The sequence below is a fragment of the Myotis yumanensis genome, unplaced genomic scaffold (assembly GCF_028538775.1).
Source record: "Myotis yumanensis isolate MYYU_CA2020_CCGP unplaced genomic scaffold, mMyoYum1.0.hap1 SCAF_3, whole genome shotgun sequence".
Classification (NCBI taxonomy): Eukaryota; Metazoa; Chordata; class Mammalia; order Chiroptera; family Vespertilionidae; genus Myotis; species Myotis yumanensis.
Genome location: NW_027223754.1, coordinates 56,396,878 through 56,541,056, shown reverse-complemented (window position 1 = coordinate 56,541,056; position 144,179 = coordinate 56,396,878). Strand labels below are relative to the sequence as shown.

Below are 144,179 nucleotides of genomic sequence, written 5' to 3'. Positions count from 1 at the left end.
GCAAACAGAGTGGTTAGCGGTGATTAGGCAGGTGATCAGGCAGGCAGGCAAGCAGCTAGGGGCAATGAGGCAGACAGGCAAGTTGTTAGGGGCAATGAGGCAGACAGGCAGAGTGGTTAGGGGTGATCAAGCAGGCAGGCAGGTGAGCGGTTAGGAGCCCACGGTCCCAGATTGCAAGGGGGATGTCCGAGGGGTCCTGGGTTGCAAGAGGGTGCAGGCTGGGCTGTGGAGCCACCCCCTTAGTAATATACATAAACTGGTGGTTAGACATGGGGCTGATAAAAGATGCAATGGATGACTTAATAATGATTGTAAAAACCTTGCTATATTTATAAATTGAACAGTATAATTATAAATTGAATATCACAAATTAAGTAAAAACAGGCTTTTGAATCTATAATTTCAGTTTTGCAAACCAAGAGAGCTCCAAGTATTCTCTAAGTAAAATATGCCTAAAACAGCACCAAAACACACATGTTACACCTTGTAGGGTTTTTAGGAAGAATGCATGAACTAATATGTATAAAAAACACTGTAAATTCTAGAACGTTGTAAAAATATTTGTCATTATCTTTTCAATTGCTTTTTTTCAGGCTGTTACTTTATTTTAGAGAGTAATCCACCCTTTCTCCTTTCTCTACGTAAATAAATATCTGGTCCATCAGACCCTGCTAGTTATTTTTATCACCAGATGAAACTTCTTTGTTTTCTATCTTTTCACTATTTCGTATTACTCTATATGACTAGTGTAACACTTGTTAGACTTTGTATTACTAGTGTACCATATGTATCCAGTGCATTTGAGATGTCTAGTTATGTTTGTTTTCTTTACTGGAACATAATTCCATATCTTTTTAAAGCACACATTGAGTATCCCTTCTGTGTTTAACACTGTACCTATACAAGAAACAGAGTCATTGTTTACCAAAAAAAATGCAATGGTTGAAATGCCCAAATATCCTATCTCTTCTATGTGATACCAAATGGCCATGCCTTTCCAATCCCTCAGGACAGTTTATTAGAGAATTTGAGATCTGGGGAAATTTAGTCAGAGAGGCTACAGGCACTAGGGACAGGTAGAGGTGAGATATCAAACTGAAAATAAGGAGACCCAGTCCTTCAACAAACCTTCAATCCCTCAGCTTCCAGATCTCTGGTAACCAAGTTTCTACTCCATACTCTGCTCCAACATAAGAAATTCAAGAAGTTTGCCCTAGCCGGTTTGGCTCAGTGGATGGAGCATCGGCCTGCGGACTCAAGGGTCCCAGGTTCGATTCCGGTCAGGAGCGTGTGCCTTGGTTGCGGGCACGTCCCCAGTGGGGAGTGTGCAGGAGGCAGCTGTTCGATGTTTCTCTCTCATCGATGTTTCTTTTTTTTTTTAATTAAATCTTTATTGTTCAGATTATTACATTTGTTCCTTTTTTTCCCCCCCATAACTCCCCTCCTTCCAGCTCCCACCCCACCCTCCGCCCTCACTCCCCACCCACTGTCCTCATCCATAAGTGCACGATTTTTGTCCAGTCTCTTCCCGCATCTCCCACACCCCTTTTCCCCCCAAGAATAGTCAGTCCATTCCCTTTCTATGTACCTGACTCTATTATAATCACCAGTTCATTCTGTACATCAGGTTATTTATTCACTTGATTCTTAGATTCACTTGTTGATAGATGCATATTTGTTGTTCATAATTTGTATCTTTACCTTTTTCTTCTTCTTCCTCTTCTTAAAGGATACCTTTCAGCATTTCATATAATACTGGTTTGGTGGTGATGAACTCCTTTAGCTTTTCCTTATCTGTGAAGCTCTTTATCTGACCTTCAATTCTGAATGATAGCTTTGCTGGATAAAGTAATCTTGGTTGTAGGTTCTTGCTATTCATCACTTTGAATATTTCTTGCCACTCCCTTCTGGCCTGCAAAGTTTCTGTTGAGAAATCAGCTGACAGTCGTATGGGTATTCCCTTGTAGGTAACTGACTTTCTTTCTCTTGCTGCTTTTAAGATTCTCTCTTTGTCTTTTGCTCTTGGCATTTTAATTATGATGTGTCTTGGTGTGGTCCTCTTTGGATTCTTTTTGTTTGGGGTTCTCTGCGCTTCCTGGACCTGTAAGTCTATTTCTTTCACCAGGTGGGGGAAGTTTTCTGTCATTATTTCTTCAAATAGGTTTTCAATATCTTGCTCTCTCTCATCTTCTGGTACCCCTATAATTCTGATGTTGGTACGTTTGAAGCTGTTCCAGAGGCACCTTACACTATCTTCGTATTTTTGGGTTCTTTTTTCATTTTGCTTTTCCAGTTGGGTGTTTCTCCCTTCTTCGCATTTCAAATCTTTGACTTGATTCTTGCGCTCCTCTGGTCTGCTGTTGGGAGTCTGTATAATATTCTTTATTTCAGTCAGTGTATGCTTACTTTCTAGATGGTGCTTTATCACACCATCGAGGGTCTCATTAGATTTCCTGTACATCTCATCAAGTTTATCGACAGACTCTAGAAGCCTCTTGAGAGACCTCAAAAGTGTGGTTCTGAACTCAATACCCTCCCTTGATAGTTTTGTCCTGTTTCTTTGTCTCCGCATTTTTTTTACGCTTTCTTGGTACACCCCCTAGTGGTCTTTGTGCGCAGTCTTGATGTAGTTAAGCCTTGATTGTTATAGTTAATACTAGAGGGATTTGACCTCCAGGCCAACTGGCTGTGATAATCAGCTGTGTTTGCAGTGGAAGAACTTGTGTCCTCTAGGGAGGTGCTAATCTAGCCTTTGCCTGAGGCTATCCGGCAAATGCCTCTGTGCAGGGCTTGGGCGGGGCGGGTCCCACGGGATCAACAGGGCGGAGGAGGGAGCAGTTATGGCTGCTCTCAGTCCGTCCCCAGGGGCTCTGCCTCTCTGTCCCAGCAACAGCTGCAAACCTCGGAGGGACCGTAGCCAGACAGTCCTGCTTCTCCCGATTGAGTCTGGGTCCCTAGAGACTCGCCCGGATCTGGAGCTCAGAGTCTGAGGCTCCCTCCGGATTGAAACAGTCAACCGCACCCTCAGCCACCAGCCCGAGCCGCGCGCACTCCGCACCTTAGTATTTTACTTCAGCACTGCGCCTCCTCTGATTCTCGGTTCCTCCTAGTTGTAGAACTTCCACTCAGCCAGCCTTCCTGTGGTTCTGGATGATGTCCGTTCCATCTTTTAGTTGTATTTTTGAAGTGGTTGTTCGAGGCAGCAAACTCCTGCATTAACCTATGCCGCCATCTTGGTTTTCAATGTTTCTGACCCTCTATCCCTCTTCCTTCCTCTCTGTAAAAAATCAATAAAATATATTTTTTAAAAAAAAGAAATTCAAGAAGTTTTTTCTGAGAAAATTAAATGCTCCAAAGAAAAGACCCATAGATGCTGATATTTAACAACACTGCTGAAAAATACATAGGCTAGCCACGAACTCACTCTAAGAAAAGCTCACTATTTGACAAGCCCTGCTCATACTCAGAACTTATTAACTCCAAAATAAAAACATATATCAAAAGATTATCATTAATTTTAGAAAGTCATCCAAAGTTAAACCTGGAATATAAACAAAATAAGGGATGTGGAGTTGTAGAAGCAGAGGCCTTACTGGGAACAGAAGAATTTAAAGAAGGGAAGGAAGGGAGGGAAGGAGAGAAGGTGAGAGGGAGAGAAACAAACATCCTTATGAAAGGAATTTTTAGGGGTAAAATAGGCAGGTTCAGGGAGCTTTACGAATTAGGGGGTCCATGGAGGAGGAAGGCATAGTTGGTCAGGGGCTTGGAGCTGCCAAAAAGTATACATTCAAGAACAAAAGTTGCCACAGGATAAGGGGAGAGGAAGACATCCATTCACAGAAGATAGAGAAAAGCCACAGGGTAGGGGGAGAAAGAGGAAACAAACTTTCACAGGGGATAGAGAAATGCTGACAAATGGGAGAAAGAGGAAAACAGATTTTCACAGGAGATAGAGTTCTGCCACTGAAGGGGGAGAGGGACGGGGGCACCACGTGGGTTTTGGGCTTTGAAGCTGATACAGTGACCAATAAGAAGGGAATATGAGGAAACAAGGAACTGTAGCTTTTATAAACCTCAGAAAAGGGGGCTTAGTGGGTCACCTCCTTGGGGACCCCTCCCTGCGTGGGAGTCTGTATTTGCTTCCAATAAATTTCCACCCTTTTCATCTACCACCTTTTATCCATGGCTTCATTCTTCAAATCCACCTGGACAAGAATCCAAGAAAGAACCACCCTTGCATCCTGCTCAGGAAAAACCACCCAGTTCACTTAGAGCAGTGGTTCTCAACCTTCTGGCCCTTTAAATACAGTTCCTCATGTTGTGACTCAACCATAAAATTATTTTCGTTGCTACTTCATAACTGTAATGTTGCTACTGTTATGAATCGTAATGTAAATATCTGATATGCAGGATGGCCTAAGGTGACCCCTGTGAAAGGGTCGTTTGACCGCCAAAGGGGTCGCGACCCCACAGGTTGAGAACCGCTGGCTTAGAGGCATGGAAAGAGGAGGTTGCACCTATAAAACAAGAACAAGATCAGTCTAAGAAGCCACTCAAACCATACAATGAAATTCTGAAGAGAGAAAACAAAGTCGATAAAGAGAATGAAATTATTAAAGAAATAATTAAGGTTCATTTCTCAGAACTAAAAACATAAATCTTTAGATGTAAGAGGCCAACAAGAACCTAGCACAATAAATGAAAAAGACCTCTCACATCATTAACTCCAGAATACCTGAGAAAGCAGTGCATTCTAAAAGCTTCCACAAAGACCATTTACATACAAAGAAACAAGCATCAAAATGCACTAGGGTTCTGAATTGTAAAGTTAGAAACTATAAATAATGGAGTAATAGCTTTAAAATTCTAGGGAACAATTACTTGCAACCTCAAATTACATACCCAGGCAAATTATCAAACAAGTGTGTGAGTAGATGGAACTACTTCAGCCATACAACTTCCCAATAATTTATTGCCCATGTACCTTTTCTCATAAGTTACTGATATACTTTGTACTAAAGTGAAAGAGAGTAAATCAAGAAAGAAGACCTGGGGGTCCAAGAATCAGAGGATCAAACATAGGACAATTTTTTTATTTTAATTTCAAGATGAAAAGGGAGGACCCAAGGTGACAGCATTTATCAGGACTAGAGAATTTCTAAATTGGAGTTAAGTGAAGGAAAGAATGCAGGATGAATGTCAGAACTGAGGCAAGGGGGTGAAGGATTTGCTAGATGATCTGATACATTTGATCACTTTAAAAATGGTATTGAGCCCTAGCTGGTTTGGCTCAGTGCACAGAGCAACAGCCTGTGGATTGAAATGTCCCGGGTTCAATTCTGGACAAGGGCACATGCCCAGGTTTCGGGCTCCATCCCCAGTAGGGGGAGTGCAGGAGGCAGCCAATCAATGGTATTCTCTCATCATTGATGTTTCTATCTCTCTCTCCCTCTCTCTTCCTCTCTGAAATCAATAAAAATATGTGGTGTGTTTTTTAAATAGTATTGAGGGGGTGTTGATAGGATTAAAAGAATTCATGAAAATAACAAAAATTTGCAAGAAGCAAACTGGCAATTAATAACACTAGGAAAATGTCTTTTCTTGGAAAAAATTGTCATAGTGCATTACTTTGCTCAAAAAATTTAAAAAAAATTTACATTATATGGGGAAAGGGTCTATATCTTTGTCTACCACAACAGCAAATCAACAGATGTTTCTAAATTTGATAAATTAGTTTAAAGTTGATTAAATCAATTTAAGTAAATAGCAGTGTAAGCATATTATCTAGAAATACAGAGGCAAAGGCCATAAGGAGCAACTAAAGGCTTGGAGGTAGTTGTGTCTGGGGAGCAAGTCTGAGGGGCTGGGAAGAACAGGGCAGAGGGCTGTGGGTTTCACTTAGACTTCATTAAAAGTCTTGACTTTTAAATTATACTCGTATGTGTACTATTTTGATAAAACTAGAAAATAAGTTTTTGAGATTATTTTTTTTTCTAGATTTCATTCTTTCCTTCATTCCTTCTCTTAAATTCTAAACACCCATTGACACATCCATATATATAAAGAACCAGGGCAGTCACAACCGAAACAACCGAACGGACGAACGGACGACCAAACAGGCTGAGTGAGGGGACCAGGCTGGCAGGGGGTTAGTGAGGGACAACCAAACAACTGAGCACCAGGCTGCGTGGGGCGACCAGGCCGGCAGGGGGGCAGTTGGGGGTGATTAGTCTAGCAAGGGGGACAGTGAGGGGCAACCAGGCTGGTGGGGGGGGCAGTTGGGGGCAACCAGGCTGGCGGGGGGGGGGGGGGCAGTTAGGGGCAACCAGGCCAGCAGAAGAGGGCAGTTGGGGGTGACCAGGATGGCAGGGGGGGAGTAAGGGGTGACCAGGCTGGGGGGATGCAGTTAGGGGAGACCAGGCCGGTGGGGGTGGGAGCAGTTGGGGGTGACCAGGCCAGAAGGGTGGGGCAGTTGGGGAAGACAAGGCAAGCGAGGGGGGCGGTTAGGGGTGATCAGGCAGGCAGGCATTTGAGCAGTTAGGAGCCAGCAGTCCCAGATTGTGAGAGGGATCCTGGATTGGAGAGGGTGCAGGCTGGGCTGAGAGGACTCCCCGCCACCCACCCCCCACCCCCCGCATGAATTTCATGCACCAGGCCTCTAGTACCCTTATAATAAATAACACAGGGCAGAAAGGCAATAATCACATTGGTTATTTCAGTAGCACACACCAAATGTTTGTTGAGCTGGATTAGATTTATTTTACATATGAGATTCTTAAATTCCTATCTTTATTTTCAAGAGACATAAAAGTTGGATATAAAAGTTTCTATATTCCAAGTAAGTTTTCCTCAAAAACAGGATCTGACAACTTCAATTCTAAATCAAGGTCTGTATGACATAAAAGCATTGTTATATTTTGTAAAAAACTGAGCATTTTAACAAAAGCAATAATGTCATACAAGCAGAAAACTCAGCGCTTATTTACAGAATTCCATAAAATATTATTTTTATGAATTAATACAACCTAAAAGAGAGGCCTTGGTTCTCTCCGTGGAAGGGAGTTCGCCAATATCATGAAATAAAATAAAGAATAAAGCAATAGGTCCATTACGTAGAATATAATTTCCTTAACTGTGAGAACATAAAATGACTTTTGTGTCTTAGAACTAATCAAAGCAACCTACATTCAGATGCTGGAAAATAGCTGCAGTCCTCCCCATAGAGATAAAAACCTACCTTTACCCCCATTCTCCTTAGATCTTATAGGATTTTGTTTTTTTGTTGTTTTTTGTTCAAGATGCTAAACAACACTGAAAATTGATAACAAATCAAGCCAGCTAATTGACAGTGTCACAGTTAACTGACATTATATTAAACAGATGATCAACCCTCAAAATTACTACAGCAGTGTTTATTTTCTAGATCACATTTCTTTGTCTTTGAAATGTCAAATATGCTTTCCCACTGAGAACCAAATGTGGATACTCATATACAAGGATATCATCAACGCAGAGAAGATTGAAAGCAAACTTACAGTATTCAGTACAGAACTAATCCTTCCTAAAATTCTGATTTAACAAGGCACTTGATTTGGGGGGATTCAAGTTATTGATTATAGACATAGTCACTGGTGTTCTTTATTGTTTGAAAGAATGAAATTTCAGACTTGAACGTGTGTGACCTCCCAATACGGGACATTTACAGTGTGCTTTATTCATATTAATGTGATATAGTCTCCTCCAACCTGGAACAGACTGAGAGCTATCACCTGCAGAGCTGTATTCCTGTTATCACATTAAAGAGCAAAGGCCACAAACATGCTCAGTCATGAGTCCAAAAAGCCCTTGAAAACACAAAGCCTTTTAGAATAATGACGGGAAATGTTATCCCAGACCTCCATACCGGTCACTCCTGCCAAGCACTTTAATGTGCCCTTGCTTTCTGGCTTAGCCAACCTTTGTCACCCCAACACACACACACACTATAAAAGGTATCTGTAAAGGTGTTAAGCCACGACACACATGACTGACTGCTTTCAGCCACCACCCTGCCAACCCATCTTGTCTTGCTCCCAGTTACAAAGCACCAAGGCCCTTGCTCATTGGGAACAACGGCTCCTCTTCAGACCCCTCGCACCTATGTCCATACACTACATGGTGAGGTCAATAGCACAGGTTTCTCCCTGTGGAGGGCTCATAGTTTTATGTGCAGAAACAGCAGCCAAGCAGAAATTGCCAGATAAAAGCTGAGCACTAAAAGAGAAGTAAGCATGAGGGAGGAGGAAGGTAAGGTGCTCACTCCGCTCCATTTGAGGCAGCCTATGTGTGTGAGCTTGAAGGCTCATGAAGCAGGGGTACCAACAGGGGCCCAGGGCAGTATTCCAGTGTAGGGAACAGCATTTAAATAGCACAGCATTGCCAGCAAGCAGAGTGCTCTCGGAGACCTATAAATGGGTTCCATGTAACTGAGGCCGGAATGCACCGGTGGAGAATGTAAGGAGATGAGGCTGCAAAGACAAGTTTTAGGAATAATTTACAAAGCGTCTTGTACGCTGAGCGAAGGAGCTTGGGTTTTTGTCTTGTAGTGAATAGGGAACCATTCAGAATTTTTAAGAGAATATAGTCCTAGAAGTTTCAAAATTAATCTGCCTCTCCATCTTTTACCACAAATTCACCTTAGAAGACTGAAAATGCTCTTATCTCCATTTTAGAGTTGATAGGAGGATTCACTCACCAACTCAAATTCCCCTAGTGGCCTTAGGTCAAGAGCCCATAAAAGGAGAGAATACATCTTTTCTGTGTGTTTTATGCCCCTCTACTTCCGCTTAGCCTGAAGCAGGGGGGCCTTAAGTGCATGCTAAATCCAGTCCTAGAATTTCCTAAAGTAATCTGCAGCTTCGGGTCCTCTACAAATAATATTCACTGAAGAAAACTCAGAAGCATCTCATCTTTGTTCGATATATTGCTTCGTTTTTTAGGACCAGAGTCTCCCAATAAAAAATTTCAACACAGCTGAGTTTTTTTGTCCTTTCACCAATACAATTTGTGGTTCTGTGTCCTGACAGTGACCCCAGTCCCTCGCACTCAATGTCAGGTGCAAAGACGTGACTCTGGGTCACCTCTTACACATGGGCAAAGACCATTTTCTTGTATTCCTATGAAAACATAGTAAGTGCTCAGTAAATGCTGACTCCTGGACTTGTGAGCGCCTCCTGCTAATTTCTAAGCAGATTAGAGGAGCAGCAGATCTCCAGACAAGCTCACATTTCCCAGGACTGATCTAACCAGAGCACACACAGCCAATCAGCACTGGAATCAGCCTTCCCTAAACTGCCGGTGAGGGATGGCTCCTTGAAGAGCAACTGCACAGCGCCAGATAGACAGATGTAGTTTATTCAGAAATCTCTCCAGGCTAACAATTGCTCAGGAGAGTCCAGTCCAAGCATGAAGGTCACTGGCCTGAGGCCAGTGCATGTCACAGTTACAGCCTGGGCTGTTTCTGTTGTAGAGAAGCAGTAGAAGCAGAGGCCCGGCTCCTACCCCAGGTGGCAACCCCGGACACAGCTCCTCTGCCAACACCTGTTAACAATGACCCCGGGCATCACGTTGATGGAGGCTCTATGGATAACATCAGTATCCACAGGTATGACCACACAATTACTCTACATTGATTTTTCTTTAATTCTCCTTTACAACTTTTAATATCTCAGGGTTATTTTTCATCTTAATTAATGATAGAGCACTGAACTGCTTCCTAAGACACTATTGTATGTTTAGCTCACACATAGTCCTTCTAATAATAATACTGTCCCCATTCTAGAGATGAGGAAAGTGAGACTGAGAAGGTAAGTAACTGGCCCATCATATAGATTTTAAGTAGTGGAGCCAGTGCCGCCTCCCAGATTTTTCTGTTTCCTCGGCCAAAGCTCTCTCCCCTGTGCCGCACTACCTCTTGCTCGCTGAGACCAGTGGATGCAGAGAGAACCTCGGGGAGCATGGAGACTGCTTTCAGAGATGTGACTCTCTGGTAGAGAGAGGGTAAGACACTGAGGAGGGAAGGAGGGAGAGCAAGAAGAAGGATGGAAAGAAGAGGAGGGGAGGGAAATTTAACTTGCTGATTTCCACCCCTCCAAGTAGACCTTATGATATATTGGAACAAATTTTAAAGCATGTTTCTTAATTAGAAATATGTCTAGCTTAAGTCAAAACAGCGAGAATTACAAATGTGTTGAGCACTCATTCATGATTTTAGAGTGACTTTTGACAAACTACGTATTTGGGGCATTAATTATCTTTCTGTCTGCCATCGACCACCGCTGCCATTTCTGATCTGATGGCCATCAGTGACAGAGAGGCGGGGAATTCCTGAGGCTTTAGGAAACTATGCCAGGAGCTGAGTAGGGCTTCGGGTGATGTGCCCTGGGGGAGGGAGGTTAAGATGGCAAAAAGAGGCATTAAAATTACCTTCTGTTACCAATTTCCTTTGCTACCAATCACCTTTTGTTTTACTAAATCTTCAACTGGGAAAAGGCCCACTATTTTTCTGCTTTTCCTCAGAACCCACATCTTGTTCCCATGCTGTACCTAGAAATTTTTTTTAGGGACAATCTGACTGAGGAAATACTTTGTGCAATGCAATGAGAAAGATTATCCCTAACTGCTCCTCACATAGTAGATCTTCTAGGGGCCAATCTTAGAAACATCAAATTATAAATTGTAGGCCTTTTGATTACTGAAATATAATAATTAAATTATACAGAGATTTCCTTAACTGTAGGGTTGACAGGAACAAAAAAACTGGTAAAGTGGTCTCAACCAGAGTCAGTAACATTTTTCTTTTTATTTACATTTGGTTTTCCTATAAACTGCCTACTGGGTTGTGAGGAAGTAAGAGGCTAGCAAAAACTGAATCCCCATCCATCAGTATTAATCTCACACTTTACTGTGGCTCCATCCATTTATCTTTCCGACACAAATTAGAAATTCAAGAGTTTTAACAAATGAGCCTGCAAATGTAAACTTATTAGGCCATATATTTTTACTACACACTGTGCAGTGCCCTCCACAAAGCTGTCCCTTCAGAGAGCATTTTCCTATTTTGTGTTATTGATGGCAGCTAACTAATCACATTTTTAATGTTGTCTTTGGGGAGGCCTGTTTGAGTGAATGTGCAAGCTAAACTACCCAGAATAAATCTACCTTATTAAATGCTTGAAATTATGTGTCTTTTACGATAAAGAAACTCCCGAGCATTGTTACATTTGCTAACCTTCTTTCCGCAGGAATCAAAAGACTGGGATTAATTAAAATAATACATCAAAACTGGGGTGTTGTACAGAATGTGTCTATGTGTGAGAAAAGGCCAAGAAAAATTGGTTAATTGGTCTCTTCATCGCTATTCACTCTCCTCCATCTAAATAGCTGTAAGTGTTGCCTTCTGAACTGAAACTACAATGATGTGAGCGAGGGGACTCATGCTGCCTGCTGTAGACAATGGCTGGTCCCCACCCCTAGGAAATGTGTTCCTGTTTACACACATATTGCCTCTCTGATTAACGACTCCAAAATTTTTGGTCCCCAGACATAGAAGCTCTAAGACATAAAGAAAGTACAACTATATTGTGAGCCCCGCATTGTATTTCTTCTAAACAGAGATGCAGATTTAAGGCCTCTGAACAATGTCATGTTTCACAAATAGCAAAAGAAAACATCTGGCAGGTCAATGCTTCATCCTTTAAGCCCAGGTCCTCCTTTCTTTCCTTCAGCTATGGCGGGCATTCGGATGGCGGGCCTCCCTCAGTCCTGTGTACAATCATTTCATTATTCCGAGGTGGTTTCATTACTGGCAGGTCCTTTATTACTGAGCTCCAGTGCTAATCTGAGCCTTGGGCGCATCTGCTTTCTACCTCTACTCTTTGTAAGTTGGGCGCTCTCAGCAGCACATGCATACGTGGCCACGGTTCTGGCCTGTCACATGAATTTCAAGGATAACAAATGATGCTTCAGCTTGAGAGAGCGAATGGAGATCATCTGAGCACTGGAGCTCTCGAAGGCACAAGTGGTACGGAATTTGGAATCCGCTTCAAGGAACATGAGACAGATTAGAAATTTGCCTAAAAGAGGGAAGTAAATGCTTGCAAAGTGGGAAGTAACAAAGCAAGAACTCAATTTTTTGCAAATCATGTCTCAGTGACTTGACCTTCCCACCTGAGATGCATGGCCTTTGTGAAAGTGACATTTAAGCACAATAAGCATATTCTCTTCGCAGAAATTACAGTCACAAGCATTTCAAGGCCACATAATAGTTGGTTTGTTTTTTTTAGTGTTCCCCTGCAATCAGAGTTCTCCTCTATTACTTAGCTTGGAGGGGAAACATAAACTTGATTAGCACTTAACGAGAGTGAAATGGCTGATAAATTGGCCTTAATGTTTCAACATTACACAGCTACACTAAGGTGCCTAGAATTTATTTCTTAACTACGCAGATGCACTCATTTTTCTCACTCAGTCACATGAATCAACAGTTTTAAGAAAGCACTGGCTCTCTTGAAGTGTATTTTGTATTTATCTTGGATTACTTAAAGATTGAGCTATTATCTCCAACAAGAGCACACTCTGAAGCAAGGTAAGAACTGATGGATTAAAGAGAGTCATGGTTGGCAGAGGTGAGACTGACTGGGAAAGCCTTCTGCATTAGAACTTGATTTGATAAATGAAAGAAGGTGTTTATTTAGTCACTCAGCGAATATTTATTGAGCACCTACTTGGAGCCGGGACCTGTGTCAGGTGCTGGAAAGACAAATGGACAGCTCCTGCCCTCGAGGAGCTGGTGAAGAAGACAGCCGTGAGAGCCCGCAAGGGCTGTGACAGAAACACACTACTAGTTTGGGAGCCCAAATAATCACCGAAGAAATATTCCTGCCTCTCAAAATTCTGTCTGTTGAGATGCTTAGAATCTAAATTACACTTGCTTTCATTGCATTCACATGGGGAAAATATTCCATTTTGCTTTTTATATTAATGGCAGCAATCTTCACATTTTAAATAGTTACACTTGTTACCTTCATTGTGAACCAGGTGAAACTCCACATCCCAGAAGAGCTTCTAAAAAGTTGGGTTTACACAGAATTAAATAATCATTTTACATAGCCCATACTGAAGGACACTTCCTCTTAAAGAGCTCCCTGCAATTAATCCTTTATTTAAGTAAAAGACCCTGTTTCGATTTAAACGATCCCCATGTTTATTTGCAGTATAAGCCTGGATTTTCATATATTAGGTTTGAATCTCAAAAATCTTAGTGATAGGTCCCCAGGCAACCCATTGTATTATCTTCTTTAGGCCTTTATACTGCGCTTGCAATGAACAGAACGAAAGGCATTAGAAGCACTAATCCCTCCTGCCTTCAGAATAAGGTCCAAACTCTTTAACCTTTCATGGATCTGGTCTCTGCTTAATCCTCCAGCCTCCCACTGAGTGACATAAAATAGTGGGACCTCTGACAGCCTGGGTTCCTGAGTGACTACACGGAACAGAGACACTTCCACCCTCACCACTGTTCCCTCCAGTCACGTTGGATATACAATGTGAGCCATAAATAAATAAATAAAACATTTTTCTTAAGCTCCTGAATTCAGGGAGCTTGTTACAGCAGCACAGCTTCTCCTTGCCCTTAGCCCTCCGAGAGCTACAGTCCAGTGTGGCCTAGAGCAATGTTTTCCACATTTAAGCACTCGTGCTATCTTCATAATTTTTTACATATCTAAATACTATATTTATTTAAACCAATTTAATTTTAACTACCTAACACTTCTAGTTTAAAAATAAAACTGCAGCCTGGCAGGTGTGGCAAAGTAGTTGAGTGTCGACCCATGAACCAGGGGATCATGGTTCCATCCCCAGTAGGGGGCATGTAGGAGGCAGCCAATCAATGATTCTCTCTCATCATTGATGTTTCTATCTCTCCCCTCCCTTCCTCTCTCTAAAATCAATAAAAAAAATAAATAAATAAAACCATATTGTCACTATTATAAGTAGAAAACCAGTATCACTTCCAGTAAGTAGAACTGCAAAAAGGATACCTCTCTAAAGAAGGTGTATATTTACGTACATTAAAAACATTAAAATCTCTGATGTACCACCAGTATACACCTACTGCCCCTTTAGAAATACTAGTAAAGAAAAGAAAGGCATAGTCTTAGTGTCCAACAAAATCGTATTTGAATCCCAGCTCCACCACCTACTGTGTGTCCTCAGGTAAGTTACCTGATCTCTCTAAGCCTCATATTTTATAAGATAGAAAACTATTACATAAGATTAATTTGAAGATAAAATAAGAAATGTAGGTGAAATGCCTGGCACGTATTTTCAGTATTAAATTCAATCGTTTTTAGTATACAGGTGCTAAATACATCAAGTGACCTGAATAACCAAAGATTTTTCACCTTATCTGTGATATCCTTTTTCCATCCCTTCATGTATAGAATTAACCAATCAGTTGAATTACTTCTCAGGGTGTGACTATAAATCATTTTGGCCAGGCTTTGCCTAATTCCCACCCATAGGCTAATTGGGGGTTCTTATCTTTACAAACTATCATTCTTCAAAATAATCTGTATGTGTCTTTTAGTTAGAAAATTTATTAATTAGTAGCAGAAAGGATCTGAGGTTTGAAAGTTGGGGGCATATAATTATAATAGAAGCAAAAGCTGGCTTTAACAAATCCAAAAGAACCCAGGACATTCAGACATTTGGAATGTTAATTACTGTTCACTTTTCATGGACATGCCAGGAAGCCATTTTGTAGTGGTTAAGCATGCAGAATCTAAAAATTAGAGGCACATGGGTTTGAACCTTGAATCCACTGTAGACAAGTTACTAAACCTCTCTGCTTTTAGTGTCCTCTTCTGTATTATGGCCCTATTAACAGCAATCTCCTCTTAGAATTGTCAAAAGAGTTCATCGAGAGAATGCACAGAGCTTAGATGTGGTTAGAATAGTTCCTGATACACAGTAAGAGCTTATTAAATGTTAGCTATGATGCCCTGGCCAGTGTGGCTCAATTGGTTGAGTGTCGTCTCGTGCACCAAGAGGTCACTAGTTCAATTCCCAATCAGGGCTCATGCCTGGGTTGTGGGCTTGATCCCGTGTAGGGGGCATGCAGGAGACATCAATGTTTCTCTCTCTCCCTCTCCCTCTAAAAATCAATTTTAAAAATATTTTTTAAAAAGTTAGCTGTTATTATTCTCCTTTGTACACTTGATTATTGTGATTATAAAACTTTACATTCTAAGTATAAAGATTCAAGCTCTGAATCACTATAAACATTTCAGGTAACTGAAAAGAGACTTTAGGCATCCTATAATGCCTTTTTATTTTATTTTTTCAATTCAGTTGTTTCATTAACCAAGATAAATTAGCTGTTTTTGTTTGTTTGTTTAAAAGTCCAACAAAAGTTTTTCTCTCACTCTCCCCATTGCAGACAACACTTTAGGGCAGTTCATCCCCAGGAGCTTGAGTTTTAGGGCATCTCTATATCAACATGCATGTCCATGATCAATCTCAGTGGGAGGAACAAGCAGGCTGCAAACTCAGTCACTCTAACTAAGTACTTCCACGCACATGCTTTCACCAAAGCAAATTGCATAGCATACCCACCCTTAAAGCAGCCGGTGGGGAAAGGCCACCCACCCACCTGCCTGAAGATGAAGAAGAACCACACACTGAAGAGGAGTGGTAATGCCTGCCAGGATTGTGAATGATCCTAATATTCACTCATCCAGGGACTGGGTCCTGGCTATTACAATCCTCAAAACTCTTAATAAAAAGCTATTGTTGCCGTAACTGATTTGGCTCAGTGGATAGAGCGTCGGCCTGCGGACTCAAGGGTCCCAGGTTCAATTCCGGTCAAGGGCATGTACCTTGGTTGCGGGCACATCCCAGTAGGAGGTGTGCAGGAGGCAGCTGATCCATGTTTCTCTCTCATTGATGTTTCTAACTCTCTATCCCTCTTCCTTCCTCTTTGTAAAAAATCAATAAAATATATATTTTTTTAAAAAGCTATTGTTGCAACACAACAAATTCCTAAGCAGATATTAAGGGTCATGAGAGAAGAATCCTAATAAAACATTTTTAATTCACACACAATTTCAGGGCTTTATGGTAGCTTCTTTTCCCACTCTAAACTCTGATCTTATTTTATGCTAGAAGAAAGGGAATTCCCTTTCTTTGCTGTCCCATGAGCAATCCAACATGGGCTTTGGACTTTGATCAATATGATCATATTGCTTGTTTTAGGCAGGGGAACAATCTACAGAAAATCACTTCCCCATGGGAAAGGGGTGTCTCCACCTTATCAACTCCTTCCAATTTCCCTCCCTTTTCTTGTAAAATAAAAACTTCTGTAATTTTATTTGCTCAAACTAGCTCCCTTTTTTCTCTCACTGTCCAACTACTGAAACAAATTATATCCCAAGTTTCTGTTCATTATTTTCCATTTTCTCCTTCCATGGAACTTCCAGACTTCATCACCAAATCTGCACCCACAATCTTGATCACCCCAGCTACATACACACTAGATCACTTGAATATCTTACTTCACAAATCTAGAAACACACTCAGAATATCCCCCCCAAAGCCAGCCATCTCTGTTACATTATTTTAGTTAATTTTCTGCCCAAGTTTGGGATGCCAATGAACTCTGATTTCTTTATCTTTCTCAACCCCCAATTTTATCTGGTCTCAAGGCCTATTAATTCTTTTTATGAAATCTTTGTTTCCCTTTCCAGTTTGCACCACCAGTACACTTGGTACCTCACACCTGGACCATTGAAATCATCTTCTAACTCCTCCCCCTTTCTCCAGGCTTTTCTATCTCCTGACTTAAGCGTCAGCCTGCACAGTCATCCTAAAACATTACCTCTTTTAGGTTAATCTCCAGAGGGAGAGGGAGAGGACCCTTCTATAATTTGCCACTGTATATAGTATTAAACACCAACTTCTTTTCCTGATTGGAGCTTTTGTCTTAAGCATAAATTTTCTACCAAATAAAATAAAAAACACTCACTAACCTTAGGAAAGATCATCTACTTTCTTTCTCTGCCTTTTTCCATCCATCTCTTCTACCTTGCATGTGGCCTCCCATCTCCAAATCCCTCTTGTCATTTACAACCTGAAATAAATGCCTTCATAAACTCTTTTGAACCATGGTTGGCTCTGTAAATGCAACATAATTTGTGAACAAATCATCAGAAAGCAGCCTGTCACAAAGTGCCACTCAGATGAATTTTGTTTGGCCAACATGGTGTTGTTGCTATTCTTAAACTAGATTTTAATACCTTTAGGGACCACATACACTCTTCAGTTGCCTTAGCGCTTGAGTTTGAAACACCTGGGTTCATGACTTTTCATGCTGGTGCCATTATTTATTTCATAATCTTAATATGTGATTTTAAAAACATATGCCTTATTTTTCCAACTAATGTGTATGTTTCATAAGGTTAGGGAAATGCTTTTATACAATTATAAATTTAAATAGGGCAAGATGAGTAAAAAGCACTTTGTAAACATAATTAGCCAAAACATTATTGAGTGCTATGTCTCTTTTATCATAAGTCCTGCAGTAGCAAGACCAAGAGGCTATCTTGAGCCATTCCGGAACCAAAATGGCTTTACTTAGTGGGGAAGATAAATGATTTCATAAATAGTTTTTCTCCTCTTTTCCTCCTTCCCTACCCAACTGACAACTTTTATTTTCTTATTAATTCATGGATTTCTTCTTCCACATTTTATCCCAATTTAAGTTAATATTTAAGAAAAAACTCACAAACTATGTAAAAAGCATCTTTTGGACTCTGCCCTTTGGCAGCCATCACTGAAACGTAGATGGTCAAAATGAAGGTCTGGCCCTTTGTGACTTCTGATGGGAGCAAGAACCGTAAGAGGCATTTCGATGCACCTTCCCACATTTGCTGGGAAATTTTTGTCTTCTCCTCTTTCCAAAGAGCTGAGACAGAAGTACAGTGTTCCACCCATGCCCGTCGAAAGGATGATGAAGTTCAAGTTGTGCGAGGACGTTACAAAGGACAGCAAATTGCAGCGCAGTGCAGGTTTACAGGAAGAAACATGCCATCCACACTGAATGGGTGCAGTGGGAGAAAGCTAATGGTACAACTGTCCATGCGGGCACTCACCCCAGCAAGGTGCTATCATTAGAATAAAGCTGGACAAAGACTGCAAAAAGATCATTGAGCATAAAGCAAATCTCTCCAAGTAGCAAAGGAAAAGGGCAAATACAAGAAAGAAACAATTGAGAAGATGCAGGAATAAAGAAATCTTATATACAACTTTCACTAAAGACTGTTGAAAAAGAAAAAAAATTAAAGCATACATTTGAGAGCTCTTCAAATTTCAAATTAAAGAAGTAGCATGAAGCAGGTAGGTCCAATATGGAAAAATGAGTAAAAATGACTTCAAAAAAAAGAATATCAAAATTCGCCAGAGAAGATGAAAAGAAAATTTCAGTGTTTATAATAATTTGGAAATGGAAGAGAAAAAATATTTGCAGGAATTATTTTGAGAAAATAGCAAGAGCAGGAATATAGTAGTGATTGAAAGAGTCAATACTTATTGAATGCCTAATAATGCCAGCCAAGATTTCACAGGCCTGATATCACAGAAACCATATCACATGAGGTTGGCAATGTGTTTTTTATCCTAAATGAGAAATTAAAAGTTCATAAGATTTACCTGAGGTTAGCATCAGGATTCAAACCAGGATCTGTCTGACTTAAAGCCTACTAGTACATTCGTGGAACTAGGCTGCACAGTCTACTACTAGTACATTCGTGGAACTAGGCTGCACAGTCTACTAATAGAATGAAATAGAAATAGCAGACTACATAGATGACAATTGGTTCAATAGTTTATTTTTAACTAATAAAAACTTTTAACTTTATTCAAAAAGAAGAAGCCACAGAAAAATAACTCTAATAGTGCCAGAAGATAAACAATGGTTAAGAAGAATTATTCTAATGTGAAATGAAGAAGGGGCCCCAGGCCAAGGATTGCAGGAAGAGACCATCGCAATAGTTAGGAATAGACTTGACCTGAGCTGTGACCTTGAGGTGAGGGACACTCAAAGGCAGGAGATGTTAGCTGGACCAACACTGCTGAGGGCAGAGCTTGCAGTTGACATTGTGAAGGGGTTCAGACTTTTTGAATGACAATTTTGCAATGCAGTTCAATACCCATAAAATCTTTATACCACATGAAACAGGAATCTCACCTCTGGAAACTTGAAATAATACAAAAAGCAGGGGCACCGGGAAGAGGAGGCTGAGTGAACAGAGATACAGATAACTGTGTTTATTTATAAAAGAAAAAAACTACTATAAAAATATGAATATCCACCCTGCCGGTGTGGCTCAGTGGTTGAGCATCAAATCATGAACCAAGAGCTTCCTGGTTTAATTCCCAGACAGGGAACATGCCTGGGTTGCAGCCTGATCCCCAATAGGGAGCGTGCAGGAAGCAGTCATCATTGATGTTTCTAACTTTCTCCCTCTCTTTTCCTCTCTCTGAAATCAATAAAAACATATTTTTAAAAAATAAATAAATAATACAGATATTCAATAGTTGGGGAAATAATGGGTAAACTATGGAAGACCATATAAACCCATTAAAATGTTAAGTGATTACTTAGAGACCTTACAAAAGTATTAAAAATAGGTCAAAGGCCAAAGTAAAGCATTAATCTTGTATGCACTATAATAGCTATTATTTTAGAACACTCACTATATTCTGATCTAAAAGCATCACAGGTATTAATTCATTTACCCTAATAACTACTCTATGATGAAGGTGTTATCATCATCTCCATTACATAGAAGAGAAATCTGAGGTTAACAATGAGTTACACCCAAGATCACACAGCTACTGAGAGCATGAGATAGGATTCCAACCAATGTAGTCTGGCCCTAAAGCCCAAATTATTGACCAGTGTTAATGGTGGCTCCATAATTATATGATCCATAATTAAACCACTGCAAAAATGAAACAGTTTATATGGATAAAGAGTATTACTGCAGAGCAATTAGCACTCCTTGAAAGTAGCCAGTAGATCAGATTAGACATTAATTTATTTTATTCCTACTCTATCTAGGCTCTGTACTAATTGTTATAATAAAAGATTTCTCTGATAATGGCTTCATTCAATTCTTTCTGGAGTGTTAAATTATTTTTTTGTGGTTCTTTCCAGATTTTCAGTTTAGAGACATTAAAGTATCTCATAATTCATATTGTTCATATGTAACTAGCCATGTCTATTTGAAATTTATACATACAGGCTCATAGAGACTTTCATCCACAAAAAAAGAAATTATAATAACATAAAAATAGTAAAGTATAAACAAAATATAATAGGAAGAAAATTATTCCTCTGTCAAAAAAACTTCAACTCTTAAGTATATTACACTTTTAAAGTAATGAACACTTCATATCCCAATCTAACTTCTTTGAACTAAAATGTATTAAACATTGTAAAGAGATTAGTGTGCACCCAATTTTTCAAGTTAGATTTAATCTGTCAGCATTTTAGCAATCTGTGACAAAGAGAAAGAGATTGTTTCTTTAGAATATTACTGTATAAAATTATATAAATTCAACTATTTCTCCAATTAATCCATTTCATATGATCTACTAAAATTAAATCTCCAAAGAATACTGCAATGAGTGACATTACATCCAACTTTTGTAAACCACAAACTGTCACTGTAATGTCACGTTTCATTTCAACCCAATTTCAAGAGTATAACCCTCCAAATCTCTAAGGTAATGTAAGCTGTATTCAACCTTAAAGGTTTCAACTTTAGTTGCCACCATCCTTGTTGTTTAAACATTACATACCTCAACTATTAGGGACAAATTAATGCAGTAAAGCAAGCAGAGGCATTGTTATAAACAAGAGAGAGATTTTCTTGTGCATCTCCTGGAAAACAAGGTGTGTTTTTTTTTACTTTATAGACACACCATATGCATTGTTTAAATGGGCATCAAGAAATTACCAACCTACTCCCTGTAAAAATAAAGAACAGTTAAGCCTCTTCATAACCAGGTTGTACATCGTACACATACAAATTTTCAAAACACCCATATTATATACCAGTTAAACAGAGCTCATGAGGTTCAGTGTTATAAGCAGAGGAATTTTATCCATTGTTTCTAATACTATTTCAAATGGATTCTTTTTGAAAACTTGATTAAAAATGTATACTGGTATGTCAGGTAAAGTATTAGGAAATAGAAATGTGCTTTTTAAGACCCATTATACAGTTTTTATTATTTGAGGAACAGAAAGTAAGAAGCAAAGCAACACATAGGTTTTAAAATAATATAAAGCGCCCTAACCGGTTTGGCTCAGTGGATAGAGCGTCAGCCTGCGGACTTAGAGGTCCTAGGTTCGATTCCGGTCAAGGGCATGTACCTTGGTTGTGGGCACATCCCCAGTAGGAGGTGTGCAGGAGGCAGCTGATCAATGTTTCTCTCTCATCGATGTTTCTAACTCTCTATCCCTTTCCCTTCCTCTCTGTAAAAAATCAATAAAATATATTTTTTTAAAAATAAAATAATAAAATAACATAAAGCTTGCTACTATGCCCATCTTTAATTTTCTCCTACCAAAAAGGTTATATAAAGCCATACGATTACCAAATGGAAGCGCGCACAGAGGCTTACACCAGCATTGTAAAAATCGATTTAAGAAGTGCAACTGCAGTTGTCTTTCCTGGGTTTTTAATTATGTGTTTGTTTGCCATGGTGGCCTAATTTAGTCAAGAAGATGAGCCAACATTAAAAGCTGGTCGGAGAGGTAAGTAATCCCCAGGGTGGGCTGCTTGTGCTCAGGAGTTTAAAAGCTCCCCACACAGAGGCAGAAGCCACGGCACATTTGAGAAGGGGGTCCGCATGACAAACAGTGAAAGGCGAGCAAATCAAATTTTTCACAATTAGTTGAACAACAACTGTGACAGGTTTAGCGCTTAGCATTTTCATTTGTGTGCTCAAATTTGGTTATCTGTCCTCTTTTATGCAAATGCGATGTGACAGGAGAAGCTGGGAGCACTGGAGCAGGCCAATCACTCACAACAGGGGCTAGGGCTGCTGGGCTGAGAGGCCGGGATTAAATGGACTGAATGCTGATGGATAAATGACAGGAGTGGCGCTGAAAGCCTCGTGAACTGATTTAAAACTTCTGAGGGAGGATGCCAAGAACATAATTATGCTTTATGCCCCAGCCTAAACTGTCAAAAATAAAAAGATAACAGAAGAATATAAATTGTACCAAATGAATATTATCAGCATTCATAATTTAACTAAACCCAACATGTTTATCCTACATTGAAAAATAGATAAGATTGCAAAGCTGTGTTCTTAGACCAGACGCCTTGGGACTGAAGCAAAGTTTAAACATTTTTAAGGGAACCGCAATGGCTAGAAATCCAAGACATCACAGCTTTCTTCTTAAAGGGCTTCCATCCCCAGCAAGGAAAGGCCCCTCTGCAAAGTTGGCGCAGTCAGTTCATCTTCAAATGTATCTCTGCCAAGAGGTTTGGGTTCAGGTGGCCCCTCCTATGCCTCTGGGGCATTGGAGCACCAGCACCAGTACCTAGGAGACTGAGGGACCATTTCCATGAATTTTGGGGTGTCTGTACTCTGTCCCAACTGGCACTAATGGTCTGTGATTCTATCGAGCCAAAGGACAAAAGAACACAAGGGCTTGTTATCAAGCTTGCTCTACCTGGTCTTATAATTTTACTAGAGGCCTGGTGCATGAAATTTGTGCATGGAGGGGGGTGTCCCTCAGCCCAGCCTGCACCCTCTCCAATCCAGGACCCCTCGGGGGATGTCCAACTGCCCAGAGGGATAGAGCCTAAACCAGCAGTCAGACACCCCTCTCACAATCCAGGACCGCTGGCTCCTAACTGCTTGCCTGCTTGCCCGCCTGCCTGCCTGCCTGATTGCCCCTAACTGCCTCTGCCTCGGCCCCCACCACTGTGGCTTTGTCCAGAAGGAGGACCGGACGACCAGAAGATGTCCTGTCTATCTGGTCTAATTAGCACATTACCCTTTTATTAGTATAGATTGTCTCTAACACATTCTTAATGAAATGTTTTACATTAAATTTTTCAGAGGGTAAAGTCTCCTGTCTGAAAACAGGGATATGAACCATTGTCCTCAGTTCCTTTCAACATCTGACTACAATTTCTCTTTTATCATTACACACACACACACACATCTTTCTGGGAAGACATCAATGATTCTAGACAAAAAGATGGAAAAATTCCACACATGTATTTTATGGATGAATATATATACATAAATGGAGAATGTAATTTTAAGTTCTTTTTATAAAAAGGGAGGATATCAAGCAGTGATATACAATATAAAGAGATGCAGAGAATAGAGATGGTAACAAAGGCAAACCATGTTTAAATGAGCTAGAGAATACTCATCTGCAAGCAAGCACATAAATGTTAAAGTATAATTTGTTCCAATCAATTGGTGCTATAAGCTAATAGAAATTGTTCTGCTCTATAGTAAACTTTGATATAATTTGTTACCTTAGTCCTTCTCTTAAAATTCATTATCATTTATCACAGGATTAACTATTATAGAGTGTCATAAAATTCAGAAAATATTAATGGTACATATATGTATTTAAAATAAAAATAGCAATTTCTGTGCAAAAGATACTATGCTATAAGAAAAATTAAACTCACCTTCATAAAACTATAAATAACATCATAAATAAAATGTCTGTTACTAGACAAACCCCTTCTTAAATTTTTTAGACGTAAAAATAGATGTGCACAAGTCATAAGTACATATATCAAAGACATTTTTAAAAGTAACCACCATCTGTATCAAGAAATGGAGTACTCCCAAGACCCCAGCAGCCCCCTGAATGCCCCTTTTCAGTCATTAACCCCTCAAATGTAACGACTTAAAAAAAATACATACTTTTATTGATTTCAGAGAGGAAGGGAGAGGGAGAGAGACAGAAACGTCAATGATGAGAGAGAATCATCAATCAGCCCACTGGGGATTGATTCTCCCAACCCGGGCATGTGCCCTGACAGGGAATCTAAGACCTCCTGGTTCACAGGTCAACGCTCATTCACTGAGCCATGGCAGCCAGGCCAAATGTAACCACTTTTAGAAATTCTGTCAGCACAGCTTGATTTTGCCCATTTTTGAAATTCATACAAATTGAATCATACAAAATCTACTCTTTTGTGGTCTGACTTTTTTGCGGGGAAGTGGCAGTGTCTGGCTTCTTTACTCAATTTTCTGTTTATGACATTTATTTGTACCGTGTAACAGTGGTTTGTGCTTTTTTGTTGTATAATATTCCATTGTATGTGTAGAATATTCTGCCATTTATGAACACTTGCTTTGCTGCCACGAATGTTCTTGTACATTAACTCTGGTGCATATATTTTCATTTCTATGAAGTATATACCTAGGGGTGGGATTGCTGGATTATTGAATGTACACATATATTTTAATATGGATATATACCTTTAGTAAGTTCTGCCTAATAGTTTTCTAAAGTGGAACCAAGCACTTTTTATTATTTTGTTAATCCTCATCCGAATATATTTTTCCCACTGATTTTTAGAGAGAGTGGAAAGGAGGGAGGGAAGAAGAAAGGGAGAGAGAGTTTGAGAGAGAGAGAAACAGTATGAGAGAGACACATCGATTGGTTGCCTCCCACATGCTCCTCAGCTGGGGCCAGGGATGGAACCTGCAACTGAGACACATGCCCTTGACCAGAGATTGAACCTGTGACCCTATGGTGAGCGGGCTTACACTCTCACTGCTGAGCGTCTCAGGCCAGGGCAACAAAGCACTTTTTATATATTAAGGAAATCTCAGTATACCAGTGAAATTTTGTTTTAGGTTACAAAAATAAAGTTAACCAAAATCAAATACACACCCCACACATACAATTCTCAGCCACAAAATAATGTGCCTAAATTGAAACCTGAATGTTGATTTCTCCTAATCCTGCCAACTCTAATACTTAAGGAGTTTGTTAAATGTACTGGAGAATGATCAGTTCATTGAGTGACTTCTCCAAAAGTGTGCTGTCTGACTAAAGCCAGATACATCTGCCCACAAATCCCAGCACTATGTGGCAGACACAGGACCCGTTCCATATTACTCAGAACATGAACCATGTTTTTATTTATCTAACACATCCGATTTTATCCTTTTAGAACAACAAAAGGCCTGTTGTACTTTTAGGCTCTCAATGTGCTTTTTCAGTAGGTAAATGGAGAGACCTCACTGTTCACCCTCACAACTAGTCTCATGTCGATGAGGGCCTGGACAACACTATTAGCCCATCATCATACCAATAAGGCTCATCTGCAGCCCCAATGGCTACATGCAGCTGAAGAGGTACATCCATTTGCTAACTCCATCTACCAGTCATGCCTACACAACTCAGACATCAGCAACCAAACCTCCAAACTACACAGAGTCTGTCGGGAAATGTGCAGCCGGCTCCACGCTCACTTCTACCCGCAGTTTTCAGTAGCTCATAGGGAGAAGGAGTTGAGATCTGGATCTGGTTCTTTCCCTCTAAGAAGGCTCCTGGTCTGAGAGTTTCCCCCACCTTTCCCCAGAAACCATCAAGGTCCACAGAGTGAGTTTTTTTTTTTTATTGTGTGGTGTTTTTTTTTGGCGGGGGGGGGGGGGTCACATATTAAAAACAAAGTTTTCACCCACTAGTACACAGTCAGTTTGTCCCTCCCTGGGTTCCATATAAGCTTTCTTCTGACAACTGACTCCCCTTGTTCACCTGACTACCCCCATCCACCTTGGCCCACCTGCATTTTTTGTACCTTAGCTTTGGTCTGCATTAATGGCCGGGTATCATAATGTTCATCCCAAGGCAAGGACAGGTCTTCCACAACCTCTATGTCTTCATTCTTTTTGTCTTTGTCCTATTGGTTCCAAGGTTTGCACCCCATTCTGGCTTCGTGACTATTGCCCATATCCTGTGCCTCTGTAATTTTTTTCCTCCCAATTTTATAAAGCAGCAAGATAAGGTTTATATTTTGGTATCTTATTCTTCAACCTTCTTGGCTAAGTCAGTAGCCAAGAGGGAAGTACATAAGCATCATTTTCTGCTTGGGGTTTCCCTCCTAGTTTCCCAACCTTCACATCAGCCATCAAAGGGATGTCATTGGCAAACCAAACTACCCATAAAAGTGGCCAGCCCAGTGTAGTGACCATTCGCACTCTTCCTTACCTAATGGACAAGACAGTACTCGGCAAACAAATGCTCACACAGTGGGCTACAAGCATCTAACAGATGGGCCACCCCTTCCCACATAGAGGTCGATGGCTAACTCGGGATTTGCCCCACAGAAACTCCTTTTCCCTCTCCCATTTCTCTGGTCTCCTGGCTGGCTTGCGAATTGTTGGGGAAATTTCCTGGGGCCTAAAGACCAAGGAAAGAGGCTGATAACTCCAGAATCACATCAAGAGTTGATTAAGGAAGATGAGGAGGAACCAAAATGGCGGCATAAGGTACAAACCTGTACGTGTTGCCCCCCACAACAACATTACAAATACAACTATAAGACAAAACAGCTATCATCCAGAACCACAGGAAAGCTGACCGAGTGGAAGTTCTACAACTAGAAGGAAAGAAAAAAGCACATTGAGACCAAGTAGGAGGTGCAGAGGCGCCAAGAACAGAGGTACGGAGGCACGCACCTGTGTGCACGGTTTTTTTCAATCGGAAAGGGATACAAGCTCTTGAACGCACTGAACTCATTTACGGCGAGACTCTGGGGTTCCAGACTCCTATGGGGAGAAACTGGACTGTCTTGCAGCGGGGAGGAAAGCGAGGGTGACTTTCTCTCAGAGCTGCTCGCAGGGATCATTGTTGCTGTGGGGGCGCAGGACTCGGGGACGCAGAGACGCGAAGTCTGCGGAGACGGCTGACGACAGCCATTGCTGTTTGCTCAGCCCTGGTGATTCTCTAAGACCCTGCCCCACTCAATTTACATCCCCACACAAGAGGTGCACAGCGGTACAAAGCAATCACCTGCGCTTTTGCAGCCTAACAAACTGCAGCTGGGTCAGAGAGCGCCAAAACTTCCAAACTCCAAACAAAGAGGAGAAATCTGCTGATACTGCTGTAGCTCCTGCTGGGTGGACTCACACAGTGGTTGACTTGGAGATCCAGGAGCCAGGGTACTCCTGGTCAGATACTAGATTTCAACTCCTCACATCCATAAGGGACACACTCAAGAAGCAGACTCAGTGAGCACCAAAGCCCCACTGAAGCAAGTCCTACCCCATAAGGGTGTCTCCAGCACAGCAGTTCTTCCACTGTAGACACAGTGGGTCCTTGCAGTCAGCCAAAAATGCGGAGACAAAGAAACATGTCAATAATGAAATAAATGGAGGAAAGCAAACTAATGAAGGACATAGAGTTCAAAACCACAGTTATAAGGTTACTCAAGAATCTTCTATGAACCTCCGAGGAACTTAGTGAGACCTTCAAGGATCTTAATGAGAATGCCAAAAAAAATGGAAAAGGACCAGTCAGAAATTAAACATACACTGACTGAAATTAAAAATAATATACAGAGATCCAACAGCAGACTAGAGGATCCCAAGAATCAAGCCAAAGATTTGAAATACGAAGAAGCAAAAAAAAAACCCCATCCAGAAAAGCAAAACGAAAAAGAATCCAAAAATATGAAGATAGTGTAAGGAGCCTCTGGGACAACTTCAAACATACCAACATCTGAATTATAGGGGTGCCAGAAGAAGAGAGAGAGCAAGATACTGAAAGCCTATTAGAAGATATCATGAAAGAAAACTTCCCCTACCTGGTGAAAGAAATAGACTTACAAGTCCAGGAAGTGAAGAAAACCCCAAATAAGAGAAATCCAAAGAGGACCACACCAAGACACATCATAATTAAAATGCCAAGGGCTAAAGACAAAGAGAGAATCTTAAAAGCAGCAAGATAAAAACAGCTAGTTACCTACAAAGGAGTACCCATACAATTGTCAGCTGATTTCTCAACAGAAACTATGCAGGCCAGAAGGGAGTGGCAAGAAATATTCAAAGAGATGAATAGTAAAAACCTACAACCAAGATTACTCTACCCAGCAAAGCTATCATGTAGAATTGAAGGTCATATAAAGAGCTTCACAGACAAGAAAAAGCTAAAGGAGTTCATCACCACCAAACCAGGATTATATGAAATGCTGAAGGATATTCTTTAAGAAGAGGAAGAAGAAGAAAAGGTAAAGATAAAAATTATGAACAACAAAGTGACAACAAATAAATATCTATCAACAAGTGAACCTAAAAATTAAGTCAGAATAAACGGGTGAATATAATAGAAGCAGGGGCATAGAAAGGGAGTGGACTGACAATTCTTGGGGGGAAGGAGGTGTGGGGGATGCGGGAAAAGACAGGACAAAAATCTTACACCTATGGATGAGGACAGTGGCAGGGGTAAGAGCATGGGGCGGGGTGGGAACCAGGTGGAGGGGAACTATGGGGGGAAAAAGGAGGAACATCTGTAATAATCTGAACAATAAAGATTAATTTTAAAAAAAGAGTTGATTAAGGGAATATACAAACAGGCTTCAGAAGCAGCAGAACAGTCAACCTCTCCAGTGAAAAGAGACAAAAGCCTCATAAGTATGTAGCTAAGCAGCCTGTGACTTCTGGCCACATAGCACGTGCTTGTTAAGAGCTGTAGCACACAAGCACAAAACAACTTAATGGGCCCACTTTTCTACACACAAACATTCCCTACAGGTGATAGGGGCAGCCTTTCCTGTGATGACTGGAGGTCAGCTGGCTTAGAAGGATGGTGTTGGTCACATTAAGTACCAGGAATCATTTTGTATAAAACATACCTAAGCCATCTTTCTCCACCAGACAAATTTTTATTCATCCTTTAACACTCAGCTCCGATGTCATCTCTGTGGTACCTGCAGCAACTCCTTTAGACAAAGTTAGTCATTTCATTTTTTAAGCTTCACAAGACCATTCTAGTGTTTAACATGTAGTATTGGAATTACCTGCTAGAATGCCTGCCTTCCCCACTGGACCATGAACTCCACATAAGCAAAGGCTGTGACTATTTCATCTTTGCATCCCCCCATTTCAATTCAAATCAGCAAATATTCAACACACAGAATTGTGTCAATTTCAAAGTTGGTAGTTAATAAATATTTCATGAATGAATGAAAGAGTGAAAGGAGATTAAATCTACATTAATTTAAAACTCCTTCAAAAAAGTTCAGGCAGAAATTTCTTTTTTCACTCCTATGTCCAAAAGAGAGAAAAAAAGTGAGTTTCCCCAAAATTTGTACTTAAATCAGGGAGCCTCTGGTTTATTTTTCCAGTTTGCTTTATATTTATAAGTTTACATTTAAATGATGAATAACTTGAGTTATATGGCATAGCACAGTGACCTCAGACATAATCTACTAGTCTAAGGAGACAGCAAATATACAGCACTCTTGGTTGCTGATCTTCACCTCCTACACCCATAGCAGACAGCACTAATCAATCATGGCAATCCTTCTCAGATTCAGCCTTAGAAATCTTAACTCAGCACTTAACAGGCTGCTTTCTGGAGTTGGTGGTCAAGATGAATCCTGTTGTCACTCCTGGTCTAGTTTACTTTCTCTTATTACAGATAAACAAAGTGAGGTCCAGAGAGATTGAATAGTTTTGCCTAGTTCATAGAGCTAATTAGTAGTAAAGCCTGAACTAGAACCCTGGTCACCTAAGGCTCTTTCTTCTAGAATACACTTTTTTTTGATAGATTATTAACGGAACAGAAATGAATACATCATAGGACATGTTAGTTTTGTTCAGGGTGATCAAAAGTAGGTTTACAGTTATGAGTACTTGAAAGTTTATTATTGCCTTATTTATTCACTCATTATTGTCTTATTTATTTGCATTACTTGTCTTATCATTATTAGTTATTACTATAGCCTTATTTTATCTTTTATATACTGACTAGAGGCCCGGTGCACAGATTTGTGACATTGAAAGGAAGTTAATTAGAAGGTGGCTGGCAGGGCAGGGCTGGACAAGACGGGCTGGACATTCCCTGGAGCCAACCTCTTGTGGTCCCTCCCCAGCTAGCCGCACCAGGGGCGGTGCCGGGGCTCAATGGGTGTCTGCAGAGTAAGTGGGATCCCTCCAGCAGGTGGGGTCCCTCGGCCTACCCTGCGGGGATAGGGCCAAAACCGGCAGTACCACAACCCCCAAGGAGTCCCACAGTGTGAGAGGGCACCCTGCAAAGTTGCTATTGCTCAGCAGCTCCTGCATTGAGCATCTTCCCCCTGGTGGTCATTGCATGTCATAGCTACCAGTCAGACGGTCAGACGGTCACTTAGGCTTTTATATAGAGAGAGATGGCTAGTAATTTAACCTACTTTTGCCCACCCCTGTGTATGTGTTATATAATAAATATATAATAATTTGGAACCTTTACTTACTATGTCTCAACCAATGGTGTCAGCAGACCAATGTATCATAAAGACCTCATTGCTTTGTCATTCCAAGCCAATTTTCCCTTAAAGCCATGGAGGCATAATTTTTCAAAACTGACTGCAGCTTGGCCCAGCATTCTGGAACAAACATACCAATATTTTTTAAATCAAAGTGAGCCCTGCCAGTGTTGTTCAGTGGTTGAGTGTCAACCCCATGAACCAAGAAGTCACCTGTTCAATTCTCGGTCAGGGCACATGCCCAGGTTGTGGGCTCAATACCCAGTAGGGGGCATGCAGGAGGCAGCCAATTGATGATGTTTCTCTCTCATCAATTTTTCTATCTTTCTATCCCCCTCCCTTCCTCTCATTCTAAAAATCCATAAAACCATATTTTAAAAAATTAAGTCAAATCAAAGTGAGGTGCCTCTAAAAGTTTGCCATAAAAAGTAGTAAAACACACAAAAAAATGCAATAGAAGAAAAAAGTACTGTTCAGTTTATGGCTAGTTTCTTAGCATATCAATAATGTATTTAAAAAATAGCTATGGAAATTAGAATATAAGCAAGACTGGTCATATATATTATATTTTCAATTGGGTGTTCAGTTAGTAATATTTATTAACTTTTTCTGTATATTCTCATTATCCTCTTCCATTTGCCACCAGTACAAGTGGGTGTCAGGGAGGACCCCAGAATTGTCTTATAGTACAAATGCTGTAGGTGTCTATCTTTATTACACACAAATGCTTATGTGTAAAAGAATGCATGTAAGAGAAAACAAGAAATATATTAAGAAGTGCAAGAAAGTGTTTTCTTTTCCAGTGCATAAACTTAAAATTCTCCAAAAGGATGGACTTGTTTCTTCCCAGTGGGCCAGCAGATGAAGAAAGAAACAGAGAAAGTTGAAATAAATTAAAATCTCAGATTCCTCAGCCTCTTTTTCTTTGAGTAGCAAACTGAAAAATATTCTCAAAGAATCAACACCCAAGATACCTCATTACCAGAAATAAGGAGGCAAATGAGAAAGGGGGGAAAGAAAAAGCAAACCCACAGCCTGAAAATAGATAAAAGAAGGCAAACCAAGTTCTTGGGCATGGAATCACTCAAAGGTTAGCCATTTGAGGATAAGAAATGAAATAAACTGTTCGCGAATAACAATGATAGCCTTTGGGGGAGGGGGCATATCTGATTTTCGTTGACCAAGAAAAAGTAGTTGTAACTGACCTCTGGTTGATATTGAGCAACATGTGTCCATTTACTCCAATGCATGAGTAGCATATTTATGACAGTGATCCTGTAGACATGTCTCTTTGGAGACCTGGGGTATCAAAGCAAGGCATTAACAATCCTCTTTTTCTGACAATTCTGGGAGAAATGGTGATGGTAGCTACTGCCTCTCAGACCCAATCCAACCCTTCTATATCTGGTTCTGCAACACGGAGTATCTGCAAACTACATTTCCCAGAATAACTGCCAGTGGGAGGCACTGTTGGGAGACTATAAGGCAGTGGCTCTCAACCTTCCTAATGCCTCATCCCTTTAATACAGTTCCTCATGTTGTGGTGACCCCCAATTTCATTGTTACAAATTGAACATAATTAAAACATAGTTATTAATCACAAAAACAATATGCAATTATATATGTGTTTTCTGATGGTCTTAGGCGACCCCTGTGAAAGGGTCGTTTGACCCCCAAAGGGGTCGCGACCCACAGGTTGAGAACCGCTGCCATAAGGGGAAACAAAGGTTGAAAAGATGCTCCCGCTTCCAGCTCTTCTTTAAATTCTTTATTGTTTAAAGTATTACATATGTCTCCTTTTTTCCCCATTGACCTCTCCCCGGCCACCTCAAACCCCCAGCACATGACCTTACACCCCCCCCCCCCCCCAGTGTCTGTGTCCATTGGTTATGCTTATATGCATGCATACAAGTCCTTTGGTTGATCTCTTACCCTCCACTCCTACCCTCCCCTGCCTTCCCTCTGAAGTTTGACAGTCTATTTGATGCTTCTCTGTTTCTGGGTCTATTTTTGTTCATCAGTTTATGTTGTTCATGATATTCCACAAATCAGTGAGATCATGTGATATTTATCTTTCTCCGACTGGCTTATTTCACTTAGCATAATGCTCTCCATGTCCATCCATGCTGTTGCGAATGGTAAGAGTTCTTTCTTTTTTACAGCAGCGTAGTATTCCATTGTGTAGATGTACCACCATTTTTTAATCCACTCATCTGCTGATGGGCACTTAGGCTGTTTCCAAATCTTAGCTATTGTAAATAGTGCTGCTATGAACATAGGGGTGCATATGTCCTTTCTGATTGGTGTTTCTGATTTCTTGGGATATATTCCTAGATCACTTCCAGCTCTTGTGCACATCCCTTCAGCATCTTTTATTACTTTCAGAATTAGCTGTGTGATTCCCTTGGAAGTCCAGATAGCCCCTGTCATTTGGTTCCTCTTCCATAACAACTCTCTGTTCCCTTCTAGTCTTTGCTCTGGAGAAAGTAGTGACCACCTCCATCTCTTTCAATCTGTTATTAACTAACACTTTATTATCTATTTTTGTAAGATGTTACATGAATTTATTACTGAGAGACAAGAAGGCAATACAACTATACACATTGCTATGTGTGTGTAAACTGAATAAAAGGTGCACAGTGACCAATCACAACAGAATTTGAAAGAATCATGCACATCTCTTATTTACAGAGTGACTTGTGGACTTAAGAGCTAGTGGCGAAGTTTGCATTTGAAACAATCACAGTTAATACCATGGCAATTGATTTTGAATCATGGTGTTGGGGGACCAGTGGCAACTAAAATTCATGCACATAAGAATGATCTAAAGCAATGACTGCCTAGAGTTATTTATATTATTATGGGTACCTTCTTCCCCAGCCTTTGCAAATATTGGGGCTCACCATCTTTAGCCTTCCCTCATTGCATGCTGGGGGATTTCACTCATGTATGTGGTTCCCAGGCCTATATTGGCACCCCAGACTTCTCTCATGTGCTTCAGATAGCAGACATCTGCCTACAGAATATGTCAGAAATGAATTCAACTTCTTTTCTTGTCCCTGCTCCCAATTTCAGCTATGACATGACCATCCTATTTCAGCTATGACATGACCATCAACTTTGTTGCTTAACCCAGAAACTTGGGGTCTCTTTGCCCTTATATCCAACTAGGGGCGCAGTGCACAAATTCATGCATCTTGAAAGGAACTATGGGCCGCGAGGCTGCAGTAGGCACAGGAGCAGGTCTCAGCCCATCCTCCGCGCCCCCGCCCAGCCCCTCCCACCACACCCCACCCCTCCACCACCATCCCCTGTCTGCTGGCAGCCCTGCTCCTGCCACTGCCGCTCCCACACATTGACAGCACTGGCCCCACTCACACCCACTGACAGCACGGAGAAATTGGGGCCGGCGCCAGCAGCGGATGCAAGCAGAGCCACAGCCATCAGCAGGTGCGAGCGGCAACTGCTGCCCCGATCGCCCCTCAGAAGTAGGGGGAGGTGGAGAAGCCCTCAGGGGCAATCAGGGCTGGCAGCCGCCACTCGCACCCGCTGATGGCACCGAGCAATCAGGACCACCGCCAGGCACTGGCAGCAGGTGTGAGCGGCAGCTTCAGTGCTTGCTGCAGATGTGAGCGGGGCCAGTGCTGGCAGCAGGTGTGAGCAACGGGTGGGACCACAGCGCGTGGGAGCAAAGAATTTTCAGTAACCACCAGAGGCTTGCCCCCATGACAGTGACTGGTGCCCTTCCTTGGTCTGGCACCCGCACTCACCTGCTCCACCATCCCACCGTGGCCGACACCTGCCATATTCCATACATGCACCCTGGTGGTCAGTGCACATCGTAGCAACCGGTTGTTTGGTTGTTTGGTTGTTCGGTTGTTCCACCGTTCAGTCTGTTTGCATATTAGCCTTTTATTATATAGGACTAGGGGCCCGGTGCATGAAATTTGTGTACTGGGGGGGGGGGTCCCTCAGCCCAGCCTGCCCCCTCTCACATACTGGGAGCCCTCAGGGGATGTCTTACTGATGGCTTAGGCCCGCTCCCTGCTCCCCTTAGGGAGCAGGCCTAAGCCGCAGTCTGGCCTCCCTTTGTGGGAGGCGACCAGGCTGATCAGGGGAAGGCACCAGCCCCATCACCCCGCTGCTACAGCCACTGCCAGTCACCGCAGCCACCAAGGTGTTTTCATCAACACAGACTCCAGTCCCTTCACCATGAAAAAATGACAACTTTCTTTAGGCATTTTCAAGATGTGTCTTTCATAGGATATGACATTTCTTTATTATTTTTTTTATCCTCACCTGGGGATATGTTTCCATTAATTTTTAGAGAATGTGGAAGAGAAAGGGAAAAACAGAGAGAAACATCAAAGTGAGAGGAACACTTTGATTGGTTGCCTCCTGCATGAGCACTGACCTGGGCCCCAGCCAGGGAAGAGCCTGCAACCTAGGTACATGCCCTTGGTCAGAATTGAACCCAGACCTTGTGGTAGGCAAGCCAAGGCATTATCTACTGAGCCAAACCGGCTAGGGCAGGATATGACATTTCATAGCCCCTCCAACAGCAGACCTTGGTTTTTTTCTCCAGGAGTGAGGTGGAAAAACCCTACATCACCTTCTTGGATTCTTATTACCCAAGTTACTAAGAATATTACCAGTGGCAAACAGGGAGCTTAGCCAATGAGCAGTCAGAAAAGGTGTTTCCTCTATAGTTGACACCGATCCCCAGCTCGGCCCCTGCCCAGGCCTCAGGCCTCTGGCCAGGGCATTAGGCCTGGACAGGAGACCCCCAGCCCGCTCCAATCACCTACCCAGGTCTCAGGCCTCTGGCTGGGTCATTAGGCATGGGCAGGGGAACCCCAGCCCGTTCTGATGGCCTGCTTGCTCCTGCCCAGGCCTCAGGCTTCTGGCAGGGCATTAGGCCTGGGCAGGGGACCCCCAGCCCCAGGCGATCGCCAGCTCTGCCCCTGCCCAGACCTCAGGCCTCTGGCCGGGCATTAGGCCTGGGCAGGAGACCCCCAGCCCTGTGCGATTGCCAGCTCTGCCCCTGCCCAGGCCTCAGGCTTCTGGCCGGGGCAATCACCGGCTCCGCCTCCCCAGGTGGCGTCTGGCGCTGCCTGCCCCACCTCCCCGGTCCACTATCTGCAGCCCAGATCCCGCGGGCAGCATCTGGCACTGCCCGCCGCTCTTGCAGTATGCAAATTTAATGGACATCTTTGTTGGGTTAATTTGCATACTCTTCTGATTGGCTGGTGGACATAGTGAAGGTACGGTCAATTAGCATCTTTGTCTTTTATTAGTGTAGATGTCCTCCCTGCCTCCAATTCATCATCCTCACCATTGCAAAAATGACCTATAATCAAAAATAAATTATAATCATTTCACACTCCCCTACCCTCATCACTGTCTTCCTTCCATTCCATCTCCTTTTTTCTTCCAAACTTTCAAAACTTTCAGTGGCCTCCCAACACCTCAGAATGAAGTTCAAATTTCTTAACATTTTCTGACCCTTGTTTCTTTCCAGAGTCCTATCTAACTTCTATTTTTCTTAAAGCTCTTTACATTTTAATTACTTCATGTTCCTTGCCACTTCTCTGAGTACTTGTTTTCATTAATTGATATTTATATGGGAACCTTTTACCCTCCAAGTTAGGTATCAGGAAAGAGAATGGATAGAGCAGAAAAGAATTATGGAAGGAATGGCATGATGATTGTTTGTTTGTTTACTGGCTTGAGAAGTTTAGGGAAGGAAATGGGAGTTGTGTTCCAAAAAGACAGGCTCTGAGCAGATGCTATGCACTGCATCCCAGGTACAATGACTGACAGAAGCATTGCTCAGACCACAGTGCAGCTTTGGTGCCCTGAAGGTGTGGCGTGGGTAGGGGAGAGGGAAGCAATGTTTTAACAGAGGCTACTATGGCTGGCAGTAGAGCAGCGATTCTCAACCTGTGGGTCGCGACCCCTTTGGTGGTTGAACAACCCTCTCACAGGGGTCGCCTAAGACCATCCTGCATATCAGATATTTACATTACAATTCATAACAGTAGCAACATTACAGTTATGAAGTAGCAACGAAAATAATTTTACGGTTGGGTCACAACATGAGGAACTGTATTTAAAGGGCCAGAAGGTTGAGAACCACTGCAGTAGAGGCTATGGTGAAGGGTCCAGGTGAGTCTGGTATGGAAGAATGTGAGAGGACTAATTAAGACTAGATATTTAAGGGATTCTCAGGTACAACTGGGAAAGATGGTAAAGTTGAGGGGGGAGGTGCTATTTAGCAGCTATACAGGTGGGGGCTATGCAGCAAATGGTTTTCCTACTAGTTGCAGAGAAAACTAAAGCCATTTGATGGGAATTCTTTGAATTCCACTACCAAACCTAAAAGCATGCCTGATGAAAAGCACTGTCCAGTTCTGTGAAGTCCAGTTTAGGAGTACCCTAATTAAGTTAATGAGCTTTTCTCCCTCTCCTTGCCTCCAGTTACAATGGAGGAGGTGTCTCTATTACTAACTAAAGGCAGCTGTCAGTATTACCACCTTCTTGTTAGAACTCCTTTTTGTACCGATTTAAACATGATTAAGTATCTGGCTTCCCTTTATCCCACCTGCCTCGCAAACTACTAATGTATCTCCATTCTACCTTCTCAAAAAAACCTGCAGCCTATACTCTGTCTCTATATCCTTACCTTCCTTTTACTCTTTAGCCTATTCATTTGGTTCCCATGTCCCTCTTTATTTTTTTAAAATATAGGTTATTGATTTTTTACAGGGAGGAAGAGAGAGGGATAGAGAGTTAGAAACATCGATGAGAGAGAAACATCGATCAGCTGCCTCTTGCATACCTCCTCCTGGGGATGTGCCCGCAACCAAGGTACATGACCTTGGTGGGAATCGAACCTGGGACCCTTCAGTCTGCAGGCCGACGCTCTATCCACTGAGCCAAACCAGTTAGGGCACCATGCCCCTCTTTAAAACAAACAAAAGAAACCAAACAAAAACACATTCCAGGGTCATCAATTACTTCCTTAACCCAGTGGTTGGCAAACCTTGGCTCGCGAGCCACATGCGGCTCTTTGGCCCCTTGAGTGTGGCTCTTCCACAAAATACCACGTGCGGGCCCGCACGTACAGTGCAATTGAAACTTCATGGCCCATGCGCAGAAGTCGGTTTTCAGCCTGGGAGAGCCTATTTTGAAGAAGTGGCGTTAGAAGAAGTGGGGGGTGTCGGTCGGGCGATGGGAGACGCCGCACAGGCGGGCCGCGGGATATGCAGCGCGGGCGAGGTACATTATTTTGAGGTACGTTCGCTGAGGTCAACCCCTTCCAACTCTCCCATCCACACTCATCTATCTGAAACAAGTATACAAGACGAGTGTGGATGGGAGAGTTGGAAGGGGTCGACCTCAGCGAACGTACCTCAATCAGATTGAGGACGTTTTTAGCAAAGGCCAGTTTAGGAGTACCCTAATTAAGTTAACAATAATGTACCTACCTATATAGTTTAAATTTTAAAAATTTGGCTCTCAAAAGAAATTTCAATAGTTGTACTGTTGATATTTGGCTCTGTTGACTAATGAGTTTGCTGACCACTGCGTTAACCTAAAATCCAGTGGACATTTTCACATTTCATCTTTACTATATCTTGCAATATTTAATATTGTTTATCACTCCCTTCTTTCTAAAACATTTTTTTTTAACTTTGGCCTCTACTTATAACTCTTATTCCCATTTTTCCTTCAACAGTCCCTTCTAATCCTCCTTTGCAGAAACTGCCTACATTACCTGGATTCAATGTAGATTTCCTCATTCTGTACTTGATCTCTAGGAATCTCATCCTCATACATTGATGAAAACTTCTGTACTAATTCTAAAATTAGTTACCATTGCAACCACACTGAGCTTCTTTCTATTCTTCACATGTGCCATATTGGGTACCTCTATAGTAAGTTTTGCATAAAACTGTCGATTCCCTCAAGAAAATGCTCCCCACCTGACTGGTGTGCTCAGTGGTTGAGCATTGGCCTATGAACCAGGAGGTCACAGTTCGATTCCAGGTCAGGGCACATGCCCCAACAGGGGGCATGCAGGAGTCAGCTGATCAATGATTCTCTCTTATCATTGAAATTTCTCTCTCTCTCTCTCTCTCTGAAATCAATAATAATATATTTTTTAGAAAAAAAGAATGCTCCTCATTAGCAAACTCCTGCTCAGCTTTCAGAGCTCAACTGAAGATCACTTTTTATGGGGAGCCTTTCTTGACATCATAGCTTTTATATTTCCATATACACTGAGTGGCCAGATTATTATGACTGGCCAGATTATTATGACCACCCCATCAGTACTTCGTTGGGCCACCTTTTGCCTTCAATACTGCAGCGATTCTTCTTGGCATTGACTCCACAAGATGTTGAAAGGTGATGCGAGGAATCTGACACCATGCCTGATGAAAAGCACTGTCCAGTTCTGTGAAATTTGATGGTTGTGGAACCAGCTGCCTGATGGCTCTTTTAACTTCGTCCCACAAATGCTCAATTGGATTGAGAACTGGTGATTGTGGGGGCCACCTAAGCAAGGTGAAGTCTCCCTCATGTTCTTGAAACCACTCCTGCACAATACGAGCACCGTGGCATGGTGCATTGTCTTGTTGGAAGAAGCCATCTCTATTGGGATATGCCATCAACATGATAGGATGAACTTGATCAGCAACGATACTTAGGTATGTTGTGCTATTCAGACGTTTATAATGGTCTGGCCCTCCAGCAACTTCAGCGCGAAATTATAGCTAATTTGCCTACAAACGTCAGGTGGTCATAATAATAATCTGGCCACTCAGTGCTCTTTGCTTTAGAGCATTTAATTTATAATTCTGTTTTGGTTTTTTTTATGATTCCTTCCCCTTTTGTGTGACTTCAACCCTGGGCAGAGAGACCACGGTAAGCATCAGTTGTTTTAACCCTCACCTACCTTTCCATAGGTAGGTAAATTCTGCCATTTCTCAGTCTGAAGTCCCTTTCAGGCAGCAATGCTGATGGGGAAAATGAGAGTCACCATGTATGTAGGACTACTCGCACTGGTTGTAGTGTAACCAGTGGAAGAAATAAGTCTGCAGTACTTCCAGAAATTCTCAAGCATGCAAACTCAATTTACTCCTTTTATGTACATCACATACTTGCTCTCAAGACCTCACTGTTTTTGGCGAGCACACATTCTTCTGAGACATTTCCCAAGACTGGGCCATAGGATGGAATTAGCCAACTGTTACTCTGCCTTTACTTCTTACATTAAACTTTTTATTTTGAGATCATTTAAATTCACATGCAGTTGTAAGAAATGAGAAAGACTCCATGTACCCTTTACCAAATTTTCCCCAATGGTAATACTTTGCAAAACTGTAATACAATATCACAACCAGCTTACTGATACTGACAGTCAAGATACACATTTCCATCACCATAAGGATTCCTCACACTGCCCTTTTACAGTTACACTCACCCCACCTCCTCCAAAAACCTCTGGCAACCACTGTGCTCTTCCTCACCTTTATAATTTTGTTATTTCAAGAATGTTCTATAAGTGGAACCACAGTTGCCTTTTAGGGTTGGCTTTTTTCACTTATTATAATTTCTGGTAATTCATCAGGGGTGGTATGTATCAATCGTTTATTTTTTTACTGCTAATCTTTCATGAAATGAATGTTTAAACATTCAACCCATTGAAAAACATACAGGTTATTTCCAGATTTTTACTATTATGAATAAAGCTTCTGTGAACATTTGTGTGTACAGTATTTGTGGGAAAAGAATTTAAATACCTGGAGTATAATTGCTGGTTCATATGACATTTGCATATTTAGCTATTTAAGAAACTACCACACTGTTTTCTAGAGTGACTATACAACTATCAGTTTTCTAGAACAGTTTCACCAGCATGTCTGAGTGATCCTTTTTCCGCATCCTTGCCAGCATTTAGTGTGCCTTATTTGTTCTTTGGCCATTTCTGATAGGCACTGTGGTTTTAATTTTCATTTCCCTAGTGGTGAAGGAGGTTGAATATTTTTTTTTTTAATTTTAATAATTTTTATTTCTTAAAGTATTACAAAGAGTATTACATATGTCTCCTTTTTTCCCCCCCTTGACATTCCCCAGGCCCCTACCCCCCGCCCCCCCCCGCCCCGTGTCTTGTGTCCATTGGTTAATCTTATATGCATGCATATAAGTCCTTCAGTTGGTCTCTTAATCCGCCCCCCAACCCTCCCCAGGCTTCCCACTGTAGTTTAACATTCTGTTCAATGTTGCTCTGCTTCTGTATCTACCCCTGTTCATCAGTACATACTGGTCCCCTTTATTTGTCCCAACCTCACTGGAGTAGTCTCAACCTCACCAGGGCCGTCTGAGCCTCACCAGGGCCGTTTCAACCTCACCGGGGCCGTCCCTACCTCACGGGGGCCGTTTCGACCTCACCGGGGTCGTCCCTACCTCACGGGGGCCGTTTCAGAGGTTGAATATTTTCATGTGCTTATTTGCCATCCAAATGTTATCTTTGATGAAATTCTTGTCTCTCGCCCATGTTCTAATTAGATTGCTTTTTTATCGTTGAGGTTTGAGTTATGCATATATTCTAGATACCAGTGCTGACACATATTAGTGTGCTTTACCATTCTTTTCTAGCTTATCTTTTCATCCTCTAACAGATTCAAACATTTTAAATTTTGATGAAGTCCAATATATCAAGCTTTTATGGATGATGTTTTTGGTGTTAAATCTAAGAACTTTTTGCCTAGCCCTAGATCCCAAAGATTTTTTTTTTCTAAAAGTGTTATAGTCCTACATGTGTCTGTAATTCATGTTTTAGTTCATCGTTTTGAGTTTGGTTCTTTTGTCTTTTTTGTCTTTAAATAATGTCCAATTATTCCAAGATCACTTGTGGAAACGTTTGTATTTCCTTCATTCAATTGCTTTTGCTCTTCTCAAAAATCAGTTGGGCATATTTGTGTGAGATCTGTATCTGTTCCACTGATCTATGTGTCAGTCCCTCTTAAACCCCTTCATCAAGAACAGTTTTTATTACTGTAGCTATAAAATGTCTTGAAATTGGATAGACTGGTTTTTCTCACTTTAGTCTTTCTTCAAAATTATTTTATTCTAGTTATTTTGCCTTTCCATAATAATTTTAGGATAATTTTGTATCTACAAAAAAAGTCTGATTTTAATACATATACTATGTTGGGTTTTCCAGCCCATGAACATCTCTCTCCAATTATTTAAGGCTTCCTTAATTTCCTTTAATAGCACTTCGTAGTTTTCAGCAGACAAGTCCTGTACATTATTTGTTAGATTTACACCTGTCTTTTTTCCATCAGTGCTTCTAATTGACATTGTCTTTAATTTCAGTCTCCAAGTGTTCAATGATAGTATATAGAAATGATTATTGTATGTTTGTGGTAAGCCATGGCCAGAAATGCACACGGGAGGCCTACGTGTTCACATCTGGAAAATTCTCAAGTCCCACTGGGCAAGAGAAGTCAGAGGCAGTTTCCTAAGTTTAACAAAGTAATTATCTTGAAACAATGAATCTGGACATTGAAGTCTCAATGATGTGGCAGCTTCATGCGATAAGATACTAGTGAATTGTGCTGAGGTGCCCTTGTGACAAATGGGTGTTCTTTGGGGGAGAACCCATTCAGGTTGCTGTCATCATCCCTACCTTGAGTGTTTCCCATGAGGAACACAAGGGACTCCCTGAGTAAATGTGCTCTTGGCTGTAAGCATTTCTATAAATTTTTCATGTCCTTTGATGCTTTTGGGGCGGGGAGGGGGGGGGGGCGGGATGTTCTTGCTTTGAGGCTGCTTTCATTCTGAACAAGTGCAGGACTAAGTCTGTAATCCATCTCTTTCCAGCCTTGTCATCTTAGATGGGTCTTCTTTTGTGAGCACTCTTATTTGGAGATTCTCCCCTTTTTCACTGCAGATCTTAACAAAATTTAAAAATTCACTCCTTCAGGTTAACCAAAGAATGGTGGTTAGGATTATATTTTTAACATATGTAGTTTTCATCTATGTAGTATTACAAGTATGAAATGTGTGAGGGTTATCATGACTAATAATCTGAGCAGTGCTCAAAGAATATTTTTGTCAAGGTACCTATTTAGTTTTTATATTCTCAGCTCATTCATACATGGCAACTGCTAAATGCCAGAGAGCCTCTTATCATTCATTAATTTTCTGTGAATATTGACTTGACAAAAATATAAAAATGTAAAACTGGGATATTACCTACTAGAGTTAAAAAAACAAAAACAAAAACAGCTAAATACTGCAATAAACTTAGTACAGATTTTACCGCTATCCATTTCTAACTCCCAAACTGCAAACATCTATAACTTCTACATATTTCTTCCTAACACTGACTTCTAAATAAAGTCTTGAAGTCTTGTCATAGATATTCCTTTTTAAAAAAATAGGTTGGTAATGTCACAGAAAATTTTTATTTAAATGAGAGCTTTGGGATAAATAACATTTTAACATGAATGTCTCAAGTATGTTAAAAACTTCAAAGGCTTACTTTTCTTGTATGTAATTTATATTCTATCATCCTTGAAATCAGAAGTAGGAATTTGGTCTTTTCATTAACTCCAAGTCCTAAATTCAAAATCACACTGAGTACTATTATTTCAATGAGAATCATGATCCTCATATCACTGAACACAAAATGTATTCTTGCACACTTCAATACCTATTTTAAATCTATAAAAGTGAATGAAAGGTTGACAATGAAAGAAAATGGACATAACACTGCAAATCCTCAAATACTGGAATTAATGTAATATACTATTGTGTAGATAAAACATGATCATTCCATGGATAGGTCAGGGAAAAGTTCAGTTTGCAACTTTATTCTTCCCAACAAAATGGATTATCTTTTCAAAAGTGGACTTTTCTATTTATGACATAGGAGCAAAATACATGGAATTCACTATCTTCCCATACTTATATTCTTCTTTCATAGTTTATTTCATGCTTCATAAATTTCAGTAACAAATGCTCATAAACTTCCTGGGGAAAATATATTTTGCTGAAGAAGAGCAGTTTGGAGAGTTGAGAAACAAAATATGGGGGAGTATGTTGTTGCTATACATTATTTGGTAACTGTGTGTATTCTTGTAGTAGATATGGTATTAAGAAATGAACATTCATACCCCGATCTTGCCATTTTCATTTTACAAAGATAATCTGCCTTACCTTTCAACAGACTAATTGAGATTTTAATAGTTCTTAAAAATTTAAAAATGCTATTAAAAGTTATAAAAATCTGTAATTCCAAGAAAAAGGTTTGCTCTAGTATATAAAATCCTGGCAACTATATATTGTGGAAAATATCAATGTCACTATTGCACCAGAACTACTATTTTAGACATAGTTTTGTTCCTGTTATATGAATATAGAATAAATCCAGTAAGTTCTAACACGTGTGCAAATAATTTATGCTGTTCTCCAAAGCTAGGTGTTTATACTTAATGTGCTTTGTAAAAGATCAAATTCAAAATGCATCACAGATTTTAAAAACAAGTGTACTTTGACCCAGCAGTTCTGAGAATATATCTTGAAAGAATAATCAAAGATGTTCAGGGATACAGCACCATTTATATTAAAATTAAAAAATGGGAAGGCCTTAAGTGCCCCAAATGAGGATTGATCCAATACATTATGATTCATCTACAAATGGAGGAGCTTTGAAAATGGTATGAATCTGTTATAAATGAAAAGACAACAGAATAATATATATTATATAACCCCACTTAAAAATGTCTAGTGATCATTTATAGATGAGAGGCTTTCTATCATCCTTTGTCTTTTTATTTTCAATGTCTAGTTGTAACATATGTGTGATTTTGAAAAAGGATTTTAAAAGACCAAATGCATTCATACATTATACAGAAACATTTTTCAGGTTAAATGAAAGCTGACAACATGCTCAATCTGCAAATATTCCATGGGGGCTGGCTATTTATAATTATTTAAATGTAAAATATATATTTTAAATAACTTTATCAAGTGTGTCATTATTACCCAAAGTTCTCTCCTATTTCACAACTAGATCTAACTAGATTTTTATCAAGACATATGCACTTGGAGACAATGTATTCTCATAAAAGCAGTGCCACTAGTGGAAAAGTTTATTATCAAGCTTTTTTAACCCAGATTATAGATGATAGAAGGTATATCTGTAATGAAAACATATTTTATCACTTGATAAAATAAAATATAAAATGAATATGCTGAATGCTGGAAAAGTAAATTAAATCAGGAGAAATGTTTCAAATGAAAACTGAAAATTATGTTAAGTTCTACGAACTTGCAAAGGTTGACAATGTAAGTACTTTACATCAAATTTCACTTTAGAATCTATGGCAGTCCTTCTTTGACATATTTTCATGCTTATTTTGGTCCCCAAATGGAATAAAGAGCTAATTTCTGGCAGTAGAGGCAGGAATTAGGGAGAATAAGAGTATATAAGACTTGTATATGTATGAGAAAAAAAAGCCATTAGGCCAAAAAACAGATTGGTAGCAAAGGTGACGTAGAACAATTTAAAGTGAGAATGGAGGGCAAAGAGGGAAAGAGGCAATGTGAAGCCATTTCTTTATTTAAACATTTCCAGAATTCTCAATTGTGCAATGCCTGAGGGCTGCACATTTTTCTTTCTATTGATGCAACATGGAGGACAATTTTAAAAAGTTAACAACTGCTTTTAAGTAAGACTATTTTATTTAAAATTTTTTCAAAATATAAAAATAATAAACATTATGGATATTTAACAAAACATAATTCAACTATAAATAAAAATGTTTGACAACCCCACATAAACATGTAATACTATAAACATTCTAAGCATACAAGAGTTTTCTAGTTCAAGTTTTACTTTTTTCAAGTTCAAGTTTTCATACTTAAATTAAAAAAAAAAGCTGCTACAGCTTAACCAATTTCTTTCGCTCACTCAAAGAGCAGGGAATTTTTCCCCATGCCAACACGCATTCATGAAATGGATACTTATGGGCACAGGTATTAAAAACTGGAACAATCCAGTCTCCAGACAAGAAAAGATTCCTTTGGTGTTTTAAGTTCAACAATCCACAGAAGTTGAGTTAAATTAAACCACTTATTAAAGGAAATCTTGTGCCAGACATGTTCTATCACACCCAGAACAGGTTCAGGATTCTAAGAATAAAAAATAAACACCTACGAATGCTTTGCTGATACTTAAAAAATTGTATCTTAAGAACATTCACTAAGGTGCTGGAATAAAGTTTTGTAGATGGAGAAAACAATCTACACATTAACACAAAACTTGTACAATGTAAATAATACATCTCTTTCCAACTCATCAAATGTTCTATAAATATTTAAGAATTACCCTGCCTCCTGTTGAGTAAAAGACAAATGGGAATTTAAAGCAGAGCAGGATTACACCATATTTTCAGACTAGAAAAGTTTTCTATTTGAAATATAGGAAAACTGAGCCATGCTGAATGTTTCATTTTTTAATTCTAGCCAGGTTAACACAGTTCCTCCCATCGAAAGAGCCAGTGATAAGCTGAAGAAGCAATTTCTTTTGGGGAAGCTGGGCAAAAATAAGTACGTCATTCTGCTTATCTTTAAATTATGGGGTATTTTCTAATGGACTGGGCTCTTTACTCACCACAGACCACTTTTCTACTTATGCTGTTAGAAGAAAATAAGTTAAAAGCAATCATAGATGAAAGCCTAGCAGTCCAAACAACAGATTCAAAAATGATATTGAAAGGTTTTATAGCACCAATGACTTTTTCCTAAGACACTTTGGGGCTGCATCACTTATTTATCTTGTAAACAAGACCAAAATATTCAATCAATTTGTATTTTGAGATAAATATTTATAAACTCTATTTTAAAAAACAAATATAGCATGACTAGAACAGCTAATAGTGTAAAATCCAAGTATATTAAAAATATAGATATATAAAAGGTTTCCATAATGCAATCATGCAGCGGTAAACTGCATCATTCAATTACACAAGTGATTCTGTACAGTTATCTACACATAGCTTCATGAGAATCTTATTCAGGAAAATGAAATAAAAATCCTTCTTTAATTAATCAACATATGGGAATTTAACTACTTAACTGATCTACTGGATCTCACAGCAATTTCCAAAAAGCGCAATGATCTTAATGAGAATCAAATCACCTTGACTCTGATTCAAATGGTAGTTCATTTTGTTTTGCTTTATTTTGTTTTTAAGGCAAGGGAAAAACAGGAAGATGACAAAATAAAGTTGAGGGTAGTAGTATGTGGTCCACATCCATTAACCAACTAGAATTGTTAACAGCAAATATGGTCTCAGAAAACGTTCTTTAGGTTTCTAACCTAGCACGGAAACCACTATTAGATGGGCAGAGCATCTTTCCTTGAAAAAATACTGAATTAATCTGAAAAAATATTTACAAACTCGCTATATGATAGTTTGCAAATTAAAACTAAAGTTTAATTTTAAAAAGGCCTTGTATACTAGTAGGTCATAATTATGTTTAAATACCTTCCAAAGTCTGTACTTTTCCTTCAAACCAAGCCTCATATTAATCATGCTGTCTCCAACTAATGTGGATCAAAATAGATCATTTACATTATGATAAATGTGTTCATTCTTTTTATTTTTCATGAAGACAGAGGCAATGCACACTCAATAAAGTGTTTACAGAATAGTCAACTTCGCACGCAAAAAAATGTGAAAATATAGCATGGACAAGGGTGAACAGAATCAAGTGTAGTTTGGACTTTCCTAATAAAGAGTTTGTACCAAGAATAACTTCTTTCTCAAATGTCTCATGAGAATTTGAAGAAATATTCAAAAACTGATTTTGAAAACTTTTTTAATGGCACCCATTATAAAAGGAGTGTTTTTGGTAAATACCTGGGTTAAATTAAATCATGTTCTATAAATAATTCTATGCCATATTATTAACACTAGTAGTAATATTAATAATTGCTTACTAATAATATGGGCATATGCTTTTTAAAATAGGAAAATTATAGTGTCTTTAACAATGTAAGACACACAATATTCTTTCCCCTTGCTTTCAAGATTGTCTTTGATGTCTTGACTGTGAGGAAAATATGGAAAAACTTGTAAACTAGACATTTAATAGATATTTTTCAATATTTATACTCCACAGGTCATCATCCTGCAATACTTGAAAAGAAAGAAAAATAGTCTCCTTGTTGGTTTTAAAGAGCTAAGGACTTTAAAATTATTCAGATAAGTGGTCTTGGGAACAACTTGAGTAAATATATTTAGAAGAAATAGGCAAGTGTGTGTAAAAAAAAGTATTTTACCATCTGTCCAAAATATTTAACTGACTATTCTAACCCCAGAAATATAACCTTTTAAAACCCAGAAAATTTAAAAGTATACCCATGCTTAAATTTTCAATCATTTTCTTCATTCTAAATTGTTTGTGTTAATTAACACAGCATCATGGCTTTATAGATTTCCTAGACACAATTCTGAAGTTGACTGAGACTGAACTTTTGCCATAGTAGGAAACCAAGAGGTCTTTTGTCTTCTTATGGTGTAAAAAAAAAAGGAAGTAAAGGGGAGAAAACATTTAAGAATAAGGTCAGACAAAGCACACACTCAGATATACTTCTGGACTCAAATGTACCCTTAGAGAACTGTAAAGATAAAATGCTAATTATAGTACATGTAAACATCTATTCAAATTGATAAAAGGCAAACATAAAATAATAGAGTTATTATAACAGTCGTCTCCAGACAGGAACAGATCTTGCTGTTGTAGTCACAAAGCTAAATTCAGGCAATGATGATCTCTCTCTGCTGGAAAAAGAGAAGACTATTAAAAAAAACTCTGAAAATCATAAATGAATCTAAACATTGAATCACACCATAAACTGATCTCCAATTTTTCTAAACTTAAAAAAAGGTCTACTTGAGAAAGGATCAAAATCAAAGTTGTAGACAGATCTATTTTAAAAATCAGCTTGATTTTTTAATGAAACCTCTGAGGTGCATTATGCTTCCTTAAAACATTAAGCTGCAAAGATCACAGCTCTACAACACGTCTATCATCTAAAAATTATGGTTAGGAAATGTAGTAACTGACCAGATAGCAAATTTTATAGAGGTATCGGTAGGCAAAGTAATTTGAAAAAATCATGAGCAAATTCCAAGGTATTACATATAAAAATGAAAACAAAAACAATTATCTTAAGTTTCCCCAAAATTTCAAAGTAGTTGCAGGGTACATCTAATTACCTTAAACTCCACATGATAATTATGTCATTCTTTAGTCACACTATATGACATAAAATTCTATACTAAGCACAATGATTAACAAAAATAAATAAAAGGAACACATCAAAATGAGGCAGTGCTTGGTATACACAAGAAGGCTAATTTGTATGATGGGGAGATGAGTAGGTAGATGAAATGAAGTAACAAGGAAACAGGGATAGGAACAACTATAATAAACTGATTCCAGAAAAGTAAAGTAAAAAATGCTTTCAATTACACTAAGTAATGAATAACATAATACTTATAAACTGAAAGAAAATTATTTACCAAATTAGACATTTTTCAACTAAACAATGTTTTCATTAGAAATTACTGAGCATGGCGGTCATGTTCACCAAAATTTGAGAACTTTTAGGTAGCTATTTTGGAAATTATCTGCTGTCATCTGACAGGTATATAATAATCAGAGAGAGAGAGAAAATTACTCTTCTCTAAAAGCCTGCGTACATACCTTAGAGCAACTAGCCAGTTCAAGAAGTTAACAAGAAAAAGGTAGTTCCTGAGTCTGGGAAAAGGACATTTTTCTTTCTGCCTGACAAATGTTATACACTCATGATTTAATACTAGGTTAAATTTCCACTTTTAATTTATAGGGTTTTAGAAGAGTAAGAAAAACCCTGAAAGACCAAAAAGTGAAATTACTTAATTACCCAGAATTTCATGCAGGATATTTTTTGTTTTAAAAGGCTAAAATATTTTTGTAAGGGATGTAAAAAAAAAAAAGCTTAAATTTTTATATAAATTCTAGAAGAAGTAAAAATAATTTTCTATAATTAGTTCACATTGTAGGTAAGGGGAAAATGAAAATATAGATGATAAGGTTTGATAATACTGTAAGATAACCATTGATATTTTAACATAACCAAACAAGCAACTGTTTGCTTCCTTTCTATATAACCTTTAGAGTCAATGATTAGTGTTCCAATTAAGATTGGAAATATACTCTTCATAAAACAGTTCTAGTAACAGGAAATTTCCTTCAATTAAACTCAGCCATTCTTTCTACAGATAATCAGCTAACACAGTGAAATCTTGTCTTCACAGTAAACTACTAATTGATACATTTGATCATATTGCAATAAAACAAGCACTATGCAATACTCTCCCATTCCTACAACATGATTTCAATAAATGCTTGGGCATTGGTTAAATACTAAAATTAAATTTTAAAATGTTACAATTATCCAATAACATTTAAAACAACACTGCTTAGGTTGAGACATAAAATACTGAATATGTAAAATGACAATTCAACCATCCCTTGAAGTAATCCTAATCAATCTTTTATCCAATAATACATAATTTTCCTTAATTTTTTTCCTGTAAGCAGTAGTTAACTACATTATTCTCAATCCTTTTTTCACTCCCAATTCAGCCCAGATCTATACTTAATAAGAGAACTGTATTTAAAAATGTGTTTCAAGTTTTAGGTAGCATATTATAATAGGAAAGAGTTTTAAACTTTGAATTCAGAAGTGAATGGAAGAGTTATAAGCAGAAAGGAAAAGTGCTAGTGAATACAGAAGTTAATCCATACTTCATAGGCTAAATGAAATTTGTGCCAGCAAAGGCAAGCATTTGAGAATACTATATATAAAACTGTACTAAGACACATAATATGAATTATCATAACCAAATTGAAATTGTTTCAATTGATAAGACAGAAACAGTAGCAACAAGTATGTAGAACTGGTATAGATATATTAAATTGTTTTAGATTAAACGCTAATATACACCAGGGAAGCTATAAATGTGAAAGGAAACTTAGAGATCATCTAGTCCAACCACTTTCATTTTACAGACAAGGAAACTGCCCTGGATAAGTTAAGAGACTTATCTAAGGCCACAGAGTGAGTTATAGAGCTGGGACCAAAAGCTAAATCTCTTAACCCTTTTCCAGTACTCTAAACTAGGGAATGGACTAGATATAAAAAACAGTGGGATGGACTAGATTAGTGACCCTTGCCATTTCTATTCTTACATACTAATAGAAACCAAAAGGCCATTTTACTTCTGAAGCTGGCTACAACATTTAACTCTCTAAAAACATTAATGGCTTAGTTTATGGAAATTCCACAGACCCTGTGTATTCCTCTATCAGCATTAGTAACCCCAGTGGTGCAATACCTAACTGTAGCAATTTTTAGCAAAACGGTCCCAATGACTGAGAAGAGCTTCAAGAGATATTTTTGAAAAATTGATAAGAATTGACAAGGGAGGTAATTGTCACTCCATTATTGGAGATTCAAATGTGCATTCATTCATTATTTCATCCAACAAACATCTTTGTGCCCACTATGAGCCAGGCTTTGTGATAATCACTAGAGATAAAAAGATGAATAAGACATGGTCCCCTTCCTAGAGGAGCTTGTAATCTAATGGGGAAGACAGACATATAAACCAGATAAATTATATTGCAATATAAGTACTTGTAACAGAGATATGAACAAAGCGCTGTATTAAAAGGGAGAGTAAAGTCATGAACTGGCTAATGACCAAGAAGTCCACTAATATTGTGCAAGAACTACACATTTATTGCACACGATTTCATGCTCAATCAATTAGAAAGGAGGTAGCAATATAGTTTTTAAAAAACTATAGCTGGCACTGAAATCAGAATGAGTGCATTCAATTCTAGCCTTTCCATGACTAGCAGTGTTTGGACAAGTCATTCCATCTCTATTATCCCAAATTTCCTTATCTGTAAAATGGAAATTTAACAGCTGATTTAAAGGGATAGCTTAAGTTTTGAATGAGAATAGATGAAAGTACATGTAGACTACTAGAACTTATAAACATATTAATTTTAAAAACTCAATAGCAATGAAAATCTAAGTAATATTTACAATTAAAATCATTGCTAAAAATATAATTGTGAATCTAATGAAGTTGCTAATATTTAATCCCCATACTTCTGGACCAAACTGATATATACTTGTCTTCTGATTCATTCACAGCAAATGGCTTAAAACATTTTAATTTTAGGTTACTAGAGAATGTAAAACTAGGAAGAGTAATTACCTATTTGTGAATTTAAATAATAGGTAATTTCAGTTACATAATAAGGGATTTTACAGTAATTTTAAAAATATCAGGCTAAAATTTACTAATCAAATTATAAAGCCAAAAATCAGCATGGAGATTTAACTGGCCTTTGAAATATATTTTTTTTTCTTTATAATACCTGTTTGGTGTAAAAAGAAGAAACGTGAGCCTCTGCCAATTTGGCACCTTTCACGACTACTAAAAAGAAAAGAAAACAAACTTACCTAACAAATCAGAATAGTATATAGTCAATATAGAAGAGACTACACAAAAATCTATCTTAGATCTAAGGATAGTGAAGAAGTTTTTGAGTAAAGTCACTATTTGCACAAAAGAAATCTGACTTTGACATTTTAAATATAAACATATGCACTAATTGCAAGTCAAAACATTCCTATGAAATAGTATTACCATCAAGAACATTATATAACTTTAACCCTAAGTATGGAAAAAATCCACTAGTCACTCCACTGGTAGAAGAGTGTGGGTGGTGGAATTACAGTTTGTGATTATGAGGACCACAGTATGGAAAGAAAGTTATGTTTTTGATGTGACTTTTAATATAATCACTATAATCTCAGGAGGGGCAGAAATACTTGTAAACAAAATGATGAATTTAAAAATATAAATATGTATCCTCCCACCCCTTCATTCTACAAAGAATGCATTTATATCCTGTATCAACTTTAAGTGATCACGTTCACTTGCCAGAGAAATCCACTTAAAAATCACAATGTTGTAAATGTCAAGTATTTTTATACAAATATAGGAAACGCACACTTAAAATATCAGACTGAAACACTTACCAAACTGTTTTCCTAAAGTAGTATCTATAGTACATTTCTTTATTCATACATCTTCAAATGGTCAAGTTTTCTTTCATACATCCAAAATGTAATGTGATGGTTTTCTTATTCACCAAATGTTAGCTCTACTTGAAGTCTGGTTCCAAACTAATCAGCCTGCTTTTAAATTTTAAGACATCTGTTGAAAATTTATAGGATCAAACCAAACTGAAGTGGTATAAATTTTAAACATTGGATTGTACATTATAATAAAGGTATCAGTAACCATTATTACTAAGAATAAGTTAGTGATTATAGCTCCTTTTGTGATAATTGGGGGAAAGGGTAGATCACCATCAGGAATGGTCTATTTTAACTTTTTTTTTCCTTTCTTTTTATCTTTTTTTTTTTTAAATCAAAGAACATCGTCTTGGTTGTGTGTTGTTGTTTTTTTGTCATTGCTTTTTTTTTTCTTTTCTTTTCTTTTTAAAAGACCATTCCACTTTATTTTAAACATCTGAATGCATAAGGAGAGTCATATGCAAAGCAGTCATACACCATTATCATTGAAACCCATATGGTAAAATACATACACAAGTCCAACAAAAGGCTAATACATAGTAAAGCCTAAGCATACTACTATGTAATATTATGAATACATACTTGGAGACTTTAGTTAGAGTACTATGTTATCTATTCATTTTTGAAAACATTCATTAAGATTTTAAATGCAAATTCATTCCTTATTTGGAGTAAAACAAATTTCTCTAAATTATTACAAGTATTGGTCATAAGTTTTCAGACCTATTCATTAAATTACAAAGAACCCGAAGAATTCTGTATTGTTCAGTAGAAGTATGTAATAAAAACATTGCATGTTTCTAGTGTGATGTCTTTAGCAATTGTTTACTGAAATAAAATGCAAACATCAATCTTTCAAAATACAGGATCAGAAGGTAGTTTTCTTTTCTTCTATTTGTGAAATCCATCTTCATCACATTTACCAAAAATTGTTTTTACAAATATGTAAAAGTACATTAGATAATACTAATGAAACACAGGTAGAGTTCTAGCATGTGCAGATCAATGATCAGTCAAATCATCTTCTCCAAGAACGAGATTCATTGTCCTCTTCTTCTTCATCATCATCTTGAAGTAATGAGTCATCCACCATAGACTCTTCCTGAAACTTTAGGTTAAAATGCATTTAGGAATTTACCCAAAAAAAAGAAAAGAAAAAAGGTGACACTTTTAAATACTGATTTCTCTCAACAGAGTCGAATACAAAAGGTATTGCTATAGCTAGGACATTCAAGAAATAAAAAGCAACCTTTACTGACTCAATGGTTTCTCTACAGTATCTATTCTATTGCTTGCATCAAACAGACACTAAAGAATTATCAAAGTAAGCCTTTATACATGCCGTTTCTCCTGCCTCTCTTTACCAAATAATGCTATCTTCTCTATACCTACAAAACATTGTTTATTATCTTTTTTTTTTTAAAGAAAACATCAGTAAGTCTTCTCTGACTTACCCTAATGCTGGACACTAAATCAACCAATAAGTTGTATAAAAGTCTATCCAGATTTTCTACTGTACGTAAACAAACATTTTCTTTATAGCATTCCTTTTCTCCATTCCTTTCATAAAAGCTTCTCAGACTGCTTTTCAAAATACCTAATACCAGGAGCTCTCCTGCTTTTCTCCCCATTCAATTCAAACTCATGGAAGGACAAAGGTATAATCTAAAATATAAAATGACAAATCATGTATATGAGTTTCAAAACACACAATTTATTCTTGCATTTGACTATGGATATGTGTTAACAGCCTTGAATGCTCTTCAAACAAAATGAAGTGACACTGATAAGCTAACAGAGATAAAACATGTGTTTGTTTAGTGTCCCTACCTTATCTTTATTTTTTAACTTCCTCAACTCTCTCCTACAGCTTATTTCATGATTAAACAAATAGAGTTGCTTATTTTTAAGTCTGGGGTTGTTCAAAGGGCTCACTGGTCTTTATGCTCACAAGTCTCAGACTAACTGCTGTTACCCAAGAAAAATGTAATCTCTACAACAATTATCCCTCTGCTCAAATATGCCTCTCAACTATATTCCCCGTCCAAGCTCTTGGTTTATGGAAAGTTTTATTATCACTTAGGGTTCAGTTCCAAGGTCACCAACTCCTTCAAGATTCTTATGGACAGAAATAATCACTCCTTCCTTTGGATTCCAACAGCATATTGTTCAAATCTTTATTCAGCATATCAGTCTGCCTTTTATTATAATTTGTTTCTTATGTGTCTGTCAGCACCACCCCCTTTCCAGTTTATAAGCTCCTTGATGATAGGGACCGTGTCTTATTCATTTTTATGCCTATCACAGTATCTACCATATACCAGGCATTCATTCTAATGAACTAAAACAATATGAATTAAAATAAAAAGTACCTGAAATGTTAATAAAGCAATTGAGAATATATACTTTAAAACTTGAAATATTACAAGATTTCCTATGGATAAAAAATCTAACAAATAATTATTCTTTTAAGAATAAATGAAAACTGAGTGAGTGAGTGTGTGTGTGTGTGTGTGTGTGTGTGTGTATGATTTGCATATATTCTTTTTGGATTAGCAATCCACAGATTTCATTAATCCAGAAAATTTAAAGTTGTCTGCATTTATCTGATATCCCCTGCCTGAAATATGGCTCAGGAATAAAAGTTTTATGTTAAAAATCACAGCCATAAAATCACAATTTATATAAAAATGTGAACATTTAAGGGCAAAACCAAGTGAAAAAAACAAACATACTTCCTCTTCATCAGGTTCAACTTCTTCTGTTTCAACAGCTGAAATATTAGTTATTGGTTTATTCCATGCCAGTTTTAGTTCCTGCCCTTTGAAACGAGCTCCATGAACTGCAGCCTAAAATAATTAAGAACATTGGAATATAGAACATTAATAATTTCTGAAGAAAAAAATATTATAGCACCTAATATTTAAATTAACTCACCTAAACACAGTGAAGATAGCTGTCTATTAATTTGATTTGTGGTTATTTACTGAATAACTATTTACTACTTATAATAATTTGCTTTATATGGTTATTTCTAAAATTAGCCTAGGGATGGGAAATTCCTTTAAAAAGAAAACAAGAACAATTTCTCACAATTGATTAGAGCTAATTCAGTACTCGCCATTATTTGACTAGAAAAACTATGTCTCTATGTTTACAATATAATAATTGCCATTTAAGGCAATAGTCTCAAAGTACTTCAAGATCCTGAATCAAAGTCTAAGTTAGAATCAACAGGCTAAATGTATTTTTCTGCATTTTAATTCTTATAAATGACATATATAGTAACTATAAACTAGAAATTTTTAATAGAATTAAAATAATTTTGCATGCATAAAGTATCACATTATTTTTATGTTATATCACATGATCACAAATTGATATATCACTATTATAAAATATAAATATCTCAATGAAGGAAAAATACGGAACTTTTCTATAAAGTAGTTTCTACAAAGCTTCCAGAATTGCATATAAAACTTATTAGTAAATAGTAAAGTCTAAATACTTGCTGCATTAACTGGCTGCTTTGGAAATAGTGGATTCAAATTAAAGTAACATGACCATGAGTTGTGTGACATTAAAGTCCCCAGGTATAAATTTTAAATCTGCACATATAAGTTTGTGACAAACCTAAAGGATTCCATGTCTAATAAAATGCAGCCCAGGAGTTTTGAGTCCATGGCCTCCTCACAATGTCATATAACTAAAAATTTTTAAAGTACATATATATGAGATTTAAGTCCAGAAACAATTTGTAATTTTTCAAGCTGTAGCTATTACATCTTATATAAAAAAGGCTAATATGCAAATCAACCGAATGGCAGAACAACCAGTCACTATAACACGCTCCGACCACCAGGGGGCAGATGCTCAATGCAGGAGCTGCCCCCTGGTGGTCAGTGCATTCCCACAGGGGGAGCGCTGCTCAGCCAGAAACTGTGCTCAAGGCTGGCAAGCGCAGCGGTGGTAGCAGGAGCCTCTCCCACCTTCGTGGCATCACTAAGGATGTTCAACTGCCAGCTTAGGCCCACTCAGTCAGACATTCCCCAAGGGCTCCCGGACTGTGAGAGGGTGCAGAGCGGGCTGAGGGACCCCCCGAATGCACAAATTTCATGCACCGGGCCTTTAGTATACTATAAGGAAAAAAGAACTCAGAATATTAAACTTTTATTCCCAGAAATTATATTATTTATGGTAAAGGTGGTATTTTTATTTTCAGACTTACATATAGAGCACATAACTAATTATGTTGGTGTCAGTGAAATGTTGAGTTTTCAGCATGAAAAAAGAAGATAGAGCTATGAAGACCCCTGAGATTAAATAAAACCCTTATAATCCAGAATTAATTTACAAGTATTAGTAAAGGCTCTTTCTTTCTTCCTACCTACCTACCTCTATGTATACATATATGTGTGTATATGCATGTGTGCATAAAACTCCTAAAGTTCAGAATTAAATGGAACATATCAGTAGTTGCTTTGAATTTATTTTATTTGTACAGGGTATATGTGAATATGGGTATAAGTATATGTGTACATGTGTGTATGAATGTACATATATTTTTTTCACTCCCAGCTACGATCACTGAAAAGAATTAGTGACTGTAACGTACACAGTAGTAATAAACATCTGTAGTACTTATACTGTGGTTTCAAAAAAACTTTGCTCTGTAAAAACAATCAGAGCTCCTTAGAGAAATGGCCAGCTTTCAGGTCTTGAAGAGAAAATGTCTAAGATGAACTCAGAACACTTTTCATACCAGAATGCAAAAACACTATCATAACCCATCAGGATTCTGTCAAAAGGACTGTTAACGAACTTGTATACTAGCCACAAAAATGGGATAATCTATACTAATAAAAGACTATGTGGTCATCACACCCTCACACCGCGATGCCCTCATGCCATAACAATCCATCACCAGGAGGCAGCGTGCGCAGTGGGTGCGCAAGGGTGGGCGGGGCTGCGTGCGCAGCGAGGTGCGTGGGTGGGCGGGGACTTGACGCTGTGTGTGTGGCGCGGAGGCGGGACCACCGGCTCCGGCCTACCTCTTTGGGGCAATCCATTGAGGAGCCCCAGATGGGTGGGCGGGGCCTATCTCTTTGGGGAGATCCATCGCGGGGCTCCCGCACTGTGAGAGGGCACAGGCCAGGCTGGGGAACCCCCACCCCAAGTGCACGAATTTCGTGCACTGGGCCTCTAGTACATAAATAACTGAGAACAATGGACCAATACCCATAATATGTTTCAAGCTATAAGTTATGATGGTATAATACCAATCAAGCTATCTCAAAATATAAATCTTATTTTGGATCCTTAAATAAAATGAGTAAAAAAATTTTAAGAAAACCAGGGAAATGTAAACTTTAACTGGGTATTTAATAATGCCTAGGAAATATCAATCATTTTTTAGGTCTAGTAAGAGTATTGTGTTTTATTTTTTTAAGATTCTAACATTGAGAGACACACTAAAATGTTTACAGGTGAAATGATATGATGACTGAGAGTGGGTCTAAAATAAAGACAAAGAGGATTACAGTGGGTGAGATATAGACAAAATAAGATGGGCTGCAAGTGGGTACTAACTAAAGGTTTATGATGAGTATATGGGGGTTCATTTCACAAGTCTCTCTAATTTTCACATTATGAAATGAAAAAAAACTATATTTAAAAGCTCAAGCACTTTATTCATAGGCTTGCTCTAGCCCTTTGCCTATTTATTCTTGCACATCATCAAAGTTTGCAGTCATACACAGAACAGAAGGAAAAAAAGTCTGAAGATGTGACAAATGATGGAGGAAGAAAAAAGTATGGAAAGTAGCTACCTATGTGATGGGTTCAATATCTTACCTGGAAAATGGTTCTGGAAATAATTAACATTTTGAAAAAATGGGGTTAAACAAAATTAAACAGAAGTGTTTACCTTCTGCCTTTACAAGTCAATTTAGGTTGTGAATCTAAATAAAATATACAAAATGCAGCTTTTCACAAACTTATCTGACAGAAGAATTCTTTGTTAGGGGAGCTCTTGTAGAATCAGTGCTCTGTAAAAACAGTGTGGGAAAACTGACCTAAGGTCATAAGAGTTAAAGCTGCAATCCTATCCTAGTGTACCTTACGTACCATATGATTAAAGCTCATTTTTAAAAGAAGGCTAAAACCAAGTTTATTAATGTTTGTAATAACCACAGTATACAATGTTTGTGCAGGAGTTACATTAAACGACCACAAATTTAAAAAGAAAGTAAATTCTAATTTTTTAGAACTTACAGGGAAAGAATTCTTTCATTCCTTTAACTCTTGAGTTCAAACTGCATGGCCACTTTCCAACAAGTTTTAGACAGATTTACTAATTCTGGTAGCACACTGCCCATCATATGGCAGTACTTAGTAACTGTTAAGTAAATCAGTAAAAACATACACAAAGGTTCTTCTATACACATGATTTGATTTCTCTTAATTGAAACCACTTACATATATTGTTCTTGCTATTAATTTAGTATTTATTCAGTCAGCCCCATCAACTACTAACTGCTTATGTTGCACTATCTTCTATGAACCCAATTTTATATTTCTACCTTCAGGTATAAAGAATGAGAGTTTTGAAGTAATTTACTCTTTCTTGTCTCTATTCAGTTTCCAATCATTTCTCATTCTGAAAAGAAACCCATAGTGATATTAATAATAGCTAACATTATAGCCAGAATTAAGAAGGTTTACTATGTCCCCAGGCATTGTTCTAGGTAACTTTGTAAGTTTTGAATTAGTAAATCCTCACCATTCTCTAGAGAAAAATTTCTTTGATGTTACCTTACCACACCACACAATGCCAAACTGTATGATTAAATATAGAGTAAAACTTTAAGGAGAGAAACACAAGGTAATCTGTTGAAAACAGTTTGAGGCACGGGTGTGAAAAAATGCACTCGTAGAACAAGGTTCACTTTCCTTTTGATATAAAAAGTTATACACCTCTTTGTGTTTAGAACTGATTCTTATAAAATAGGAACTTAACTGTTCCTTTACTAAAATTGGATCCTTGTATCTTACAGAGGTATAGGAATAATTCAAAGTAGGAAAAATATCATTCTAATCAGTCATGAGAAGAAACTACGTTTTCTATCCTGTTTGGGTACTTATCCAACTTTAGTACATAGAGTGGTGATAGGAAAATAGAAAATACAACAGCAGGAACCATCTTCTAACTAACTAAATCAAATCATAACCATCTTAGACTAAAGCTAAAAGTGTTCTGTTTATATTATTATTCCTTAAAATATTTTTATCTTTTTCCCTAGGGAAAATTTCTCCCTTTTCACTTGTTATACTTGAACTAGAGGCCTGGTGCATGAAATTTGTGCACGGGTGGGGTCCCTGGGCCTGGTCGTGATCAGGGCTGATTGGGGCCAGGCTGATCAGGGGCAGGCTGGAGAGGAGGCGACGGTCGCCAGGCCGGGTGCGGAAGGAATGGACACCAGATGCCAACACCGCCATCACCGGCGCCCCGCCACCACATGGTTCCCTGCCTCCCCCCCTCCTCCTTCCCTCGCTGCCGCACTACCACTACAGCGGGCGGGTGGGCGGCAGGCTGAACAAGGACTGCCAGCAAGGCAGAGGGATGGGGCACAGGAGGTTGGCCACCAGCCCTGAGGAGGGAGCCAGCCCTCTGCCCCCCTGGGAAAGGGGCCACGTCTGCCACCACCCATCCCCGGTTCCCTGTCCCAACCCAAGTGATCAGGGCCTGGGGGAGGGACCATGGGAGGTTGGCCGGCCAGAGGAAGTTAGCTGTGGGCGCGCACTGACCACCTGGAGGGAGCTCCTGCGTTGAACGTCTGCCCCCTGGTGGTCAGTGCATGTCATAGTGACCGGTCGTACCGGTCATTCTGGTCGCTTAGGCTTTTATATATATAGATGTCTCAATTACCTTATTCCTGTACTTTCACTTTGAAATACTATGCATCTACTGATTATAGAACGTAAAGAGACATTCATTCATAAATCTACAATAAGAGTTCAGAAAATAAGAAAAATAAGTAAACATTAGCAAAGGTTGACAAGTTTCTTGAGAAAGCCTATCCTTTATCTTGACTTTATCTACATTTTGGTATTAAATTTCCTTATTTTACACAATGATGGTGATGATAAATGCTTCTTTTGTACTTTTTAAGCATTCTTCCTTGACAAAATTAAAAATTAGCATCCTTATGTCAAACACACTAATTTTTAAATTACTAAGCCTAATGTTTACTGAAATCCAGATCTTTAAAAAACCACTTCTTTAGCCTATACTCTGCCTGTATAAGATAAAACTTCAACTTAATTTTCTAGTCTCTTCTAAAATAGAATGTTACAAAATTTAAAGAAATTTTATGGCTTAAGGCAGTGGTTCTCAACCTTCCTAATGCCACGACCCTTTAATACAGTTCCTCAGGTTGTGGTGACCCCCAATTTCATTGTTACAAATTGAACATAATTAAAGCATAGTGATTAATCACAAAAACAATATGTAATTATATATGTGTTTTCCGATGGTCTTAGGCGACCCCTGTGAAAGGGTCGTTCGACCCCCAAAGGGGTCGCGACCCACAGGTTGAGAACTGCTGGCCTAAGGAAGAGTTTATGGTTTAACAACTTCTATATCTTAATTCTAAATGTTTATCACAGCAATAGTATTTACCCTGAAAAGGTAACTCTCATTAGATCTAACTTAACCTAGATTATTCTGTCACTTATTCAGTGCTAAAGTCTTTCTTATACATTAATCCCTGATCTTTTGAATTCACTAGGGGACGGACACACACACAGAGATATATCCAAGATGGAAAAATCAAGACTCAAGAAAGAAGGCAGATGTCAAAAGTCTTAGAAAGGGCAAAACTTCCAAAAATTAGGTCTTTTCTCCCAACCCCCCTCAGTCACATAAGCAGAAAAAAGTAGTACGTATTTTTTAAATTGTTACTAAATCCACAAACTTGGTAATACATTATTGTAACCATCTGTACAACAACTATTTGTGACTACTTCCTAGAAAGCAAATAAAACTCAGCTACTTATCTAATATTACACTGAAAATTATAACTGAAGCCATTATTTAATGGAAGATTACTAAATAAAAGATTGCTCAAAACTAGATTTATAGAGGAGAAACCAAGATGGCGGCATAGGTAAACACCGGAAATTGCTGCCTCGCACAACCACTTCAAAAATACAACTAAAAGACAAAATGGACATCATTCAGAACCACAGGAAGGCTGGCTGAGTGGAAATTCTACAACTAGAAGGAAAGAGAAAAGCACACTGAGACTCAGAGGAGGTGCGGAAGTAAAGTGCAGAGGTACGGAGGCGCACCCGGAAAGGGCTGGCAATTGAGGACGCGGTTGTCTTTTTCAACTGGGAGGGAGACACAAGCTCCCGACTGCTCTGAACTCCAGTTCTGGGCGAGTCTCTGGGGACCCAGACTCATACGGGAGAAACTGGATTGTCTGGCATTGGTCGGAACTCGAGGGCAGCTTTCTCTCGGAGGTGCTTGCAGCGATTGCCGGGACACTGAGAAGCGGGGCCTCTGAGGGCAGCCATAGCTGTTTGCTCCGCCCTGTTGATCCCCTGGGACCCCAGCCCCACCCAAGCTGTGCGTCGGCTTTTGCATATGAAAGGCCTGGCTCTTTGCAATCTGAAAATTACCTAACAAACTGCAGCTGGCCCAAGGCCCCACGGAAACTTGCATTGCTTCACAGCTGAGCTCCTACTGGGTAGCCTCAGGCAGAGGCTAAATTAGCACCTCCTTAGAGATCCAGGAGCCAGTGTGCCCGATGGTCAGAGTGGGACCATCCAGATTACAACTCCTCAGATCCATAAGGGACACACTCAGGGGGCAGACTCAGTGAGCACCAAAGCCCCACTGAAGCAAGTCTTGCCCCGGAGGGGTGTCTCCAGCACAGAAGTTCTCCCACTGCAGACACAGCTGATTCTCACAGCCAATGGGCCTGGAGGTCAATTCCTCCCAGCTTTACATACAACAATCCAGGCTTAACTACAACAAGACTGTGCACAAAGCCCACAAGGGGGTGCACCAAGAGTGTCCACCTCAGGTAATTGGGGAGGCTGAGCCACTGGGCCCTATAGGACACCTAGCACACAAAGCCACTCTATCAACACAGGAAAGCATAAAAAATGCGGAGACAAAGAAACAGGACACAAACGATAGAAATGGAGGAAAGCAAACTGCTGGACATAGAGTTCAAAACCACACTTTTAAGGTCTTTAAAGAACTGTCTAGAAGCCACCGATAAATTTAGTAAGGCCCTCAAAAAGTCTGGTGAGACCGCCGATAAATGTAGTGAGACCCTCAAGAAATCTAGTGAGACCCTCGAGGTTATAAAAAAGGACCAACTAGAAATTAAGCATACACTGACTGAAACAAAGGATATTATGCAGACTCCCAACAGCAGACCAGAGGATCGCAAGAATCAAGTCAAAGATTTGAAATACGAAGAAGCAAAAAACACCCAACCGGAAAAGCAAAATGAAAAAAGAATCCAAAAATACGAAGATAGTGTAAGGAGCCTCTGGGACAGCTTCAAGCGTACCAACATCCGAATTATAGGAGTGCCAGAAGAAGAGAGAGAGCAAGATATTGAAAACCTATTTGAAGAAATAATGACAGAAAACTTCCCCTACCTGGTGAAAGAAATAGACTTACAAGTCCAGGAAGCGCAGACAACCCCAAACAAAAGGAATCCAAAGAGGACCACACCAAGACACATCATAATTAAAATGCCAAGAGCAAAAGACAAAGAGAGAATCTTAAAAGCAGCAAGAGAAAGACAGTCAGTTACCTACAAGGGAGTACCCATACGACTGTCAGCTGACTTCTCAACAGAAACTATGCAGGCCAGAAGGGAGTGGCAAGAAATATTCAAAATGATGAATAGCAAGAACCTATAACCAAGATTACTTCATCCAGCAAAGCTATCATTCAGAATTGAAGGTCAGATAAAGAGCTTCACAGATAAGAAAAAGCTAAAGGAGTTCATCACCACCAAACCAGTATTATATGAAATGCTCAAAGGTATCCTTTAAGAAGAGGAAGAAGAAGGTAAAGATACAAATTATGAACAACAAATACACATCTATCAACAAGTGAATCTAAAAATCAAGTGAATAAAAAATCTGATGAACAGAATGAACCTGTGCATATAAGAGAACAGGGGGCATAGAAAGGGAGTGGACTGACAATTCTCAGGGGGAAAGGGGTGGGGGGGTGCAGGAAGAGACTGGACAAAAATCGTACACCTATGGATGAGGACAGTGGGGGGAGAGGGGTAAGGGCAGAGGGTGGGGTGGGAACCAGGTGGAGGGGAGCTATGGGGGAAAAAAAGAGGGACAATTGTAATAATCTTCAATAAAGATTTAATTAAAAAAAAACAAAAACAAAAACAAACTAGATTTATAAAAATAGAACTCTATGATAAGGAATCCCCACCCCAGTATCTAGAAACTAGGTTATTACAGGCTCAGCTGAATACTTTTCTAACACTTATCAGACCCACAATGCCCCAAGAGCAACCCCTACCTGGTAAGCCCCAACAATGTACCATTTTGCTGGCAGGGAATATTTACTACAAAAAGGATAAATCAATATTTAGAAGGTATTTTCAAACTTATTTAGACCACAATCAATTTAAAACTTCTGAAAACCATCCAATAATTCATTCACATTAAATTAACTGTTTAGAACATTTAATGCATTTTTTCTAAGGACAAAATGGTGCATCTATTTCTCTATAAGTCTGAACAAAAAACACATAAGGTTCCTATAAATCCCCCACATCTCATACCCATTTTTCTCTTTTAATCTTTTAAACCCAGAAGAAAGACAAGGTTGCATATATTCTGGTCTTTCCTTGGAAAGACAATTCAAAATGGTTTAAGACAACTGTACTAAAAGGACCCTAAAAGCTACAACTTTGTATCATGTCTTGGGCAAAAAGTTGTAGAGGTTTAGTTGGGCATATACTGATTATGGAAACTTCTTTAGGGTTCAGTCAAAACGTATTAAGAAGCAGCAGATGAAGGATGATTAAGAAGGGCAGCGATGAAAATTATATCTCAGTCTGCCAAAGAAGACTTCATTCTAGGCCATCTCAGAAAAAGGATAATGGAAAATGGAGTGAAAGAAAAGAAACAGAATTCCTGATGTCTTGAAACAATATAACTTGACATTCAACTTGGTGACTATATATTCTAATTATAACATGTTACTTACTATAGGACTGGTGCACAAAATTCATGCACCAGTAGGGTCCCTAGGCCTGGCCGGCAATCAGGGCTGATCAGCGCCTTCTGGCTGCCAGCTGGGGCCCTTCCTTCGTTCCGCTCCGCCCCCTGGTGGTCAGCACACGTCATAGCGAGTGATCGAACTCCCGGTCTCCCGATTGAACTCCCGAGGAGACACTTTTCATATGTGCCTTTTATATATATCGACTAGGGGCCCGGTGCACGAAATTCATGCACTGGGGGGGGGGGGGGGGGGGTGTCCCTCAGCCCAGCCTGCCCCCCTCTCACATACTGGGAGCCCTCAGGTGTTGACCCCCATCACCCTCCAATCGCAGGATCGGCCCCTTGCCCAGGCCTGACGCCTCTGCCAGAGGCGTCAGGCCTGGGCAGGGAACCCTCAATTCCCCCTGATGACTGGTTCTGCCCCCCGCCCAGGCCTGATGCCTCTGGCCCAGGAGTCAGGCCTGGGCAGGGGACCCCCAGACCCCTCCGATTGCTGGCTCCGCCCCTGGTCCAGGCCTGATGCCTTTGGCCCAGGATTCAGGCCTGGGCAGGGGACCCCCCTCTCCCCCCGATCACCGGCTCCGCCCTCGCCCAGGCCTGATGCCTCGGCCAGAGGCGTCGACCCCCATCACCCTCCGATCGCCTGATCGGCCCCCTTGCCCAGGCCTGACGCCTCGCCAGAGGTGTCAGGCTTGGACAGGGCACCCCCATCTCCCCCCAATCACTGGCTCTGACCCCCGCCCAGGCCTGATGCCTCTGGCCCAGGAATCATGCCTGGGCAGGGGACCCCCATCTCCCTCTGATTGCTTGCTCCACCCCCGCCCAAGCCTGATGCCTCTGACCCAGGCTTTAGGCCTGGGCAAGGGGACCCTCATATCCCCCCAGTCACCAGCTCCACCCCCCACCCAGGCCTGATGCCTCTGGCCCAGGCATCAGGCCTGGGCAGGGGACCCCCAGCCCCCTCCGATTGCTGGCTCCGCCCCCCGCCCAGGCCTGATGCCTCGGCCAGAGGAGTTGACCCTCATCACCCTCTGATCGCCGATCACCGGATCAGTCCCTTGCCCAGGCCTGAGTCCTCTGGCAGAGGTGTCAGGCCTAGGCAGGGGACCCCCAGCTCCCACCATTCCCGGCTCTGCCCCTGCTACCCATGATCTCTGGCACCGCCCCTGCCAAGACCTAAGGCCTCTGGTGGAGGCATTAGTCCTGGGCAGGAGACCCCCAGCTCCCCGCGATCTCCCGCTCTGCCCCTGCCTAGTCCTAATGCCTCTGGCCAAGGCGTTAGGCCTGGGCAGGGGACCCCAGCTGCTCACGATTGCTGACTCCGTCCCTGCCCAGCTCCCATTGCTGGCTCCACCCCTGCTTCCCGCTATCACTGGCCAGGCGGCAAAGGCGCCTGGTTCTCTGATCACAGCTGGGGGGCAGGGCAAAGGCAGCCCCCCAGCTCTTAGCTCCCCGCTGGGTTTCCGATCACCGTCAGTGGCAGGGGGCTTCTTCCGTCCTTTCCCTTTCGCCTCCCAGCATTGTGCTTACATATGCAAATTAGCCACCATCTTTGTTGGCGGTTAAGCGCCATCTTGGCTGGCAGTTAATTTGCATATCGCCCTGATTAGCCAATGGGAAGGGTAGTGGTCGTATGCTAATTACCATGTTTCTCTTTTATTAGATAGGATGACATTTTTTTGTGGCCATGAATTCTACTGATATGTTCTATCTATTCTCAAAGTGTAGTTATGTAGTAAGTTTAAAAAATTCATTTATATTAAAACTTAAAAGCAAGATTTATAAAATATTTAAATCTGAATCTTCAGTAAATCAGATTATTTATAATACTTACTGCTTCAGCTTCTGCTCTTGTCTTGAATGTAATTACTGCATGAAGTGAAGAGTCATCAATCTGACAATCTTCAATTTCACCATATTGCTTTAAATTAAAAACAAGTATTTCCTCCAAATAAATATTTTGAAATATCCAAAATCCTAGTGGTTTTGTAAAATGTTAAAATATCAAAATATAACCCAAAATACATAACAATTCATGGTTATTAACAGAAAAAATGGTGAATAATTCATTTTGGTACTTAATATTGTAAGATAGAGGGTGGTCCTATCTTCCAAATAACAATTTATAATTTTACACTTTCTAAAATTAAGGAAACTTATACTTCATTGAACTATTCTTTAAATAAAGGAAACAATGACCAAAATTGAGCTTCCTTATTGTCTTTCCTTTTATACTCATTATTTTCATTCCAGAATATGCTAAATTCTTTCTGAAGCAGAATATTTAATCCTCAGAATATTCTTAGTGTTTTTGGGGTTTTTTTTTTTTAGTATCATGCCCAATTTAAAGATGGGGGTGAAAAAGATTAAGAGAACTTAAGTAATCCACCCCCCCCAAGTAATTAAGTAAATTACCAAGATAAGAGTCCATATCTTTTGATCCTGCTTTCACTCTTACTACAGACTCCTATAGACCACACACACTACCTTTTCAGACATTTGAAAGCTAAACATATGAAATTATGCTTGTTTCGTATGTTGGATTTTTTACAAGTGAAGGAAGACTTTCCTACAAACAGCAACTTTTATCATATAAAATTCTAGTCCACGGCCCAGCCGGTGTTGCTCAGTGATTAAAGTGTTGGCCCACGCACCGAAGGTCGGGGGTTTAACTCATGGTCAAGGGCACATACCTGGGTTGCAGGTTCGATCCCCAGCCCCAACTGGGGCATGTGCAGGAGGCAACTGATTGGTATGTCTCCCACTCACACATTGATGTTTCTGTCTCCCTCTCTCTCTCTTTCTCTCTCCCACCTTACTCTATCTCCCTTCTACTCTCTCTGAAAATCAATGGAAAAAATATCCTTAGGTAAGGATTTAAAAAAATATTCTAGTCCTTTATATATCATTACTAATACCTTCCTTCTTTCTTACACAAAAATAAAATTATAAACACGATTTCATTAAATGCACATGCACCTATACAGAAAAATTCTGTAAAGAGAATGAACTTTAGAATCAGTCAGATCCAAGCTCTGTCAGTTAAAAGCTGTGTAAATTTGAGTAAGTTACTTAATCTCTTCATGCTTCATTTTCCTCATCTCTAAAATGAGGCACAATAAAGGTACCTATCTCTTAGAGCTGTCAAGATAATTCAAAACATAGTGAGTTATATGAGGCACTCAGAATAACACTTCCCCAAAAAAGAAGTGCTTATAAGTTTTAAGCTATAATTTTTATCCACTGGGACCAGTAGCAGTTTCCTTTCTAGGTTGGCTAGACCTAGAATACAATATTAACACATAAAATTCCATCTTAATTTTAAAAATCTGGATGACTCATGCAACATGTTAAATTTTTCCTTAAAAGTATCAAATAAAAGTAAACTACAGGATTTTCCTCTCTAAAGCAATAGTTTAAATCACACATTTCACAATACCTCAAGGCTCACTAAGTGTAAGAATTGCAACATATCTTCCAGATAATTAAACAAACAAAAAACCCCTACAGCTTATTTTTTAAATAATTAATAAGACTTATAAAGTAATCAAACTCTTTGGTCAAATTAATGGGTTTAAATTACTCATGTCAATTTCATAATTTCCCCTTTAATATATCTATTATCCCCAACAATGATTATATTTGCTTTGTTGCTCAGTAAGAAAGTACCGCAAAATGAGGAAGAAGATCTTCTCTATCACTCTCTGTAAATGCAGAAATCTCCAATGCCCTTGGACGGTGATCTACCACAGCATGACCAGGTACACCTCGACCTCGACCTCGACCTCGGCCCCGACCCCTGCCTCTGCCATGAGCTGCACCTCGACCTCTTGAATGAATTCCTCTGCCCCGACCAGATGAAAGAATCCCTCGTTTGGCAGCCTAGAGGAAATTAGACACAAGTTAAAGACCACAATAACTAACACAAGCCAAGTGTTATACTTTGTCAGGTGAGTCAAACTTTTATACAATTTGACATCATATTCAAATAATGCCCTAAGAAAAAATCTCAAAATTTTAAGCTGAGATTTTAGTTTTTAAAGTGAAAGCAAATTTATGTAGCTAATAAATTTAGAAAACAAAATAACATTAATTTAAGCAATGTTTTGAAATTATTAAATGTGCTTTTTTCTACTAAGTTCTTACTCTCCAAGACATCACAAAAAGGCTAGTAATTCTTGATTTCCAAATAATACAGTGTAAAGTATTAATTTAGAAGTCAGTTTAATACATAGATATAAAATACCTACATATACAATAAATGTATTTTCTCATTTGTGACTTTCAAATACAATGTTTCTATTTGTTTCCCTGTTCACTTCAGTAGGTAGTTATCTCAAATTCATCACTTTAATTGCTTACAGTAACATTATACAACCAATGTTGCATAGTAACTTATATTTCACCACATCAGTCTATATGAAGAGCACACCATTCTTTCATTCCACAAATATTTAATAAATACTTCCTATGTACAAGTCCTTACCCTCATGAAACTCAAATCATAGAGGGGTAAAAAGATATTAAGCAACTAAGTTTATATTATATATTAATGAAGTGACTAAAAAAAAAAAAAGAACAGAAAGTTTCATGAGTATCTCCCCTCCTCCAGTTTCATTCTCTACTTTATCCCCTGCATGTATATTAGTAGCTGGCAGATTGTAGATACTTAATATTTGTTCAATGAATCAAAGAAAGAACAAAGAACAAGCAAGACACGAGTAAGGGGTGGGAGTTATAGCTTGAACAAAGGAACCAAAGCTGAAAGGAACATAGTACTTCAAAGAACAAATAAAATCTAGTGCAGCTGGACCACATGAGATGGAGATGAGGCTGGGGAACTAGGCAGAGCCAAATCATGAATAACTTTAAAGGACCACATTAGGGATTTTGAATTTTATCCCAAGAGCCATGAAAATCAATTAAAATATTTAAAGCAGAGTCCTGGCAGGTGTGGCTTAGTTGGTTGAGCATCATCCTATGCACCAAGAGGTTGCTGGTTCAATTCCCAGTTGGGGCAAATGCACAGGCTGGGGGCTTGATCCCCAGTAGAGAGCATGCAGAAGGCAGCCGATCAATGTTTCTCTCTCTCTCTTTCTCTATGCTTCTCTCTCTCTCTCTCTCTCTCTCTCTCTCTCTCCCTTCCTCCCTCCCTCTCCACCCTCCCCTCTGTCTAAATATCAATGAAAACATGTTGTTTTTACAACACAAGAATTATCTTTAAAAATATGTATTTAAAGCAGAGTAGTAGAGTGATGTAATCAAATCAGGGTGTAAAATGTTATTCTGGCTAGAGTCTTAAGAACAGAGGAGAAGGAAGAAGAGAACAAGCCTGGATACCAGTCAGTAGTCTACTACAGTAATCCCAGCTACTGAAGACAGCTGGTGTACAGTGGTGGCAATGGAGATAAAGAAGCAAACAGATTTAAAACATATTTGGAAGTAACATATAAAACATCGTAATTAATTGGATATGAATACTGAAGGAAAGGAAGGAGTCAATGAAGATGCTCAGATTTTTGGTTTGGGTAATTGTGCAGATGGGAGTTTAGGGGCAAAATAAGCACAATTTTGAACTTGTTGAGTCTGAGGATGTAAAGCATTCAAATGGAAATGTCAAGAACGGACCATTGCCAAATCTCTGCAATTATAAATATTTCAGTTTTTCACCTTAAGACAGTAAATCTTAACATTAGCTAAAATAATCCAAAATCCAAATAATCTTCAAAGATCAAGGATTAATGTTAATAATAGAGCAGCATATACAAAAGTGTATTCTGAAGAACAAAGTGCTCCATGAAAAAGTGAGTCCTTGGACAAATAAGTTAAAGCAATACTGAATATTTAATGTCTTTTTGGAGATTTACAAATTAAAATATCCTCTAAAAAACCCAATAGCTAAAAATCATGTTTAATATAACCTTTTCCAAATTTATTTGGCCTTGGAGTTTTTTTCACTAATATCTTTTAACAAAAAATGGAATTGATGCAGTGAATGACCACACTCTCGGAAACACTGAATTACCGCATATACTAACTGCAAACTAGTTTAGCCATTATATGAAACAAAACAGCCCTAACTGGTTTGGCTCAGTGGATGGAGCGTTGGCCTGCGGACTGAAGGGTCCCAGGTTCAATTCCAGTCAAGGGCATGTACCTTGGTTGCGGGGACATCCCCAGTAGGGGGTGTGCAGGAGGCAGCTGATCGATGTTTCTCTCTATCCCTCTCCCTTCCTCTCTGTAAAAAAATCAATAAAATACATTTTTAAAAAAACACAGAAAATATTATTCAGTGTTTAGCTATGTCAGCATATGAACTAAAACATAGACTAATAAAAATACTGATACAAGTATCACATGATCTCACTCATTTGAAATCTAATGAAGAAAATAAACTAATGAAAAAAATAGATAGAGACACAGAAGCATCGAACAGACTGTCAAATCTCAGAGGAAAGGCAGGGGTGGGTAGGAAGAGATTAACCAAAGAATTTGTATGCATATACAAGCATAACCCATGGACACAAACAATAGTGGTGAGGGCCTGGGCAGGGGGGTGGCCTAGAAGGGGTCAGCAGGGGAAGAAAGGGAACATATGTAATACTTTCAACAAAAAAGAGTTTTTAAAAATACTGATAATATACTAGCTGGTATGGCTCAGTGGTTGAGCATCAACTCATGAACCAGGAGGTAGAGGTTCAATGAGGTCGAGGTTAATGCCCAGTCAGGGCACATGCCTGGGTTTTGGGCTTGATCCCCAGTAGGGGGTGTGCAAGAGGCACATCTCTCATCATTGATGTTTCTAGCTCTCCCTCTCCCTTCCTCTCTCTGAAATCAATAAAAACATACCTAGAAAAATACTGATACTACTACTGTTTATTTACTAAAATTATGAGCAAAACTTTTGAAATGATAATTTGGTTTTTATCCCACCAACACAGGCATCAAATCTCTAGAATGGAGAAAACACAATTTCTATAATTAACATAAAGAAATCTATCTTCTCTAAAACCTGTTACTTTGGGCAGGACAGACAGGTGACCATATCAAGTTTCCAGAGAATGAAAAGTGTGCAAGTTTAGGACACCATCTTATGGCTTCCTATGACTGTTAGATAAGACAGCACCTTAAGACAAACACAGTGGCTGCTAAATATTAAGTCTTTGATACCTGGATGGCAGTACTCAACACAGATTTGTACTGTGTCAGAAAAAGATGATCAAGTTGCTAACAAATTTGGAAAAAAGTATTATTCTCCGATTAAGCAAAAGTAATGATCAAAAACATAAAATTAAATTGTGACATTAAACAATAAATATAGACAAGTACCAATTAATGACATTAACATCTCCATACTTAAAATGTAATTCTGACTTTTAAACATCATTTTGCTAAATGTTAAAAATTCTCATACACAGAAATCAATTTCACTTTATTTTTCTTATATAATCATATGACTATTAAGAAAGTAGTTTATTTTCTCCTTTATTAACATCCACAGCACCACCTATAGGCAAAACTTAAGCATGTTCTTTGATATAGTTCTAACACTAGAAGTCTAATCTGTAGAACTTAATATTATAAACCTATTTGTGCATAGGATATCTCTGAAAGAATGCCTGAAAACCAAAAATAGAAAAGTAATAAAATTCAATAGAAGTGGAAGGACTCAGGTACATAGGTAGAACTGTTGCCACCCCTCACTTATTATATAACAGATTTCTCTACTAGCTCTGAAAATTTTGTTAATTTCTTCCCTCTTTCCTATATCAACTCCCAATATGTATGCCAGAGACTGCCCACAATTGTTGACTAGAATGAGGGAATTGTGTTTTCAAATTAACCACCATAACTACATTCGCTCCTCTTTAGCACACTGTGTAGCTATGATGAAACATACTTCCAGCTGTAATTCTGTATACTTTCTCCTAAGTTCAGTGACTTCTTCTCCAGCTTGCATCTTCTTATATAAATCCAGCTCTGTGTCAAGTAATTCTTTCTGCATCTAGAAAACAGTAATTAATATTTTTGGTGACAATTAATATCCTCCATTTAAACAAAACATTTTACAAAAAACTTTTACACATTTCCCATTTAATCTGTACATTTCTTTTCTATCGTCAGTCCTACCATCCTAGTCCAAGCCATCAATCACCTCTAGTCTACAATACCGCTAGCTGCCTAACTTGTTCCTAATCCCACTGATTTCCCTATAATTCACTTTCTATTAAAAAAAACCCTGGGATTTTAATGGACTGATATTAAGTAATTTTCAGGAAATAACTGAAAGAAAAGCAAAATACCACGGCATTAACAAGCAATATATAGTATGCTTTTATGTAGAAAAGAATCCATGCACACACACACCAAGGAGGGAAGAGTAGGGAATAGTGTCAGGAATCAAAGGGGAAAGGTCTTCTATATATACCTTTTCATAGTTTAACTTTTGAGTCATGTTAATGTTTCACATATTCAAAAAATAAAATTAAATCAGCAAGAATGAGGGAGAGCCAAAACTGAATAATACATACAGAAATACACCCAACTTTTTCAAATTAATAATATAACCACGCAAAAAGAAAAAGTAATCCTACGCCACAGTTCTGATTCAATACCTTTAGGGAACATATTGTGAGGTTATAAAGAATGAAAATAAATTCTAAATTTTATAGTTAGTTGTTGGAAGTGGTATTGTTGTAACAATTATGAGACTATTTGGAATGTATTACAGGACTGAGCAAATAAATGAGTGCTGTGTTGACATTAGTGGAAACCAAGTTATCATATGGGAACAGGGAGATAAAATAAGGAAATGAAGAAAGGAAGAACCCCATTATGTTGGATTAGAATCAGAAATTGCAATAGGAACTAATGATTTTATTCATGTACACACACACCAAGTATAAATATTGTATATAACACTGGTTTGTTTTTTTCTTAAGCACTTATTATCAACTGAAATTAACTTGCTCACTTATTTGTTATCTAATAAATTTTCCCCGGGTTCAATGAATACATTCTGTAAAGAGGGGTCAGAATGTTACTTCTCTGTTCGTTAATGTTTTATACCACGAACACCTTATAAAATAAAGCTCAAAATCCTCAGTCAAGCATTTAAGTAACTATTATCATTTTGTCTTCAAGTTACCTTTTCAGGATTATCCATAACTATTTTCCTAATTACTAACTTTCCCACTGTAATCCACAGGATTCAAAAGATTAGTAGAGTTTACTTGTTTGTGTTTATTTACTTATTAATTAATGAAGGAAGAGAAGAAATTGTAGCATACAATGGTCAGATTTTGAGCAAAGGATATAATCTAAAAGGAAAAGAACTTTAAACAATGTAGTGTTTTTAATGTGTTTTTTTTAAAGAAGTAATATGAAAACAACACTAATAAAAATACCTGAGTCTTGGTTTTTATACTTTTTGGAAGACAGCGTCCAGGAGAAGTAGCTTTGACCTCATCTTTCAACTTGGTAATATTTTTTGTCAAAACCTCTAAAGTTTTCATTATTTCTGCTTTATCTTCAGACTTCATTGCTTTGTTTTTCTCCAGTTTTGAAATTAACATCTGCCAGATTTTTTAAGAGAAAAATAGAAGATACTTATTCCTACTATTATTAATAAAACAAACATAACAAACTAAGTATAAAAAGAAGTATCTACTACTTTTAGTTTGTATATTCATAACAAGGATTATAACCACTAAAATACCAGATTGGTGATGCTAACTATCTCAATTCAAGCCTTAATCTTGGTTTATTTGTAAAAAACTATAGTACTACTCTTTGGGACTGTCTCTTAGAACACAAGAAATTCAATTCAATCCCTGAAAAGCTGTCAATTTGAAGTAGTATTAACAATTTTACTTTCTAATCATTTGTTGATATTACTGCCGCTAAGTACTCTTGATCCAAATGGAATCTGTAACCCAGAATGAATCACAGGAGAAATTCTGCTTTCCCTTCATATAATGAGGTTTAGGAAATGAAAAGTTTAATTACTTTCTTTGTCATAAGGAAACTACCTGGCTAGCCTAGGAATGATATCCTCACCATGGACAGGGAACAAGAAGAGAAACAGGGTATTATGGCATATAGGATACCACACATTATAGGTTCTCTGAGTCAAGATGGTTTCAGTTTTTGGTATAAAGCACTATGATTTTTCTTTATCAAGCATATCCAAATTTAAATTATAAAAGACATACATTTTAGACTAAAATGTATACTTTTTGTATTTTCAGTATTTGGAAATGTCATAACCTTTACTACCAGATATGATTTAAGAACTTACACTAAATTAATGTCATAAACAAGAGACATAAAGAAATACTGTAAGCTACATAAGTAATTTTTAATTTTCTAGCAGTCACTTTAAAAAGATAAGAGATATAGTAAAACTAATTTAATAATATATTCTATTTAACAAAAAGTATTCAAAATGTTACATTTCAACAAAAATTGAGAGGTTTTTGCTTTTTTTCTTCATACCACATCTTTGAAATCTGGTGAAATATTTTTTACACTGACAGCACATCTCAACTTGGACTAGACACATTTTAAGTAAATAACAGTCAGATATGGCAATTAAATAAAGGTCCATCTCAATATTAAGAAAAAGGTTCCATTTCACTATCTGTTGAATAAAGGACTACACAGCAATATACTTGGATAAATACTCCTTATTTTCATTTCAAATTTGAAAACCATAGTTCCATTTAAACTATTCCAATTCCCAGTCCACCATTCAATGTATGCTCTTCATGTCCAATATACTATCAATTGATAATATACTTTATCATTGATAATATCTTAGTTTTACCATATCAGTTACAGTAAATGTTTCTCAGTAATATCTATATAGTGTAAGATTAAGTACACTCAAAGCTGTAACATTTACAAAAATATATTTTGCCAAATCTAACTGTTAATATTTTACCTTCTGTGTTTCAATGTGCTTTTCTAAAATTTCTTGTTTTCTTTTCCTTACATCCTGCTGAAGCTTCAGTGCCTCCTAGGGGAAGGGACCAAAAATATCATTAGAATATTGACCGTTTATTATTCCAATAAACAAAATGATTTAAGAGGACAGAAATGGTTATAATTACAGAAGCTTGGCAACAAAAATTAAATGCAAACGTTTCCTATGTAACACTGAAATATGTATGCAAGTTTTAAAAGATCAGGAGAATCTTTCATTCCAAGAAAAATATTAATAGTTACTGCTACACTATGGAAAATAAAAGTTCAGAGGCAGCCAACATACTCCTTTTAAATTTCATTTTGTTATGAGCACCGAAAAAACAGATACATGCAGAAGAGCTTTTCTACATGCAAATTTTGTACAATAATAGTTGTACTTACCTGTTTTTTTTTCTGTGCTTCATTATTATCAACTGCAGAGGGGGAAACAAGTAAGGTTTTTTGTGCAGCCTTCAAAGCAGCTGGATTATACACTGTTTTTGTTAGGCCAGTAGATGTAGATAACACCTACCAATAAAAATTCAATTTTGTAAAAAAATATGTATCAGGCATTCATGATTTTCTGAGTCCTGTTTTCTTATGAAATAACATTAAAGCACTTCTGTTAAAATTTAGTACAGTGAACTAAATGTATTGATTTGAAAAGAAGGGTATGAAAAATGAATAAACTATGAAATAAAAAAATTTAATTAATATAGTTATAGGAAAAAAGTAAAAACAAACATAAAAACTTCAAGAAAAAACCGTCATTACTATATCACTGAGAAAATATTAGTTGCTGAATACCTGTGCTAGTATTCCTACTAACTAAAACAAAATCTGTACTTAAGAGCATGGCACAGGAAAAAAACTGGATGTTGTCCCTCAAACAATTTGCAATTGTTTGTCTCTTAAGATCATTTGCAATTTACAGTTTGGAAATTAACTTTGTTGCTTTCTTTCTCCATCCTTTTGCTAGCATTGCTCCTTCTGCTTCAAGTGACCTTTACCTTTAAACCCAGCTCAAGTTCAACACAACCAGCCAAGACTTCCACAAAGTCCTAATCATTTTTTCTTTTACCCAGGTCCTTCTATGAAATTTTATTCCTACAGCTATTAAATTATTTAGTAAAAATGATCTGATGATTTATTGTTTCTCTCCCTGTTTACACTGTAAGGTCCTTGAAACAAAAAGGGTGCCTTTCTCCTCTTTGCTCTTTCTCCAAATACCCAATCCTTGCTACTAATCTACACTAATAAAAGAGAAACATGGTAATTAGCGTACAACCGCTACCCTTTTCATTGGCTAATCAGTGAGTATATGCAAATTAACTGTCAGCCAAGATGGTGACCGGCAGCCAGGCAGCTGGAAGCGAACATGAGGCTTGCTTGCTGCAGTGACTGCGGACTCCAACGTTCCCCGCCTGCGCTGGGCCTCTGAGCTACAACTCTAAGCAACTCTGTACTATGTTGCAAATAAGAAGATAAACAAAACTTCAGAAACCGGCTTTCATTCAGCCGGGCTTTAGCAACATTGTATCAATGTTTTCAGCGGCAAGGCCTCAGAGCTAAAGCTGGCCCAGATTAAAAAAAAAAAAAAAAAAGAAAGAAAACAAGGAGTGGTTGGAAGTTTCAGTCACTCGCTTCCGGAAAACAGCCCCCCACCTGGAGTGCACAAATTTTTGTGCACCGGGCCTCTAGTCCTATATAATAAAAGGCAAATATGCAAATTGTCCCCTCAACCAGGGTTCAACCAGGAGTTCAACCAGGGGGCAGGGCTGGCCGGTGAAATGCCTGCGGCCCCTCCCTCTGGCTGGCCCAATTGGGGCGGGCCAGCTGAACCCCACCCATGCACAAATTCATGCATCGGGCCTCTAGTTAATTATAAGACCCTGGGTAAGTTCAAGTACTTTTCAGGCTTCAGTTTGTTTTTCTATAAAATGAGGAAGTTCATCTTGATGATATCTAATGTCCTTAACCAACCCAGGAGAATTTTTTGGCTTGCTTCATTGCTATATCTTCAGTGCCAAGAACAGTTCCAGCACACATTCTAAATATTCAATAAACACTTTGCACTAAATTAAACTGAAATGATGATAAATCCAAGTGGACAACCTTTTCTACACATGGTCAAGTTAAAAGAAGTGTATGGGCTACTTTATCCTTCAAAAGCAAAAAGTTGCAAGTTCCATGGGGTGGTTCGTTACTGGGTCTTGGAAAGGAGTCTAGGAATTCCTTCAGAGAAATCTGTGACTACTATATAAAAACAAAACATTAAACCGTATCTATGAAGAATGTAACTTTCCAGAGGAAAAAACATAGCTCCCCAAGTCTTAAAGGAGTTCATGATCTAGAAAGACATTAATAGGAGAGTATCAATGAGAAAAAAAACCTTGCTCTCTAGCTACTAAAATGTAAATACCTGGATACCAGAGAAGTAGCAATCTGGACACTGCATTATAATCTTTTATCATGGAATAGATTAGGAACATCACAAAGTTTAGGTAACTCATCACTATGCCTATTATTCAAGAATGCTAGCTTCTAAATAAAATAAAATAAAACCCCAGAACGCTATAACTTATATAATACATACAAAGAATTTACAAGAGTTTTAAGGAGATAATGTGAACAGCCTAAATCTTTTTAAAAAACTAACCAGGATGGTATACGCAGATGCCTTTATTCTTCATAAATCTCCCTAAGGTAAGCAGAAGCACTCAAATATCATCTGACTGATCACTCTACTCAAATAATACCTATTTAATAGCTATTGCAATATCTTAATATTTAGCTATATGAATCAGGTTTTAAGTTTCCTCTCTATTAGTCCTCTCACAAAAATGGAAACTTAGAAGAAGAATCACTAAAGGGTTTACTCAATGTTATTTACAAGAAAGGGATAAAAATTTTACATTTGTGTATTTATTTGCTTTAAAAATGACAGAAGATACTGGATGGATACCAGTATTGAGATTTTCCCTGCCTTCAATAAAAAAATATATTTTTTTAGTAATATTTGATGATGAACAATCTTCTATTTTTCCTAAGACTTCTCTGAATCACTGACCTCTAAGGATTCTGCAGCAAAAATCACTATGGACTAGGGAGAGAGAACAAAACTAAAATGCTATTCTTTAAACAGGTTCACTGAAGTTGACTGAAAGTTATATTTTAGAAATAATTGCTTTCCAGAAAACATTCTTTACAAGTAATTTCCTCCATAAATAGCCCACTGCTATTAGTGATTTTTCATAAATTAAATTAGTAATTATATTAATAAATTATACTATCATTTCCAAGAATGTCCCCCTTTTAGCCTAAAGCTATATAAAACATGCTAAAAAAAAATGAAAACAGTAGCAAAAAAATAATAGAAAGATTTTGTAAAAGCTATAATTAGTACACTTCAAATTTGCACATGTCCAAATGTCGACATAAACAGATCCTAAACATCATCAGCTTTGTATTCATCCCCAGAACTACTAAGAATAAAAGATTTATATTGTTCATTTATTCCTCAGCTACTTATCAAGAAAAATAAATCTAATCAAAGTAAATATTTACATATTGCTAAATTTAGTAGCATAGACTAAGGGATATAAATTTAGAGAAAGGGGGGGATATCATATGAAAAAATGTAGAGGTTTCATAGAAGAGGTTAGTGATTTTTTCAATCTTTAAAAGAATGACTAGAATTCAGTTAGGCAGAGGGAAATGGACTCCAGAAAAATCACCACCAAAAAATGAAAACGAGGCAGGCAATAGCAGAAAAAGACTCCTTAGAAAAGAAAGGTGTAATGCAGACGTACTAACAGAACCAGAATAATTGAGGTATGATAACCTGTGAACCAAGCTAAGTCATTTAGCTGAGGAAATGAAGGTTTCTTTAAGCAACTAACATTAAAATAAGTCTGAAAGTAGGATGGTGGCAGAGTACACTAGATGAAGGTATGGCAGCTCTGAACTGCATCCATAGGCCAGGGGCCTAAAGGTGATAGAGAAAGAGAATTGGAATGTAAACACAAGCAATGACTCTAAAGCAGGGGTGGGCAAACTTTTTGACTCGAGGGCCACAATGGGTTCTTAAACTGGACCAGAGGGCCGGAACAAAAGCATGGATGGAGTGTTTGTGTGAACTAATATAAATTCAAAGTAAACATCATTACATAAAAGAGTACGGTCTTTTTTTTTTTTTAGTTTTATTCATTTCAAACAGGCCGGATCCGGCCCGCGGGCCGTAGTTTGCCCACGGCTGCTCTAAAGGCTTTTAGACTATACAAATTGGAAATTGGTGGTATAACTTCCAGAGGTAAGGTTAGGAGAAATTAATTTACGTAGGAAATAATGAATCATGATAGGCTTATTATGCCTGAAGTAATGCTGAGGTATCCAAGAGGGAAATCTGATTTAGCGAATGAAATTCATATTCAAATATCTAGAACTGCCGAAGTTTTAGAGGAAATAAGGAAAACAATATACTGAAGAAGCAGTACAGAAAGCAGGTCAGCTATCTCATGGGGTGTTCATGAAATCAATTACCCATGTAACCTTCATAATGGACTAAAATAGGAGATCCAGATTCAAGTAACTCAAGTGTATAGATCAACCAAAACACTATTTGGGCCTTATCTTCCTTTAAGGTGAGGGTATAGAAATGGGAAAAATTATCTAATCCTAATATACTGTGTTTCCATATACCTCAAATAAGACTAAAGATCAGGACATTCACTTATACCTAACCAGAAAGAAAAAAAAAGCCACATCTACACAAAACTAGAAGATAGGTCCATAAATTATCTTAATTTAATCAGCATTTGTCTCTTTATTTTTTTTTTTTAAAAAAAAGACTAGATGTATTGTCAGGCTATATACAATAGTTATTAATTATAAATAAAAATACTACATTTACATCATCTTTTCCAGTTTACAAAATATTTTTAAATAACTTTTACTTAATCCTTCAAAAACTTTATGAGCAATATAAATATTACCATCACCATTTTATGATGAAGAAAAAGTTTCATAAAGATTAACAGCACTGCCCAATATCATGCAGTTAGTAAATAGAGAGTCAAAGCTCAAACTCAAGTACAATTCCTAGTTCATGGCCCTTTCTTTTAGGCTGCCAGAGTTTTCAAAATAAAATGTAAAAAATATTTCTAAAGAAAATATAGTAAATACAAAGAAAAAGAATGAATGAAGCACATGGAAACTATAGTGAGCAGCAAGTATTAAAATGCTGATGCAAAAAGTAAAAAAAGGGAAGCAAATATTTTTCTTTTCAGCAAATGGAAAGCAAAATGGTAGGAATAAGAGATAAAGATACTATTAAGAAGCAAAAGTTTGAAACTATGAAAAAATTAAAAAATTAAGATGCCATCTGAAAACATTTATGAAGCCAAGACAAACACATCATGCTTCTTCTTACCTTTTCAGTTGCTGAAACAGATGGCTTTGATACAAAACCCAACCTGTCCTTCACAGATAATTTAGTTACATTCTAAAAAAATTAAAATGGACATATTCAGTGTTTCCCTAAACATATATGTCTGAAGGGATTATGAACATTCTGATTCTACTAACATATACTGACTTTGTAGGTATACTGATGTTAATCACAAAACCTGGATCTTTTTTCAAAGAGAGACAGAAAGAAAATGTATATGGAAAAACGAACAGTATGTAATATTAATCATGAAAAACTATGATGTAAAATAAGATGTCTAAGCCAGGTGGTTGCTAAAGTCCCCTCCATTGGTACAGAACCATAAATTCTTAGAATCCTATGTTGACCAATAGAAAGTTTGAACATTGTAAATATTAGGTTTGAGTAAATAAAGGATGTGCCTGCTTCTTGAGCTTAAAAATAAAAGTCATTCTTTCCTAAAGTATGTTTTATTTTATAGCCAAATACATTGCATTTGCTGATGATTTGGAATAATAGGATTAGGTGGGGTTTTTTTTTAAGTAAATAATAATTTACCAATTTACATTCTGCACGTTTATTTTAACAGAATCTCAATCTATTACTTTTTAAATAGAATCTCAATATATTATTTTTCAGGAAGACTACTGGAATAAGGTGTCATCCATTAGCTAAGTAGGATAGTATATCATAACTTTATTTTATACAAATGCTGAAACATCTGGAGACAAAGAAAACCTAAGTTTTAGAGATTGAAGGTATAGAAATAAGAAATTGCCACTCAAGTATGGAAGGGAGTGGGAAGGGAATGACATATGGAAAAGAAAATCCAAGAGTCAGGAATAAGTGATGCAAAGTTCTGAGAGCGTAATAAGTAACTTGAATCAGTATATTAAGCATGTTACAACTGGATGGTTTAAGCCTTCCTGTCCCAATAGCTTTCAGTTCGGACTACTGCATAATTATTTCTGAAATAGAATTCTAGTTAAGTCAAAGATGATGGGAGAAAATAAGATTTAGTATACTGAACTTCACTTTTCAGGCAGATTTGCTGAAAAATACCTCCTCCACAAAGTGAAAGAGAGTTCTTTCTTATAAATAGGTATTAACTAGAGAGAAGAATTTAATAATCAAATAGTATAGAAAAAGTAGAATGTGAAAATGTTATAATAGTAACAAAAATATGTATAAACTATCCTATTTCTGTATAAAATACATACAATTAACTATAATTCAAATCACCAAGGGAAACTAATTTACTCAGAACCTACTATGTGACAGACACAATAATAAGACTTTTCATTCACCTGAGGAAGGTCTGAACTGGCACTCTGGGCTTCTGCTGGTTCAATAGTACTTGTAGGTACTGGTCCTAACCGCTCTTTGACAGACTGCTTCACAACAGGCAAAATGGGCTGCTGGACTAAAGGCTGCATTACCTCAGAATAAGAAAAAAATGTTAAACATTCACAAGCATCGAAAATAACTTTTGTTATTTTGTTACTAAATTGCCCATGCAGAGAAAGTCTTAGAAGTGCAGCTTATAATCAAAACCTAGCCACCTTCCAAATTTCTTCACGTTTTCCTTTGCATGTAAGAACTTATTTATAAAGTAGAGAAAAAAATTAAAATCTACACTTCACTACCTTCTTTCTTTCTTTTATTTTAATGAACAGTAGAAAGTTAAAGAAACAAACTGCTGTAAGACATCTACGAGCAATTAATCTAACATTACATATTGACTGATTCACTGATTGAAAGTGAGAGGGAGAAAAGGAGAAAGGAAGGGAGGAAGGGAAAGACGTGAAGAAGGAAGAGGATTTCCAAAATGAACCCATAGTCTGACTTTGTGGAATATGTAAAGCTATCATGTACTGAGTGTCTCTGATCTACCTGGGAATATTTTCTATATGCTTTACACATACCTATAATTATCTAATAAACTAGGGCTTAACTTCACAATAAAATGAAAGAAGAGAGATTAAATAACTTCCTCAAGTCTATATATTAAAAGTGGTTGAGGCAGGATCTAAACTCAAAAGTCTACCTGACTGCAATGCCTCTGCTTTCTAAGCGTGTTCTATGAGCATTTAATTTCACATAAATTTCTCTTACCTTTGGAGAAGTAGTTTGTAATTGCTGGGTGCCTCCTTCTCTGTGCCAATAAACCTTAATAAAGCGATTGTTTAGCACTGCTTCTGTACTTGATATTGCTTTCTTTGCTTCTTCATATGTTGCAAATTGGATAAGGGCACCTTCAGGATCACCATTATAGGCAACCTAAGGTGTCAAATATTAAGAACAGTGAATTTCCAAATGAATATGTTGTTTCATATAGTAAAATTCCTCAACAAATAAAATATTGGTCCTCCTATGTAAGATTCTACCTTTATACTTCCTTAAATATAGACTATTACCATAACCTACTTTCACTCCAGAAGAGTGCAGGAGGCAACCAATCGATGTGTCTCTCTCAAATCGATGTTTCTCTCTCTCTGTCTTTCCCCCTCTCTTCCACTCTCTCTAGAAATCAATGGAAAAATATCCTCAGGTGAGGACTGACAAAACAAACAAAAGAGTGCAAGAAAATTTAAGAAATAAATAAATTTTACACATAAGTCAACTGAATTCAAAGAGTATATGATTCTGCAGACTCATATTAGTAAGTAGCAGATACAAGACTTTTCACTTCAAATTTTTTGTTCTTTTGGTTTTGAAAATTCTCTTAAATTTAATATTACCAGTGTAGTTAATTGTGTGAGAAAAAATATTCCAGAAACTTTTTTGTCTAAATCTAAATGTGACAGATCAATTAAATAGCCATAAAAAGATATTCACAAATAACTACAGGGTAATGTGTATAAGATGGGTCCATAATTTTCAAATATATACATTTTTAAGTGTGTGTGTTGACTGACTGATAAGCAGATATAGATAAAGAAATACAAAACAAAAAAATCTAGAATAATACATGGTAAATTGTTAACAATGATGTAACTGTATTATGGGGATATATGGGAAGAGAAATGTAAGGGACAAAAAGAGTTAACGTAGAAACATTTTTTTTTTTTATTCTATATAAATTTCTACTGTCCTGCCACAACCAAGCATGCGATTTTCATCTATTACTTTTACATTATTTTTAAATGGGAATAAAACAAAATTTTCCAAATTAATCAACTTAAGCTGTACTCTCTACAATTTATTATTTTTATCAGGTGATGACAAATAATTCTTATTGAAAAAAACGGAAAAAAAGAAAGCCCAATATTATTTCAACACTTTTACATATTACACAAGGAAAGCTCAATACTAAATAACCTTACAAGTTATATCCAAAGCCAAGGTCTAAGTTAGGGTGAAGTCAAATACAAACTACACTGATATTTATCTTGAAAAATATTCAAAAAATGGTACAGGAAAAAGCAAATGTTTCAGCTAATTATGGATTACATGGTCTCTGGGCCAATGTATCCCATCACAGAGGCAGAAAAAATAATCTGACTAAAGCATCTTGTTGTAATGACTTTAAGAAACTGGGGAAATGAAAACTACAAGATTATTTAACTTTGCTATAATTTTATGATAACCTCTTCTAGGTAAAACGAATGTAATATGATCAAAACTCCTGCCTTTTCAGAGCACAAAAGTTATTAAAAATCATACATCTAAAATATAAAAAATTTCATTTCATATCCAATTTTTCAAATTTAGGTTACCAAATTTTTCATAATTCCTTGTAAAATATTTTTCTTATTGTATTGTTATCTCCCTAAATAATTAAGCAAAGACAACAGAATCACTTCACAGCTCTTACCTGTAAGTTAACCAAAGTTCCAAATCGACTAAAATGCTCATTAAGTTTGCTGATATTATTTAATTCTGGTGGAACTTTTCTAAGTTCAAGTTTGGTGTTTTCATTTCCAAACTGAACCTTTTTCTGGAAGCCTGGGCTGTTTGTTCTATTAAAATTTGGTCTGTAACAGAAATCAAGTTAATTAATACATTCATTTATATATCCTATCCCCTTATCAAGTACAAAGAAATAAAATTTTATTATTTAAGTTCTATTTTTTAAAACTGAAATTTAAATTTTCTTTTAAAAAAAAATGAAGTCTCCAAATTAGTAAATGTTCACATCTTTCAAGGAAGCCAACTGAGAAGGGCTCTTCCATATCACTTGTACTTGGCACTTTCAATCTACTCCTACTTAAAATTCTTAAAAGGAAAGGTCCTAGCACCCTATTTCAGTCAATTTGCATATATAACCTTTGTTCCATTTCTGCAAAAGCTAGCTTAATGAAATGTATCCTATTTTAAAACCTTGATCAAAAGGTAGGGATGACTGTCTCAACTGCTTCTCAACCTAAAAAAACAAAACTCAGAACTGTAGACCACACATTTGACACTTGGAAAAAAAGGATAAAACTATGGCCCTGAGAGGTTACAATGCTTGCCTTAAATCACAGAATTAAAGGCAGAGCCATAACTAGAAATTATTCACCTTTAAGTGATGTTACAAAGCTCTAAAAATGTGTGATCCTAGTCTCGCCTCAAACATGAAAGTTTATAACTGAATCATCATAAACACCCCAACATTCTGATTCCTTACCTCTTTCACTGAAGCCCTTCCTTGACAACTTCAGTCCCTCCCCGAACACCCAAAAAATCCCTTTCTAGCTCTTAACAGGAACTGCTCCCAGGCTAATGCCTCTTCTCAGATCTGACCCACACTTTCTTCCCTAATAACAAGCTCATGACTATCCTTTATATGGGTAGTATTCAATGATATCTCCAACATAAGGAGTATGTTGTAGGCTGGGGAGGTGGAAAAATTGTGTTCTCAACCACTATACCATTTCTATATGAAAATGCCTTCCATGTATCAGACAAATGAATAACAAATTTTTAGAAAACTTACATTTTAGTGGGGTAATGCCTACAGAACAAAGTTATATAAATTTTATTTTGAAAAATAATACCATACTGTCATAATAATACTCCAACTACCCTAAAAATTACTGTGTACAAAAATTCCTCAATTTCCCCTGACAGCTTACTTATCAAACCAAGTCTTCTTTGTAGTAACTCCAGGCTCCCCAGAACCAATCGTTCTTTTCCTTGACTCTGAATCCACTACTATCCTCATAGTGCTTTTATTAGGAGGCTTTTCTGTTTGAAAAGAAAATAAAAGAAAATAGGTTAATATTTTGTTTATCATTGCTACACTTCCTTTAATTCACATTGAAAACAAAGTTCTGGCACTTTGTCCAAATATATATTTTAGAAGAAATAGAAATAAATGTGCATTCAAATATAGTAGTAATCTCAGAGATTTTAATTTATTTCTAATTCACTTCAACCTAACTAAAGAAGAATTAGTAATTCTCACATGTCAAATTAAAATATGACTCTGGCCCTGGCCAAGTGGTTCAGTTGGTTGGAGCATCATCCAGTAGACCAAAAGGTTTCAGGTTGATTCCTGGTCAGGCCACATACATAAGTTGCAGATTCAATCCCCAGTCAGGGTGCATACAAGAGGCAACCAATCAATGTTTCTCTGTCTCTGTCTTTGTCTGTCTCTCTCTCTCTTCCTCTCTAAAAATCAATAAATATATCCTTAGATGAAGATTTAAAAAGGGGGGGGGGGGGGTTTATTGAAAATAAAGTAAATAAATATTACTCTGTGGACAACTTCTATAGGTGGGGGGTGGAAACCTATGTCACTGTTCCCCTTTACCATCACCCTCACCACAAATATGATCTTTAAGAATTGATAACTTAAAGAGTTATGACTGAAGTGAGTGGCTTATTTAAACACCAACATATTAATATAATTAGAACATACATGATTTTAAAAGGTAAATATTCAAGATTGAAATGCAGTGCCAAAGATCTATTGAATATCTACTATCAACACTTTACATTTACTTAGGGTTTGATACAGTTTTTTTAACCTATTATTACCAAATGACATGCAAACCTTAATCCATATAAAATATATAATTTTAAAATTCCTTTTTTTAAAGATAGATTTAAAAATTGTTGTAGAAATCCTATTCTTAGTATTTCTAAACACATAACTAACCAAAAGAACTTGGGATCTGTTTCAGCACAATCTCTCTCAGGGCTACAACTCTCTCTAATCTCTATGCAGTAGATCATATCAATTTATCACTCGTGAACTCTGCTCTGAGGACCAGTCCTAAATTTCTAACTTCTGGGTTTTCTCTGGCCATCTTCTTCTGGAAATCCCATGGGTATCCTAAAACTATGTACAAAACATAAATTACCTTCACATCAATGTACTTTTTAAATATTAAACATTTAAATTAATGAAACTACAATATCCCAAATCATATTTGATTTCTAACTCTGCCCACATCCCTTCAATTCACCTTGCATGTATTTCCTCTCAATTCCCACTGAGAAAACCTTGATACAAACTTGCATTACTTTTCACCTAGTCTACTGTCCTGAGCTTATGCTTCTAGATTCTCCTACCACTGACTTATCCTCTATAGAGAGCTACCAATATAAGTGCCCAGAACTCTGCTGCTTTCCTCCATCTCCAACCTCTCTCCCTCTAAACTGACACTTCCCATCAACATTTTTTTATATATATTGATTTTGGGTGTTTAGCTTAGTGGTTAGACAACCATATTCTTTACATAGTGTTCCCTCGATATTTCCAGTACCCCAACTGGCACCATACACTGTTATCACAATATTATTGACTATATTTCCTATGATTTACTTACTTCCTGTGACTATTTTGTAGCCACCAATTTGTGCTTTAGTCCCTTCACCTCTTTCGACCAGTGCCACAACCTGCCCTCCCCTCTGAAACCACCAGTTCTATCTGAGTCTGTTTCAGTTTTGTTTGTTCATTTATTTTGTTCTTCCCAATTTCACGTATAAGTGAAATCATATGGTATTTGCCTTTCTCTGACTGACTTATTTTACTGAGCATCATAACCGCTAGGTCCATCCATGCTGTTGCAAATGGTTTAAGATTTCATTCTTTTTAAATATTCCATTGTATATATGAACCACAGCTTTTTTATCCAGTTGTCTACTGATGGGCACTTGGGTTGCTCCCATAGTTTGGCCATTATAAATACTGCAATGAACATAAGGGTGCATCTATTCTTTTGAATTAGTGTTTTGGGATTTCTCCAGATAAATCCCTAGAGAATCAGTGTTTTGGGATTTCTTCAAATAAATCCCCAGAAATATAATCACTGTCAGAAGGCAGGCCCATATTTAATCTTTTGAGGAAACTCCATATTGATGTCTCCCATCAACATTATTCCATTTTAAAAAGAAATCTCTTGAGACCACTTTCCCCTCCAGCTCCAGCATTCTCTCACTCCTTATCCTAACAGCTATTTCCTAAGAGCTGTCTACACCAGTTAAGTTTGCTTCCTTACAACCCAGGCATTCACTAATTCTCTGAAAACTGGCAGCTGCTTCCACTATTGCACTTAACTTGCTCTTGCTAAAATTGCTGTCCTCACTTGTTGCTTAAGCTTATGAATTCATTCCAATCTTTCTCTTACTTGACCTCTTGAGAGCATTTAATGCTGCTGATCGTCTGTCTTCCCCTCCTTCTTATTCTTCTCCCTTGATTTTCATGTCTCCACACTTTCTGCTTTCTTCTCTGCCTTTTTGGATTCATTTTCTCAGTGCCTTATGTAAGGTCCTCTTTCTTTGTCCACTGTTTCAGGTTATTTACTAGGACTTTCTAAGCTCACTCTACACAACCTACCTAAAACATCATATCTATGGCCATGGCTTCATTCATCAATGTAGTGATTCTCAAGAAGGAAGGGGAGTGTATTTGGAACCTACTAGTATGTCAGTCAGGCTCACAGACTTGGGTATGCCTCCTTTCATCTTTCTTTGCTTCTCACTATTACTAATGACACAGAAGAAGATTGTTCTACATGCTTTTTTCATCTGCCCAATTTCCAGAGCAGAAACCTGGTGTCTTTTTCACCTTCTCCATTAATCCCATTCTAAGTCCAATAAGTTACATGTGTTGTCAACCCTTTCCACTAACCTTAAATCTTTTACTTCCTACTGTTACTACCATAGTCCAGCAACTATCATCTCTTCTCTAGAATTCTTCAAATGCCTTTAATTGGCCTCTTACGTCCCTCCACATCCCTTACTCCCTTCTCTCCCAGACGCAAAATTCTTCCAGGTTCTAAAAACTATTTTAGAGTGTATACACTTTATCTAGATCCTTTCACTGGCTACCTTTGACTTAGCCTACATGTCTACAGCAGATTAGGTAGAAATATCCAGTATTTAGCATGGGTGATGTTCACAGTGCAAGCCGCAATTTCTTTGCCCAGTTTATCTTTGCAGGATCAGTTCTGCAATGGGATTTTTGGCCTTATTCCTGCCTCACAAGCCTGGTTCACTGGCTCTTTTGGAGAGGTCTTTGAGCTATCCAATATCCTTTTTTCTTTAATATGTTATTTACCTAAAGGTCCACTAGGAGGCAGTAATGTGTTTTTCCTCAGTATTTGTGATGTGTCTGCTCTAATTCATCTGTATCCTCTCACTCATATTTTTGTTATTTATTTTAAAAAGAGAGTTAAAAAAAGAAGCAAGTTCCTCTGGATATACAATTACCAAATGTGCGTATTACCTATATGTATTGTGTTTTTCCCCCAATATCCATTTTAATAAATTATTTTTCTGCTTAAAATTTTCAGCACTGGTTTTGTTGACAGCAAATGGAAACTTAGTCCTTCTTCCTACCTATATTCAATCAAGTCCTACATATATTCAATCAAGTAGCATCTATCAAATTTCCCACCTCCTTAGAAATATGGGAAGGACAATTATCAAGCCAAGTTACATTAATATTCGGAATTCCAAGGCATCAAAGGACCTACATTATTTTCATTTGTAAATTTAAAGTATGAAGCATAAAGATATGATTATCACATAATAGTCTAAGACAAATTTAAATTAAGGCCATCTATAGGCTATTAGAAATATATAATAATTATATAATTAACAATATCATAGGCTTTTAAGTATCTATCACAATCCAGGACATTAAGTTTCAAACCAAACAGGCAACAGATGAAAACATTTTGGGGGACGGGGACCAAAAAAAGGAAACAGAAGTATAGGTAACACTCAATATAAATGGGCTGCTAAATCAGTTTTGACACATAAAAAAAAGTGTTATTAATAAAGAGTATATTCCTAAACCAGCTCACAGAAATACCACATAATGTTTCTAAAGAACAGTATTAAAGCAATTACTACATATGATTCCATGAGAAAAGGTGTTCAAATTTCTAGGCACACCAGACATTTATCTCGCAATAGGTCCATTCATGTAACTTACATGCATGTGGAGCTGAAATTACCACCACTCCAACTTCTATATGATTAAGATTTATATGTAAGAGGTTTGATCCCTCTTCCTTCTCTCATCACCAACAAAAAATTGACCTGGCACTGGAATGGGTCTAATAAATACTGATCTGTAGCAGTGTATAGTTATGCCATTCCAAAAGAGCAAGATAAGAGATGACCTGATGTTGGAGTTCTAGCAAGAGCAAGGAATATGTACATGATAAAAAGAAAATAAGTACTAAATAGTGACCTAAAGAAGTTTTCTCTGAACTGGCTAGGTAGAAGAGACTTGGAGGATAAACAGCCTCAAGTGGCTACTTTTCAATTACAAGAAACTGTTAAAAAAAATTTTTTTCATAAGAAAATAATCTTTTTTACTGCTGTTGTTGTTAATAAGAGTTATTAGAATGCTGCAAGAAGAATTTAAAAGGTGGGCATCCACATGAAATGTCCTGTGATCTCAAATTAAATTGGGTATAAATTAAAATGATCTTCATATCTTCATCACAAAAAGGTCTTTGAATACTCAAGGTATCTAGATGCTCAGGATCTGAGAGTTTTCAATAAACAACAAAAGAAATCAAAGTATAAGTAATCACAAGTTTACTAAACCACAATAGTTACTGACTGTTAATTAAGTTCGAGTTTTATTCACGCTTGATGAGACATGACATACTAGAAAAAAAGACATTGGGGAAAAACTGGAAAGAAAATGGCATTTAAAAACTAGTTGAAATAGGGAAAAAGGAGACTACCAAGATGGCGGCATAGGTAAACACCGGAGACTGCTGCCGCAAACAACCACTTCAAAAATACAACTAAAAGACGGAACGGATATCACCCAGAACCACAGGAAGGCTGGCTGAGGAGAGACTCTTCAACTAGAAGGAAAGACAACAGCATACCTAGGCTCAGAGGAGGCGCAGTGTGGAAAATTTAAAGGTACGGAGGTGCGCGCGCAAAGCGGGCTGGTGGCTGAGGGCGCGGTTGTCGTTTTCAATCAGGAGGGAGTCTCAGACTCTGAGCTCCAGATCCAGGCGAGTCTCTAGGGACTCAGACTCAAACGGGAGAAGCGGGATTGTCTAGCATCAGCTAGAATGTGAGGGCAGCTTTCTCTCTGAGGTTTGCAGCGGTTGCCGGGGTTCTGAGAAGCAGAGCCTCTGGGAACGGGACTGAGAGCAGCCATAACTGCTCCCTCTGCCTGCCCTGTTGATCCCGTGCGACCCGCCCCGCCCAAGCACTGCGCAGAGCCATTTGCAGGATCGCCTCAGGCAAAGGCTAGATTAGCACCTCCACAGAGGACAGAAGTTTTCCCACAGCTGATTCTCACAGCCAGTCGGCCTGGTGGTCAAATCCCTCTAGTATTAACTACAAGAATCAAGGCTTAACTAGAACAAGTCTGTGCACAAAGACCACAGGGGGGTGCACCAAGAAAGCATAAAAAATGCAGAGACAAAAAAACATGACAGAAATGGAGGATATAGAGCTAAAAAACGCAATTTTGAGGGCTTGCAATAAACTTGAGGAGAGCCTCATGAAAACTAATGAGACCCTCGATGCTATGATAAAGAAACAACTAGAAATTAAGCATACACGGACTGAAATAAAAAATATTATACCCAATAGCAGACCAGAGGAGCGCAAGAATCAAGCCAAAGATTTGAAATGCGAAGAAGCAAAAAACACCCAACCGGAAAAGCAAAATGAAAAAAGAATCCGAAAATACGAAGATAGTGTAAGGAGCCTCTGGGACAGCTTCAAGCGCACTAATATCAGAATTATAGGGGTGCCAGAAGATGAGAGACAGCAAGATATTGAAAACCTATTTGAAGAAATAATGGCAGAAAACTTCCCCCACCTGGTGAAAGAAATGGACTTACAGGTCCAAGAAGCGCAGAGAACCCCAAACAAAAGGAATCCAAAGAGGACCACACCAAGACACATCATCATTAAAATGCCAAGAGCAAAAGACAAAGAGAGAATCTTAAAAAGCAGCAAGAGAAAGACAGTCAGTTACCTACAACGGAGTACTCATACGACTGTCAGCTGATTTCTCAACAGAAACTTTGCAGGCCAGAAGGGAATGGCAAGAAATATTCAAAGTGCTGAATACCAAGAACTTACAACCAAGATTACTTTATCCAGGAAAGCTATCATTCAGAATTGAAGGTCAGATAAAGAGCTTCTCAGATAAGGAAAAGCTAAAGGAGTTCATCACCACTAAACCAGTATTATACGAAATGCTGAACGGTATCCTTTAAGAAGAGGAAGAAGAAAAAGGTAAAGATACAAATTGTGAACAACAAACACGCATCTATCAACAAGTGAATCTAAGAATCAAACGAATAAATAATCTGATGTACAGAATGAACTGGTGATTATAATGAATCAGGGACATAGAAAGGGAATGGACTGACTATTCTTGGGGGGGAAAGGGGAATGGGAGATGCGGGAAGAGACTGGACAAAAATCTTGCACCTATGGATGAGGACAGTGGGTGGGGAGTGAGGGCGGAGGGTGGGGCGGGAACTGGGAGGAGGGGAGTTATGGGAGGGAAAAAAAAGGAACAAATGTAATCTGAACAATAAAGATTTAATAAAAAAAAAAAAGAAATAGGGAAAAAGACACTTATTGGCATACATAATATTTTTTATTATGTCTAACAATCCCTCACTTCCCTATATCAATTATCTGTAGCAAATCTTTCAAATGAATGTAAGCTCTACACCTCCTCTGACTCTCCATATCCAGTTGTACCTCTAGAATAGGAGTCTTGCTGCCTCAGCTTGTGACTGTATCAGTCTAAACTCTATCTTCTCCCATTTAGAACTTTTATCAAAAAGTCTGTCACCTCTAAGAAAAATGTAAAAGCTAATTAGTCACTTCCTGAAACATAATTCCTTTTGCTTAAAATATTATAAGCAAACGAATTTTAAATTCTAACATCAAAAGTAAAATACACAACAAGAATAATTTGTACAGCTAATTTCATTAACTATGACAGAATCTATCTTTAGGAATTAAAGCATTACTCAAAAGAGTTTAAATAAACCTATTAAGACTGCAAATAACAAAAAATACCCAACAAAAGCTACATTAGAAAATATGTATTTTTGTAAAATTTCTTTCCTCTTGGAAACACCATAAATAGAGAAATACATTATTACCTTTTCTCTCATGAGAGACCAAAGGGTTGAAGAAACAAACATAAACACTATCCTTTACTCAACCTATAAATACAGGACCAACTGTTCTTTATAAATGTTTGTCACGCTTGATATTACAAAAACTATAAGAAAAGATTAATCATAGTACCTCTGGGTGGCAAATCCATATCCCCTGATGTCAATCCTATCAAGTTAGGCCTTTGTGCATGCACTCTGTGTCTATACATAGGTCTGGAAGTGTTTGTTATGCTTGGGGCCTCAGGATTATAGCCATCTGTGTCATATGTATCTGGTAATACAAAAACTGTAATTAAAAAACAATTGTAAAACTCCATTTTATAATTTTTCTATATTGGTAATAGAAAAAGTAAACTATAATATGTTACTAATACAAAGCTAACATATTTTATATGTATTATAAAGAAAATTTGGTTTTATAAAAAGTTATTTAAAAGAAAATGTAACAGTTTTAAAAAACATAACTGAAGACTTACATTTAATGTACATTCACCATGTCTACATTTTTATTCTATATAATTGTACTGAGAAAAATAGACCTGCTAGAGTAATTCACTTTCTAAACATTTAAAAATTCCTCATCTAAAGCTATATTCATAAATATAGAGAGGGCCAAAACTGCACCTGCAGTAAAAAGAGAAGGTGGAGCAGGAGGAGGCTGGTGATGAATGCCTGTTGTTACTACAGTAGGAACAGAACTGGTTGCAGAGTTTGGGGGAGCATCCATGCCAGATGGCTGCAAAGGAGGAAGTGGTGGTGGTGGTCCTGTCAAAACCAAAGAATAAGAAATATCATCTGAAAGCAAACAAATAAAATAAGTTATTTGTATATCCAAACATGATATTCTCATTCATCAAACTTTAATATCTACAAACATCAAGCTTTTATAACTATTTTAGTTTTCTAGGGTAAATAGCCTTTCAATGTTTTCTAAAACAGGTTTCTCTTAAGCTATGAAATATTACAGGCAGCTGGAATTTATCAGGAATTTATCAGAGCTACTCCAAACCATAGTAAATCATAGGTTTGGCATAGTCAAGTAAAGTAGGGGTATAGTCTAAATGGGGATATCTTGCTCTTAGTTTCCAGCATCTATAAAATTACTTCAGATACTTTTAATAAAAGCAAGCATCAAACTATTAACTTTTTTAAAAGACTCCAAATGGACAGATAATAAGTAGAGGCAAACAAACATATTTACTTACCTGTGACAGGTGGTAGACTGGGTGGTAATGGGCCTGGTGGTGGCACTGGGGGTCTCAGATTCACAGGTGGGGGTGTAAGAATTGGTGGGGGTGGGGGGAGTCCAGGAGGAGGTGGTCCTTCAACAACAGGAGGCTGTGCTGGGAAAGGCAGCATGCCAGGAAGATTCACATCTTCTACAACTACTGGGTCACTTCCATGATCAAAAGGGCACATGTCTCCTCTCATGCAGAAACCCTTTTCTGTGAGGAAAAAGAGCATTATGAAAAGTGCTGGACATTGAAATTTTCTCTGAGTTAACAAAAGTAAGATATTTAAAAACAGAAATATTTTTTAATATAGGGCAAGTGTAATTAACCATATCACAAGAGCTACCCTACTAATTCCAGTAATTTAAAAATACTTAAGTCATAATAAAGATAACACATACACTAGAAAATACATCACCAAATTAAAGTGAATATACATAACTAGTAAGATGGTATAAAACTTATTTATGTGTGTGTGTGTGTGTGTGTATATATATATATATATATTTGTCATTAGAAATACTTCCTGTATTTAAATCTCACATATAACTTTATAAACACTGCAACTATAGCTTTCATAAGTTTATAAAACTTTTACAATAAAAGCTCAAGAGTCTTCATTTATAAATTCTTAAATAGGTGATATTCACATTTCTGGTTCCACTTAGATGACAATAACCGTTCATTTTTAAAAACATAAACTTTGAAGAAAATGTTTCAGTAGCAGATTCCCTCACAAGTAATTCTATAATTATTAGTCTTGTTTGATAAATTCCAAATATATCTTAAGACTTACATGCAAATAATATATTTAAATTGATATTCAATAGTTAGTAGTGATTAATGAAGTTTTCAATAATATTGAGAAATTCATGAGTGCTTAATATTAATTTCCCACTATTTCCAATAGGTTAAGTCTTTGAATAACTGTGTGTAACCTAAACTTACAGAATTTAGTCAGTTGGATATATTGATTCAATTTGTAATGAAACAGCTGAAAGGCTTACTTACCATCATAGTCTCTACACCGTTTTTTGGGCATTGGTGGTCTGACATATGAGTTATGGTCCACTTGGTCTTCATGAAATTCAGACCAACTTTCGGTAGTGTTATTACCATGATGTGTAGGAGCAATTACTGTTATGGTGCTGCTCAAAGTAGGTACAGGGTAGTGACCAGATGAAATGTTAGGTACTGAAGAAACTGGAGTATAATTGTTTTCTAGTGGATCTGTTCTATCCAGGTCATATTTGGGTTTTACCAGATCTCTTTCTGCAACAAAATATAAATGACTTATAAAACTATTTTTTTTAAAAACCATGTCCCAGATGCAGAAATAGTACTATTTTCACTAAACAGAAAATGTCCAATGTGACATTCTTTTCTAATGAAAACACAATGGCCCGAGAAAAGCTATTTCTTTTCTATAAAACCACAATAAATTTGCTGTACTTAATGAGTTTTAAAATTTCTTGAAGTTCTATTTACAGAAAAGAGATTTTTAATTTTTCTTCACTGTAATCTTACCCCCCAAAAAGCATAATATGTATTATAATAAAACTATGGTTATTTTTTCTGCAATGAATATCTGTCATCCTTCTAAAAATCTTAGCATGACTTTTTACAGTGAACACCATTTGACGATGAGAATGGATGAGCATAGGAAGAAAAAGGAGTTCATATTAAACATAAACAAAGAAATTAACTGGACTATATATGGTCCCAAGGAAAAGAATAGGGATTAAGGAGATTCGTTAAGTGAAGCAATGTGCAGAGAGGCCTAGTATACGTAGGGGGAAAAACTCTACAAGAAGAGTAACAGAGAAGTGCAGGGCTTAAACAAAGGCTACAAAATCACTTCCTACACTAAATAAAGATGGCTGTACAATAAAGTTTGCAAGGGTAGCTAATATCAAAGCTTAAGTAAAGGTGTTTTACTCAAAGATGTTTGTTTTATTGGTTATAATATCTCCCTTTTAATAATGCACATTGCAAGAAATATTATACATGTTGGAAATTACATGGTCTTGCAATTACACACATCTGAAATGAAAACTTTTAACTCTTTTGATAGTTTTGAAGTATAACTGATATATAATTAAAACAAGTTTTATGGTCCTTAAGAAGTATTTTTCCAATAAGAGAATGCCAACAAAAATATACACATATATGATTTACCCCTGCTTCGTGTTCTGCTCCTGCTTCTGGTCCTGCTTCTATCCCTATCCCTGTCACGAAGCCTCTCTTTACTCCAACTTCGACTCCGACTCCTGCTGTAACTGCGACTCCGCCCTCGTCTTCTATTGTACCGGTCTCTGTATGAATCTCTTCGAGGAGGGTTTCGATCATAATCTCTTTTGCGAGAACGATCATCTTTTTTCCTCTCATCACGACTTCTAAAGAAATATATGATCACTTTACTTTCATGTAAATAACTTTTAAGTAGATACAGGGAAAACTCTAAATGCAAAAGTTATATTTAATTCTTATAATATCATGATTCTTTTTTGTACCATCAAAATACAAACATAGGAAAATGAAACAATAAATAACTCGAACAATACAAAACTGAACATGTTCTGCAGAACAAGTACTCTAAAACTCCTTTAAGGAAAAATCTCTAAGTCTTAATTCTTAGTCTTACACAAGAAGGCATATATACATTTAGGTTATCTATACATATGTCTTATAGTAAATAATATCTGTACATAAATGTACTTATGCATATGAACACATATCTTATCTCATAGGCATATATCACATGCACTGCATTCTAAATGCCTTTGAAACCTTAATGAAAAAAAATCATAAATTCTTGAGGGAAAAACAAGATGGCAGCATAGGTAAACACCGGAAATTGCTGCCTCGCACAACCACTTCAAAAAAACAACTAAAAGACAAAACGGACATCATCCAGAACGACAGAAAGGCTGGCCGAGTGGAAATTCTACAACTAGAAGGAAAGAGAAAAGCACACTGAGACTCAGAGGAGGTGCAGAAGCAAAGTGCAGAGGTACGGGGGCACACGTGGATAGGGCTGGCAACTGAGGACACGATTGTCTTTTTCAATCAGGAGGGAGTCTCGAGCTCCCGACGGCTCTGAACTCCTGTTCTGGGCGAGTCTCTGAGGACCCAGACTCATAAGGGGAGAAACTGGACTGTCTGGCATCGGTCAGAACTCGAGGGCGGCTTTCTCTCAGAGGTGCTTGCAGTGATTACCAGGAGACACTGAGACCCGGGACCTCTTAGGGCAGGGCTGAGGATCAGCCATAGCTGTTTGCTCCGCCCTGTTGATTCCCTGAGACCCCGCCCCACCCAAGCTGTGCACAGAGGCTTTTGCATATGAATGCCCTGGCCCTTTGCAATCTAAAATTACCTAACAAACTGCAGCTGGGTCAGAGAGACCCAGAACATCCAAAAGAAGGCCCAAGGCCCCACAGCAGCTTGCATTGCTTCACAGCTGGGCCTCATCTAGGCACCTCCAAACTCCAAAGAAGAGGAATCTGCAGATCTCTGCATAGCTCCTGCTAGCCTCAGGCAGAGGCTAAATTAGCACCTCCTTAGAGATCCAAGAGCCAGTGTACCAGTGGTAAGAGTGGGACCATCCAGATTATAACTCCTCAGATCCATGAGGGACACACTAAGGGGGCAGACTCAGTGAGCACCAAAGCCCCACTGAAGCAAGTCTTGCCCCGGAGGGGTGTCTCCAGCACAGAAGTTCTCCCACTGCAGACACAGCTGATTCTCACAGCCAATTGGCCTGGAGGTCAATTCCTCCCAGTGATACCTACAACAATCAAGGCTTAACTACAACAAGACTGTGCACAAAGCCCACAAGGGGGTGGACCAAGAGTGTCCACCTCAGGTAATTGGGGAGGTTGAGCCATGGGCCCTATAGGACACCTAGCACACAAAGCCACTCTACAGGGGCCGGGGAGGAGCCTACAACCGAGGTATGTGCCCTTGACCGGAATCAAGCCTGGGACCCTTTGGTCCACAGACCGACACTCTCTCCACTGAGCCAAACGGGCTAGGATACAACCAATCTTCTAAGAAATGACTATGTTCCTTTTTTCATTTTTAATTAATTTTTTTTAACCACCAGTTTATTCAACACAACAATCCCTCCAGCTTTATTGAGGTGGTTGACCATGTCCATGACTAAATCTGCCTCTCAACTGGAAGTCAGGGTTTAATTCCTGGTTGTGGCAAAGGCCCGGGTTGTGGGCTTGATCCCAGTGTGGGACGTGCAGGAGGCAGCCGATCAGTGATTCTCTCTCATCACTGATGTTTCTATCTCTCCTCTTAAATCAATAAAATTATATTAAAATTTAAAAACAAAAAACAAAACAAAGCCACTCTACCAACACAGGGAAGCAGCCAAAATGCAGAGACAAAGAAACAGGTCACAAATGACAGAAATGGAGGAAAGCAAACTACTGGATATAGAGTTCAAAACCACGGTTATAAGGTTTTTCAAGAATTTTCTAGAAACCGCCGATAAATTTAGTGAGACCCTCAAGGATATGAAAAAGGACCAACTAGAAATTAAGCATACACGGACTGAAATAAAAAATATTATACAGAGTTCCAACAGCAGACCAGAGGATTGCAAGAATCAAGTCAAAGATTTGAAATACGAAGAAGCAAAAAACACCCAACCGGAAAAGAAAAAAGAAAAAAGATTCCAAAAATATGAAGATAGTGTAAGGAGCCTCTGGGACAACTTCAAGCATACCAACATCAGAATTATGGGGGTACCAGAAGAAGAAAGAGAGCAAGATATTGAAAACCTATTTGAAGAAATAATGACAGAAAACTTCCCCTACCTGGTGAAAGAAATAGACTTACAAGTCCAGGAAGCGCAGAGAACCCCAAACAAAAGGAATCCAAAGAGGACCACACCAAGACACATCATCATTAAAATGCCAAGAGCAAAAGACAAAGAGAGTATCTTAAAAGCAGCAAGAGAAAGACAGTCAGTTACCTACAAGGGAGTACCCATATGACTGTCAGCTGATTTCTCAACAGAAACTATGCAGGCCAGAAGGGAGTGGCAAGAAATATTCAAAGTGATGAATGCCAAGAACCTACAACCAAGATTACTTTACCCAGCAAAGCTATCATTCAGAATTGAAGGTCAGATAAAGAGCTTCACAGATAAGGAAAAGCTAAAGGAGTTCATCACCACCAAACCAGTATTATATGAAATGCTGAAAGGTATCCTTTAAGAAGATAAATAATTTGATCAACAGAATAAACTGGTGAATATAATAGAATCAGGGACATAGAAAGGGAGTGGACTGTCAATTCTCAGGGGGAAGGTGTGGGGGGTGCAGGAAGAGACTGGACAAAAATCATACACCTATGGATGAGGACCGTGGCAGGGTTAAGGGCAGAAGATGGGGTAGGAACTGGGTGGAGGGGAGCTATGAGGGGAAAAAAGAGGAACAACTGTAATAATCTGAACAATAAAGATTTAATTAAAAAAATCATAAATTAGAAGCAAGATGGCGGCGATATAGGCAGACGCGTCCCAGGTCTTGTCCCGGAGCAAACAGAGTAAGCAGCTGAAACTAATAACACCCACCCCGAATTGGCAAATTTACTCAGCTGGTGAGACGGTTTGCAGCCGGGAAGGGCAGACCTCCCCTGGAAAGGTTAAAAAACCAGGGATCTGGGCAGGAAAGTTTGCCAGACCTGAGCCCAGAGGGTCGGAGGGAGACCGCATGGCAGACAGCCGCGTCTCTTGGGACAGACACAGACCCTGACCAGGGTAAGGAGTTCCGCGGGTTTGCTGGCGCCAGGAGATTTGAGATTTGGATTTTGTGATTGCGGAGAACTGAGACTAAAGGGGGCATCCTGAGGAACTGATCAGACCCTGCAGTGCCCATAAGAGAGGAGCGTTTCCCAGACCATGCAGTGCTGGTAAGAGAGGAGCGTTTCCCAGACCGGTAAGAGAGGAGCGTTTCCGCGGCCGGCCGGCGTTTGTCTGTTTCTTTGTTTTCACTGAACCCTGCTCATAGGACAGTTCGGATACAGACACTCACCTGTGCTGAAGAGAGGGTGAAGGTGCAGACGAGGGGAATCTGGGGAGAGGCTGAGGAAAGAGGGGGAGCCGGAGGAGGTGGCAGCGAATTGAGTGCTGAGACCCCCCTGGGCCCAGGACTGGGGCAGCCACTCCCTCCAGAGGGTGGAATTCCTCCCCCCAGCCCCCCAGGCAAGGAGCACAGCCACACCCAGATTCCACCCTGTATGAGATAAAGGATTCAAACAAGCTGATTAGTCCCTGGGAGTTACCAGGGTCTGGCCTATAGAGGGATTTTCAGTCCCACCAACAACACAGAGCAGGGTAAGGATTAAAAAAGGATAGAGAAGCTGTATAGCCTCAGAGGCCAACCCAAAAACACTGCCACCCAGAGGCTGAGCCACAAACTGACTCTTAGGGGAATACAAATTAAGGCAGACTGGATCACAAATACGGCCTGCTTTAAAATCAGGACTGTGATTTACAACACGGAGGAACAGTGTAATGCAGGCAAATTCAACACTCCCCTAAATACCTGGCAGGACTAAGGCGAACCAGGCTGAAGAGTAGAAGAACCGAAAGACCATCACTACTGCAAATTTTTTCTTTTTCTTTTTCTTTTTAATTTTTTCACCTTTTTACTAAGAAACCAATTTTTTTTCCTCTTTTTCTTCTTTTTCCATCACCTGATTTTACCCTTTCAATTACCACATTTTTATTTTTAACCAGTATTATTACTGCTACCATTTTACCATTTTTTAAAGTGCCATTTTATTTTCTCTTTATTTTCTTTTGGGATTAGTGTTCTCCATTCTATTTTCATCGTTCCTTTAGCATTAATTTTCCCTATCTCAATTTCACCTCTTTGCTAAAACCCTCTTCCTTACTTTTCCCCTTTTGGTGTCCTGTTTCTCTTACCCTATTCCTGCTCCAGACTTTCCCAATTCCCTCTTTTTACCCCCTGTCTAATTCCACCCTACTTATATATCCTATTTCCAATCTACTGCTCTAAATCCTTATACACCTATTCTTTATCCTTCTTCACTTTCCAAACATTTTTTTCTCTGTTATCTTTCTATTGTTTTCTTGATTGTTGAATATATTGGGCTTTTTTTTTTTTATTTGTTTGTTTGTTTTGTTTTGTGTTTTTTCTTCTTTTTTAGGACTGGTTGTGAGGTTGTTTTTCTTTTTCTTTTTCTTTTTCTTTTTTTTTTTTTTTCTGCTGGTTTTTCCCTTCCCTCCCCCACCCCACCCCGGTTATTTTTGTGCTTCTGTTTTCCCTTACCCCTCTGGATATTATTGGTGGTTTGTAGTTTGCATTCATCTCCAGGGATCTGTTGCTGGAATTTGTTGAGATTAGTGGCAGTTCTATTGGAGTTTGCTCCTCATACCAATAGTCTCTTCCCCGCTTCTACTTCATTCTCTTTTTTCACTCTCTTTTTTTCCCCCCTCTTTCTTCCCAATTCTATTTTTGCACTCCTTTTTTGTTTGTTTTTTTCTTATTTTTCTTTTCTGTTCTCTCTTTTATCTTCTTCTCTTCTTTCTCCCTTATCCCCTAATTCTCTTAATTCGGGTGGTCACCTTTATTTGGGGTTATTAATATTGTGAATATACTTGTGTTCAGTGCCTGGTACGTTGTGCCTTGCTCTGTTGTATTTTGTGCCTTTAAATCAACGCAGCAGATCCAAGCAACAGCAGCCCCCTGATCACCGCAGCCTCCTGATCACCACAGCCTCCTGATCACCACACCCTCTGTCTGTGGAACAGCAGCTGTACATGAAGCCTCCCCCCACCAGCCAGAAGAGCCAACACAGCTGTGAACAACACCCACCAGAGGAGCTGCTGCCAACTGGAAAGCAGCTGCTACCGCAACCGTCTGAGCAGCAACCACAACCCAAGGAGCCCCTGCCACCCAGGGAGCAGCCACTGAACATCTCAACATCTACATATGTCAGCGAGATCAAACATGGGTAGGCAAAGAAACCCCCAAAGGAAAGAAAAGGAGGACTCGCCAGAAAAGCAGCTAAGTGAGACAGAGATATGCAACATGACGGAAAAAGAATTCAGAATAAGGTTCCTAGAGTACATGCACCAGATGTTCAAGAAGCAAGAAGAAACAGATGAAAAACTCAACTACTTATGCAAGAAGCTAGAAGAAACAGATGAAAAAATCAACAACTTAAGTAAGTCCCAAGAAGAAATGAAGAGTGACATAGCTTCAATAAAAAACTCCATTGAAAGTATCAACAGTAGACTGGGAGAAGCGGAGGACCGAATTAGTGAATTAGAAGACAAGGAAGCAAAACACACTCAAACTGTACGGCAAATGGAGAAAAAAATTAAAAGACAGGAGGAGAGCCTAAGGGAGCTTTGGGACAACATGAAACGAAACAACATACGAATAATAGGGGTGCCAGAACAACAGAAAGATGAACATGGATTAGAAAACCTATTCGAAGAAATAATATCAGAAAACTTCCCTGAGGTGGGGAAGAAAAAAGTCACACAAGCCCAGAGAGTCCCAAACAAGGTGAACCCGAAAAGACCCACACCAAGACACATCATAATTACCATGGCAAATGTTCAGGATAAAGAGAGAATCTTACAGGCTGCAAGAGAGAGACGGAAAGTAACATACAAGGGATCTCCCATTAGATTATCAAATGATTTCTCAACAGAAACACATCAGGCCAGAAAAGAATGGACGGAAATCTACAAAGTGATGCAAAGCAAAGGACTGAATCCAAGAATACTCTATCCAGCAAGGCTATCATTCAAAATTGAAGGGGAAATAAGAAGCTTCACAGACAAAAAAGGGCTAAGGGAGTTTATCACCACCAAGCCAGCCATGCAAGAAATGCTAAAGGGACTGGTGTAAAAAGAAGAAATATCAAGCTCAGAAAGAAAACAGCCACACACACACACAAAAAAAGAAATGGCTACAAACAAGTACCTTTCAATAATAACTTTAAATGTAAATGGACTAAATGCTCCAACCAAAAGACATCGAGTGGCTGAATGGATAAAAAAACATGACCCATACATCTGCTGTCTACAAGAGACCCACCTCATTAGAAGGGACTCACACAGACTGAAAGTGAAGGGATGGAAAAATATCTTTCACGCAAATGGAAAGGAAAAGAAAGCTGGGGTAGCAATACTTATATCTGACAAAATACATCTCAAAGTGAAGGCCATAACCAGAGATAAGGAAGGCCACTTCATAATACTAAAGGGATCAATACAACAAGAAGATATAACCCTGGTAAACATATATGCACCCAATGCAGGAGCACCCACATACATAAGAAAACTTCTGGAAGATATCAGGGGAGAGATCGACAACAATACAATCATAGTAGGGGACTTTAATACACCACTGACATCACTGGATAAATCCGCTAGACAAAAACTCAGCAAAGAAACAGCAATCCTAAATGACTCACTAGATCAGATGGACTTAATTGACATCTTCAGAACACTTCACCCCACAGCTGCGGAATATACATTCCTCTCAGGTGCTCATGGGACATATTCAAAAATAGACCACATATTGGGTCACAAGCAAAGTCTCCACAAATTCAAGAAGACTGAAATCATAAAAAGCTTCTTCGCAGACCACGATGGCATAATGTTAGAAATAAACTACAATAAAAACAACCCAAAATACTCAAACACTTGGAAGCTGAATAGCATGTTATTAAATATTGATTGGGTTACCGATGACATCAAAGAAGAAATTAAAAACATCCTGGACACTAATGACAATGAAAACACAACAATCCAAAACCTCTGGGACACAATGAAAGCAGTCCTGAGAGGAAAGTTTATAGCTCTACAGGCCTATCTCAAAAAACAAGAAAAAATGGTAGTCAATCATCTAACTCTACAACTCAAAGAATTAGAAAGAGAGCAACAAGAAAACCCCAGAGTGAGCAGAAGGAAGGAGATAATAAAGATTAGAGCAGAAATCAATGAAATAGAGACCAAAAAAACAATACAGAAAATCAATGAAACCAAGAGCTGGTTCTTTGAAAGGATAAACAAGATTGACAAACCCCTAGCCAGGCTCACCAAGAAGCAAAGAGAGAGGTCCCAAATAAACCAAATCAGAAATGATAGAGGCGAAATAACAACAGACCCCACAGAAATACAAATGATTGTTAAACAATACTACGGGCAACTCTACTCCAACAAACTAGACAACCTGGAGGAAATGGACAAATTCCTAGAAAAATACAACATTCCAAAACTCAATCAGAAAGAATCTAAAAACCTCAATAGGCCAATAACTATGGAAGAAATTGAAGCAGTCATCAGAAAGCTTCCAGCAAACAAAAGCCCAGGGCCAGACGGCTTCACAGGGGAGTTCTACCAAACATTCAAGGAAGAACTAAAACCTACCCTCCTCAGACTACTACAAAAAATTCAAGAGGAAGGAACGCTTCCAAGCTCATTCTATGAAGCCAGCATCACCCTAATACCAAAACCAGGTAAAGACATCACAATGAAAGAGAATTACAGGCCAATATCCCTCATGAACATAGATGCCAAAATCCTCAACAAAATCTTAGCAAATCGGATCCAGCAGTACATCAGAAGGATCATACACCATGACCAAGTAGGATTTATCCCAGAGATGCAAGGATGGTACAACATCCGTAAATCAATAAATGTGATACATCACATAAACAAATTGAAAGAAAAAAACCACATGGTCATATCAATTGATGCAGAAAAAGCATTCGACAAAATCCAACACCCATTTTTGATAAAAACTCTCAGAAAGGTGGGAATAGAAGGATCATACCTCAACATAATAAAAGCCATATATGACAGGCCCACAGCCAACATCATACTCAATGGACAAAAACTAACACCATTTCCCCTAAGAACAGGAACAAGACAGGGATGCCCACTCTCACCACTCCTGTTCAACATAGTACTGGAAGTATTAGCCATTGCAATTAGGCAAGAAGAAGAAATAAAAGGCATCCAAATTGGAAAAGAGGAAGTAAAACTGTCCTTATTTGCAGATGACATGATATTATACATACAAAACCCTAGAGACTCCATAAAAAAGCTACTAGACTTAATACATGAATTTGGCAATGTAGCAGGATACAAAATTAACCCCAAGAAATCTGAGGCATTTCTATACACCAATAGTGAACTTTCAGAAAGGGAGATCAGAAAAACAATCCCATTTACCATCGCACCAAAAAAATTAAGATACCTAGGAATAAACTTAACTAAAGAGGTTAAAGACCTCTACTCAGAAAACTACAGGACGTTGAAAAAAGAGATAGAGGAAGACATAAACAGATGGAAGAACATACCATGTTCTTGGTTTGGTAGAATCAACATCATTAAAATGTCCATACTACCCAAAGCAATCTATACATTCAATGCACTTCCCATTAAAATACCAATGGCCTTCTTCAAAGATCTAGAACGAACTCTCCAAAAATTCATCTGGAATAAAAAAAGACCCCGAATAGCTGCAGCGATCCTGAGAAAGAACAAAGTAGGTGGGATCTCAATGCCAGATATCAAGCTGTATTACAAAGCCACTGTTCTCAAAACTGCCTGGTACTGGCACAAGAACAGACATATAGATCAGTGGAATAGAATAGAGAGTCCAGAAATTAGCCCGAACCAATATGCTCAATTAATTTTTGACAAAGGAGGCATGAACATACAATGGAGCCAAGATAGTCTCTTCAATAAATGGTGTTGGGAAAATTGGACAGACATATGCAAGAAAATGAAACTAGACCACCAACTTACACCATACACAAGAATAAACTCAAAATGGATAAAGGACTTAAATGTACGACAGGAAACCATAAAAATTCTAGAAGAATACAAAGGCAACAAAATCTCAGACATATGCCAAAACAATTTCTTCACTGATACAGCTCCTAGGGCAGTTGAAACTAAAGAGAAACTGAACAAATGGGACTACATCAAAATAAAAAGCTTCTGCACAGCAAAAGAAACCATCAACAAAACAACAAGAAAACCCACCTCGTGGGAAAACATATTTGCCAACGTCATATCTGATAAGGGCTTAATCTCCAAAATTTATAGGGAACTCATACAACTTAACAAAAAGAAGATAAACAATCCAATCAAAAAATGGGCAAAGGATCTAAATAGACACCTTTCAAAAGAGGACATTCAGAAAGCCAACAGACATATGAAAACATGCTCAAAGTCACTAATCATCCGAGAGATGCAAATCAAAACAACAATGAGGTACCATGTCACACCTGTCAGAATGGCCATCATCAACAAATCAACAAACGACAAGTGCTGGAGAGGATGTGGAGAAAAAGGAACACTTGTGCACTGCTGGTGGGAATGCAGACTGGTGCAGCCACTATGGAAGGCAGTATGGAGGTTCCTCAAAAAATTGGAAATGGAACTCCCATTTGACCCTGTGATCCCACTTCTAGGAATATATCCCAAGAAACCAGAAACACCAATCAGAAAGGATATATGCACCCAGATGTTCATAGCAGCACAATTCACCATAGCTAAGATCTGGAAACAGCCTAAGTGCCCATCAGTAGATGAATGGATTAGAAAACTGTGGTACATCTACACGATGGAATACTATGCTGCTGTTAAAAAGAAGGAACTCCTACCATTTGCAACATCATGGATGGAACTGGAGAGCATTATGCTAAGTGAAACAAGCCAGTCAATGAAGGAAAAATACCACATGATCTCACTCATTCATGGATAATAAAGACCATTACAAACTTTTGAACAATAATAGATACAGAGGCAGAGCTGCCTCAAACTGATTGTCAAACTGCAGTGGGAAGGCCAGAGAGAGTTGGGGGGCAGGAGGGAGGGGAGTAAGAGATCAACCGAAGGACTTGTATGCATGCATATAAGCATAACTAATGGACATAAGACACTGGGGGGTAAGGGAGGGTAGGGGTTTGTCAAGGGCGGGGGGGAAAAAAGGACACTTATGTAATACCCTTTGTAATACTTTAAGCGAAAAAAAATAAAAAATAAAAAAAAATTAAAAAAAATAAAAAAATAAAAAAAAATCATAAATTCTTATTAAAGGAAAACTTCAGGCAAGAAAAGGTCTCAAGATTTCACTGGAATTTTAAGAATAAAAATAAGAATAACTAATAAATGGTAAAAAAGGACTGAGTTACACTTTCTTAAACCAGTAACAAAATAGATATTTCTTGCCCCCGTGTAAAAGATTTTACAGCTTTTGTGTGTCTTTTATGTAAAAGATAACCAATGTCTAATCACCAAACATGGTTCAATGAATTAATCACCTATTTTCTCTGTATCGGGAGCTTGACTGGGGAGGACTGTGATTTAGCCTTCTGGAAAACTTCTTCTCTCGTTCTTCCTCTTTTATGATCTGACATACCAAAAATAAAAGGTGTAGAAGATTTAGCAACAGTCATTCCTTACCATGTTACTATTTCAATTACTTAATTGATATTAAAATATAAAAGCAAAACTGCCATTTAAACAAAATACATTTAGTTTAATCACAAAAGACAGGCATGCTGAAAGTTACAGTGAACCTAAAGAAACTCATAAATGCTTTTCTTAGATAATAATTAGTGGAGAAAAAACATTTTAAGCAAGTGTCCTCATTTAAAAATTATTAGTGAAAACCCAACTTTATTCCTCTTTCAAAAGTCCAACATACATTCATGTTTTGGTTCACAGAATTGGTCTGGTACTGAACACATTAGGGAATATATGAGCATATATTAGAACTAACCAAGTCATAAAAAAATAGAACATTTGAGAAAATAACATATAAGATAAAATAGTTTTTCAGTTTCTCATGGTAGTATGGCAGCTACATATTCCTCTTTCCTACAAAAGGCCTCCATTCACATCATATAATTAATAGAAAGCAGCCCTGAAAAACATTCCCTTGTTCAATGCTACTTTGTTTAGGCCAGAATTTTCCATGCTGTACTGCCCAGAACACTGTTTCCATAGCACATTAATAGATGTTACTAGAAAGAAAAGGATTTAGAAGATAAATTCAGAAAATATTGCACGTGTGGCTTCTAGAAATGATAGGCATTAAGATTTGCATTTTTATAAGAACCCTAAGATATTCTGATGTAAGTAGTCTACAGATAATATAAACATGTTCTAGTTTATGCCAGTTGCTCCAGCATCCCTTTGGGTGAAAGCCTCTCACTGTCAAGTGTCCCCATCCTATATAATAAAAGGGTAATATGCAAATTGACCCAACAGCAGAATGACCTGTCGCTATGACACGCACTGACCACCGTGGGGCAGACACTCAATGCAGGAGCTGCTCCCTGGTGGTCAGTGCACTCCCACAGGGGGAGTGCCACTGAGCGAGAAGTCAGGCTCATGGCTGGTGAATGCAGCGGCAGTGGTGGGAGCCTCTCCCGCCTCTGCAGCAGCGCGAAGGATGTTCGACTACTGGCTTAGGCCTGCTCCCTCCAGGAAGCGTCAGTTGGGCATCCCCTGAGGGCTCCCGGACTGTGAGAGGGTGCAAGCTGGGCTGAGGGACCCCTTCCCCGCCGCGAGTGCACAATTTCGTGCACCAGGCCTCAGGTTGTATGATAAGTTAAATATGGATAGTCTATCAACAGACCAAACTCTGATACTGCTTAAAAATTTTATAACAGTCTGCCCTTTTTTCCCCCTTATTAATACTTTTATTCTCTTGCCACCCATATCAACCCTCCCCCACCAAAAATACTGGGTACAAATAAAACTCTAAGGCACTTTTTCCTTTCTATTTGCCTCAATGCACACTTGGGAGTAATTTGTGTTGACAGATCATCATACCCCATAGTACATGATCAACAGTGAACTTTTACTACACCCATAGCATTTTTTATCTAGATTGCCATCTGACATTCTGACAGTTCTTAAAGGGATAAATATCTTTAACAAGGGTGTTTTATGTGTGTCTGTGTAATTATGTACAAATACATGTGTATAAATATGTTTAGGTATAGAGGCATAAAAATATATTTAAGAATTATTATGTAACATTATGTGTGTGTGTGTGTGTGTGTGTGTGTGTATATATAATTGCATAATAAACATGTCTTAGTTATATAATCTGAAGAAGAAAAAAAAGGTTTATGAGAGATAAAAAACCCAAAAGTCACAACCACATCTTTCACACAACAATCTCTCAATACTAATAGTAATTACCATTTATTAAAAAACCTACTATGTGCCACATATATACTGGGTGCTTTCTAGATATTATTTAACTAGCCTCACAGTCACCCCATAATATTTCCATTTCACAGCTGAGTAAACTATGGCTTGAAAAAGTCATGTTTTCAAGGTCACAAAGCAGTGACTGTTAAAGCCAACTTTTAATTGTCAATTATTTTTGCTGGAATTACAACCCTTAAATATCAAATTGAGGAGCTCTTAATTATTATATGATTATTAAACAAAAATGGTAATCTTGTATAAAAGATGACTGCTCTGGAGTTTTCCCATAAAAACTCTTAAATTATGAGGTCATTTCTATTGCCCTGTGAAGGTCATTTTATTTAACTACCTTAAAAATAGTTCCCTACAAAATGCTTGTGGAACAGAAACAAACAGGTTTACTGTCAATCTAATTATTTTCACAGAACATAGGTAATAAGCATCTATAGCTATAAGATACTATGCAGAAAAGTTAAAGGCCTGCATGTAAGGTAGATCCTTGGCTGGCATCTGTGAACTTTGATTTCTGGAGGGTTCCCATCATTGCCTGATAATAACAGCTCACTTATGCCTAAATTGTCTGTGTATGCAATATGGTTCATGGCGAACACCTGCTTTCCTCCTAGGAATCTAGAACATACTAGGCAGAAGGTACCCAGGTGGCCAAACCTAAGTAAAAGTCCTGGACACTGAGTCTTTAACAAGCTTCCCTGGTTCACACATACTGTCACTACTCCTTAAGCACATCTTAGGTGACTCCACTGGGAGAGAACTCTGAAAGCCTGCGCCTGCATCCCCCTAGACTTTGCACCATACATGTTTTCTCTTCGCTGATTTTGCTTTGTATCCTTTCACTGTAAGAAATCATAACTGTGAGAATGATTATATGCTAAGTCCTGTGAGTGCTCCTAGTGAAATCATTGAACTTGGGGGGGGGGTCTTGAAGGCTCCTGACACAGATACAGAAAATACAACTCAGTTTAATTATCCCTTATATGTTTTCAAAGAAAATGTAAGGTTTAACACAAATTCTTACCTCATCTTTTTTTATATCTTTTTCTTGGTGCTGAAAAAATTCCACCTTTAAGCTTCCTGATGATGGCTGCTCTGGGGGAGGTAGGTAACTCTTTGTATTCACAGCATCAAAAAGTTTTTCCACAAATATCTGTGTCTCTAAAAATAAAACAAACCAAAAAATCCCACATATTAAAAGTCATTTGCTAAGATATTATTCTCCACTTAAAACCTTCCTAAGCAGTGTGCCATGGCACAGTCCCATGGTAACACCAATATATTCAGTTTTCAGGGTGATGAGGGCTGGAACAGCCAGTTTCTGGGCCAGTCACTTCCAGCCATGACCAGTCTCCATGTACCCTACCAGTGCGCAAACACAAATACTACCATCATCTAGATCACCGATTCTCAACCTGTGGGTCGCGACCACTTTGGGGGTCGAACGAGCCTTTCACAGGGGTCGCCTAAGACCATCGGAAAACATATAATTACATATTGTTTTGTGATTAATCACTATGCTTTAATTATGTTCAATTTGTAACAATGAAAATACATCCTGCATATCAGATATTTACATTACGATTCATAACAGTAGCAAAATTACAGTTATGAAGTAGCAACGAAAATAATTTTATGGTTGGGGGTCACCACAACATGAGGAACTGTATTAAAGGGTCGCAGCATTAGGAAGGTTGAGAACCACTGATCTAGATGTTGGCAAGTGAAAAAGCTAAATAGCACTGTGCTAGACAACATTCAAAGTAGATCCCTAAGGAGTACTATCTTTAAATAAACAAGCATACAGTCATTTTCTTAATCTTCAAAGAAAAAATGTCAGCATGATTTAAGAAAAAGCTTAAGAATGGTAATAAGAAAAAAAGGCTTTATAAATAAGCTATGGATATAATCAGTAATAAGCTGTGGATATAAATCAGCAATAATATTGATTGTTCATCTTCGTTACAATTAGAGCCTGTCTCTTACTGAGTTCCTTTAATACTACGGATACTTTCTTTTTTAAACTTTTATTAGTGTTTATTTTATGTTGATTTTACTCCTACGCCGTAAGTTTTTGTTTCTTCAGTTTCTTCTGGGATAGTTTTCTTTTGTGCAACCTCCTCTTCTGGTTCTTCTGGTTTAGGAATAATCTGCTTTTTTTTTAAATATTTTAAATATGTTTTTATTGATTTTTTAGAGAGAAAGGAAGGGAGAGGGACAGAGGGATAGAAACATCAATGACAGAGAGACATCAATCAGCTGCCTCATGCGCACACCCTACTGGGGAGCTAGCCAGCAACCAGACATGTGCTCTAATATGGAATCAAACTGGTGACCTCTTGGTTCATGGATCGATGCTCAACCACACCGGCTGGGATGGAATAATCTGCTCTTTTTCAGTAAGGATCATCTCAATGTGGCAGGGGAAGCTAATGTATTGGTTAATCTATCCATGAGCTCTGTAAATTCTGCACCACATCTTGGGAGCTTTGTTCACTTGGATGTGCTCAATGACCAGAGAATCTACATCTAAGCCCTTAAGTTCAGCATTATTCTGCATTTGTAAGCATATGCAGCAAAATTCAGCACTCTTCGGGCAACCGACCCGGTGTCCAGCACACTGTTTGGCCTGGGCACACCTACCAATTCTAATACTATAACAACGGAATGGCACACATTGCTTCTGTAAAGTGACATCCTTCAGATACTTGGTGGCTTTTCAGATATGCATACCCTTGATGGCCTGGACAGTTTCACAAGTCTTCTTAAAGTGAACATGAAGATCTGAGCCTCTTGATTTGCATGATTTTGTGAAGTCTTCTGGTCAAGTGAATAGCAAACCATTTTCAGAGGTCACCTCAGACTTCTTTCAAGAACAGCTAGATAATCTTATTTAAATAACATTGAAATAAAGTAGTATTCTTAAACCAAAGATCTTACCTTTTTGAAGAAATACATCCAGTTGATCAATACATAATGCCTTCAATTCTTTTTCACTTTTGTCTTTTTTTACCAAAGCAAGAACATATTTTGCTAGGGCTGATGGATCGGCATCACAGCTGAAGAAAAAAACAGTGTTGAAGGAAATTTAGCCATAAATAATTGCATATTCTACAAATTCCAGTTACAAGTGGACTTAGTCGGCATAATCAATAGTGACATGAATTAACATAAAAAGCACCTGGCTCATGGAAGGCAATAAAGACATATAAGTTCTGCTTTACATTATTATACTTTACATAATTTGTACAGTCATTATTTAGTATCCTTCCAAATATATACTAATTTATGTATTGAAAACTCAGTAGTCTTTATTATTATGAAAAAAGATAAATTATAACAAAGTAAAAACAATTGCAAAACATCAAAAACTAATATAATTAGTATGGTATGATAAAAATATCAAAAGGCTTTTTCCTCTCAGAAGTAGATAAATAATAGCTAAGAAAATACTGGAAGAGCACAATAAAGAGAAACTTAAATATATATTACTCGATATATTGTTTTAACAACAGACAAGAAAGTCTGGAAACAGACCCAAACATATATAGTATTTTAGATTTTATAATGGTGGCATTAAAATCAATAAAGATGAGATGAACTAAGCTACCTGTATCTAAATGCCTGACCTAAAGGAATGATAAATGTTATCTATGATAATAAAAGGGCAATATGCTAATTAGACCAAGTCAACCAGCCATCTTCCGGATGTCCTACTTCCTTCCGGACAAAACCATGGTGGTGGGGGCCGAGGCAAAGGCAGTTAGGGGCAAGATCAGGCTGGCAGGGGGTTAGGGGTGAGATCAGGCTGGCAAAGGAGGGCAGTTGGGGTAACCAGGCCAGCAGGGGAGGGCAGCTGGGAGCATTAGACAGGCAGGCAGGTGAGTGGTTAGGAGCCAGTGGTCCTGGATTGCGTGAAGGATGTCTGACTGCCGTTTTAGACCTGAACCGGCAGTCGGACATCCCCCGAGGAGTCCCAGATTGGAGAGGGTGCAGGCTGGGTTGAGGCACAACCCCCCCCTACCCCCCGCACAAATTTCGTGCACCATGCCTCTAGTGAGATGATAAATGTCTGCTGGACTACTAAATTCATTTTCAGGGTAATTTGTTACTTATCATAAGTCACCTTCTCATAGATCTACTACTATTTATTTGCAAAGACTTGAAGTTATAACCTAAACAAAAAACAAGGGGGAAAAAATATTATTTCAATGTTACATGAGAGATTTTAAAAAACTTTTTCTTCATAATTTACTTCAATATAGTTACTTATACCAACGTTTTTTAAATGCAGACAAAATAATTTATGATAAATTAATATTTTCCCATTTAATTATAATGAGCACAGAAATATTTAGATCTGTGATAAAATAAGCATGAAGAAATGTGACAACCACCTCATGAAATATTTATAGATATACTTATATCTGGCAATCTGGTATTACTGCATGAGAAACCATGAAACAATACTTATGCATGTTAGGTAACTTGAATAAACACAATCAACTAAGCATTAACCTAACTAGACATCAAGCTAAACATACTTCAGTTTACTAGAAATCACTAATACTATATCACAATGTTATATTGTTTTATTGCAGTTGCTGTCAATAAAAAATTCAGTCTCTACATTGAATCTAAATGCTATAATTTGATTCAAAACTGGTTTGTTGTGAATTTTCAATTTAATAATGCCTTTCTAATAATGTAACTGTCAGTTTACATTTCTCTAAACTGAACACCAAATCTATTCTATTCCCACCCTGTTTTCAAAGGATTAATATGTCAGCATCTAAAAATCTGGAGAAAGACCTTTGTGATTTTTATAATTATTATGGTCTATAGACTACAGTGTTAGAAAATAGTAAGACAAAATTCCTGATCTTTGCTCAACAACTTTGAATAAAATTTAGAATAAAAGTCACAACCACAACAAATCAATTATTATACACAAAAAAAATTTAAGTACCTGAGATAGCCTGAAAGGCAGACTACCTTTTAAAATTTGTTAGATTGCAAATTATAAACTAGAAGATTTGTAATTTCACACCTAACAGCAAAACAGGTAAATCTTATAGGCAATTTTTCTTAAGTCCTATAAGAAAGCATTTTATTTGTATTTCAATTATTTTGGGATTTTTGTGTGTTTTTTATCTTTATTGTTGACAAAAAAAGGTATGTGCTTGCAAATTATAGCTTAGTAAAAAATAATCTGAACTATGAACATTTAATAATATTCCAAAATGGTATATATCAGGAACATGCAAAATGTGTTCTCTTTTCTATTTGTCTTAATTAAAAGTGCCAATGCTGCATCATATCAACATCTAGCAATGATAACCTACTATGCAAAATAAATGATGTAAAAAAAAAAAGTCTAAATAACCTAATCAAAAGAATCACATTCACATAATAAGGGGTTAGTTACTTTTTAAAAATGTCTCCATGGCAAGCAAGATTGATTGTTCATTAAGTACTTTACTAAATTAGCTGCTACTGATAATAGGTTTGTGGTGTGAATGATACATATCTTGTCAGAGCTACACTTTACCCTCTTCTACACTGCTAGCATTCTAGAAACATGTGAAAGAAAAAAGGGAGGGGGCTGAAATCTTCTTTCAGATCAGAAAACAATCAGATTTGAAAATGCGTAAGGACAAAGGAATACTGAAAGAGTGGCAAACTGCATTCCCACCTCAGAAAGCATGCCAAATTCCCACTGATTCTCTATTTCATAAGCACTTAGTCCAGCAAAAACATAATCTGCCAATAAAGCATGAGTCTAACTCAGAGTAGTGTGTGTGTGTGTGTGTGTGTGTGTGTGTGTGTATTGGCGGAGGGGGGGGGGGGCGGATGGAGGTGAGGGGAGGTGGGGAAAACATAAAGAAAACCAGAAACTGCAAAATAAGGCAGGCATGAGATATGACATACCAATAGCATTTGTGACAGGTGAGGTGGAGGGAGGAGCAACTAAGTATTTTAGTTAATAGTAAGTCAAGTGAGACAAGGTGTGAAATGGTTGGGAGAAAACTTAAATCATAAAGATGCAATAAAATAGAACACTGAGAACTTCCAAGGAAACAGTGCAGTGCAGTTCTCTTTTGCAGTAGGGAGTGCTTTCACTTATAGGTGCCAACTTTTATAAATATATAAACAAATTCAGACAGATTCATAGAAAAAGACCAGAATGGTAAATGGTCAGATAGCTTACTTAGGAATTCTCAGGAAAATTGAAACATCAGAGAGAACTTTGTAGGGGCTATCACAAGAAAGGATTACATTTATTCACTATATCCTCCATGGGATATAATTAGAACTAGTAAATGAAAGCAACCATTTTTGGCTTAAAATAGAGACAGACTTTAAAAAACAATAATCAGAGGCCTCCCACAGGCAGAATAAACTGTCTGAGAGAAAGTGAGTTCTCCATCATTAGAATGGTTTAAAGCAAAGGCTGAATAGCCCCTGGCAGATAAGTACTAGATTAGATAGTAAATCCCTCACAAATCTGAGAGAGCATAATCCCTAGGTTAATTTTGTTCATGGGATATTGTGCAGCTATATAAAATATAAGATAATGCAGTATTCTTTTTAATTACTAATCTATAAATATTAGTAAAATGTTTAAAGTTATACAACACTATAAAGTACACCTTATGTAAGATAGTTTTATCAAAAATATCAAAATCTAAAAATAGAACTTTTTACTCATGAGTGTAGCCTCTGGGCCTAACACAGTACCTGAGACAGAATAAGTAAATACATTTATTATCTTCTAAATACCACATTTATCTTTCAAAAGTATTTAATAAGCACCTACTATGTCAGACACTGTTCTATATCTTGAGGATACAACTTTAAAAAAAATAAAGTTCCTGTCCTCAAGGAATTTAGGGGGTAAGTATAAGGAGGAGACAGACAATGCATACATACATATAAATAATGTAATGTCATGTAGACAAGTGCTCTAAAGAAAAATAATACAATGTAAAGGGACAGAGTATAGAAGAAAAAGAATGAAGGGAAGGAAGGAGGAAGAAAAGAGAGTAAATGAATGAATATATCTTAGGTAAGATCATCAATAAAGGTGATGAAATGACATTTAAACAGGGATCAAAATGGAGTGCAAGGGTAACTTAGGCCAAGGCACCCTACAGAAAAGGCTTGACGTGGGTGCCTACTTGATACATGAGGAACAAGAGTTCAGTGGGATTGGGCAAAGTGGGCATTCATAAACATTTGAATTTCTAATTTCTCTTCTCTGTTAGGATTAAAAATTAACGGCTTCAATGAGCTTTGACAAATTTAATGTACAGATTGCTATGAAGTCATTCAAATCAATGATTTTGAAGGCATAAATATAAAATTTTATCAATCTCTGAATATACTGTGTTAAGGATACAACTAATAATAATGGCCTTGAAATGCATAGGGGTGACAATCTAAGAGGGTCATTCTCTTCCAACTGTTAGTACACACACTAAATAAGTTGGAGAAGCCAAAGCAATGCAAAAATCAAATGTTATTTAAGTCTCTCCCCCAAAATAAATTTTCTTAATACTTTAAATAACACAAATCAAATAAGCCCTAATATAAATGTTAAAATTATTCTTAATACACTCATCATATTAATTTTTACTTTTTAATTTAGAACTTTCAAAATAGTAACAAAACAGTAGTGTAAAAAATTAAAAATTAAAAAGCTAACATTCCAGTACAATGTTTTAAAAAACTATTTTGTTTTGCTCAAGTTTCTTAGAGGCTTTAGAAATTCAGAGGAAGATAACTGTTAAAATTTAACCCAAGATTCTATTTTCAGTAATCTTGAGAGAAGGAGCTAGAGGTGGCAGTGGGAATTTAAAATTAAATTCAAATATGTTAACTCAGTAACTTCAGAACATGAATACACCCACGTCTGTTCCAACAAAATTTCCACTTTATATTCAGGAAAAATATCTCATTTGCATCAGTCATGGTTCTATTATTCTGTACTTAGACTACTCTTTTAAAAATTCAAATTCCATTGCAACAAATATAACATATACATTAAAAAATGCTTGCCATAGTTTATTATAACTTCATTCAATTCAAATTAAGGTAAAAATATATTATTTGTATGTAGCAGTTAGTTACAGCAGAGGTTACTCATTGAGAATAATCACACCCACTTAATTTCACAAAATAAAATCACCACCACAAAATAAGCGTATCAACCCATGAGAATCACACAAGCCAGTTCTTATCACTGAAAAAGTTATCACAATACATCTATAATAATAAAAGCGTAGTATGCAAATCGACTGAACAACCAAACACCACAGAACGACCATCTGAATGACCTTCCGGACGACCATGCTACGACACACACTGGCGCCAAGCCAGCCAAGGCAAGTGCAATGCGATTGGTCAGGGGGCCCCGCATCGCCCCACGATCATCCCGCAGAGGAAAGCCCAGGCCACCGGCTGGCAGGGCGATCAATCAGAGGGGAGGTGGGGGGTTGTCAAGATCACCCCAAAGAGGGAGACCCAGGCTACCTGGCCAGCAGCACTGCAGCAGGTGGGCGGGGACTCCTGCGCAGCGATCGATCACCCCACAGAGGGAGGCCCAAGCCACCCAGCCAGCCAGCCAGTGGCCACAAAGGGAGGCCCAGGCCACCTGGCTGGCAGCGCTGCGGGGCCTCCCTCTGGGTGGGGCCTCCCTCTGCAGGGCGATCTATCTGGGGGCCACCCAGTGGTCAATTGCCCCACAGAGCGAGGGCCAGGCCAACAGCCAGTAATGCTGTGGTGAGTGTGCAGAACCAGCCAGCGATCACCCAATACAGGGAGGCCCAGGCCAGCCAAGCAATCACAGCCTGGGTGCAGAAGCTGCCAGCCAGAGCTTCCTATTCGATTGTGGGCACAGGATGCTGTGTTCATGTCCATAGCCCCGGGTAAACATGGGAAATCATGACTCCAAAGCTGAAAATTCCCAGATCCCAGTCCTCATTAATGCTCCCACAGGTATACAAGTAAAAAGCCTCAGATGCAAACATAAAAATGGGAAATTTTATATTAAAATAATCTGAAGATTGACTGAACGTTTGTTAATCTCTCCCAAAACTTTTGGCCTTCTCATACCCCAGGGGGCCCAGCAATTTATGATCTTCCTTAAAGAAGGACAACTGCTATCTCTGCCTAGCTGGCCCCACTATTCTCAGAGTGGTAAGCCCAAGGCAGTGTAAGTTATTAAACACTAGAGGCCCAGTGCGCAAAATTTGTGCACGGTAGGGTCCCTAGGCCTGGTCAGCAATCAGGGCTGATCAGGTTCCCCGCCTCCCCCTTCCTTCGCCACCAGCACACCACCACCGCGCGGTCCCTTGGTGGTCAGCGCACGTCACAGCAAGCGATCGAACTCCCAAGGGGACACTTTGCATATTAGCCTTTTATATAGAGAGAGATTCCTTGAGGGTGAGGATCTCCAGTAAGGCTAGTTAAGGCCAGAGGCCATCAAAAACACCTTGTGGAGTTAAATAAAACCAACAGTGCCTGGTCACCACTGTGAGTGTTGTTAATGCTCTACACCTGAATTCTTCGAGAAGATCTCCTCCTCTTCAGGTGAGAAGTGAGGCAAGGGCCTTGGTCATGTGACATGGGGCTAGGAAGCATGGAGGTCACTCATGCCTCACTTGGATAACCAATTTCTCCCTCTTTTACAAGGAAGAAAATTGTCTCTCTACAAAGAAAATAGGATGTATCACTTCCATCCACAGTGCCCCCAAAAGACCACTTTCAGGATACATACTCGCCAACTAGCAGAAATTTAAATCTGGGTCCCTCAAGGAAAGGCGAGTATAGTTGGCATTATAAAACTGAAGTCTGTACCTTTGAGATGGAAATATCTTATCTCGAAGAACTCTTATCTGCACCATTTTTTAAAATGCAAATTCCTGGGAGGTAAATCTTAAGGAGAGAAAAACCTTAGACATTTCAGCAAATCAATTTAATTTCAACTGTTCCTTTCTAGATCAGTGAGTTTTGCTTTATAATATCTGTCTCAGAAAAGTATGTATCTTAAAAATGTGTGTTTGCCGCCCTAACTGGTTTGGCTCAGTGGATAGAGCGTCGGCCTGCGGACTGAAAGGTCCCAGGTTCGATTCCGGTCAAGGGCATGTACCTTGGTTGCGGGTACATCCCCAGTAGGGGTTGTACAGGAGGCAGCTGGTCAATGTTTCTTTCTCATCGATGTTTCTAACTCTCTATCCCTCTCCCTTCCTCTCTGTAAAAAATCAATAAAATACATATTTTTTTAAAAGTGTGTGTTTGCCAATAAAGGAGCCTATATTTCTAGAAGCTATAAAATGTATTTTCCAATCTAAAGAATGCTAATTGCTTACTTTTTAAATGTCTAATACAGTTAAAGTTGGGTCCTTTTCAATACGTTAAGAGGACAAGAACTTTTTCTTTTGCTTTATATTTTTCCCAACCTAATCCCTCCAGAATTTGGCAATTCTAAATGAATGAGTTAAGGCAATACACTTGTTTGCATGGATCCAATAAGACCAGTTTCTAATTGTGGTTTTATTAACCAAGACTTTGACTGGAATGTCATGTCTGAGAGACATGCCTGGACTCTGGATGTCACCAGAAAGCCTTAAGGATCAAAATTTTACTTTAGAAGCTAATACAAACCCATTAGAGCAGTGGTTCTCAACCTGTGGGTCGCAACCCCTTTGGGGTTGCCTAAGACCATCGGAAAACACATATATAATTACATATTGTTTTTGTGATTAATCACTATGCTTTAATTATGTTCAATTTGTAACAATGAAAATACATCCTGCATATCAGATATTTACATTACGATTCATAACAGTAGCAAAATTACAGTTATGAAGTAGCAACGAAAATAATTTTATGGTTGGGGGTCACCACACATGAGGAACTGTATCAAAGGGTCACAGCATTAGGAAGGTTGAGAACCACACTGCATTAGAGAAATAGCCTGGCACCTTGCTTATTCACGTGGTTCATGGCAGTCCTTCCAGGTAAGGAAGGAAGGTTGCTTTCCTGAGAAGATGGCAAGAAAGGAACCTCAAGATATTTTTGAGGAATTTACCCAAACCTATAGGTATGGCAGGCAAAGCTTGATGGAAACTGTGTGGATTGGCTACTTCACCCTGAGGGGCTGATTAAAGCTCAGTCTGAACATTCCTTATCAAATTTCAGTAAAGCAGATTTAAAAAGCCTGTGTGACCAATTGCTATTCTTGTATTTATGCAAATAATCAAGCCAAATTAAGACTAGACTTAATTCAGTCTCTTTAATAAAAGTGAGGAAAACTTTAGGAGAAAAAAATGTGTTTCAATAGCGGCCAGCATAGCTCAGTGGTTGAGCAGCAACCTATGAACCAGGAGGTCGGGGTTCAATTCTCGGTCAGGGCACATGCCCAGTTATGAGCTAGATCCCCAGTGTGGAGCATGCAGGAGGCAGCCGATCGATGATTCACTCTCATCATCTATGTTTCTATCTCTCTCTCCCTCTCCCTTCCTCTCTGTAATCAATAAAGGTAATTTTTTAAAAAAAAATATGTTTCAATAGAAATCACAATGCCCAGTTGTGGATATTTTGACTCTAGTGCAATTAACTGTCTTCAAAATTTTGTTTACCTATAAATTGAACTGGTTCCAGAACTATTCTAGTTTTCTTCAACCCTCTAAGGCTATGTTCATCTTTTTTCCCCAACCATATTTCCTCTAAGAATTATTGAGAACTAAACTTTTTTCCTAAGGCTGTGTATGTATATGCCACACAGAATTTACCTGAACACCTGATGGCATCACCAGAAACGTTGAAACTGCAGACAAAGAGGATCTATCAGACTGTAACTGCTTATTTCATTCCAGCAAAAGCCTTGCATTTGGAAGTCTTCCCAACTGACAGTCTTATGGACTCAGAAACTGGTTTATGATCTGCTGTGTTCATTAACCTTTGTGGGGATTTTTCCTTTGATTTTCATAGGGTGTAGATTTACCTGACTAGAGGCCCAGTGCATGAAATTCATGTGTGTGTGTGTGTGGGGGGGGGGGGGGGGGGGGGAGGCTGGTCCCTCAGCCTGGCCTGCACCCTCTCCAACTGGGACCGCTGGCTCCTAACTGCTCGCCTGCCTGCTTGATTGCCCCTAACCACTCGCCTGCCTGCCTGATAACCCCTAACTGCCTCTGCCTGCCGGCCTGATAGCCCCCTAACTGGTCCCCTGCTGGCCTGGTTGCCTAACTGCCCCCCTACCAGCCTGGTCACCCCCTAACTGTCCAGAAAGAAGTCGGACATCTGGAAGATGTCCAGTTGACCCAGTCTAATTAGCATATGACCCTTTTATTAGTATAGATTGCTTGTTTATACAGTATAGGCCTTACATTAGAAGCCCATCTGCATCACCCCCTCGAAAATGAGATTCAGCAGTCTAGCTGGATTGAATTGTTGTCAGAACTAAATGGTTGAGTTGGTGAAGTATGGAGCGATCTATAGGCTTCACCTAAAACTGCTTTCCCTTTTCTGCCCAAGTAATTCAGATATAAAGAGCCCAAGGATATTCAGGAGAGAAATCTTAGAATGTTCCCCTCAGCCTAATTTGAATTAAGTACAGTAAACAAGAGGGCTTCAGATAGGTGTGACATACCTTACCCCACAGAAGCCGCCCCTCAATCTAATCTAGGACACTGTAAAGTTAGTCCTCGCTCTATCACTTTATTTTTGCCTCTCACCGGACCTTTAGTTGCTATAATTCTCATTTTTGGACCATGTCTTTTTAACTTTCTTATCAAATTTGTCACCTATACAAGAATGCCAGTTTGTCCAACATCACCATGAATTTGTCATCGCACATGCCACCTCCCTAGGACAGCCTCACCTGACCTGGACTTTGCAAAATCCCTTTTCCCTGTGAGAAGATTCCCCCTTCTCTTTAACTCCTTTATTCCTTTGGCAGATAGGAAGAATTTCTTGGCCTGAGCATAGGAAGGACTATGCCACTTGACAGCAAGAAGCTACAGAAGATGAGACCTTCACTCATTTACCCTTGTAATATTATAAAGCCCAAAGTTCTTTAGGGGAGAAACACATTAGCATAGGTAGTAAGATATTAATAAAGGAAGGGAGCAAAGGGAATCTGATATTGTTAAGCCTAATAAACCAGGGAGCTGAATCTAATAAGCCTGCTTACTTCACTAGAAAGCTACAGCTTCACACACTCCCCAGGGAATCACCAGTCCTTCACCACAAATTACTGGGAGAAAAGAGAGAACAAGAAAGGGGAGGTAAGCACATGTGCAGTATAAGTCAAGATGGTGCAGAGAAAGGTGCTTCTACTCTGAGACATGCACAATAGAAGCCAAGATGGTGACCATAGAGGCCTGCCTGCCTGTCTAGCCTTTGAAAAGGATCAGAATGGATAAGGAACAGAGAACCCCAGATGATCTAGGAAACAAATTGAGGGTTAAAACAAACAAAAACCACTAATCTTCCTTGTCTCCAAAATGCTATCTAATCAATCCTCTGCATACCATAGTATCATTCTTAGAGATCTGATCAAGTTGCTTCCTTGCTTTAATAATCTTCCCCACTGTCCATAACTTACTCCACAAAATGTCCAAATACTTCGGCATGACAATAAAACCTCTTTTAACGTCATAATCCAACAAAAGCTAGCTGGATTTAAAAACCTCTTCCTAACCATAATCCTATCCTATATAATAAAACCCTAACATGCAAATTGACCAAATGGCAGAACGACCGGTAGCTATGACGCGTGCTGACCACTATGGGCAGACGCTCAATGCAGAAGCTGCCCCCTGTGGTCAGTGCACTCCCAGAGGGGGAACACTGCTCAGCCAGAAGCCGGGCTCACAGCTGGCGAGCGCAGTGGAAGTGGTGGGAGCCTCTCCCTCCTCCACCGCAGGAGAGCGATAAGGAGCAAGTGGTCCAGGACTGCGAGAGCCCCAGACTGCAAGACGGATGTCTGACTGCCAGCTTAGGCCCAACCCGTCACTGATAGCAGGGAAGGTGCTGGCCAGTACAGCTGTGAGCCACAATAACCTTTCTGGCAGAGAAGTAGAGGGTAAAAGCTGTGAGTAGGGGTCTGCATGGCCATGAGCACTACAGCTGGAGGGACCAGTTGCTCTCCCTGAAGGAAGACTGCAGTGACAGGGGAAGGGAAAGGGAAGTAGGCAGACAAAGAGAACTGAAGGAAACTGTCTCCCCATTATCTGCCCCAAGAAGCAAGAAGACCATTCACGGATCTCTGGGACCCCTCCACTTGATGATCCCCCTACTGAGTTGTAGGCACATTAGAAGCCCCAAGTGCTAAATACACTCCTCCCCCGGGGTTTGCCACCACCCTTTTTTTTTTAATGTACCCACTCCCAAACTTAGAAGCAAGTCAGCTCCAGTGAGAAAAAACATATTAACTTCTTATAGTGCCACTCTCTAGAAAACAAAAGGAAGGCTCCTAAGCACCAACCTGTTGAACTGTTAGAATCAAACTACACAGGTCGTGCCTAAACAAGAAAAGTGTTCACTAGTTCAAATGCAGCAACAAAGGCGCTTCCCATCAAACACCATAAATCACGGTAATACAGTATTCACATAAAGAAAATATTTTTCCAGCAAGCAAACCCAAAGACATGAAATACTGCAATCTAACTGATAAAAGAAAGCTGTTACAAAAAAATAAAAAGAAAGACATTAGCTGTTTGAAGAAATTCAACTAGCTAAAAGAAAACTCCAAAAGGCAATACAATGATCTCAGGAATAAAAGTAATGCACAGAATAAGTATTTTAACAAAGAGATTGAAATTCTGAGAAACAAACAGAAATTCTGGAGCTGAAGAACTCAATAAATGAATGAGATTTAAAAATACATTAGAATGCATTAGAAATAGGACATATCATATGGAAAAGAGAATTAGTAAGCTGGAGGATAGAAATATAGAAATGATTCAGGTGAAAGAGGAGAGAGAACATTTTTTAAGTGAAGAAACTTTGTGAGAAATATCCCTCCATTAGAAAAGTCAACGTAAGACTAATAGGTATCCCAGAAGGAGAAGGGAGCAGAGAGTATACTTAAAGAAATAATAATGAAAAGAAAATAAAGAAATAATAATTGAGAACTTCCAAACCTGAGGAAGAAATTGGATATACAAGTCCACGAAGGTAAAAGAACACCTTATTATCTCAACACAAAAAGAACTTCTGCAAGACACATCATATTAAAACTGTCAAAAGCCAATGATACAGATGAATTTTAAAGGCAGTCAGGGGGAAAAAAAATAATAACCTACAAAGGCACTGCAACTAAGCTATTAGCAGATTTCTCAGCAGAAAATCTACAGGCCAGGAGAGGGTAGAATAACACACAGTCAGCCACCACAATAATGTTTGGTCAGTGATGAACTACATATACAATGGTGGCCCCATAAGATTGTAACAGAGCTGAAAAATGTCTATTGCCTAGTGACATTGTAGCTATAACATCAAAGGACAAAGGTTGCAAAATTCAGCTCTCCCTCTTGGAAGCATGCCAGCTCCTTCTCCACACCTCCCACCCCCCTTCTTTCTGTTAAATTCCAAGGGCTCCTTCTTTTGCCTCTGTCACTTGTTTCTTGAGCCCATTTCTTCAACAGCTCATTTCTACTTCTGTAACTTTCTAAATAAGCTTCCTATTATCCTATATAATCCTTCCTATATAATAAAAAGCTAATATGCTAATTAGACCAAACAGCCGGATGACCTTCCGGACGAAGCTGAGCCTGCGAGGGGCTACAAGGGTCAGCTGGGGCTGCAAGGGGCTGCGAGGGCCAAGCCCCTTGCACGAATTTCGTGCATCGGCCCTCTAGTTAAAAAAAAAAAAAAGTTTGCAAAATTCAACAAGGCTGTTTTTGAGATGGCAAACAACTTTAACTTGGATGTGAATGAGGATGGCATTAAGGAGCTCCTAGAAGTGGTTCCTGAAGAACTAATGAGGAATTATTGGAAATTGAACAGGAATGCATAAAGAGGCAAGAGAATAGAAAAACTTCAGAAAAACAAAAAGATGAACCCTCAAGAAAATTCAGTGAAGGGTTTAGCATAAGTTTTTCCAGACCTCTACAAGCTCCTTATGGAGCCCCAACAGTGAAAGGTTATCATTAATAGAAAGGAATGTCCATGGCACATTATTTGCTTACAAGCAAATCTATGATGGAAAACAACAACAAAAAGCAAGCAAACCATCACAAACATTTCTGAAAACAGTAACACCTCCTCAACAAGATTCAGGCAGGACCTTCAGGAGGTATTCCAGAAGAAGGCATTGCTATAATAGAGATGACAGCTCCATGATTATTTCCCCTGAAGACCTTTTAGTGGGATAATAAGTAGAGGTGGAAGACAGTGGTACTGATGATCCAAACCATGTGTAGGCCTAGGCCAGGGGTGGGCAACCTTTTTGTGAGTACGTGCCAAAACCAGCAAAATCTCTGACTCAAAATTCTTCTTCGTGCCAACCCTAATTTTTTGAGAACATGTTACGCCTACTTGATATCTCTTAACACATTTCGTACCACTCAGGAGTTTTCTCGTGTTTCGTGCGCCATCTGTTAAGGACCGCTCACGAGTGTTCTCGTTTTTCACGCCCATGGAAAAAGGAGCGAATCTAGATACTTATGTAAATTTTGTTTGGTCCCTCTTCATAGAAGAAAATGTTTTACGCAGTACCATACATTAAAAAAGTACTAGGAACTTTAATTGTTTAATTGTTTTTGTAAATAAAAATGTTATAATTATTGAAAAACAACACCTAAAATGCATTATGATAATTTAAATAACGTGCAGGCGTAACAACAACAACAAAAAATTCCCCCCAAACAGAAGTCCTGGCCTGGATGGCTTCAGAGGTGAATTTTACCAAACATTCAAAGAAGAACACCTATTCAAAACTATTCCAAAAAACCCAAGAGCAGAGAACACTCCCAAGTTCATTTTATGAAGCCAGCATTATCCTGATTCCAATAGCAGATAAAAACACTACAGTCTCTCAAACAAGCAACAGCTAGTATCTGCATACCCCATACCTCTCAATAAGTGGCCCCAGGCCCAGCACTAGCAGCAGCCAGCCTTGGTTCAAAGGTTGGCCTCTCCTGAGTACCTTCAAGCTCAACACAAGTAGCAGCCATGTGCAGATTGCTTGTAGCTCACGCTGGGTAGTCCCAGGCAGGGCACAGGTAAAAGCTGACTTTGCACCACCCTGGAGGCCTCAGAGCCAGTGTACCAAGTGGTCAACTTCAATCACGTTGGATTACAATACTACCACCTCCATGAGTGACACACTCTCGAGGAGGATTCGTTGAGCCCCAAAGCGCCACTGAAGTAAGTGTAAGGAGCCTCTGGGTACCAATTTCAAGGGTACCAAGGAGCTCTATAGGATGGGCTCCTGCTCTTCAGTTATAGCTGCAGCTGATCCTAGCAACCAATTGACTTGGGGGTTAATCCCTCCCAAAGATGCCAGCATAAATCAAGGCTCAACTACAATAGGACAGCACACACAGCTCACACAGGGACACACCGGGAATGCCCAGCTCAGGTGGCTGGGGAGGCTGAGCCATTGGGCCCTACAGGACACCTACTACATACACAAGGCAACTCTACCAAGTCCAAGAGACATAGCAAATCTACCTCATAGAAACAAATACAGGGAAGTAGCCAAAATGCAGAGACAAAGACACATGTCACAAATCAAAGAAAAGGAGAAATCTCCAGAAAAAGAACTAAATGAAATAGATGCAAGAAAACTACCAGATACAGGAGTTCAAAGCAATGGTCATAAGGATACTCAAAGAACTTAATGAGAACTTCCTATAGTGATAACATCAACATAAAAAAGGACCAGTCAGAAATAAAACATATACTAACTGAAATAAATAATTACAGGGGATTAACAGTAGAATAGAGGACATGAAGAACCAAATCAAGAATTTGAAATATAAGGAAGCAAAAAACATCCAATCATAACAGCAGCATAAAAAAAGAATCTAAAAATATGAAGGTAGCCCTAACCGGTTTGGCTCAGTGGAAAGAGTGTCGGCCTGGGGAATGAAGGGTCCCAGGTTCGATTCCGGTCAAGGGCATGAACCTTGGTTGCAGGCACATTCCCACTAGGGGGTGTGCAGGAGGCAGCTGATCTGTTTCTCTCTCATTGATGTTTCTAACTCTCTATCCCTCTCCCTTCTTCTCTGTAAAAAAATCAATAAAATATATTTTTTTTAAAAAATGAAGGTAGTGTAAGGAACTTCTGGGTACCAATTTCAAGGGTACCAACATTTGCATCATGGGAGTGCTGGAAGGAGAAGAGAGGAAGAAATCAAAAACTTATTGGAGCCCTGGCCAGTTTCGCTCAGTGGTTAGAGCAGGGGGTCCTCAAACTTTTTAAACAGGGGGCCAGTTCACTGTCCCTCAGACCATTGGAGGGCCGGACTATAGTTTTAAAAAAAACTATGAACAAATTCCTATGCACACTGCACATATCTTATTTTGAAGTAAAAAAAACAAAACAGGAACAAATAGAATATTTGTATTTGCATGTGGCCCGCGGGCCGTAGTTTGAGGACCCCTGGGTTAGAGTGTCAGCCCACGAACCAAAGGATCGCAGGTTTGATTTTGGTAAAGAGCACATACCTCAGTTGCAGGTTCGATCCCCGGCCCTGGTCAAGGGCACATGTGGGAAGCAACCAATTGATGTGTCTCTCTCACATCAATGTTTCTCTCTCTGTCTCTCCCCCACTCCTTCCACTCTTTCTAAAAATCAATAGATAGGATTAACACACACATATACACACAAAAAGTCATTTTCTACCACCTGGAGATTTTATTTATTGGAAAGGACATCAAAGACTCTCTAACCTTTGGATGGGACCTTATCATGAATGTACATCTATCCCTGTCTCTAACACTCATCTCTGCCTACAATGAATATCAAAAACTCCTCTAAGATGCAAGCCACTAACATTAGAGGTAGACAGCTATCCCAAGATATCAACAAGCATGTATACCTACAGACTGATATTGAACTCTGAAACCATTTTGTTTGACTGCCTTTACCTGTCTGCTAATAACATTAATCATAATAATAGTTATAGTTGTCCTTTGGGCTTTTCTATATACTCCAATTGTTCATGATTACCAAAGATGTAGAAGATAATTTTTAATAGTCTTTTTATGGCTTATGTAAATGTTATACTAGATGCAAAATACAGAAAAATGAGACAGATGGCAAAAATTCAGATCATGTTATTACACAGGACAAAAATATTGCAGGTTGTTTTTCACAACAAAGGCCATAAGACCTGACTGCCTTCCATTTACCTACCCTTCTCTTTTGAGAAAACACAGCCTCAGCTCACATCCCATGCTTAGAATATTGCCCCATCCCCAACAATTCACCATTTCAACAAGATGACATAGGTACTGAGACTTCCTTAGGAATGAGCCTTCCTAGTACACAATCTGACCAAAAGGCTGTGGTCAACAACGCATCCTTTGGATTGATAACCAAATTGGAAAACTGTGGACAAAAAGGGGGTTCTAAATAAAACGGACAAGTTCAGTGATGAAAAGTAAATTCACAGATTTATCTAATCATAAATTCCTAACTGGGCAGGTCATGGTGGGTAGTCACATCTGACCATAGAACTTCATTAGTAAAAAGTTTTTAAGCAAGCCCTGTTCATTATTCTTGTGCACCTAGGTCAGCGGTTCTCAACCTGTGGGTCGAGACCCCTTTGGGGGTCGAACGACCCTTTCACAGGGGTCGCCTAAGACCATTGGAAAACACATATATAATTACATATTGTTTTGTGATTAATCACTATGCTTTAATTATGTTCAATTTGTAACAATGAAATTGGGGGTCACCACAACATGAGGAACCGTATTAAAGGGTCAAGGCATTAGGAAGGTTGAGAACCACTGATCTAGGTTAACACACCTTAATCCTCTTTTCCAGGCTCCTGAAAAACCACCCTCAAGGGAGCACAGAATCTTGACAACCTCACACCTTGCTTTTGCCCACTTTTATGTGATCGTCCTTCCATTCTCTCTCTTATTCCTATTGTATAAAAGAAACTGCAAAACTGTTATCCTCAGAGCATTTCAGATCTTGCTTCCTGGCAATGTCATTGGTTTGACTCGAACTCTTTTAAAACTAAAAATTATCTAGAGGTTTGGATGTTCCTTATGTTAACACTTGAATAATTTGGAAAAATGAAATGAAAATAATTGAATTCAGATAACATTTATTTTCAGAAATACAGTTTGAAGTTCAGATAAGAGAACTAGGTAGATAAGCAGCTAAAATTGGAAATAAGAGCTTAAGGCTTTGAAGAGTGGTCAGTGGTTAAGGAAAACATAAATATGAGAAATAATTGCATAAAGTAGAGGCTTTCTTTGAAAAGCTCTGAAATTCAAAGTAAATGTGTATGAAAGATATGCAACATCCTAAGAAGGAACTCTTTACTTAAACTTTCAAAGACTGTACAATACACACAAAAAAACTTTAAGAACCACCGGCACAAATTATAATAGAAACCATCCATGGACATGAATGTGAATGAGGTAGCAGGAGAAATGGTTGAGGGAAAAAAAGGCATGAAAACAGAACTTACAAAATACAATTAAAAGGCAAGAAAAGAACTAAAGGGACTAGAATGGATTTGAGTAAAAAGAGAACCAAAGTATTAGGGAATCAATAACTCAAAAGTTGAAAAAAAAAAAAAAGGCAGCATCAACATTGCCTAATGTTATAAATACAGGTCAAAGAACATAAAGTTTATATAAAATCTTTATATTTAGTAAACATAAATCATTGGTAACACTGAAGTAAGCAATTCTGGTTGAATATAAGCAGAAAGAAGCTATATTGTAAAGCATTAAGAAATAAATGGTTGGAGGCAAATGAGTGAAAAATTAAAGACTACTATTTCTCAAGATTCACCTCGAAAAAGAAAAGAAAGCGAGGATGCAAGTGACTAGAGGAAAAGTATGATTTACATTTTGTTTTGTTTTTGCTGCTATTGTTGCTGAGTTTTTCTTCCTTAAAGAATGAAAGATTAGATTTTCTATGCCCAAAAGAGTCTGTAGAAAGGAAAAGATCAAAGGAAGGAAACAGGGGTAAAGTTCAGGAGTAAAATGATCACCTTTCAGTTCTTCCTGTAAAACAGGAACAAAAATGTATTTTAATGTGGTGAGAAAGGTACCGTAACAAGTATGGGTGAAGGTGGAAAGATTACAAAAATTCCTAAAAGGTTTATTTCTTAAAACTGTAAAGCACTGATAACCATGACGCCTCAGAACTTGTTCCCTTACAATAGCAGCTATCACTATGAAAACGTTATAATAAAAAAGAGAAAACAGTAATAGGAAAGTACAGTATAGTAGTAATTTAAAAACATGACTCAAACACACACACACACACACACACACACACGCACGCACACACACACAAACATGACTCCCGAGTCTAAAAGCTTTTGTTTAAATCACTGTTTAGTTACAAGCTATAGCTAACTCTGTGACTCTAGGCAAGTTATCTTGACTTTGTGCTTCAGGGCCTGAGTCCCATCACTTGCAAAATGAAGGTAACAATGCTTACCTCATAGAACTGGGTAGTAATAGAAAACATATCAATGAATACAAATGTTAGGTGGTAGTGGCAGTAGCAATGATAGTGATAATAGTAACAGTAACAATAGAAATGTAACCTATTTGTGTTTAATCAACCAGTACTTAAGGAAGAAAGGAGTAGGCTCTAAAAAAATGTGCCTCCTTCAATCCTTTCAACTACAGAAGGAAACAAGTATAATTCTCCCTATTATACTAATAAGGAAATCAGTTAGTAAGTGGCAGAACTAAGATTTGAACACTGGTGTATGTGGACTCAAAACGCATTTTCTTTTCACCACACAACACACTATCTTCAGAGGAGTACTTAGCATTAGCAGCAGGAACACAAATTTAGGCATTCTGTTCTTTACTACTAAACTCACAAAATCTGGGTACATCATTAAATGCCTTTCAATTTTATTTTCTGAAAAATTGAGTTTGATTAGATCTTGAGGTTTCCCTTCAGCTAAAAAAGTTCATGATTTTATAAAAGTGCCGCATTTAGTGATATGTAAACTCACAAAAGTTTTAAAACAGAAAACCTTTTCTGTTTAAAAACAAAAACAGAAAACTTGAAAATAAAAAAAAACAGATTTTTCTTCACATTATCAAAGGAAAGACCAATATCTAATTTTATTTTATTAGCAAGTATAATTAAGCAAATGTTTGAGAGAACAAAACATCAATTTTAAGTATTCCAAGATGTCAATTTTAACACCTACACTTTCAATAATGAAAAATTAACTCAGATTTCTGATATACCTACAGAACTATAATCAAATAAAATACAGCTTTACTGAATTTTATTTCATGCTGAAACTGCAACCAGGCTATTTTTATTTTAAATATCAATCTGAAAACTCTCCTGCCCTAAAACCCGCCACTGGTTTCCTATTATCCTTTAGTGACATCCAAAATCCTTAACATGACTCAACAAAGTCATGTGATCTGGCTCCTCTCTCTGGTGCTATCCAATGCTATTCTTCTCCTTGCTCTTTTTTCAATTTCCTCCAAGACACATTTTCTGTCACTTTAGGGCAACGGTTCTCAACCTGTGGGTCTCGACCCCTTTGGGGGGGGGGGGGGGTCGAATGACCCTTTCACAAGGGTTGCCTAAGACCATCGGAAAACACATATATAATTACATATTGTTTTTGTGATTAATCACTGTGCTTTAATTATGTTCAATTTGTAACAATGAAATTGGTGGTCACCACAACATAAGAAACTGTATTAAAGGGTCGCAGCATTAGGAAGGTGGACAACCACTGCTTTAGGGCCTCATCCAATCTGCTCTCCAAAACCTACAATGCTCTCATACATCTCCATTCCCATCCTTTTGCCCCAGCAAACTGCCTTTCATTCTTGCAGACTGAGATCAAATGTTATCATGCCAGGAAAGCCTTTCCTGACCTCCCAGACATATATTTTGACAACATTCTGGACTTCACAACACTTGTAATTACTTGTTTAACACTTGTCTTCTCTGCTAACTGGTAAACAATATGAAGATGGTCATTTCATGTCTTGTTTCCTACTATTTTCCCAATATCTAACACACTGTTTAGCACAGAGAAGATTAAATAATCAATAAATGTTTCCTGGATGAATACATTCAAAATGTGGGGCAAAGTCCAAAACCATGAGATGCCTTACTAGTACAAAGTACCTAAAAAGTTCTATACAAATTTGAGTTACATCTTACTCTTAGCTCTTCTTCAGATGTTCCTCCCTCAAACAGGTGCTATTTGGCAATTATACAACTTTAAAGTAAAGCAAAAAAATCCCTCCAGATAATGAGCCCATTCTAAAGTTTCACAAAACCAAGGTTAGAAACCACAGGTCTTAAATAATTGGAGCTTTAAAACTCATCATCTAAAAGAATTCACCTGAAATGCAATTAAAGGAACAGAAACTTGGATAGGTTTCACCCATTCTGCAGCATCCCATTAATTTTACCACACCAATGTACATTATAGAAGGACCAATCCCAATTCCTACTACTAATGTAGTGCCTTATTTATCCCAAAAGTAATGCCTGCAGGGCTAGTAATCTGAGTAGGCTACATGATACCTGGAATATGCTTTGTTAAAACTAAAGAAAAATTATAGCCTTGGCTGGTTTGGCTCAATGGACAGAGCGTCAAACTGTGGACTGAAGGGTCCCAGGTTCAATTCCGGCCAAGGGCACATTCCCAGTAGGGGGGCGTGCAGGAGGCAGCCGATCAATTCTCTCATCATTGATATTTCTATCTCTCCCTCTCCTTTTCTCTCTGAAATCAATAAAAATATATTTTTAAAAAGAAAAATTATAAGCATAAACACTAAGCAACTATATATAATTTTAGCTTAGTGGGAAAAAAGAGAAATGGCAGTAAAGTTGATAAGTAATTCAAAAACTGGAGGCTTAAAAAGAAGAATACTATTTTTACTCCTAACATTTTTTAAAGTTTTCTGTTCATCTAAAACAGTGTTAATTATAAACCAGGCAGCATTCAAAGATTTGCTTAACACATATTCATTATTTTCTCCAATTTAGAGATGAAGAAAGAGGCACTGAGTTAAAGCAACTTGCTCAATATTATACAGCTGGTAAGTGCCAGAGGCAGAACTCAAATCCAGCCATTCTAGCTCCCGAGTTCGAGTTCTCCCTCTCAACCACGATACAACACTGATGCTCACTGTCTTTCCAAATCCCTGAAATAGGGCTTCAATCTGTACCATCCCACTCCAGTAAAACTATTTTTTCTAAGGTCACCAATGACATCTACCTTGCCAAATCAAAGGGTCACATATCTACTGCCATCTTTTTCACCCATTCTGCAGCATCCCATTAAGTTCACAACTTGCCTCTTGTCATATATCCCCTTAGTGACATAGATCCCATTTGCTTCCTACCACAGACCAGGGCTCTCTTCTCTTGCATATCTACCCATTTTTCTAGGAAATCTCTCACAGTTCCATGGCTTTAAATATCATCTACGTGACTCCAAATTTCTCTAGTCCTGGCCTAAGCTCTAATCATAGACCAAACTACCTATCGGACATCTCACTTAGATGTAACCAACCATCTTACCCTCTTTCCCTCAACCTTTTTTCTTCCAGCCTTCTCTACCATCACCCATCCAGTTGCTTAGGCTAACTTCTTAGTCATCATCCTTGACTTGACTTTCCCACATCTCCCACATAAAATCCATCAGCAAGTCCTATCAAATCTAACTTATAAAATATATTTAGTTCTGTCTCCATTATCACTTTAATGCAAATTACCTACATCTCTGCCTACAATGCCCTTCACAATGGTCTCCTTGCTTCCATTTTTGCCCCCTTAATCTCTACAAAACAGCCTAAGTTAAAACAAAATCAAATCGGTCTTTGCTTGCTTTAAATCATCTAACGTATTCCATTATAATTTAAATAAAATCCTAGCTCTTGAACATGTCCTCAAAGATGCTACATGACTTGGCCCCTATTTCTACAACTTCATGTCCTTCCATTCTCTCCCCCACCACAAGGTTCCTTGGAGCTGTAACTACCTTCCCTCTCTCCCTAGAACACACTATGATCACTCCTGCTAAGAGCCATTGCACTTGCTGTTCCTGCCACAAGAAACATTCTTTTTCAGACTTTCACACAGATGGTTCCTTCTTCCCCCAAGATGTTGCTCAAATGTCACCTCCTCTGAGGGGCCTTCTAATCAGTCTTTTACATCTATTATTACAACCGTCACTATTCTTATTATTGCCTGAAGTTATCGTATTTGCTTACTATGCCTTGTCAATTTTGGAATTTGAAAGCTCCATCCCCAACGCTTCCCAGAGTACCAAGTAGGTGTTTAATAAATTTATTGAATGAGTGAATTTTCCCCAATGCACTTTAAGTTTATTGTCAATCAACCAATTTTATAAAGCACTTGGCCCGTTATATATATTCTTATGTAGTCAGAGATAAATCCTTAAAACACTCATTTTTTCCAATCCAAAGCGTTTCAGCACTCTGAATCCCCTCCCCCAAACACACAGCCCATCTACAACACCCCACTTAAAACTGCTAAAAATTCCATATGGACGGACTGCATTTCTTCCTCCTTCTACAAGCCAACAACCGTGTAGGTGGCAAAGGGGAATTTTACTGAGCATCTCAGCACCTGTTACATCTTCAACCAGCTGAGAGAGGGGCCGCTGAGCCAGCCGGCACAAGGGAGACGTGGCTTTTCTTGCAGGAATAGCATTTAGGTAAAACCTGAGTGGCTTAGACTAGAACTATCCAAATCTTTAATAAGGACCATTCAGTTCGTTTAAATAAGCATGATAGTCTGTAGGCAGGAGATTATGCTCGGATTCGCTAAAAAAAAAAAAAAAAGAAAGAAAGAAAGAAAAGAAAAGAGAAAGAAGCCGATTTGGGGACCTTCAGGAAACACAAGGTGTGTGTATGTGTGTAGGTTGGGGATCAGTCTGCCTATAACGTGAAGACAAGAACAGGAGACAGCGGTTCAAGGACCAACTCGGCGATACGATGAAGGCCCTCCGGGATATGCAGAACCTGGGGACGAGGACAGAAGCGGAGGAGAAAACACAAGAGCCCCGAGACCTCCGTCCACCGCTTCGGCCTCCACCGCATGCATCTGGGGCAACTGCATTGATCGTGCCCGCCAATCGCCCACCTCCCTCCCTGCAAGGAGACACCCCGGATACTCACATGGGCTCGAGAGTCTTGCTGAGCCAGGACTTCAGTGCCTCGAAGTTTTCAATGATCATTTTAGAAACCATCCACAGCGGCCCCCAGGCCCGTCACTCTCCTCCGCCCGCCCAGGTCGCGGCCGCTACAGCCGCCGCTGCCCCCGCCCCCTCCTCCGCGCGCCGCCCGCGTGGGCCGCGGTGGGAGGCGCCGGTGGCAGGTTCCCGCGAGGCGGATCGGTGAACAGCTCCGCGGGGACCGCCGCAGGCCGCGAGTCCACGGGGTGCCAGGAGCTTCCCCCTCCCCGGACCCCGGCCCGGGCTGAGGCAGCAACGGCTTGCCTGAGCCCTCCCCCTTCCCTCCACCCCAGCCAATCGTTCGGAACCGGGAGCGCGACACGCGCCTAGACCCGGGCTTTCTCTCGGCCGCGGGACCAGTTGCTTGTCGGAACGCAGAAGAGGCAAAATGAAGAAAGCGAAGACGAAAAGCAGCTCAATGGGAACGACTCGGGGGGTCTTCCCGGCTCCCAGCACCCCCAAGAAGATGGCTGCCGGCAACTCTCGCGAGAATTAAGAAAGTCTCGCGATGTCCCGGAGCCTGCTGGGAAGACACGTAGGATTCGCGGAGAGCGAACGGTAGGGAGGGCCGTAGTTCGAGCTTTTGCGGCTTTTGTGCCTTTTTAGACTTCGGCCCTCTTAAGGAATAAAGATTTTATTTTATTTTTTTACGAGGAGGGAAAGATCGATGATTTCAGAAACAGCAGGAGCCCCAGCTCATCTTCTGAAACGGCCGTGGCGCGTCCGCTGGAACTAGCTCGGGGCCGGGAGCGCTCCGCGAGAGCCTCCCCGCCGGTGTGTGCGGGGTTCCCCCTGTGCTGCGCGGGTGTCTCCTCGGGGTACCTGTGCCCTGCACGACCACGTTCTCCGTGTGCTCTGCTGTGGTTTGGGAAGCACAGGCTGGTCTGATCTCACCCACTGAGACCTCCAGAGGATTAGTGTCTTGTCCAAAATTACTCGACTCGTTGGCAGAGCACTGATAACCTAGGGATGCTTCAAAGGAAAGGTGAGACAACCCTGACAGTTCGCAAATAGTTTCCCGCCATCCGAAACGTCTGGGCTTATCCCTAGCTGACGATAAGAGAAGTGTGTGTGCGTCTTTAATTCTTTTCATGGAGAGCGATTCAGTCCCGGATAGGGAAATTACATAGCTTCAGAAGAGAGAGCCTTCACGTCAGCATCCCGAATAAACGTCCCTTCTCCTGAGTTCAAATAAGTTTCATTTCTGCCCGAGTTGTTTTATGCTATTGCATACTACCCTTAATGTGCTGGGTGGGATTCTACAAAAGGTCAAGTGCCCGTAAACAATGAAAACAATCCACAATATAGACACTTGGAGTAAGTAGACCAGGAAAAAGTTAATTACGACAGACCCTAAGTTGTCGTTAAGAATGCTAAGTTTGTAATTTCCTGGAGTGAAGTGTCCTAAAGCAGTAAGTGGAAAAAATTATCAAGTAAGAAAAGCTGGATATTTGTTTTCAAATACAGCATATAGTATAGGATACACATTAAAATCCAGCTACGGAATAACCAGGGTGTTGAGTAAAGCAATTTAGCTAAGTGAAGTAAGCCAAACACCGAAGAACAAACAGTGTAGGACTCCACTTATGTGAGGTGCCACCGAGAGTAGCCAAACTCCTAGAGACAACAAGAAGAGTAGTTGCCAGGGGTGGGGGGTGTGGGGAAGAATCGGGGAGTTGTTTTTTAAGTGGTAAAAAGTTTAGTTTGGGTTAATGAAAAAGATCTGGAGATAGGCTGTGTTGACGGTTCACAACAATGTGAATGTACTTAATGCCGTTGAACTGCACCCTCAAAAATAGTTAAAATGACACATTCTATATGTATATTTTACTGCAATAAAAATAATTTATACATTTAATGTTATTAGGGAAAAAGTAATATCCTATTTGTGTAATAGCCTTGTCATTGGCGGACTCCACCAATGTTTTCAACCACATCACTTCACTGTTCCATAACTCTGGCCATTCATTCCATACGGCCAAAGCTAATCATTCTGTCAAATACTGTATACTCCAAGTAAACAGGTATGCTTATCCTCCGCTTTTCCAAATATTTATTCACATCATTTCCACAGGGAATGTTTTTACTTACTTCTTTCTCTGGTAGCTCAAACCTTACACATACTTCTCTCTTAATACCACTACTAGTGTTCGTTTGAAATCTCTTATTTTCTCTAAACAGCAGCAACAGCCTTTTAATCTCTCTGCCTCTTAGGTTGCACCCATATCAGTTCATATTCAATTACCTTCATTATCATTGCCTTTTAAAAAAATATATGTTTTTATTTATTTTAGAGAGAGATAAAGGGAAAGGGAGAGAGAGGGAGGGAGAGAAACATCATTCATTTGCCTCCTGTATGCACCCTGACCAGGGACCTGAACCAACCCCAGCATGTGTCCTGACTGGGAATTGAACCGGTGACCTTTTATTTTATATTTTTATTTTGTTTTGTTTTGTACCTTCTTAAATATCTTTAACTGGCGGTCCCTCGGCCTGGCCTGCGGGGATCAGGCCAAAACTGATCTCTGGGTCCGAGGTGCGGGTGAAGCAGATTCAGGGCCAACAGTGCCTCAGCAGCAACCTAACCCACAGCCGATTCCGCGAGGAATTGGGCTCCCTCCTCTACTGGTTGGGGCGTGTGCCCCCTAATGATCATTGTACATCATAGCTACCAGTTGGACGGCCACTTAGGCTTTTATATATATAGATAGTTTACAATTAAAAATTGAGAGGGAGCTCATCAGGTAGTTCAGTTCGTTGGAGCATCAACTCTTACACTAAAGGGTTTCAGGTTCCATATCTGGTCGGGCTGCATAAGGGAGGCTGAACCGGTGACCTTTTTATGCATGTACGGAACAGTGCTAAACGACTGAGCCACACCAGCCAGGGCCATCAACGTTGCCTTTAACATCTTTGTGAAACTTGAATCTAAATCATGTCACATCCCTGCATAAAATCTTCATCAACTTCCATGTTGTCTTCAGGATAAAAATCCACATTCTTTAACATCCTGTAAAAGGCTTTTCACAATCACCCCTTCCTATTTGCCTTAGAGACTTCTTTCAGTGCCTTCCAGCCTTTGATCCAGCCATCCTGAACTATTTCATGTTCCTTAGAAGAGGTGTGTTCTCTTTAAACTGAGGCATTGCAAAATGTGTTTCCCTCCCTTTTACTTGACGGAATCTTACTAATCCATCAAAGTCAGTGCAGTACCTTTGAACGTCCATCCCTGACCTTCCTGCTCTAACGCAAAAGTCTCTCTGAGGTTTTCTCATATCAGCCTGTGCTAGCTTCTATTATAGCACCCATTACTTTATTTTTGCAATTACATAATTATCTGTTCCTTAGTAGATAATAGTTTTGAATCTCCTGCTCCAAGCACAGCCCTGATGTGTAGAGTCAGTTCTCAGTTCTCTATTTTTTGAATGATCAAATGGAGCCCTATCACTTCCATGAAATCTTCCCTGACCAATGTAGCTGATTACAACCTCTTCCTCTATCCATGATACAGTCAGTGTTTGTTATCACTCCAAGGTTAGTCATCAGTGCTGCCTAGCATGCTTCTCTTCCTTAACCATTAACATGTATCCCTCATCATTTCAGTGCTTCATCTTCTTTGGTTTTGTCTTCAAGGGTGATAATTAGTTAATATAATCAGTGCTATTAAGGACAAACGAAAATAAACCCTATAGGCTACTTTCTCTATTCAGTAACAAACATTTCAGAATGTCCCGTATTAGGTTACTGACTTAACATTTTCCAACACACCATACTCTTTTAAAACCCTGTGACTTTGTTAGTGCTGTTCCCTTGGCCTGGAATGACTTTCTTCATTGCTCGAATACCTGAGCAATGAAGGTAGTTGCCTCTTGGCTACTACCTGTAGAATAGGAATTAAAACATTTTATTTCGTTTTCTCATCTGTCTCCCTACCTAGATTATGAGTTCTTTAAAGACCAGGACCCAAGCTTATTTCTCTTTATACTTCCTTCACTGAGTACAATGTCTGGAACTAAAAAAATATTTATTGAAAGATATGTACTTCATTTTAAATGAAGGAAAGTAGACACAGGGGAAAATATTTTGGATAGGTAAGTTATGATGATATATCTCCTAACAAACCTATATATATCCTTATGGTTTACTTAGCTGCCCTGATCTAGAAATATTCTTCAGAGTGTACTTAATTCCTCAGGTTCTTCCATTTATCTCTCCTAGCTGATGGATACAATCTTGTTTCTCTCTCTCTCTCTCTCTCTCTCTCTCTCTCTCTCTCATATATTTTTATTGATTTCAGAGAGGAAGGGAGAGGGAGAGATAGAAACATCAATGATGAGGGAGAATCATAAATCGGCTGCCTACTGCACACTCCCTACGGGGGATGGAGCCCGCAACCCAGGCATGTGCCCTTGACCAGAATGGAACCCAAACCCAGGACCCATCAGTCCACAGGCTGATGCTCTATCCACTGAGCCAAACCTTATGGGTTACTCTCAATGATGCTTTGGGGATCTTGTTTAAAATTTCAGTTTGCATTTCAGCATCACAAAGATACTCTATGTTTTCTTCTCTTTGTTTTACAGTTTATTACTCTCTCCAGAGAATCACATTTAGGTCTTTATTTTCTCTGGAATACATTCATATTTATGTTGTAAGGTGGGAGTCTAGCTTACTTTTTCTCCAAGTGACAAACTAATTTTTCTCTATAATTCTACTTCCATCCCCCATTGATATCTGATGGGTGTCACCATTATCATATCTTCATATTTTCATTTATATGTGGCTCTAGTTCTGACCTCTTCAATTGGTCTCTATGACTACACCAGTGCCATGTTTTTATATACCATCATCTTACAGACTATCTTAATCCTATATAATACTAGTAAAAGCGTAATATGCTAAGTATCAGATGGGTTGACCACTTGACCAGTCGCTGTGATATGCACTGACCACCAGGGGGCAGACACTCCAACCAGTAGGTTAGCTTGCTGCTGGGGTCCGGCCAATCAAGACTGGGTGAAAGGGCCGGACACACCCTGGAGCCCTCCCGTGGTCCCTCCCGGGCTGGCGGCCAGCCCCTATCAGGACTGGGCGAGACGGCCCTGATTGGCCCTGATCACCTGCCAGGCCGAGGGACCCCACCCATGCACGTATTTGTGCACTAGGCCTCTAGTATATAATAGAGCAAATCCTTAACTTAGCTAAATGTGAAACTTTCGTTATCCAAATAATTAGAAAAAGCTTGTTGAGCTTGTCAAAAAATCCTTCATTAAATTTATAGGTTAATTTGGATTAAGTTGACATCCTATAATGTATGGCAGTCACCAAGGTGCACTGCTCAGACATACCTTCAAGAAAGAACTCACTGCTCAACTGCAAGGCATGTAGTTAGCTGACAGCCTTTAGCTGTAAACTCCTTCTGGGCTCTCTCAGCTTTCAAGCTAAAGTTAGACTATTTTCAGTGCAATCTCTTCCCCCCACCACCACCCCCCCCATGTCTTTCCTCAGCCAAGAATGAGCAAGGAATGATATAAGGATCTACTTAACACTGGAATGATAGAAGCTTTGTCCAACCTGCAAACTGCTGGCTCCCCTACTCAATACTTCTATCTCCCTTTTCCTTTCACAAGTGTTACTCTCCAGTAAATCTTTTGTAATTCTAACTCTATCTCAACATCTGCTCCCCACCTATAGCACAAGTTAAATCATCATTCTTTCTATTTTTATGAATTTAAAAAATTATAGTTAATAGTAAAATTTAGCCATCCCTTCTGGCTCAATTACTTATTATTATTATTTTAATCCTCACCCAAGGGTATTTTTTCCTTTCGTTTTTAGAGAGAATGGAAGGGAGGGTGGAGAGGGAGAGAGAGAGAAATATCAATGCACTCGCCCCAACTGGGGCCGGGATCAAAGCCACAACCCCACAACCGAGGTACATGCCCTTGACCAGGAATTGAACCCACAACTCCTAGGTCAGTGGGCCAGCACTCTAACCACTGAGTTAACCAGCCACACATCAATTACTGTACTTCTTTGAAATCATTCTTAGCCACCTCAATTTATTATGCTCTCAAGACATACATTCTAACAAGTCTTTGACTTTCTATGGCTATAATGTAATCACCTATTATTTTACTTTTTTAATATACATACACTTTATCTTCTATTTAATGCTCTGAATTTAATCCCCTATGGCCTCCTTTCATAGTTACTCCCTTATGTTTTCAACTCTTGCACTTTATTCAGTCTTTCCAATTCATTGTTCAACAAATGTTTACTGAAGGTCTGCTGTTTCAGACATACTTGCTGAGAATACAGTGGTGGACAAAAAAAAGACATGTCTGCCATGGGACTTACAGCAGTATATACAAGAAGGACATTTAACAAATAATCATATAGGAAAAAATGTATAATTACAGATATTTTGAAAGAAATAGAGGAAAATATGAATCTTTGTAATAATTTAGACTAGAAAGGTCCAAGCATGGCTTCTCTAAGGATATGATATTTAAATGATTAAGAAGAGTAAGTAATAAGTAGAAGTTAGCCATGTGAAATGAAAGACAAGAACATCCAGGCCAACATAATAGCTTGTGGGATGTTCTGAGGTAAGGACACGCTGGGTTCTTAAAGAAGGTCAAAAGGTCACAGGGGTATGAAGTTAGGTTAAATTAGGCAAACAGAGGCCATATTAAAATTTTTGAACTAGTTTTTATTTTATATATGATGCACAGTCATGAAAGGTTTTCAGTATATAAGGATTAATTGAAAACATGAACACACATGTACTTCTTTTAAGAAAAAGCTTATGCCAAAACCGGTTTGGCTCAGTGGATAGAGCGTTGGCCTGCGGACTGAAAGGTCCCAGGTTCGATTCCAGTGAAGGGCATGTACCTTGGTTGCGGGCACATCCCCAGTAGGAGATGTGTGTGAGGCAGCTGATCGATGTTTCTCTCTCATCAATGTTTCCAACTCTCTATCTCTCTCCCTTCCTCTCTGTAAAAAATCAATAAAATATATTTTAAAAAAAAGAAAAAGCTTAAAATTTGGGGCTCTATATATATATAAAAGCCTAACGACAGGCTGACCGGCTGGTAGCTATGATGTGCACTGACCATCAGGGGGCAGACACTCCAACCGGTAGCTATGACACACACTGACCACCAGGGGGCAGATGCTCAA

General features: G+C 38.6%; 1 protein-coding gene across 16 annotated transcripts; it reads right to left on the bottom strand.

Annotated features, from left to right (window-relative positions):
- Window positions 1-45,195: 45,195 nt before the first annotated feature.
- Window positions 45,196-137,088, bottom strand: RBM26 (RNA binding motif protein 26). Of its 16 annotated transcripts, none has more exons than XM_070408877.1 (24): window positions 136,939-137,086; window positions 113,515-113,633; window positions 111,599-111,735; window positions 108,657-108,745; window positions 97,494-97,708; window positions 96,327-96,587; window positions 95,289-95,528; window positions 94,708-94,878; window positions 94,214-94,369; window positions 86,572-86,683; window positions 85,329-85,488; window positions 83,627-83,791; window positions 82,819-82,950; window positions 81,515-81,586; window positions 76,486-76,611; window positions 76,061-76,135; window positions 74,523-74,690; window positions 73,016-73,120; window positions 68,785-68,997; window positions 66,950-67,036; window positions 55,569-55,682; window positions 52,774-53,941; window positions 52,107-52,165; window positions 45,196-48,445 (listed from the first exon to the last, which is right to left on the bottom strand). In XM_070408877.1, the coding sequence occupies exons 1-22, from the start codon at window positions 137,007-137,009 to the stop codon at window positions 53,852-53,854; spliced, it is 3,078 nt and encodes a 1,025-aa protein (XP_070264978.1). In that variant the 5' UTR covers window positions 137,010-137,086; the 3' UTR covers window positions 45,196-48,445; window positions 52,107-52,165; window positions 52,774-53,851. The 16 variants fall into 16 exon arrangements, with proteins under 16 accessions (XP_070264978.1, XP_070264973.1, XP_070264974.1 ...); XM_070408872.1 differs by having other exon boundaries at window positions 97,494-97,711; window positions 136,939-137,084; XM_070408873.1 differs by having other exon boundaries at window positions 45,196-48,442; window positions 97,494-97,711; window positions 136,939-137,084.
- Between the last annotated feature and the right edge of the window lie 7,091 nt (window positions 137,089-144,179).

Bases quoted from the DNA above. Each gene is read 5' to 3' on its own strand.
- RBM26 (XM_070408872.1), bottom strand. From the start codon at position 137,009: ATGGTTTCTAAAATGATCATTGAAAACTTCGAGGCACTGAAGTCCTGG. The intron at 96,588-97,493 runs GTAAATCATATA...ATTTTGTTGCAG, and splicing joins GAGCAGAACACGAAGCAGGG to AAAGAGATCTGGTAAAACCC. The intron at 82,951-83,626 runs GTAAGAGAAATT...TCTTATTCTGAG, and splicing joins TACAAACTACTTCTCCAAAG to GTAATGCAGCCTTTAGTCCA.